The 118,025-nt window shown below is 54.0% G+C and overlaps 3 protein-coding genes across 4 annotated transcripts; 1 reads left to right on the plus strand and 2 right to left on the minus strand.

Moving 5' to 3' along the window:
• The first annotated feature begins 8,470 nt into the window (after positions 1 to 8,470).
• LOC148813629 (uncharacterized) lies at positions 8,471 to 73,182 on the plus strand. The gene is made up of 72 exons (XM_088908073.1): positions 8,471 to 9,314; positions 18,078 to 18,239; positions 19,776 to 19,986; positions 20,417 to 20,579; positions 20,668 to 20,790; positions 20,890 to 20,952; positions 21,041 to 21,103; positions 21,203 to 21,265; positions 21,442 to 21,504; positions 21,604 to 21,666; positions 21,798 to 21,872; positions 27,991 to 28,242; positions 30,163 to 30,312; positions 33,803 to 33,859; positions 35,305 to 35,571; positions 36,896 to 36,949; positions 37,290 to 37,331; positions 37,637 to 37,699; positions 37,782 to 37,856; positions 38,702 to 38,788; positions 39,848 to 39,904; positions 40,271 to 40,324; positions 40,598 to 40,651; positions 41,935 to 41,988; positions 42,464 to 42,517; positions 42,824 to 42,877; positions 42,991 to 43,035; positions 43,263 to 43,316; positions 43,402 to 43,446; positions 43,762 to 43,815; positions 44,289 to 44,333; positions 44,566 to 44,619; positions 44,738 to 44,782; positions 44,986 to 45,039; positions 45,236 to 45,280; positions 48,374 to 48,427; positions 49,313 to 49,420; positions 49,812 to 49,865; positions 50,042 to 50,095; positions 50,661 to 50,705; positions 52,040 to 52,093; positions 52,190 to 52,234; positions 52,590 to 52,643; positions 52,745 to 52,798; positions 52,894 to 52,947; positions 53,057 to 53,254; positions 54,122 to 54,175; positions 54,265 to 54,372; positions 54,646 to 54,753; positions 55,013 to 55,066; positions 56,151 to 56,204; positions 56,505 to 56,612; positions 56,922 to 56,975; positions 57,081 to 57,134; positions 57,958 to 58,011; positions 58,271 to 58,324; positions 58,664 to 58,771; positions 59,045 to 59,098; positions 59,255 to 59,308; positions 60,121 to 60,174; positions 60,414 to 60,467; positions 60,803 to 60,910; positions 63,308 to 63,361; positions 65,021 to 65,182; positions 65,521 to 65,574; positions 66,076 to 66,111; positions 66,223 to 66,276; positions 67,836 to 68,118; positions 68,416 to 68,528; positions 68,613 to 68,681; positions 68,911 to 69,144; positions 70,936 to 73,182. The coding sequence occupies exons 1-72, from the start codon at positions 9,194 to 9,196 to the stop codon at positions 71,080 to 71,082; spliced, it is 6,099 nt and encodes a 2,032-aa protein (XP_088764199.1). The 5' UTR covers positions 8,471 to 9,193; the 3' UTR covers positions 71,083 to 73,182.
• Positions 73,183 to 97,966: 24,784 nt separating this feature from the next.
• On the minus strand, positions 97,967 to 105,353 carry LOC148813630 (H-2 class II histocompatibility antigen, E-S beta chain-like). 2 transcript variants are annotated; one of them, XM_088908022.1, is made up of 6 exons: positions 105,210 to 105,353; positions 101,659 to 101,752; positions 100,749 to 101,021; positions 100,128 to 100,400; positions 99,336 to 99,458; positions 97,967 to 99,243 (listed from the first exon to the last, which is right to left on the minus strand). In XM_088908022.1, exons 2-6 carry the CDS (start codon positions 101,726 to 101,728, stop codon positions 99,173 to 99,175), a joined length of 810 nt encoding a protein of 269 aa, XP_088764148.1. In that variant the 5' UTR covers positions 101,729 to 101,752; positions 105,210 to 105,353; the 3' UTR covers positions 97,967 to 99,172. The 2 variants fall into 2 exon arrangements, with proteins under 2 accessions (XP_088764148.1, XP_088764147.1); XM_088908021.1 differs by lacking the exon at positions 105,210 to 105,353 and adding an exon at positions 102,219 to 103,711.
• On the minus strand, positions 105,259 to 111,655 carry LOC148813631 (RLA class II histocompatibility antigen, DP alpha-1 chain-like). The gene is made up of 4 exons (XM_088908074.1): positions 110,966 to 111,655; positions 107,866 to 108,158; positions 106,815 to 107,178; positions 105,259 to 105,374 (listed from the first exon to the last, which is right to left on the minus strand). The coding sequence occupies exons 1-4, from the start codon at positions 111,027 to 111,029 to the stop codon at positions 105,259 to 105,261; spliced, it is 837 nt and encodes a 278-aa protein (XP_088764200.1). The 5' UTR covers positions 111,030 to 111,655.
• Between the last annotated feature and the right edge of the window lie 6,370 nt (positions 111,656 to 118,025).

Consider the following 118,025-nt stretch of genomic DNA (forward strand, 5'->3'; position numbering starts at 1 on the left):
TCCATATTTTCCATTATTTTCAGCTCCGGTCGCCCCATATGGTTCTTTTGAAACGAATTAGCCAAGACATTGAACACTGAACTATTTTTAAGGGGACTATAAATGAATCTCGGTACATATAATTTTGCAGAACTGCGGAGTCAGTTGGTTTCGGCCTCGGCCTCCTCTCTGCCCCTTGCTGTCAGTGTGTCTGCTGCGTATGTCGAGCCCAGCGCTATAAAAATATGTGTGGATATATATGTACCGTATGCATATAATTTTGTGCTCTCAAAAGAATTCATACCTCAAAATTACAGGCAAATACATCTCCTCTTTCTGTTCTTTAAAATGTAAACGTTCTACAGTCAGTAATTAACACAATTACACAACCACAGTTTCTGAGTCCTGGAGCTCTCCTTCCTGCTCACACTCTGTCTTATCTCCTGTCCTGTTGTGTGTGTTTATTACTGAGGGGCTCCCTGTTAGTCTAGAGCCTGTGACTGGGCCATGTCAGTGTACTGGACTCCACTATAAGAGTCAGGAGTGACTGGGCCGTGTCAGTGTACTGGACTCCACTATAAGAGTCAGGAGTGACTGGGCCGTGTCAGTGTACTGGACTCCACTATAAGAGTCAGGAGTGACTGGGCCGTGTCAGTGTACTGGACTCCACTATAAGAGTCAGGAGTGACTGGGCCGTGTCAGTGTACTGGACTCCACTATAAGAGTCAGGAGCCTGTGACTGGGCCGTGTCAGTGTACTGGACTCCACTATAAGAGTCAGGAGTGACTGGGCCGTGTCAGTGTACTGGACTCCACTATAAGAGTCAGGAGTGACTGGGCCGTGTCAGTGTACTGGACTCCACTATAAGAGTCAGGAGTGACTGGGCCGTGTCAGTGTACTGGACTCTACTATAAGAGTCAGGAGCCTGTGACTGGGCTGTGTCAGTGTACTGGACTCTACTATAAGAGTCAGGAGTGACTGGGCTGTGTCAGTGTACTGGACTCCACTATAAGAGTCAGGAGTGACTGGGCCGTGTCAGTGTACTGGACTCCACTATAAGAGTCAGGAGTGACTGGGCCGTGTCAGTGTACTGGACTCCACTATAAGAGTCAGGAGCCTGTGACTGGGCCGTGTCAGTGTACTGGACTCTACTATAAGAGTCAGGAGTGACTGGGCCGTGTCAGTGTACTGGACTCCACTATAAGAGTCAGGAGTGACTGGGCCGTGTCAGTGTACTGGACTCCACTATAAGAGTCAGGAGTGACTGGGCCGTGTCAGTGTACTGGACTCCACTATAAGAGTCAGGAGTGACTGGGCCGTGTCAGTGTACTGGACTCCACTATAAGAGTCAGGAGTGACTGGGCCGTGTCAGTGTACTGGACTCCACTATAAGAGTCAGGAGCCCTGTGACTGGGCTGTGTCAGTGTACTGGACTCCACTATAAGAGTCAGGAGTGACTGGGCCGTGTCAGTGTACTGGACTCCACTATAAGAGTCAGGAGTGACTGGGCCGTGTCAGTGTACTGGTCTCCACTATAAGAGTCAGGAGCCTGTGACTGGGCCGTGTCAGTGTACTGGACTCCACTATAAGAGTCAGGAGTGACTGGGCCGTGTCAGTGTACTGGACTCCACTATAAGAGTCAGGAGCCTGTGACTGGGCCGTGTCAGTGTACTGGTCTCCACTATAAGAGTCAGGAGCCTGTGACTGGGCCGTGTCAGTGTACTGGACTCCACTATAAGAGTCAGGAGTGACTGGGCCGTGTCAGTGTACTGGACTCCACTATAAGAGTCAGGAGTGACTGGGCTGTGTCAGTGTACTGGACTCCACTATAAGAGTCAGGAGTGACTGGGCCGTGTCAGTGTACTGGACTCCACTATAAGAGTCAGGAGCCTGTGACTGGGCTGTGTCAGTGTACTGGACTCCACTATAAGAGTCAGGAGTGACTGGGCCGTGTCAGTGTACTGGACTCCACTATAAGAGTCAGGAGCCCTGTGACTGGGCTGTGTCAGTGTACTGGACTCCACTATAAGAGTCAGGAGTGACTGGGCTGTGTCAGTGTACTGGACTCCACTATAAGAGTCAGGAGTGACTGGGCCGTGTCAGTGTACTGGACTCCACTATAAGAGTCAGGAGTGACTGGGCCGTGTCAGTGTACTGGACTCCACTATAAGAGTCAGGAGCCCTGTGACTGGGCTGTGTCAGTGTACTGGACTCCACTATAAGAGTCAGGAGTGACTGGGCCGTGTCAGTGTACTGGACTCCACTATAAGAGTCAGGAGTGACTGGGCCGTGTCAGTGTACTGGTCTCCACTATAAGAGTCAGGAGCCTGTGACTGGGCCGTGTCAGTGTACTGGACTCCACTATAAGAGTCAGGAGTGACTGGGCCGTGTCAGTGTACTGGACTCCACTATAAGAGTCAGGAGTGACTGGGCCGTGTCAGTGTACTGGACTCTACTATAAGAGTCAGGAGTGACTGGGCCGTGTCAGTGTACTGGACTCCACTATAAGAGTCAGGAGTGACTGGGCTGTGTCAGTGTACTGGACTCCACTATAAGAGTCAGGAGTGACTGGGCCGTGTCAGTGTACTGGTCTCCACTATAAGAGTCAGGAGCCTGTGACTGGGCCGTGTCAGTGTACTGGACTCCACTATAAGAGTCAGGAGTGACTGGGCCGTGTCAGTGTACTGGACTCCACTATAAGAGTCAGGAGTGACTGGGCCGTGTCAGTGTACTGGACTCCACTATAAGAGTCAGGAGCCCTGTGACTGGGCTGTGTCAGTGTACTGGACTCCACTATAAGAGTCAGGAGTGACTGGGCCGTGTCAGTGTACTGGACTCCACTATAAGAGTCAGGAGTGACTGGGCCGTGTCAGTGTACTGGTCTCCACTATAAGAGTCAGGAGCCTGTGACTGGGCCGTGTCAGTGTACTGGACTCCACTATAAGAGTCAGGAGTGACTGGGCCGTGTCAGTGTACTGGACTCCACTATAAGAGTCAGGAGTGACTGGGCCGTGTCAGTGTACTGGACTCTACTATAAGAGTCAGGAGTGACTGGGCCGTGTCAGTGTACTGGACTCCACTATAAGAGTCAGGAGTGACTGGGCCGTGTCAGTGTACTGGACTCCACTATAAGAGTCAGGAGCCCTGTGACTGGGCTGTGTCAGTGTACTGGACTCCACTATAAGAGTCAGGAGTGACTGGGCCGTGTCAGTGTACTGGACTCCACTATAAGAGTCAGGAGTGACTGGGCCGTGTCAGTGTACTGGTCTCCACTATAAGAGTCAGGAGCCTGTGACTGGGCCGTGTCAGTGTACTGGACTCCACTATAAGAGTCAGGAGTGACTGGGCCGTGTCAGTGTACTGGACTCCACTATAAGAGTCAGGAGTGACTGGGCCGTGTCAGTGTACTGGACTCCACTATAAGAGTCAGGAGTGACTGGGCCGTGTCAGTGTACTGGACTCTACTATAAGAGTCAGGAGTGACTGGGCCGTGTCAGTGTACTGGACTCCACTATAAGAGTCAGGAGCCTGTGACTGGGCCGTGTCAGTGTACTGGTCTCCACTATAAGAGTCAGGAGCCTGTGACTGGGCCGTGTCAGTGTACTGGACTCCACTATAAGAGTCAGGAGTGACTGGGCTGTGTCAGTGTACTGGTCTCCACTATAAGAGTCAGGAGTGACTGGGCTGTGTCAGTGTACTGGACTCCACTATAAGAGTCAGGAGCCTGTGACTGGGCCGTGTCAGTGTACTGGTCTCCACTATAAGAGTCAGGAGCCTGTGACTGGGCCGTGTCAGTGTACTGGACTCCACTATAAGAGTCAGGAGTGACTGGGCCGTGTCAGTGTACTGGACTCTACTATAAGAGTCAGGAGTGACTGGGCCGTGTCAGTGTACTGGACTCCACTATAAGAGTCAGGAGTGACTGGGCCGTGTCAGTGTACTGGACTCCACTATAAGAGTCAGGAGTGACTGGGCCGTGTCAGTGTACTGGACTCCACTATAAGAGTCAGGAGTGACTGGGCCGTGTCAGTGTACTGGACTCCACTATAAGAGTCAGGAGTGACTGGGCCGTGTCAGTGTACTGGACTCCACTATAAGAGTCAGGAGTGACTGGGCCGTGTCAGTGTACTGGACTCCACTATAAGAGTCAGGAGCCTGTGACTGGGCTGTGTCAGTGTACTGGACTCCACTATAAGAGTCAGGAGTGACTGGGCCGTGTCAGTGTACTGGACTCCACTATAAGAGTCAGGAGTGACTGGGCCGTGTCAGTGTACTGGACTCCACTATAAGAGTCAGGAGCCTGTGACTGGGCCGTGTCAGTGTACTGGACTCCACTATAAGAGTCAGGAGTGACTGGGCCGTGTCAGTGTACTGGACTCCACTATAAGAGTCAGGAGCCTGTGACTGGGCTGTGTCAGTGTACTGGACTCCACTATAAGAGTCAGGAGTGACTGGGCCGTGTCAGTGTACTGGTCTCCACTATAAGAGTCAGGAGTGACTGGGCCGTGTCAGTGTACTGGACTCCACTATAAGAGTCAGGAGCCTGTGACTGGGCCGTGTCAGTGTACTGGACTCCACTATAAGAGTCAGGAGCCTGTGACTGGGCCGTGTCAGTGTACTGGACTCCACTATAAGAGTCAGGAGTGACTGGGCCGTGTCAGTGTACTGGACTCCACTATAAGAGTCAGGAGTGACTGGGCCGTGTCAGTGTACTGGACTCCACTATAAGAGTCAGGAGTGACTGGGCCGTGTCAGTGTACTGGACTCCACTATAAGAGTCAGGAGCCTGTGACTGGGCTGTGTCAGTGTACTGGACTCCACTATAAGAGTCAGGAGTGACTGGGCCGTGTCAGTGTACTGGTCTCCACTATAAGAGTCAGGAGTGACTGGGCCGTGTCAGTGTACTGGACTCCACTATAAGAGTCAGGAGCCTGTGACTGGGCCGTGTCAGTGTACTGGACTCCACTATAAGAGTCAGGAGCCTGTGACTGGGCCGTGTCAGTGTACTGGACTCCACTATAAGAGTCAGGAGTGACTGGGCCGTGTCAGTGTACTGGACTCCACTATAAGAGTCAGGAGTGACTGGGCCGTGTCAGTGTACTGGACTCCACTATAAGAGTCAGGAGTGACTGGGCCGTGTCAGTGTACTGGACTCCACTATAAGAGTCAGGAGCCTGTGACTGGGCTGTGTCAGTGTACTGGACTCCACTATAAGAGTCAGGAGTGACTGGGCCGTGTCAGTGTACTGGACTCCACTATAAGAGTCAGGAGCCTGTGACTGGGCTGTGTCAGTGTACTGGACTCCACTATAAGAGTCAGGAGTGACTGGGCCGTGTCAGTGTACTGGACTCCACTATAAGAGTCAGGAGTGACTGGGCCGTGTCAGTGTACTGGACTCCACTATAAGAGTCAGGAGCCTGTGACTGGGCTGTGTCAGTGTACTGGACTCCACTATAAGAGTCAGGAGTGACTGGGCCGTGTCAGTGTACTGGACTCCACTATAAGAGTCAGGAGTGACTGGGCCGTGTCAGTGTACTGGACTCCACTATAAGAGTCAGGAGCCTGTGACTGGGCCGTGTCAGTGTACTGGACTCCACTATAAGAGTCAGGAGTGACTGGGCCGTGTCAGTGTACTGGACTCCACTATAAGAGTCAGGAGCCTGTGACTGGGCTGTGTCAGTGTACTGGACTCCACTATAAGAGTCAGGAGTGACTGGGCCGTGTCAGTGTACTGGTCTCCACTATAAGAGTCAGGAGTGACTGGGCCGTGTCAGTGTACTGGACTCCACTATAAGAGTCAGGAGCCTGTGACTGGGCCGTGTCAGTGTACTGGACTCCACTATAAGAGTCAGGAGTGACTGGGCCGTGTCAGTGTACTGGACTCCACTATAAGAGTCAGGAGTGACTGGGCCGTGTCAGTGTACTGGACTCCACTATAAGAGTCAGGAGTGACTGGGCCGTGTCAGTGTACTGGACTCCACTATAAGAGTCAGGAGCCCTGTGACTGGGCCGTGTCAGTGTACTGGACTCCACTATAAGAGTCAGGAGCCTGTGACTGGGCCGTGTCAGTGTACTGGACTCCACTATAAGAGTCAGGAGTGACTGGGCTGTGTCAGTGTACTGGACTCCACTATAAGAGTCAGGAGCCTGTGACTGGGCTGTGTCAGTGTACTGGACTCCACTATAAGAGTCAGGAGTGACTGGGCCGTGTCAGTGTACTGGACTCCACTATAAGAGTCAGGAGCCTGTGACTGGGCCGTGTCAGTGTACTGGACTCCACTATAAGAGTCAGGAGTGACTGGGCCGTGTCAGTGTACTGGACTCCACTATAAGAGTCAGGAGTGACTGGGCTGTGTCAGTGTACTGGACTCCACTATAAGAGTCAGGAGTGACTGGGCCGTGTCAGTGTACTGGACTCCACTATAAGAGTCAGGAGTGACTGGGCCGTGTCAGTGTACTGGACTCCACTATAAGAGTCAGGAGTGACTGGGCCGTGTCAGTGTACTGGACTCCACTATAAGAGTCAGGAGCCTGTGACTGGGCCGTGTCAGTGTACTGGACTCCACTATAAGAGTCAGGAGCCTGTGACTGGGCCGTGTCAGTGTACTGGACTCCACTATAAGAGTCAGGAGTGACTGGGCTGTGTCAGTGTACTGGACTCCACTATAAGAGTCAGGAGCCTGTGACTGGGCTGTGTCAGTGTACTGGACTCCACTATAAGAGTCAGGAGTGACTGGGCCGTGTCAGTGTACTGGACTCCACTATAAGAGTCAGGAGTGACTGGGCTGTGTCAGTGTACTGGACTCCACTATAAGAGTCAGGAGTGACTGGGCCGTGTCAGTGTACTGGACTCCACTATAAGAGTCAGGAGTGACTGGGCCGTGTCAGTGTACTGGACTCCACTATAAGAGTCAGGAGTGACTGGGCCGTGTCAGTGTACTGGACTCCACTATAAGAGTCAGGAGCCTGTGACTGGGCTGTGTCAGTGTACTGGACTTCACTATAAGAGTCAGGAGCCTGTGACTGGGCTGTGTCAGTGTACTGAGCTCCTCACAGGGTTTTTTTTTTGTGCCAGAGTACTTTTCCAACCAGTCCCCCCGAGATCTAAAACGCTATTTAGCCCACAGTGACGTCAGGGGCTCACCTGGTCTCCTGGGTGATGCAGGGGAGGCCGGACCAGTGGCAGGGGCAGGGGGCGTGTCCGCCGCCCGATCGCATGAATGGGAGGCGGGGACAGCCGCGCAGGGCGGCGCCGCCTTTCCGCGTCACTGGCGGGGGGCGGGGCCTGCCCCCGGCGGGGCGCCCTGATTGGCCGCGGTCGCCCCGCAGGACGCTTCCCAGGGACCGGCCGGTGCTGCACGGCGCGACTGTCGCTTCCTGGGGGACAAGAGCAGGGCTGAGCGGAGTGATCGATCCTGAACCGATCAGTGATCAGTACGCGTGGCCACAGCCCCTCTCAGTCACGAAGCGGGCGAACGGAGAAGGCACCTCCATCCTGCTTTTCCACGCACGAACTCTCCCCCCTAACCCTAACCCTAACCTTAAGTCTGTGTCTCTCTCTCTCTCCATGCACACGCCCTTTCAGGTCTGTCACTCGAGTCTGTGTCTCTATCTCTCCACGCACACACCCACCCGCGAGTCTGTCTCTCTCTCTCTACGAACACACCCCCTCAGGTCTGTCACTCGTGTCTGTGTCTCTCTCTCTCCACGCACACACCCCCTCAGGTCTGTCACTCGTGACTGTGTCTCTCTCTCTCCACGTACACACCCCCTCAGGTCTGTCACTCGAGTCTGTCTCTCTCTCTCACCGCACACACCCCCTCAGGTCTGTCACTCGTGTCTGTGTCTCTCTCTCTCCACGCACACACCCCCTCAGGTCTGTCACTCGTGACTGTGTCTCTCTCTCTCCACGTACACACCCCCTCAGGTCTGTCACTCGTGTCTGTGTCTCTCTCTCTCCACGCACACACCCCCTCAGGTCTGTCACTCGAGTCTGTGTGTCCCTCTCTCCACGCACACACCCCCTCAGGTCTGTCACTCGAGTCTGTGTGTCTCTCTCTCCACGCACACACCCCCTCAGGTCTGTCACTCGAGTCTGTGTCTCTCTCTCTCCACGCACACACCCCCTCAGGTCTGTCACTCGAGTCTGTGTGTCCCTCTCTCCACGCACACACCCCCTCAGGCTGTCAGTCGAGTCTGTGTCTCTCTCTCTCCACGCACACACCCACCCGCGAGTCTGTCTCTCTCTCTCCACGCACACACCCCCTCAGGTCTGTCACTCGAGTCTGTGTGTCCCTCTCTCTCCACGCACACACCCCCTCAGGTCTGTCACTCGAGTCTGTGTCTCTCTCTCTCCACGCACACACCCCCTCAGGTCTGTCACTCGTGTCTGTGTCTCTCTCTCTCTCCACGCACACACCCCCTCAGGTCTGTCACTCGAGTCTGTCACTCGTGACTGTCTCTCTCTCTCCACGCACACACCCACCCTGCCAGGTTGGGAGAGAGAGAGAGGAGGAAGAGAGGAGAGGAAGGAGAGAGAGAGGAGGGAGTGTGGAAAGAGAGAGAGGAGGAAGAGAGGAGAGGAAGGAGGGAGGGGGAGAGGAGAGGGAGGGGGAGAGGAGAGGGCAGAGAGAGAGAGGAGACAGGAGACAGGACGCCAGAGCGGGCAGAGCGGTTTTAAGTCTCTCTCCTCGCTGCCGGTCGCCAGCACACCTCCACTCCATGGGCCAGTAGCGTCAGGCGCAGCAGCAGCAGCAGCAGCAGCAGCAGCGAGCCGACGGCAAGCAGCCCATGAGCAGCCCGGCGTCCGGCCCGCGTCCCCCCCGGCCCCGCAGACACCCGCCCAGCCCGACCGCCTGATCCGCGCCGCGCCGCGCCGAGCCGAGCCGCGCCGGACCGGACCGGACCGCACCGGACCAGCACCTCTCGGCGCTCACTCGCTCCCTAATCACTCGCTCGCTTATAAACGATAATAATAAGCCCCCCCGACAACTTGTCCTGCCGGAGCCTGCGGGAGAGGAGAGAGGAGAGGAGAGGAGAGGGCGGACTGGACCGGACCGGGGACTGACCGGAGACCCGCCCGGGAGGAGCCGGGAGGAGCCGGGCGTCGCGCCTCTCCCTTCAGCCGGGAGACAGGAGACAGGAAGGAGAGACAAGAGCAGATAGGAGAGACAGGAGACAGGAGGAGACAGGAGACAGGAGGAGACACACGCCGATGGGTTTTCCAGAAGGTTCCCGGCCGCGGCGGCGGCGGCGGCGGGAAGGGCTCGTGGCCCCGGCCCTGGCGCTCGCGGTGGCGCTCGCCCTCTGCCAGGCGGGGCCGGCGCGCGCGGCAGGTGAGTCCGTTAGTTAGTTTGTTTGTTTGTTTGTTTGTTTGTTTGTTTGTTTTTTTCTCTCAGATTCAAATTCAAATCGACCAGGAGAAGACGCGCGCGCGCGCGGCGCGAGGCGCTCCGCTGAGGGGGAGAGAGAGAGAGCCGTTAGAACCGGACCTCGGCTCTCAACGCCCCGCAAGAAGAGAGGACAAAAAAAAAACCCCGTTTTTCCCCCTCTTTCGAACCGGACAGAAGTCGTTTGAGTGAAACTCTTTCGCTCCTCAGGGGTACGACTTGTAGCTCTTAAAAAAAAACGACAAAAAAAAGAAAAGTGAAGAAATAAAAGACCAGCGCCGCCGGGAGGAAAGCGAGGCAGGTTTGTGGTCTGGTCTGGCCCGGTCCGGTCCGGTTCGGGTGTGGGTGTGTGAAACTCCAGCTCGGACCCCGGTTCGGTTCACCTCACCGGGGCAGAGAGAGAGAGGGGGGGGGGGGCAGCCGGTCCCGGGTCCGAGGGGGTGTGTGTGTGTGTGTGTCCGGCTCGCTGTAGTTGACTCGTTTTGTATTTATTTCTCCGTCTAACGGTCCGGACCTGTAACCGCCGTGACCGCCTCCCCCCCCCCCCCCCCCCCGACTCCGGGGTCCCCCCTGAGGGCCCCCCCGGCCCGGGCGCCCCGGGGCCGGACGGAGGAGCCCCGGTCTGGCCCTCAGATCAAAGCCGGCGGGCGGTCCGTCTCCGTCCGCTGAAACAACCCGCCGGCAGCCGGCGCTGGGCAGCGAGGGAGGGAGGAACAGGGGGGACAGCCGGGGTTCGGGGTGCTGGAGAGTTCACACCCCCAGTTTACCCCTGCGGGAGGAGGAGGAGGAGGAGGAGGGGGGGTCCACGCCCCCCCCCCCCCCCGCCCCCCGTTTTTACAGCCGCTTTACAAAACGGGGGACCCCCCCCCCACAGAAGGGGTTAATTTCCTGGCGGTGAACCCCACTTTCCAGCCGGAGAGGAATAAGAGCCGGGGGGTGAAACACAAGCTCACACGTACTGTGTATATGAATATAGGCGGCCCCGGTCACACACCGGCCGGTATCGGGGGGGGGGGGGGGGGGCAGGGTCACAGGGTGACGCGACACCCCGCTTCCCCGCGCCCGCGGACCCCCGGGGCCGATGTCGGGCGGGTCGGTCGAGCGGTCGATGGGATCGATCACCCGATCGGTCGAGCGGTCGGTCGGTCGGTCGGTCGATCAGCCGGACTGCTGCCCCCGGACCCGGCTCGGCGGGGGGCGGTGCGGGTTCCGAGTTTGCCGTCCCGTGTGGGCCTCTGGGTTTGTTTTGGCGGAGGCGATACTGTGGTCTGGGCGAGCGGCTTCGTGATGAATGGGGCGTCTATATGCGGGCAGGGCGGGTCCGAGTCCAGGACTGTCTGAGCTGCTTCAGGGCTGACTGGAGCTCCTCGGCCTCCCTGGCGCTGACCCTGACCTGGAGAGAGAGACGGGACTGTCCCAGTTCCAGTGCTGTAATGGAAATGGCACGGCCTGTGCTCTCCTGGGCTGGACTGGGCTGTGCTGTGATGTGGTGGACTGTGATGTACTGGACTGTGCTGTAATGGAAATGGCACGGCCTGTGCTCTTCTGGGCTGGACTGGGCTGTGGTGGACTGTGATGTACTGGACTGGGCTGTGCTGTGGTGGATTGTGCTGTGTTGTACCGGGCTGTGATGTACTGGACTGTGTTGTGATGCGCTGGACTGTGCTGTGATGGACTGGACTGTGATGTACTGGACTGGACTGTGCTGTGGTTTACTGGACTGTGATGTACTGGACTGTGCTGTAATGGAAATGGCACAGCCTGTGCTCTCCTGGACAGAACTGGGCTGTGCTGTACTGGACTGTGTTGTACCGGGCTGTGATGCGCTGGACTGTGCTGTGGTGTACTGGACTGTGCTGTGATGCGTTGGACTGTGCTGTGATGGACTGGACTGTGATGTACTGGACTGGACTGTGCTGTGATGGGCTGGACTGTGATGTACTGGACTGTGTTGTGATGCGCTGGACTGTGCTGTGATGGACTGGACTGTGATGTACTGGACTGGACTGTGCTGTGGTTTACTGGACTGTGATGTACTGGACTGTGCTGTAATGGAAATGGCACAGCCTGTGCTCTCCTGGACAGAACTGGGCTGTGCTGTACTGGACTGTGTTGTACCGGGCTGTGATGCGCTGGACTGTGCTGTGGTGTACTGGACTGTGCTGTGATGCGTTGGACTGTGCTGTGATGGACTGGACTGTGATGTACTGGACTGGACTGTGCTGTGATGGGCTGGACTGTGATGTACTGGACTGTGCTGTGATGGACTGGACTGTGATGTACCGGGCTGTGATATACTGGACTGTGCTGTGATGGACTGGACTGTGATGTACTGGACTGTGCTGTGATAGACTGGACTGTGATGTACCGGGCTGTGATATACTGGACTGTGCTGTGATGTACCGGGCTGTGATATATTGGACTGTGCTGTGATGGACTGGACTGTGATGTACCGGGCTGTGATATACTGGACTGTGCTGTGGTGGACTGGACTGTGTTGTACTGGGCTGTGCTGTGGTGGACTGTGTTGTGGTGGACTGTGCTGTACTGGGCTGTGCTGTGGTGGACTGGACAGTGCTGTACTGGACTGTGCTGTGATGCGCTGGACTGTGCTGTGATAGACTGGACTGTGATGTACCGGGCTGTGATATACTGGACTGTGCTGTGATGTACCGGGCTGTGATATATTGGACTGTGCTGTGATGGACTGGACTGTGATGTACCGGGCTGTGATATACTGGACTGTGCTGTGATGGACTGGACTGTGCTGTGGTGGACTGGACTGTGTTGTACTGGGCTGTGCTGTGGTGGACTGTGTTGTGGTGGACTGTGCTGTACTGGGCTGTGCTGTGGTGGACTGGACAGTGCTGTACTGGACTGTGCTGTGATGCGCTGGACTGTGCTGTGATGGACTGGACTGTGATGTACCGGGCTGTGATATACTGGACTGTGCTGTGATGGACTGGACTGTGCTGTGGTGGACTGGACTGTGTTGTACTGGGCTGTGCTGTGGTGGACTGTGTTGTGGTGGACTGTGCTGTACTGGGCTGTGCTGTGGTGGACTGGACAGTGCTGTACTGGACTGTGCTGTGATGCGCTGGACTGTGCTGTGATGGACTGGACTGTGATGTACCGGGCTGTGATATACTGGACTGTGCTGTGATGGACTGGACTGTGCTGTGTTGGACTGGACTGTGTTGTACCGGGCTGTGCTGTGGTGGACTGTGTTGTACCAGGCTGTGCTGTGGTGGACTGGACAGTGCTGTGGTGGACTGTGGAGTGCTGGACTGTGCTGGACTACACTGTGTTGTACTTTAGTGGACTTTGTTGTGCTGTGCTGGACTGTGCTGTCCTGGCAGTCCCAGGGCTCAGCCTGATGAGAGGCCTGTCGCTAGCTCTCTGACGTGATTGACCTCTCGGACTGAGGGCCTGCTTTCCCCGGAGTTGCTGACCGCGAGCAGCGGGGTGAACTGGGGTCCCCCCTCCCGCGCTGAGGGGGCCTGGGGCCTGGGCTCTCCTGCCTGGGCGCTGTGGCGGCAGACACACACCTGCCTGAATGGAGACATTGACTGGTGCACGGTGAGGGCGGGTGAGGGCGGGGGCATGGCGTATGAAAGCTGGGCTTGTTGCTGTGAAAGCACTCCTTTAGGAGACCCCCCTCCCCCTGGACGCGCACGTCTGACGTGGGAGCCGTGAGGCTGGTTTCAGTGTGCTCGACTCTGAAAGAGCGGTCTGTCTCTGCCCCTGTGTCTCCTTCTGCCCCTGCCCCTGCCTCTGTCTCTGTCTCTGTCACTGTCTCTGCCCCTGTCACTGTCTCTGCCCACTGTCTCTGCCCCTACCCCTGCCTCCTGTCATTGTCTCTGCCCCTGCCCCTGTCCCTGCCTCTGTCTCTGTCATTGTCTCTGCCCCTGCCCCTGTCCCTGCCTCTGTCTCTGTCTCTGTCATTGTCTCTGCCCCTGCCCCTGTCCCTGCCTCTGTCTCTGTCACTGTCTCTGTCTCTGCCCCTGTACCTGTCACTGTCTCTGCTCCTGTCTCTGTCTCTGTGTCTCCCTCTGCCCCTGCCTCTCCATCTCTCTGTCTCTGGCCCTGCCTGTCAGTCAGCCAGTCAGTGAGGCGAAGGGAGCTCAGTGAATGGAGCTACTGTGTGACTGAGTGCCAGCTCTGACCCCGCTCTCCACATGTGTGTGTGTGAGTGTGTGTGTGAGTGAGCAGGTTCTGCCTGCGTGGGCCGGTGTGTGAGTGAGAGTGTGTGTCTGTGGGCTCTACACAGCAGTGCTCAACAGTGGTCCGTTAAGTTGGAGCAGACAGACAGAGAGAGAGAAAGAGTTTGTCTAGTTTCACAGCTGCTGCGCTCTGACTGGCTCTCCCTCCCTCTCCCTCTGCCTCGTTCCTGGAATACCTCGCTTCCCTCAGGAATGTGGCTCCCACAGGGCTGTCACCTGAGCCTGCCTGCCCTCCTTTCTGTCTCCTCGTCCCCGTCCCCCTCTCTCCTGTCAGCACCTGTGCTTGCCTGAGACACGAACCAGAGCACGGAGGTGGAAACTGCAGGGAAGGGCATTTAAAACTGGGAACAGGAGCTCGGAATTACACAGAGGGGGGTGGGGGTGTGGAACAAGCTGCCCAGCCCTGTGGTTGAAGCCGATACCCTGGCTTCTCTCCAGACACAGCTGGGTGAGCTCCTCCAGTCAGGACAGGAGGCTCTACTGTACACAGAGGGTGGCGGGGGTGGGGAACAAGCTGCCCAGCCCTGTGATTTCACTTTAGATTGCACTTTTGTCCTCTGGTTGATGATCCACTGTTGATTCTGAAGAAATCGTCTGGGTTGTCAGTATCATGTCCCCTTGTAGTTTTCTTGCTTCTCGACTAAAAATGTTCAGTTCCTCCAGCCTGTCAGTGTGGGACACTCCCTTCAGACTGAAGAGACTCAGTTCCTCCAGCCTGTCAGTGTGGGACACTCCCTCCAGACTGAAGAGACTCAGTTCCTCCAGCCTGTCAGTGTGGGACTCTCCCTTCAGACTGAAGAGACTCAGTTCCCCCAGCCTGTCAGTGTGGGACACTCCCTCCAGACTGAAGAGACTCAGTTCCTCCAGCCTGTCAGTGTGGGACACTCCCTCCAGACTGAAGAGACTCAGTTCCTCCAGCCTGTCAGTGTGGGACACTGCCTTCAGACTAAAGAGACTCAGTTCCTCCAACCTGTCAGTGTGCTTCACTCCCTTCAGACTGAAGAGACTCAGTTCCTCCAGCCTGTCAGTCTGGGAGACTCCCTTCAGACTAAAGAGACTCAGTTCCTCCAGCTTGTCAGTGTGGGACACTTCCTTCAGACTGAAGAGACTCAGTTCCCCCAGCCTGTCAGTGTGGGACACTCCCTTCAGACTGAAGAGACTCAGTTCCCCCAGCCTGTCAGTGTGGGACTCTCCCTTCAGACTGAAGAGACTCAGTTCCCCTAGCCTGTCAGTGTGGGACACTCCCTTCAGACTGAAGAGACTCAGTTCCCCCAGCCTGTCAGTGTGGGACACTCCCTCCAGACTGAAGAGACTCAGTTCCCTCAGCCTGTCAGTGTGGGACTCTCCCTTCAGACTGAAGAGACTCAGTTCCCCCAGCCTGTCAGTGTGGGACTCTCCCTTCAGACTGAAGAGACTCAGTTCCCCCAGCCTGTCAGTGTGGGACACTCCCTTCAGACTGAAGAGACTCAGTTCCTCCAGCCTGTCAGTGTGGGACTCTCCCTTCAGACTGAAGAGACTCAGTTCCTCCAGCCTGTCAGTGTGGGACTCTCCCTTCAGACTGAAGAGACTCAGTTCCCCCAGCCTGTCAGTGTGGGACACTCCCTTCAGACTGAAGAGACTCAGTTCCCTCAGCCTGTCAGTGTGGGACTCTCCCTTCAGACTGAAGAGACTCAGTTCCTCCAGCCTGTCAGTGTGGGACTCTCCCTTCAGACTGAAGAGACTCAGTTCCCCCAGCCTGTCAGTGTGGGACACTCCCTTCAGACTGAAGAGACTCAGTTCCTCCAGCCTGTCAGTGTGGGACACTCCCTTCAGACTGAAGAGACTCAGTTCCTTCAGCCTGTCAGTGTGGGACACTCCCTTCAGACTGAAGAGACTCAGTTCCCTCAGCCTGTCAGTGTGGGACTCTCCCTCCAGACTGAAGAGACTCAGTTCCTCCAGCCTGTCACTGTGGGACTCTCCCTTCAGACTGAAGAGACTCAGTTCCTCCAGCCTGTAGTGTGGCTCACCTCTTCTCCTCCCTGAATGTACCTGCCTGCTCTTCTCTGGACTGATTCCAGTGCAGCAGTACACTGTATAATCTGTATAATTGCCCCACTGTTCTTCTAGAGGGCTGGGCTGCAGCTCTTCATTATAGTTTTGATGAGTCTCTGTCTCTCCTAGAACAGGAATTAAATGGCAGACAAATGTGTTGCCTCGAAACCCACTCATTAGCAAGGATAAACGATGATTAAGAGGGAACGAGCATGCTGGGACGCTGGTTGGGTGGCAGTTCATGGCGTTGTGAAAGGTCTGTGTGGCTCTGTGCTCCTCGCTGTCTTGGGCTGAGGGTGTGTTTGGAATGAGGCAGGAGCAGGGCTGGGGTTCAGGAGAGAGATACCTGCAGCAGGGCTCCTTTCACTGTCTTTCAACTGAGCTGCCTGAATCAGCCTCTGAGAATTACTCTTTCAATCCAGCCAGCTGTTCATATCAGCAAGCTCTGTGTCTTCAGTGTGTGTGTGCTCTGTGTCTGCTGTGTGAGAGTGTGTGTGCCCTGTGTCTGCTGTGTGAGAGTGTGTGTGCTCTGTGTCTTCAGTGTGTGTCTGCTCTGTGTCTGCCGTGCGAGAGTGTGTGTGCTCTGTGTCTTCAGTGTGTTTGTGTCCTGTGTCTGCTGTGTGAGAGTGTGTGTGCTCTGTGTCTGCTGTGTGAGAGTGTGTGTGCTGTGAGAGTGTGTGTGCCCTGTGTCTGCTGTGTGAGAGTGTGTGTGCTGTGAGAGTGTGTGTGCCCTGTGTCTGCTGGTGAGAGTGTGTGTGCTCTGTGTCTTCAGTGTGTTTGTGTCCTGTGTCTGCTGTGTGAGAGTGTGTGTGCTCTGTGTCTGCTGTGCGAGAGTGTGTGTGCTCTGTGTCTTCAGTGTGTTTGTGTCCTGTGTCTGTTGTGTGAGAGTGTGTGTGCTCTGTGTCTGCTGTGTGAGAGTGTGTGTGTGTCCTATGTCTGCTGTGTGAGAGTGTGTGTGCCGTGAGAGTGTGTGTGCCCTGTGTCTGCTGGTGAGAGTGTGTGTGCTCTGTGTCTTCAGTGTGTTTGTGTCCTGTGTCTGCTGTGTGAGAGTGTGTGTGTCCTGTGTCTGCTGTGTGAGAGTGTGTGTGCTCTGTGTCTGCTGAGTGAGAGTGTGTGTCTGCTGTGTGTGTGTGTCTGCTGTGTCTGCTGTGAGAGTGTGTGTGTGTGTGTCTGCTGTGTCTGCTGTGTGAGAAAGTGTCTGCTGTGAGAGTGTGTGTGTGTGTGTGTCTGCTGTGTCTGCTGTGTGAGAAAGTGTCTGCTGTGTGTCTGCTGTGTGAGAAAGTGTCTGCTGTGTGTCTGCTGTGTGAGAGTGTGTCTGCTGTGTGTCTTCTGTGTCTGCTGTGTGAGAAAGTGTCTGCTGTGTGTCTGCTGTGTGAGAGTGTGTCTGCTGTGTGTCTTCTGTGTCTGCTGTGTGAGAGTGTGTCTGCTGTGTGTCTGCTGTGTGAGAGTGTGTCTGCTGTGTGTCTTCTGTGTCTGCTGTGTGAGAAAGTGTCTGCTGTGTGTCTGCTGTGTGTGTTCTGTGCTCCTGATCTGACTCGTGTCTCCGAGCGCTCGCTGTGTTTCTGAGCTGGAAGGCTGCAGTGACACGTCGCACAGGCCCGCTGGTACACATGTCTGTCGGCCCCGAGCGCAGCTCGTTAGCAGAGAGTAATGAGCTGTGTAATCAGCCGCGGCTGGTGCGCGGCCTGTCATTGAGCACCGCCCAGGGTAAACACACTGTGAGCACCGAGGCACCCAGATAATCACAGCCCCTCAGAGAGATGCGCTCACCCACACTGAGAGCGAGGAGGGTGAGAGGGTGAGAGGGTGAAGGAGAGAGTGAGAGGGTGAGAGGGTGAGAGGTAGGATCAGAAGGACAGGCAGTGAGATGGAGTGTGTGGGTCCATAGAGACAGCTGCTCTGTGAGAGAATATTTACACTCTTCTTGTTGACTGTCAGGGGTCAGAGGTCACCACTGTGGGATATTTGCGTACTGCTGGTGTTTACCACAGCTGTGTGAAGATTATGGAGAGTAATCTAGAGAGGAAGGGTAGTTTGTTTTAATGGGGCATTTCCCATGCAGTGTTCGTGTACTGGAGTGTCCAGTCAGTGTGTGTGTATGAACCCCTCTCTCTCTCAGTGCAGTGTTCATGTACTGGAGTGTCCAGTCAGTGTGTCTGTATGAACCCCTCTCTCTCTCAGTGCAGTGTTCATGTACTGGAGTGTCCAGTCAGTGTGTATTAACCCCTCTCTCTCTCAGTGCAGTGTTCATGTACTGGAGTGTCCAGTCAGTGTGTCTGTATGAACCCCTCTCTCTCTCAGTGCAGTGTTCATGTACTGGAGTGTCCAGTCAGTGTGTGTGTATGAACCCCTCTCTCTCAGTGCAGTGTCAGTGTACTGGAGTGTATGAACCCCTCTCTCTCTCAGTGCAGTGTCAGTGTACTGGAGTGTATGAACCCCTCTCTCTCTCTCTCAGATCCAGTAGATGTCTTGAAGGTGCTCCAGCTGCCCTCTCTGCCCGAGGGGGTGAAGAAAGTGACAGGGTTCTGCTCCAGTCGGCGGTCTGGCCCTGCTGACCAGGCCTACCGGATCTCCAAACAGGCGCAGATCAGCGCCCCCACGAAGCAGCTCTTCTCAGGTACCCCTGGGGTTCGGAACTGGGGCTGGCAGGAAGGCTGCCTGTGGCCAGGAGCCCAGTACAGGCTGTGGGCAGAGGGCGCCCTCTTGTGGACGAGACGCGCTGTCTCCGGTCGCCTCACTGTGCCGGAGCTTGTATCCAGCCCTCCTTTCTCTAACCTGCTTCTTCACAGTCAGGGTCACAGCACGCAGCGGGGCACGGGACACTACCACACACTCTGTTTCTGTCTCTCTGCAGGGAGACAGCGTCTCTGTGTCTGCAAGATCAGTCTCACTATTATTGAGTCTGTCTTTTCAGTAAGCTGCCTCTCTGCGTCTCTCGGAGTCTGGCGTTTTAGTTACTTGTCAGCCCGTCTCTCTCTGTCTGTATCTCTGCAGTCAGTCGCCTGTCAGTCCAGTTCAAGGTGCTTTACTGGTGTGAAATCAGTACAGTCAGTGTTGCCACAGCAAAACAAATACAGTTAACATGAAACACAGACCTGCAGACATTTACAGCACAGACACGGTCCTCTGGTATCTCCATCTAGACAGGAGCAGTACTGGGAGACGGGCTCACTGGTCCTCAGGCTGTGACAGGAGATCACACACTGGGCTGCCAGTTCAGCGGAGTTCCCTCCTCCCTCTCCCAGTAGGATTGGGACCCGCTATGATTCTGGCAGGTGTGGGAACTCTGGGATAGCTGTGTAAATTTGGGGAAGAATGTTTCTCTAATCCCAGAGTATCTGTCCCAGTGCAGTAGGAAGTGCACCTCTGTCTCTGTTTCTCCCCACTGGCAGTGGGAGCACAGCCTGTCCTCTCTGGGCAGCCAGGTCTGCCTGTGTCCAGTGTGTGTGTCCAGGCTGTGGTCACTGAGCCTGTCCTCTCTGGACAGCCAGGTCAGCCTGTGTCCAGTGTCTGTGTCCAGACTGTGGTCACTGAGCCTGTCCTCTCTGGACAGCCAGGTCAGCCTGTGTCCAGTGTCTGTGTCCAGACTGTGGTCACTGAGCCTGTCCTCTCTGGACAGCCAGGTCAGCCTGTGTCCAGTGTCTGTGTCCAGACTGTGGTCACTGAGCCTGTCCTCTCTGGACAGCCAGGTCTGCCTGTGTCCAGTGTCTGTGTCCAGACTGTGGTCACTGAGCCTGTCCTCTCTGGACAGCCAGGTCAGCCTGTGTCCAGTGTCTGTGTCCAGACTGTGGTCACTGAGCCTGTCCTCTCTGGACAGCCAGGTCAGCCTGTGTCCAGTGTCTGTGTCCAGACTGTGGTCACTGAGCCTGTCCTCTCTGGACAGCCAGGTCAGCCTGTGTCCAGTGTGTGTGTCCAGGCTGTGGTCACTGAGCCTGTCCTCTCTGGACAGCCAGGTCTGCCTGTGTCCAGTGTGTGTGTCCAGGCTGTGGTCACTGAGCCTGTCCTCTCTGGACAGCCAGGTCAGCCTGTGTCCAGTGTGTGTGTCCAGGCTTTGTCAGTGGCTGTTATGTATTAATCTTGGCTAGATGTCCGTCTCTGTGCTTGTCTGTATCCCTGCAGTCACACTCCCGTCTCTGTCTCCCTCCGTCCGCAGGCCGTTTCCCTGAGAACTTCTCCATCATGGCGCTGGTGAAGGCCCAGGCGGACCTGCAGGCCTTCCTGCTGTCGGTGTACAGCGAGCAGGGCGTGCAGCAGCTGGGCGTGGAGCTGGGCCGCTCGCCCGTCTTCCTGTACGAGGACCAGACGGGCCGCCCGGCGCCCGAGGACTACCCGCTGTTCCGGGGCATCAACCTGGCCGACGGCAAGTCAGTACTGAGAGTCCACACCGCGAGTGTGTGTGTGTGTGTGTGTGTGTGTGTGTGTGTGTGTGTGAGAGAGTGTGTGTGTGTGAGAGAGAGTGTGTGAGAGGACCAGACGGGCCGCCCGGCGCCCGAGGACTACCCCCTGTTCCGGGGCATCAACCTGGCCGACGGCAAGTCAGTACTGAGAGTCCACACCGCGCGCGCGTGTGTGTGTGTTTGTGTGTGTGTGTGTGTGTGAGAGAGAGAGAGAGAGAGAGAGTGTGTGTGTGAGTGTGTGTGTGTGAGTGTGTGTGTGTGTGTGAGAGTGTATGTGTGTGTGTGAGTGAGTGTGAGTGTCTCAGTTCTGTCTGAGCTGCGTGTTTGAGTGTGTGTTGTGTTGTGTGTGAGAGCTGTAATGTACAGTGTGGGCGCTGTTCCTCCTCCCCGCCTGCAGGTGGCACCGCATCGCTCTCTCCGTGCAGCAGAAGAAAGTCACCCTCATCCTGGACTGCAAGAAGCGCGTGACCAAGCCCCTCCCGCGCGGCGACCGCCCCGCCATCGACGTCAACGGCATCACGCTCTTCGGCGCCCGGCTGCTGGACGAGGAGGTCTTCCAGGTGGGCCGGGCCCTTGGGCTGTTCGGGGAACCCCTGGGGCGCCCTGTCTGCTGTGGGGCGCGCTGACCCGCCTGCCTCCTGATTTCAGGGTGACATCCAGCAGCTGCTGATCGCCTCCGACCCCCAGGCGGCCTTCGACTACTGCGAGCACTACAGCCCTGACTGCGACACCCCGCTGCCCAGCACCCAGGCACAGGAGCCCAGCAGCCCTGTGAGTAACTCACTCTCTCCTCACACTCTCCTCACACTCTCCTCACACCCTCCTCACACTCTACACACACTCTCCTCACACTCTCCACACTACTGCCAGCACTACAGCCCCGACTGCGACACCCCGCTGCCCAGCACCCAGGCACAGGAGCCCAGCAGCCCTGTGAGTAACTCACACTCTCCTCACACTCTCCTCACACTCTCCTCACACTCTACACACACTCTCCTCACACTCTCCACACTACTGCCAGCACTACAGCCCTGACTGCGACACCCCGCTGCCCAGCACCCAGGCACAGGAGCCCAGCAGCCCTGTGAGTAACTCACTCTCTCCTCACACTCTCCTCACACTCTCCTCACACCCTCCTCACACTCTACACACACTCTCCTCACACTCTCCACACTACTGCCAGCACTACAGCCCCGACTGCGACACCCCGCTGCCCAGCACCCAGGCACAGGAGCCCAGCAGCCCTGTGAGTAACTCACACTCTCCTCACACTCTCCTCACACCCTCCTCACACTCTCCTCACACTCTCCTCACACTCTCCTCACACCCTCCTCACACTCTTCACACACTCTCCTCACACTCTCCTCACACCCTCCTCACACCCTCCTCACACTCTCCTCACACTCTCCACACTACTGCCAGCACTACAGCCCCGACTGCGACACCCCGCTGCCCAGCACCCAGGCACAGGAGCCCAGCAGCCCTGTGAGTAACTCACTCTCTCCTCACACTCTCCTCACACTCTCCTCACACCCTCCTCACACTCTACACACACTCTCCTCACACTCTCCACACTACTGCCAGCACTACAGCCCCGACTGCGACACCCCGCTGCCCAGCACCCAGGCACAGGAGCCCAGCAGCCCTGTGAGTAACTCACACTCTCCTCACACTCTCCTCACACTCTCCTCACACCCTTCACACACTCTCCTCACACTCTCCTCACACCCTCCTCACACCCTCCTCACACCCTCCTCACACTCTCCTCACACTCTCCACACTACTGCCAGCACTACAGCCCCGACTGCGACACCCCGCTGCCCAGCACCCAGGCACAGGAGCCCAGCAGCCCTGTGAGTAACTCACACTCTCCTCACACTCTCCCCACACTCTCCTCACACCCTCCTCACACTCTCCTCACACCCTCCTCACACCCTCCTCACACTCTCCTCACACTCTCCTCACACTCTCCTCACACCCTCCTCACACTCTCCTCACACTCTCCTCACACTCTACACACACTCTCCTCACACCGTACACAGACTGTACACACATGCGACACACGGTGGCCTCTCCAGGCACAGGAGAGCAGCGACTCTGCGCTGTCCTGTGCACACTGTGTGTAGCGCTGCAGTGACCTCGGCCCACACACACCCTGACCTGCCTGGAACTCCTTCTGTCATCAAAGTACGGTTCGCCTTTTCTAAAGCGGGTGCAGGTTATATCCGTCCTCTCTGTGTCCTCCTGTCATCCTCTCACCCAGGAGAGCTATTCAGAGGTGCTGCGATTGGAGTTTAGATCAACCAGATGATTGTTGGGTTCAGCATCATCATCAGGAGGGCTGTGATTGGGGATGAGTAGATAAACACAGAAGGGCTGTGATTGGTGATGAGTAGATACACACAGAAGGGCTGTGATTGGTGATCAGTAGATACACACAGAAGGGCTGTGATTGGGGATGAGTAGATGATGAGTAGATACACACAGAAGGGCTGTGATTGGTGATGAGTAGATGATGAGTAGATACACACAGAAGGGCTGTGATTGGGGATGAGTAGATACACACAGAAGGGCTGTGATTGGTGATGAGTAGATACACACAGAAGGGCTGTGATTGGTGATGAGTAGATGATGAGTAGATACACACAGAAGGGCTGTGATTGGCGATGAGTAGATACACACAGAAGGGCTGTGATTGGCGATGAGTAGATACACACAGAAGGGCTGTGATTGGCAATGAGTAGATACACACAGAAGGGCTGTGATTGGTGATGAGTAGATGATGAGTAGATACACACAGAAGGGCTGTGATTGGGGATGAGTAGATACACACAGAAGGGCTGTGATTGGCGATGAGTAGATGATGAGTAGATACACACAGAAGGGCTGTGATTGGGGATGAGTAGATACACACAGAAGGGCTGTGATTGGCGATGAGTAGATACACACAGAAGGGCTGTGATTGGGGATGAGTAGATACACACAGAAGGGCTGTGATTGGTGATGAGTAGATGATGAGTAGATACACACAGAAGGGCTGTGATTGGGGATGAGTAGATACACACAGAAGGGCTGTGATTGGTGATGAGTAGATGATGAGTAGATACACACAGAAGGGCTGTGATTGGGGATGAGTAGATACACACAGAAGGGCTGTGATTGGGGATGAGTAGATGATGAGTAGATACACACAGAAGGGCTGTGATTGGGGATGAGTAGATACACACAGAAGGGCTGTGATTGGCGATGAGTAGATGATGAGTAGATACACACAGAAGGGCTGTGATTGGCGATGAGTAGATACACACAGAAGGGCTGTGATTGGTGATGAGTAGATACACACAGAAGGGCTGTGATTGGGGATGAGTAGATGATGAGTAGATACACACAGAAGGGCTGTGATTGGTGATGAGTAGATACACACAGAAGGGCTGTGATTGGTGATGAGTAGATACACACAGAAGGGCTGTGATTGGTGATGAGTAGATGATGAGTAGATACACACAGAAGGGCTGTGATTGGGGATGAGTAGATGATGAGTAGATACACACAGAAGGGCTGTGATTGGGGATGAGTAGATACAGAAGGGCTGTGATTGGGGATGAGTAGATACACACAGAAGGGCTGTGATTGGGGATGAGTAGATACACACAGAAGGGCTGTGATTGGCGATGAGTAGATGATGAGTAGATACACACAGAAGGGCTGTGATTGGGGATGAGTAGATACACACAGAAGGGCTGTGATTGGGGATGAGTAGATGATGAGTAGATACACACAGAAGGGCTGTGATTGGTGATGAGTAGATACACACAGAAGGGCTGTGATTGGTGATGAGTAGATACACACAGAAGGGCTGTGATTGGGGATGAGTAGATGATGAGTAGATACACACAGAAGGGCTGTGATTGGTGATGAGTAGATACACACAGAAGGGCTGTGATTGGGGATGAGTAGATGATGAGTAGATACATACAGAAGGGCTGTGATTGGGGATGAGTAGATACACACAGAAGGGCTGTGATTGGGGATGAGTAGATACACACAGAAGGGCTGTGATTGGCGATGAGTAGATGATGAGTAGATACACACAGAAGGGCTGTGATTGGTGATGAGTAGATACACACAGAAGGGCTGTGATTGGTGATGAGTAGATACACACAGAAGGGCTGTGATTGGGGATGAGTAGATGATGAGTAGATACACACAGAAGGGCTGTGATTGGTGATGAGTAGATACACACAGAAGGGCTGTGATTGGTGATGAGTAGATGATGAGTAGATACACACAGAAGGGCTGTGATTGGGGATGAGTAGATACACACAGAAGGGCTGTGATTGGTGATGAGTAGATACACACAGAAGGGCTGTGATTGGCTGTTAGCTGCTGCGGTGCTGTGATTGGATGACGTGATTGTCTATGTTGTGAATGATGCTGATGGGGATTGAGACACAGGAGATGACAGAGGGATAGAGAGACACGGGATATAATCTCACTGCCTGTGGTGCCTTTCTGCTTCAGCCCCAACAGCCGGGAATGCATCAGGAGCAGGACAGAGAGACAGGACAGACAGACAAATACAGAGAGACGGACAGGAAGAGATTTCGCTCTCCTTCATCCAGAGAGATGACAGAAACAGATAACAACAGAGGGAGAGATAAAGGGACAGGAGGAGACAGACAGAGACAGAGAGATGTTCAGACACCCAGAGGTGGGGACAGAGGGACAGACAGACACAAGGAAGAGCAGAGAGAGACAGGACAGGTGAAGGAGGCAGACATACAAAGACAGAGGGAGAGGGATGGAACAGATATAAACACTTATAACCAGTAAACGGAAAGTCATTTTGCTCCCATGATGCATTTTACCCCTCAGGGCTTGACTTCTGATTGGTTGTTGCTTGGCAACCTAAAATCCAACCTTTCTGAAAGTCACCCGATCGCGACTGCTATACCAGAGAATTAAAGCATCTTTGTATAAACATGCTTTAATTGCACCCTCAAAACAACACTGGCAGGAGAAAAAGCGCTGTTTTTTTCTCTGCCTTGGTCAGAGCAGCGTCCGCACAGCCTCAGGTCGGCCCGAGACAGCGGTTCTGGGGCTGGCGGACACGTGGTCACTGCTGGACAGAGCTCCGCGGGGCCACACAGACCTGACCTGCTGCTGGCTTGCTAACCAGAGCTTTCGCCTTCTCTCTCTCTCTCTCCACCTCCCTCTCTCCCCTCTCTCTCCACCTCCCTCCACCTCCTCTCTCCACCTCTGTCCACTTCCTCTCCCCTCTCTCCCCTCCCTCCACCTCCTCTCTCCTCCCTCCTCTCTTTCCTGGTGCCCTGATGCTGCTGTCCTCCCCCTGCCCCGCTCTCTCTCCTCTTCCTCAGTACTTTGATGAAGAGCAGGATTACTATGACAGCCCCAATGATTACGATGAGGCCGCAGGCATGCCCTCCCCCTCCCCGCACCCCCCTCCCTCTCTCCCTCCGGGGGGAGACACTGAGCAGGTAACGAAGGACTGAGAGCAGAGAGACAGGAGAGAGAAGGCTCTTTGACCGGGAGAGTTTAAACAGGCTGAAAGCCTGTTGAAAGCAGAAACGTGTGAAACTCCTCTCTCCCCATCCTGCTCTCCTTCTCTCTGTCTCTCCATCACCTTGTCATCGCTGTCACGTCATGTCCTGCACTGTCGCTATCATTGTCATATCATTGTCATGTCATTGTCGTATCATTGTCGTGGTCATTGTCGCTGTCATTGTCACTGTGATGTGTGCGCGCTGGCCCGTACTGCGGAGTCTGTGGTCAGACAGCACTGAGCTGAGAGAGAGAGGGCAGTGCGTCTGTGTGCGACACTGTGGCTGTGTCAGTGTGCGTGCGTCAGTGCGTGTGTTGTGTGCGTGTCAGTGTGTGTGTCAATGTGTGTGTGTCAGTGTGTGAAAGTGTGTGTGTGCGTGTGTCAGTGTGTGTGTGGTGTGTGAAAGTGTGTGTGTGCGTGTGTGTCAGTGTGTGTGTGGTGTGTGAAAGTGTGTGTGCGTCAGTGTGTGTGTAGTGTGTGAAAGTGTGCATCAGTGTGTGTGTGGTGTGTGTGGTGTGTGAAAGTGTGCATTAGTGTGTGTGTGGTGTGTGTGCGTCAGTGTGTGTGTGGTGTGTGAAAGTGTGTGAGTCAGTGTGTGTGTGTTGTGTGAAAGTGTGTGTGTGTGCGTCAGTGTGTGTGTGGTGTGTGTGCGTGTGTGTGTTGTGTGAAAGTGTGTGCGTCAGTGTGTGTGTGGTGTGTGGTGTGTGTGCGTCAGTGTGTGTGTGGTGTGTGTGCGTCAGCGTGTGTGTGGTGTGTGTGCGTCAGTGTGTGTGTGGTGTGTGTGCGTCAGCGTGTGTGTGGTGTGTGTGCGTCAGTGTGTGTGTGGTGTGTGTGCGTCAGCGTGTGTGTGGTGTGTGTGCGTGTGTGTGTTGTGTGAAAGTGTGTCCGTCAGTGTGTGTGTGGTGTGTGGTGTGTGTGCGTCAGTGTGTGTGGTGTGTGTGCGTGTGTGTTGTGTGAAAGTGTGTGCGTCAGTGTGTGTGAGGTGTGTGTGCAGCAGTGTGTGTGTGGTGTGTGTGGTGTGTGAAAGTGTGCATTAGTGTGTGTGTGTGGTGTGTGTGCGTCAGTGTGTGTGTGGTGTGTGAAAGTGTGTGCGTCAGTGTGTGTGTGGTGTGTGAAAGTGTGTGAGTCAGTGTGTGTGTTGTGTGAAAGTGTGTGTGTGTGCATCAGTGTGTGTGTTTTGTGTGAAAGTGTGTGCGTCAGTGTGTGTGTGGTGTGTGAAAGTGTGTGAGTCAGTGTGTGTGTTGTGTGAAAGTGTGTGTGTGTGCATCAGTGTGTGTGTTTTGTGTGAAAGTGTGTGCGTCAGTGTGTGTGTGGTGTGTGAAAGTGTGTATGTTGTGTGAAAGTGTGTGAGTGTGTGTGGTGTGTGTGGTGTGTGCGTCAGTGTGTGGTGTGTGAAAGTGTGTGTGTTGTGTGAGTGTGTGGTGTGTGTGGTGTGTGAAAGTGTGTGTGTTGTGTGAGTGTGTGGTGTGTGAAAGTGTGCATCAGTGTGTGTGTGGTGTGTGGTGTGTGAAAGTGTGTGTGTTGTGTGAGTGTGTGGTGTGTGTGGTGTGTGAAAGTGTGTGTGTTGTGTGAGTGTGTGTTGTGTGAGTGTGTGTGGTGTGTGTGGTGTGTGGTGTGTGTGCGTCAGTGTGTGGTGTGTGAAAGTGTGTGTGTTGTGTGAGTGTGTGGTGTGTGTGGTGTGTGAAAGTGTGTGTGTTGTGTGAGTGTGTGGTGTGTGAAAGTGTGCATCAGTGTGTGTGTGGTGTGTGGTGTGTGAAAGTGTGTGTGTTGTGTGAGTGTGTGGTGTGTGTGGTGTGTGAAAGTGTGTGTGTTGTGTGAGTGTGTGGTGTGTGAAAGTGTGCATCAGTGTGTGTGTGGTGTGTGGTGTGTGAAAGTGTGTGTGTTGTGTGAGTGTGTGGTGTGTGTGGTGTGTGAAAGTGTGTGTGTTGTGTGAGTGTGTGTTGTGTGAGTGTGTGTGGTGTGTGTGGTGTGTGGTGTGTGTGCGTCAGTGTGTGGTGTGTGAAAGTGTGTGTGTTGTGTGAGTGTGTGGTGTGTGTGGTGTGTGAAAGTGTGTGTGTTGTGTGAGTGTGTGGTGTGTGAAAGTGTGCATCAGTGTGTGTGTGGTGTGTGGTGTGTGAAAGTGTGTGTGTTGTGTGAGTGTGTGGTGTGTGTGGTGTGTGAAAGTGTGTGTGTTGTGTGAGTGTGTGTTGTGTGAGTGTGTGTGGTGTGTGTGGTGTGTGGTGTGTGTGCGTCAGTGTGTGGTGTGTGAAAGTGTGTGTGTGTGGTGTGTGTGGTGTGTGTGCGTCAGTGTGCCAGCCCAGTGCTGTGTGACCCCAGTCTCGCCAGCCCCAGTCACAGGGCCTCTCTCTGGCAGTCACGCCCATGTCTCTCTCTCCTGTCCCGTCACCTGAACACCCCACCCGCCGCAGAAGAGCAAGAGCGCCAAGCCCCCCGCGCCCAAGCCCAGCAGGCCCCCCAACGTCAAGAGCCTGCACTCCCAGAAGCCCCCGTTCCCCACCAAGAGGTCGCCCCCGCCCGCCCCCCAAAAGACGGCCGCCGCCAAGACCCCCAAGGCCAAGGTGGCGGCGGGCAAGGGCAAGGCGGAGAAGAAGACCCTGCCCCCCTTCAACAAGACGCCCGCCAAGCCCGCCAAGAAGAGGCCGGGCAACGGCTACCAGCAGGTACAGACGGGCGGCCCGCGGCGGCGCGCTCCCTCTCCCTCTCGCGCTTCCCTCACGACATCAGGCCATCATCGCCAGCGGCCCCGGCGGCGGCCATGAAGACGTTACCGCGCGGCTAACGCTCCTCATCCCGCCGGCCGGCGGCGCGCCCCAGTCCTTCTCCAGCCCCGCCTGCGGGCGGCTCGGTGTCTCCGGGGTTTTCCACAGAGACCCCGGGCAGCTGAGCTCCCAGCCTGCCTGAGCCGCGCTGCGAGAGACCCTCTCTGTCTCTCTGTCTGTCCATGTCTCTGTCTGTCTGTCCCTGTCTGTGTCGGCTGTCGGCAGTGTCTGGACCCTGGCAGAGCTGCCGTCAGGCTGGGAGAAGCTCCGTCTGTCTGTGAGCTGAGGGGGGAAATCGCCTGCTTTCCCCCCTCCAGGAAAACCTTCTTCCTCCCCACACCTCCACCCCCTCCCAACCTCCTCCCGTCAAGGGCTGTGTCTCAAATCACCCCCCTGCGCGAGAGAGGGACCACACTCTGGAGAGACAGAGCAGGGACAGAGTACAGAGCAGAGAGAGAGGGACCACACTCTGGAGAGACAGACCAGAGAGACAGAGTACAGAGCAGAGAGAGAGGGACCACACTCTGGAGAGACAGACCAGAGAGACAGAGTACAGAGCAGAGAGAGAGAGGGACCACACTCTGGAGAGACAGACCAGAGAGACAGAGTACAGAGCAGAGAGAGAGAGGGACCACACTCTGGAGAGACAGACCAGAGAGACAGAGTACAGAGCAGAGAGAGAGGGACCACACTCTGGAGAGACAGACCAGAGAGACAGAGTACAGAGCAGAGAGAGAGAGGGACCACACTCTGGAGAGACAGACCAGAGAGACAGAGTACAGAGCAGAGAGAGAGGGACCACTCTCTGGAGAGACAGAGCAGAGAGACAGAGTACAGAGCAGAGAGAGAGGGACCACACTCTGGAGAGACAGACCAGAGAGACAGAGTACAGAGCAGAGAGAGAGGGACCACACTCTGGAGAGACAGACCAGAGAGACAGAGTACAGAGCAGAGAGAGAGGGACCACACTCTGGAGAGACAGACCAGAGAGACAGAGTACAGAGCAGAGAGAGAGGGACCACACTCTGGAGAGACAGACCAGAGAGACAGAGTACAGAGCAGAGAGAGAGGGACCACACTCTGGAGAGACAGACCAGAGAGACAGAGTACAGAGCAGAGAGAGAGGGACCACACTCTGGAGAGACAGAGCAGGGACAGAGTACAGAGCAGAGAGAGAGGGACCACACTCTGGAGAGACAGACCAGAGAGACAGAGTACAGAGCAGAGAGAGAGAGGGACCACTCTCTGGAGAGACAGAGCAGAGAGACAGAGTACAGAGCAGAGAGAGAGGGACCACACTCTGGAGAGACAGACCAGAGAGACAGAGTACAGAGCAGAGAGAGAGAGGGACCACTCTCTGGAGAGACAGAGCAGAGAGACAGAGTACAGAGCAGAGAGAGAGAGGGACCACACTCTGGAGAGACAGAGCAGGGACAGAGTACAGAGCAGAGAGAGAGGGACCACACTCTGGAGAGACAGACCAGAGAGACAGAGTACAGAGCAGAGAGAGAGAGGGACCACACTCTGGAGAGACAGACCAGAGAAACAGAGTACAGAGCAGAGAGAGAGACTGAGAGAAAAAGAGATAGAAGGTGAGCAGAAGAGGAGCAGTGGAGACAGTGAGGCTGAGAGGGAAGGAAAGAGGTGGACGAGTGGCACAGGGAGAGGAGAAAGGAGAGAGAGATGGAGGGCAGAGGGGGCAGGAGTGCCAGCGCCAGGTTCTTCGATTCGAGACACAGCCAGAACTAACTCCTCTTTCTCCTTCAAAACCCCTCCCACCCCCTGCGTCCCCGCCCCACTGACTCCCCCCCGGCCAATCAGGATGTAGAGCCGGCCCACACAGAGGCTGACCACACACCCCCGGAGGCGGATTATTATTACACCTTGGAAGAGGAGACGGAGGTGGGGCCGGACCCAGGCAGTGAGGTGATTGGACAGGAGGGGGAGGAAGCCCCGCCCCATGTTACGCAGGTAACTTCAGGGAAGGAGCAGTTATGATGTCATCTGAGTGCGGATGATGTAATCTCCTGATGTGCGGATTGGCCACCTGGAAAATGATGTCATGACAATTAAATGTATATTGCTTCAGTAGAGCAATATATTGAATTATTTAATTGTATTAAATCTAACACATATACAGCTTCATATTTGGTTCTTTTTAAATACCAGATTGATTACTCAAATAACCTTTTCTCCTCTAATAGTGTTGAATCACATTTTCACTTATTATTCCAACTCATTAACTCCCCCTGCCTATGTTGTATCTATGTCTGCAAATTTGATGTTTTCTTGGAAGTTTGTTGTTGAAACCTGAACTCCTGGATGTTGTGCCATTTCATGTCCTTTCTGTGCTGTCATTGTGTCAGAGTGAGGGGAGAGGGGAGAGGAGAGGGGAATTAGGGAGGGAGAGTGGCTGTAGGTTCACCCTGGCAGAATGACACAGGAAGTAAAAATCACAAGTCCTGGGTCAGAGTTCCGAACAGCAAAATACAGAGCATCCTGTGAGCTGTGTGACAGTGTGGACTCTCCTGTCAGTGTGCGACAGTGTGTGTGACAGTGTGGACTCTCCTGTCAGTGTACGACAGTGTGTGTGACAGTGTGGACTCTCCTGTCAGTGTACGACAGTGTTTGCGACAGTGTGTGTGCGACAGTGTGTGTGACAGTGTGTGTGGCAGTGTGGACTCTCCTGTCAGTGTGCGACAGTGTGTGCGACAGTGTGTGTGGCAGTGTGGACTCTCCTGGAAGTGTGCGACAGTGTGTGTGACAGTGTGGACTCTCCTGTCAGTGTGCGACAGTGTGTGTGACAGTGTGGACTCTCCTGTCAGTGTGCGACTGTGTGGACTCTCCTGTCAGTGTGTGACAGTGTGTGCGACAGTGTGGACTCTCCTGTCAGTGTGCAACAGTGTGTGTGACAGTATGTGTGACAGTGTGGACTCTCCTGTCAGTGTGCGACAGTGTGTGTGACAGTGTGTGTGCGACAGTGTGTGTGACAGTCTGGACTCTCCTGTCAGTGTGCAACAGTGTGTGTGACAGTGTGGACTCTCCTGTCAGTGTGCGACAGTGTGTGTGACAGTGTGGACTCTCCTGTCAGTGTACGACAGTGTGTGTGACAGTGTGGACTCTCCTGTCAGTGTGCGACAGTGTTTGCGACAGTGTGGACTCTCCTGTCAGTGTGCAACAGTGTGTGTGACAGTATGTGTGACAGTGTGGACTCTCCTGTCAGTGTGCGACAGTGTGTGTGACAGTGTGTGTGCGACAGTGTGTGTGACAGTCTGGACTCTCCTGTCAGTGTGCAACAGTGTGTGTGACAGTGTGGACTCTCCTGTCAGTGTGCGACAGTGTGTGCGACAGTGTGGACTCTCCTGTCAGTGTGCGACAGTGTGTGCGACAGTGTGTGTGACAGTGTGTGTGCGACAGTGTGTGTGACAGTCTGGACTCTCCTGTCAGTGTGCAACAGTGTGTGTGACTGTGTGGACTCTCCTGTCAGTGTGCGACAGTGTGTGTGACAGTGTGGACTCTCCTGTCAGTGCGCGACAGTGTGTGCGACAGTGTGTGCGACAGTGTGGACTCTCCTGTCAGTGTGCGACAGTGTGTGCGACAGTGTGTGTGACAGTGTGGACTCTCCTGTCAGTGTGCGACAGTATGTGTGACAGTGTGGACTCTCCTGTCAGTGTGCGACAGTGTGTGTGACAGTGTGGACTCTCCTGTCAGTGTGCGACAGTGTGTGTGACAGTGTGGACTCTCCTGTCAGTGTGCGACAGTGTGTGCAACAGTGTGTGTGACAGTGTGGACTCTCCTGTCAGTGTGCGACAGTGTGTGTAACAGTGTGGACTCTCCTGTCAGTGTGCAACAGTGTGTGTGACAGTGTGTGTGACAGTGTGGACTCTCCTGTCAGTGTGCGACAGTGTGTGCAACAGTGTGTGTGACAGTGTGGACTCTCCTGTCAGTGTGCGACAGTGTGTGTAACAGTGTGGACTCTCCTGTCAGTGTGCGACAGTGTGTGTGACAGTGTGTCTGACAGTGTGGACTCTCCTGTCAGTGTGCGACAGTGTGTGCGACAGTGGACTCTCCTGTCAGTGTGCCACAGTGTGTGCAACAGTGTGTGTGACAGTGTGGACTCTCCTGTCAGTGTGCGACAGTGTGGACTCTCCTGTCAGTGTGTGACAGTGTGTGTGACAGTGTGTGTGACAGTGTGGACTCTCCTGTCAGTGTGCGACAGTGTGTGTGCGACAGTGTGTGTGACAGTGTGGACTCTCCTGTCAGTGTGCAACAGTGTGTGCGACAGTGTGTGTGACAGTGTGGACTTTCCTGTCAGTGTGCAACAGTGTGTGCGACAGTGTGTGTGGCAGTGTGGACTCTCCTGGAAGTGTGCGACAGTGTGTGTGACAGTGTGGACTCTCCTGTCAGTGTGCGACAGTGTGTGTGACAGTGTGGACTCTCCTGTCAGTGTGCGACTGTGTGGACTCTCCTGTCAGTGTGTGACAGTGTGTGCGACAGTGTGGACTCTCCTGTCAGTGTGCAACAGTGTGTGTGACAGTGTGTGTGACAGTGTGGACTCTCCTGTCAGTGTGCGACAGTGTGTGTGACAGTGTGGACTCTCCTGTCAGTGTGCGACAGTGTGTGCGACAGTGTGGACTCTCCTGTCAGTGTGCGACAGTGTGTGTGACAGTGTGGACTCTCCTGTCAGTGTGCGACAGTGTGTGCGACAGTGTGTGTGACAGTGTGGACTCTCCTGTCAGTGTGCGACAGTGTGTGCGACAGTGTGTGTGACAGTGTGGACTCTCCTGTCAGTGTGCGACAGTGTGTGTGACAGTGTGGACTCTCCTGTCAGTGTGCGACAGTGTGTGCGACAGTATGTGTGACAGTGTGGACTCTCCTGTCAGTGTGCGACATTGTGTGTGACAGTGTGGACTCTCCTGTCAGTGTGCGACAGTGTGTGTGACAGTGTGGACTCTCCTGTCAGTGTGCGACTGTGTGGACTCTCCTGTCAGTGTGTGACAGTGTGTGCGACAGTGTGGACTCTCCTGTCAGTGTGCGACAGTGTGTGTGACAGTGTGTGTGACAGTGTGGACTCTCCTGTCAGTGTGCGACAGTGTGTGTGACAGTGTGGACTCTCCTGTCAGTGTGCGACTGTGTGGACTCTCCTGTCAGTGTGTGACAGTGTGGACTCTCCTGTCAGTGTGCGACAGTGTGTGTGACAGTGTGGACTCTCCTGTCAGTGTGCGACAGTATGTGCGACAGTGTGTCTGACAGTGTGGACTCTCCTGTCAGTGTGCGACTGTGTGGACTCTCCTGTCAGTGTGTGACAGTGTGTGCGACAGTGTGACTTTTTGACTGTGTGTGTCAGTGTGCGACAGTGTGGGTGTCAGTGTGTGACAGTGTGAGGCAGTGTGTGTCAGTATGTGTCACAGTGTGCGTTAGTGTGTGCGTCAGTGTGTGACAGTTTGGGCTCTCCTGTCAGTGTGTGGAGGCTGTGACACAGGGAATCTGGGTCCTACTCTTGGTGATTGGTGTCCCGGTGAGTATCAGTCTGTGCTCAGAGCAGCGCCCCCTGTGATAATTCTCGGACTCTCTCTGAGCCCCCAGACTTGTGTGACAGTAAGAGCCCTAGAAAAGAGCATTAATCTTTTCTAGATTAAGAGCAGGTTGCTGTAATGGAGCAGACAGCTTGGACTGGATTTTTTTACTTGTAAGTTAAGAATAGTTTCAGTCAGACTCCCAGTGCGCAGCAGTCTGATCCGCTCCAGGTGTGACAGTGCTGTCAGTTAGACTCCCAGTGCGCAGCAGTCTGATCCGCTCCAGGTGTGACAGTGCTGTCAGTTAGACTCCCAGTGCGCAGCAGTCTGATCCGCTCCAGGTGTGACAGTGCTGTCAGTTAGACTCCCAGTGCGCAGCAGTCTGATCCGCTCCAGGTGTGACAGTGCTGTCAGTCAGACTCCCAGTGTGCAGCAGTCTGATCCGCTCCAGGTGTGACAGTGCTGTCAGTCAGACTCCCAGTGCGCAGCAGTCTGATCCGCTCCAGGTGTGACAGTGCTGGAGTTGAGGGCGTGGTGTTTGTCTGTGACGCTCCACCCGAACCCTCGGTAAGGGACACGGGTAGAGAGGGAGAGATCCTGGATCTCTGACAGACAGGTGGCGACACTGAGCTCTGTCAGGGACACTGGTGAGGCATTAGGGGGTGCAAGGGCCACAGGCTGTCTGTTGCAGTTCCTCCAATGTCCAGCAGGCGCCGCTGCGCTCACAGTGTCCCCAGCCCCTCTCTCCCTCTCAGTCGGTCTGTGTGTCGGTCTGTCTGAGGTAAGACTCACCAACCTCCCTGCCTCTCTCTGTCACCCTGTCCCGATCTCTCACTCCTCCCTCTCCTCTCTCTCTCCTGTCTGTGATCTCTCTCGCTCCTCTCTCCCCCTCTCACTCCTCCCTCTCCTCTCTCTCTCCTCTCTCTGCCCCCTCTCTCTCCTGTCTCTCTCCTCTCTGCCCTCTCTCTCTCTCCTGTCTCTCTCCTCTCTGCCCTCTCTCTTTCCTGCCTCTCTCTCCCCTCTCTCTGCCCTCTCTCTCCTGTCTCTCTCCTGTCTGCCCTCTCTCTCTCCTGTCTCTCTCCTCTCTGCCCTCTCTCTCTCCTGTCTCTCTCCTCTCTGCCCTCTCTCTCCTGTCTCTCTCCTCTCTGCCCTCTCTCTCCTGTCTCTCTCCTGTCTGCCCTCTCTCTCTCTCCTGTCTGTCTCCTCTCTGCTCTTTCTCTCCTGCCTCTCTCTCCCCTCTCTCTGCCCTTTCTCTCTCCTGTCTCTCTCCTCTCTGCCCTCTCTCTCTCCTGTCTCTCTCCTCTCTGCCCTCTCTCTCTCCTGTCTCTCTCCTCTCTGCCCTCTCTCTCCTGTCTCTCTCCTCTCTGCCCTCTCTCTCTCTCCTGTCTCTCTCCTCTCTGCTCTTTCTCTGCCCTCTCTTTCCTGTCCCTCCTCCTCTCCCTGTCAGGAGGAGGAGAAGACACCAGTGACAGAGAAGAAGTCGGAGGTGGAGGCGGAGGCGGAGGTGGCCCAGCCTCAGCCCCACCCGGGCCCCGAGCAGGAGCCCAGCCCGGACGAGCTCTTCACGGAGGAGTACGTGACGGGGGACGTGGGGCCGAGGGAGTACGACTACTCCTACAGGGACTACGGCGACCCCCCGCCGGGCCCCGACCCCGAGCGCTTGGCCCCCCCGCAGTTCGGCCCCGCCCTCTCAGCCGAGACCGAGGAGGGAGGCGTGAGTAACCCCCGGGCACACGCGTTTCCCTGCGCAGGGTTTCCCGCCCTGACCGGTCCGCCAGTTCGCCTCCGCCTGGCTCTGTCCCGCTCGGCAGCGCCGCAGGACCTGTGGGAGGCGAAACTGCGGCCGGGGGAGCCATTCCGCCCCCTGCTGGAGAAAGGCCGTACGTGCCGGTGGTGTCTTGTGCAGTCCTGGTGATGCGCAGACCTGCTGTTGCTCAGCCCCTGTGCAGAGCTGGTGATGCGCAGAGCTGGTGATGCGCAGAGCTGGTGATGCGCAGAGCTGGTGTTGCACAGCTCCTGCGCAGACCTAGTGATGCGCAGAGCTGGTGATGCGCAGAGCTGGTGATGCGCAGAGCTGGTGTTGCACAGCTCCTGCGCAGACCTAGTGATGCGCAGAGCTGGTGATGCGCAGAGCTGGTGTTGCACAGCCCCTGTGCAGAGCTGGTGATGCGCAGAGCTGGTGATGCGCAGAGCTGGTGTTGCACAGCCCCTGTGCAGACCTGGTGATGCGCAGACCTAGTGATGCGCAGAGCTGGTGATGCGCAGAGCTGGTGATGCGCAGGCAGCACCTCTAACAGGCAGCTGTGAGCTTTGTGTCGACATGCTGTTGACCGGACGCTCAGCTGCAGGCTGCTGTCGGGGCGCCAGGCAGTTATAACGGCACAGCGCTGTGCTATAACAGTCCAGCGCGTCCGCAGGTAAGAGTGCGGTGTCCCCATATCAGTACTGAGGGGCGGTATTGATCACTTCTCATAGGTGTTAGAGATCAGTGCTGACGATCAGTATTGATAGGTAGCTTTGATCAGTATTGTTAGGCAGTATTGATACGTAGCATCGATCAGTATTGATAGGCAGTATTGATCAGTATTGATAGGCACTACGGATGATGCCAGTTTCCTCTGGCTCACGGAGGTGCAGTGTGTAAATCCCTGGGAAATCCTGGATCCCTGGTTTCCGGCAGGTTTTCCAGGTCTCTTCCACCCGGGAGCTGAACGACTGAGGGCAGCGGAGGAGGGAGGAGCTGGCCGGGTCAGGATCAGATCCTCTCTGCTCCCAAGGGAGGAGACCGGGAAGACCTGCTGGATTCCAGACCAGCCCTGTGCGTGCGTGTGTCCCGTACTGGTGTCCGGTACTGGTGTCCTGCGGTCAGCGCCTGTGGGCTCCTCCATTACACAGGGCACATCGGTGAAGGAGGTCCTATCCTGTGTGTGTGTGTGTGTGTGTGTGTGTGTGCGCGCGATCAAGTTGAACACGCGTGTGTCTGTGCCCAGGTGTCCACTGACTCTGCGTGTTCCTCTCTACATGTGTGTTTCCCTCAGGCCGCGGTGAGAGGCTGGAAAGGGGAGAAAGGAGAACCGGCTGTCCTTGAACCCGTGAGTCTCACCCCTCTCCTCCGTTCCTCCTCGCGCCAGTCCGTTAACAGCTGGCGCGTTTATCCACACCTTCCCGGTCTGCGTTTCAGTAGCTGTATGAATTGAGCTAATTCATGTGTCAGTCGAGTGACCTCACAGCCTCCCGCAGCCGGCCAATCAGACCGGCCCAATCCAGGACTGAAGAGTGGCTTCCTATTGGCTAGCGGTGTCTGGTTCCTGTCCAATGGGAACGCAGCACAGAGTGCTGCTCCGGGTCTGGAGCCTGTGATTGGCCGGTGAACCGGGCCTCCGTGGAGACAGCCAATAGCAGCGCTCTGAAATGTGTCTGTCTCTCTCTTAGGGAATGCTGATCGAAGGACCTCCAGGACCAGAGGGACCAGCTGTAAGATCATCCCTGCTTCTCTCTCTAAACTCCTCTCTCTCTGTCTGTCCTCCTGTATCTACACACTACCTCTCTCTACACACTACCTCTACACTCCTGTCTCTACACTCCCCTGCATGTCACTCTCTCTGTCTGTCCTCCTGTTTCCACACTCTGGGTTTCAGAGTGTGCTCATGCTCCTCTCTCTCTGTCCTCCTGTCTCTACACTCCTCTCCCTCTGCACTCCTGTCTCTATACTCCTCTCTCTCTGTCCTCCTGTCTCCACACTCTTGGGCTCAGTGTGTGCTCATGCTCCTCTCTCTCAGGGTCTCGCCGGCCCCCCTGGCTCTCCTGGACCCCCCGGCTCTGTGGGCGACCCAGGCGAGAGGGTGAGTCCGCAGTCTCAGTGTGTGTGGGTGAGGGCTGGGTGACTCTGCCACTGCTGTCGACTAATTCCTGTGCTGTGCGCAGGGCCCCCCTGGTCGAGCTGGTCTTCCTGGAGCTGATGGGCTGCCTGGACCACCAGGTACTTCAATCATGCTGCCTGTGAGTATCTGTCTGGATTAACCCCTCAGTGTTAATGTACTGGAGTGTCCAGTCAGTGTGTCTGTATGAACCCCTCTCTCTCTCTCAGTGCAGTGTTAATGTACTGGAGTGTCCAGTCAGTGTGTCTGTATGAACCCCTCTCTCTCTCAGTGCAGTGTTCATGTACTGGAGTGTCCAGTCAGTGTGTCTGTATGAACCCCTCTCTCTCTCTCAGTGCAGTGTTCATGTACTGGAGTGTCCAGTCAGTGTGTCTGTATTAACCCCTCTCTCTCTCAGTGCAGTGTTCATGTACTGGAGTGTCCAGTCAGTGTGTGTGTATGAACCCCTCTCTCTCTCAGTGCAGTGTTCATGTACTGGAGTGTCCAGTCAGTGTGTGTGTATGAACCCCTCTCTCTCTCAGTGCAGTGTTCATGTACTGGAGTGTCCAGTCAGTGTGTGTGTATGAACCCCTCTCTCTCTCAGTGCAGTGTTCATGTACTGGAGTGTCCAGTCAGGGTGTCTGTGTGAACCCCTCTCTCTCTCAGTGCAGTGTTCATGTACTGGAGTGTCCAGTCAGGGTGTCTGTGTGAACCCCTCTCTCTCTCAGTGCAGTGTTCATGTACTGGAGTGTCCAGTCAGTGTGTGTGTGTGAACCCCTCTCTCTCTCAGTGCAGTGTTCATGTACTGGAGTGTCCAGTCAGTGTGTGTGTATGAACCCCCCTCTCTCTCAGTGCAGTGTTCATGTACTGGAGTGTTCAGTCAGTGTGTCTGTATGAACCCCTCTCTCTCTCAGTGCAGTGTTCATGTACTGGAGTGTCCAGTCAGGGTGTACTGTACTGTTTTAACCCCTCTCTCTCTCTCTGCAGTTCCGGTTTGGCAGCAGTGGGGGTGATAAGGGTCCCGTTGTCTCTGCTCAGGAGGCTCAGGCTCAGGCCATCCTCTCTCAGGCCAGGGTGAGTACCGTGCAGAGAGACACAGCGCAGCACAGCGCAGCACAGCGGAGCACAGAGCAGCACAGAGCAACACAACGCAGCACAGAGCAGCACAGAGCAACACAGAGCAGCACAGAGCAGCACAGGGCAACACAGGGCAGCACAGGGCAGCACAGAGCAGCACAGAGCAACACAACGCAGCACAGAGCAGCACAGAGCAACACAGAGCAGCACAGAGCAGCACAGAGCAGCACAGGGCAACACAGGGCAGCACAGCGCAGCACAGCAGAGCACAGAGCAACACAGGGCAGCACAGGGCAGCACAGAGCAACACAGGGCAGGACAGAGCACAACAGGGCAGCACAGAGCAGCACAGAGCAGCACAGGGCAGCACAGAGCACAACAGGGCAGCACAGAGCAGCACAGAGCAACACAGAGCAGCACAGGGCAGCACAGAGCACAACAGGGCAGCACAGGGCAGCACAGGGCACAACAGAGCAACACAGGGCAGCACAGGGCAGCACAGAGCACAACAGGGCAGCACAGGGCAGCACAGGGCACAACAGAGCAACACAGGGCAGCACAGGGCAGCACAGAGCACAACAGGGCAGCACAGGGCAGCACAGGGCACAACAGAGCAACACAGGGCAGCACAGGGCAGCACAGAGCAGCACAGGGCAGCACAGAGCACAACAGGGCAGCACAGGGCAGCACAGGGCACAACAGAGCAACACAGGGCAGCACAGGGCAGCACAGGGCAAAACAGAGCAACACAGGGCAGCACAGGGCAGCACAGAGCACAACAGGGCAGCACAGGGCAGCACAGGGCACAACAGAGCAACACAGGGCAGCACAGGGCAGCACAGAGCAGCACAGGGCAGCACAGAGCACAACAGGGCAGCACAGGGCAGCACAGAGCAGCACAGGGCAGCACAGAGCAGCACAGGACACGCAGTCCTGCAGGGCAGGAGAGCTCAGCAAAGCACAGGCGCCGAGGAGTCACCAGGACAGAAAACACAGAACTGCCTCCTGAGGTGACGTGTTCTGACCTCCTCTTCCTGCTTCCTGTCCCGCCCACAGATGGCACTGAAGGGCCCTCCTGGACCAATGGGGTTCACCGGCCGGCCAGGACCCTTGGTGAGTGACCTGTTTCTCTCCGCCTGCCTGAGGGGGAGGGCGGTGGCACAGTGCCAGGGAGAACAAAAGAGAAAATGCCAATCAGACGACAGTCTAGTTCTGATTGTATGGTCAAATTTTATGTCGGTTAGATTGACTATTTGATCATTTTAAGATTAGTTTGACTATGTTATGATCCCGTCAGTATTGTGTGTAATAGTTACGCTGTGGTATTTTTTCTGTCATGAATTGTTCCAGTAATTCTCTATTTCATTGTTTATAACTTGGTTATAACTAGTCAGCTGGGCTTATTCTGCTCACACGTATTGTCGGTCATTGTGTGTTGTGATTAATGCTGTTGTTGTTGTTGTGTGCTGCTGCCCTCAGGGCACCCCCGGCAGTCCTGGGCTGAAAGGAGAAGGCGGGGACCCCGGCCCTCAGGTAAGTGACCCTTGACCCCTGACCTCTCGGGGGTGCTGCGTCCGGTGCGTGAGCCCTCAGCCGCCGGCGCCTCGGTTAGCGGATCGCGATGCTCCGGGACCAGCCAAGGAGCTGGGGGGAGACGGCAGACAGGTCACATGGCCCAGCCCTGGGGAGTCTGGGATCAGTGGCGGGACTTCGAAGGGAGCCCGTTAGCCCGCCTGGAAATCTGCCTTCGCGTTTGTGTCGCTGATCTGCCCGGAGTGACTGACGATCGGGTCTCTCTGTCCGCAGGGCCCGAGGGGACCTCAGGGAATGTCCGGCCCTCCGGGAAAACCTGGACGCAGAGTGAGTGACCGACCGCCGTGCCGAGCGCGTGACACTGTCCGTTGTCATGGCACAGTGGGGGCCTGTTATAGAGTTCACTGTGTCGTGGGTCTTACAAAGTGTACGTCTGTACCCCTGCAAATATGTCGGGACCTGCAGAGAGATGCGTTTTCCTCCAGTCTGGGCAGCTTGTTCCCCACCCTCACCCCCCTCTCCTGTCCTGACTGGAGGAGCTCACCCAGCTGTGTCTGGAGAGAAGCCAGGGTATCGGCCTCAACAGCAGGGCTGGGCAGCTTGTTCCCCACCCCCACCCCCCTCTGTGTACAGGAGAGCCTCCTGTCCTGACTGGAGGAGCTCACCCAGCTGTGTCTGGAGAGAAGCCAGGGTATCGGCCTCAACAGCAGGGCTGGGCAGCTTGTTCCCCACCCCCACCCCTCTCTGTGTACAGAAGAGCCTCCTGTCCTGACTGGAGGAGCTCACCCAGCTGTGTCTGGAGAGAAGCCAGGGTATCGGCCTCAACAGCAGGGCTGGGGAGCCTGTTCCCCACCCCCGCCCCCCTCTGTGTAAACACGTGATTTCTCAATACAAACCACTAGAGGGCAGTAGAGGACCCACCCAGTTAGTGTGACTGCTGGTAACTGGCTGCTCTGAGGATCTCATCTAGATGTTTCTAGAAGGAATCTGTTGTATCGTCGTCAGCAACACAGCTGGGCAGCTTGTTCCACACCCCCACCCCCCTCTGTGTACAGAAGAGCCCCCTGTCCTGACTGGAGGAGCTCACCCAGCTGTGTCTGGAGAGAAGCCAGGGTATCGGCTTCAACCACAGGGCTGGGCAGCTTGTTCCACACCCCCACCCCCCTCTGTGTACAGAAGAGCCTCCTGTCCTGACTGGAGGAGCTCACCCAGCTGTGTCTGGAGAGAAGCCAGGGTATCGGCTTCAACCACAGGGCTGGGCAGCTTGTTCCCCACCCCCACCCCCCTCTGTGTACAGTAGAGCCTCCTGTCCTGACTGGAGGAGCTCACCCAGCTGTGTCTGGAGAGAAGCCAGGGTATCGGCTTCAACAGCAGGGCTGGGCAGCTTGTTCCCCACCCCCACCCCCCTCTGTGTACAGTAGAGCCTCCTGTCCTGACTGGAGGAGCTCACCCAGCTGTGTCTGGAGAGAAGCCAGGGTATCGGCTTCAACAACATGTTTCCCACTCCCAACTATAGATCAGGGAACCTCTGTTCGCATCATGAGAATTATTCTCAAATCTGTGATGGGTGTCAGGAGTACCTGCTCAGCTGCACTCTTTCATCTCCTCAGGGCCGTTCTGGGGCTGATGGTGCGAGAGGAATGCCTGGGGAGCCGGGATCCAAGGTGCCTGTTTCATTCTCCTTCTGGACTCCTCTCTCTGTGTGAGGAGTGTCTCTGGGGTCTGTGTGAGGGTCTGGACTCCTCTCTCTGTATGAGGAGTGTCTCTGGGGTCTGTGTGAGGGTCTGGACTCCTCTCTCTGTGTGAGGAGTGTCTCTGGGGTCTGTGTGAGGGTCTGTGCTCCTCTCTCTGTGTGAGGAGTGTCTCTGGGGTCTGTGTGAGGGTCTGGACTCCTCTCTCTGTGTGAGGAGTGTCTCTGGGGTCTGTGTGAGGGTCTGGGCTCCTCTCTGTGTGAGGGGTGTCTCTGGGGTCTGTGTGAGGGTCTGTGCTCCTCTCTCTGTGTGAGGAGTGTCTCTGGGGTCTGTGTGAGGGTCTGGACTCCTCTCTCTCTGTGAGGAGTGTCTCTGGGGTCTGTGTGAGGGTCTGGACTCCTCTCTCTGTGTGAGGGTCTGTATTAATGGATCCCACTCTCTTTCACAGGGTGACCGTGGGTTCGATGGGCTGCCTGGTTTGCCAGGAGAGAAAGGCCACAGGGTGAGTGGATATCAGTGTTCACAGGCTGAGATCAGCTGAGTGAGGCGCAGAGACACCCCTGGGTGTGCAGACAGCTGTCTGCTCTGGGAGTCAGTGAGGCTGTGAGTCTGTGAGCGGAGCTCTGTGGGGATCTGACAGGGTTGTTGACCCTACGTGAGCAGGGCTGCTGCACAGACAGCACCTCGCCAGCAGGGCTCCACTCCGCTGTCTCACTCCGGCCTGACCCTGTCGGAGAGCGAGCTGTCCAGCACTGGGCCACCGGCAGGATGTGAACAAGTCTTCTTTCTCCTCTGTCTGTCTTTGCAGGGAGAGACAGGAGGCATGGGACCCCCCGGACCCCCTGGAGACGACGGAGAGAGGGTGAGAGACAGACAGGCAGGGCTCTGTTTGCCAGTCAGGTCGGTGTGCGATCTCCCTAACCCTCCTTTTCTCTCTCTCTCTCCTCTCTCCCCTCTCTCTCCTCTCTCTCCCAGGGTGACGACGGTGAAGCCGGACCCAGAGGACTGCCAGGTGAACCAGTGAGTGTCCCTCTGTCTGTGTGCCTGTCTCCCTGTCCCTCTGTCCCTCTATCCCTCTGTCTGTCTGTCTCCCTGTCCCTCTGTCTGTGTGTCCCTCTGTCCCTCTGCCTGTCTCCCTGTCCAGTCTGTTCTGTATGCCAGCACTGTGTCCCCAGCTGTTATCAGTGACAAGTCAGGTGTCTCTGCGTCTCTCATCCATCGCTTCCTTCCTTCCTCTCCTGCTCCAGGGGCCCCGGGGCCTTCTGGGACCCAAAGGACCCCCTGGACTCCCCGGCCCTCCCGTAAGTACACGCTGCAGGTCGGAGGTCACACCCTGTTACCCCACTGCCCTGTCCGCTGTCACTCACAGCTGTCTGTCTCTCCCAGGGTGTGAGAGGGAACGACGGTCTTCAGGGTCCCAAAGGGAATCTGGTAGGTTCCTGTCTGTGTCCAGCTGTCTGTCTGCCCGTCTCTCTGTCTGACAGTGTGTCTGATGATCTCAGTCTGTCTGTCTCTGTGTCCAGCTGTCTGTCTGCCCGTCTCTCTGTCTGACAGTGTGTCTGATGATCTCAGTCTGTCTGTCTCTGTGTCCAGCTGTCTGTCTGCCCGTCTCTCTGTCTGACAGTGTGTCTGATGATCTCAGTCTGTCTGTCTCTGTGTCCATCTCTCTCTGCCCGTCTCTCTCTCCCTCTGCCTGTGTTGCTGGTGCTCCTGGGTCATGCCTGTCTCTCTCTCACTCTCTCTCAGGGTCCACAAGGAGAGCCAGGGCCCCCCGGTCAGCAGGGTACCCCCGGAACTCAGGTGAGAGGGGACTCAGGTGTGAGCGCAACACTGTGTGTGAGTGTGTGTGTCAGTGCAGCGGAGTGTGAGTGTGTGTGTGAACGCAGTGCAGCGCAATGTGAGTGTGTGTGAGTGTGTGAGAGTGCAGCGCAGTGTGAGTGTGTGTTAGTGTGTGAGCGTGTGAGAGTGCAGTGCAGTGTGAGTGTGTGAGTGTGTGAGCGGAGGGCAGTGTGAAAGTGTGTGTGACAGCAGTGTAACTGTGTGTGTGTGAGTGGAGGGCAGTGTGAGCGTGTGTGTGTGTGAGCGGAGGGCAGTGTGAGTGTGTGTGTGACAGCAGTGTAACTGTGTGTGTGTGAGTGGAGGGCAGTGTGAGCGGAGGGCAGTGTGAGTGTGTGTGTGACAGCAGGGCAGTGTGAGTGTGTGTGTGAGCTGAGGGCAGTGTGGGTGTGTGTGTGACAGCAGTGTAACTGTGTGTGTTGTCTGTTTCATTGCAGGGGATGCCAGGGCCTCAGGGAGCAATGGGCCCCCCAGGAGAAAAGGTGAGAGTGGGGGCATGTATCTCTGTCCAGGGCCCCAGAGGGGCTGGGTATCTTTGTGGTACTGTAGGTGTATAGTAACTGTGTATCGTTGTGTTGCTGTAGTTGTGTAGTAATTGTGTATCTCTGCCCAGGGCCCCAGAGGGGCTGGGTATCTTTGTGGTACTGTAGGTGTATAGTAACTGTGTATCGTTGTGTTGCTGTAGTTGTGTAGTAATTGTGTGTCTCTGCCCAGGGCCCCAGAGGGAAGCCAGGACTGCCCGGCATGCCAGGCGCTGATGGACCTCCAGTGAGTGGCTGACCAGCTGGTCCTAATAACGTGATCAATATGGGTTTGATTGATCAATATCAGTACTGACACTTGGTATCAGGAGGTGTGATGCTCGTTCTTTCTCTCTGTCCCTCAGGGTCATCCAGGAAAGGAAGGTCCTGCAGGGACTAAAGGCAATCAGGTGTGTCTCTGTCCTCTCTGAGTCTCAGTCTCTGTCCTCACCGTGTCTCTGTCCTCACTAAGTCTCTGAGTCTCAGTCTCTGTCCTCACTGAGTCTCTGTATCTCTGTCCACAAGACTGTCCTCACTGTGTCTCTGTCCTCACTGTGTCTCTGTCCTCACTGAGTCTGAGTCTCTGTCTCACTGTGTCTCTGTCTCTCTGCAGGGCCCCAGCGGTCCCCAGGGTCCAATTGGCTATCCTGGCCCTCGTGGAGTCAAGGTCAGTCGGTTTAATCGATTGAGGGGACTTGAGTTGTGTGCGTTTCACAGTAAAGGAAGAGTGATTATCACCTTGCAGTGCTGCAGACATGCTGCCTCTTTCTGCCCTAATGCTCTACAGATCTGATGATGAAGGGGTTAATTTGAGTAAATTGCTTTCTCTTAATTAGAACTAACGAGCTATGTTTAAATTGCAGGGGGCTGAGGGTATTCGAGGGCTGAAGGGACACAAGGGTGAGAAGGTGAGTGATCTTGATGCCTTGGATTAGTTATGGATTAATTAGATAGTATGTGTCACAAGTGGTCCCATAAAGGACACTGTCAATCAGAAATGGAGCTGAGCTGAGAAATCACCTCTAGCACACTGAGTAGATCACAGTGAAATCAGCTCCAGCACACTGAGTAGATCACAGTGAAATCAGCTCCAGCACACTGAGTAAATCACGGAGCTGAGCTGAGAAATCAGCTCCAGCACACTGAGTAGATCACAGTGAAATCAGCTCCAGCACACTGAGTAGATCACAGTGAAATCAGCTCCAGCACACTGAGTAGATCACGGAGCTGAGCTGAGAAATCAGCTCCAGCACACTGAGTAGATCACAGTGAAATCACCTACAGCACATGAGTAGATCACAGTGAAATCAGCTCCAGCACACTGAGTAGATCACAGTGAAATCAGCTCCAGCACACTGAGTAGATCACAGTGAAATCAGCTCCAGCACACTGAGTAGATCACAGTGAAATCACCTACAGCACATGAGTAGATCACAGTGAAATCAGCTCCAGCACACTGAGTAGATCACAGTGAAATCAGCTCCAGCACACTGAGTAGATCACAGTGAAATCAGCTCCAGCACACTGAGTAAATCACGGAGCTGAGCTGAGAAATCAGCTCCAGCACACTGAGTAGATCACAGTGAAATCACCTCCAGCACACGAGTAGATCACACTGAAATCAGCTCCAGCACACTGAGCAGATCACGGAGCTGAGCTGAGAAATCAGCTCCAGCACACTGAGTAGATCACAGTGAAATCAGCTCCAGCACACTGAGTAGATCACAGTGAAATCAGCTCCAGCACACTGAGTAAATCACGGAGCTGAGCTGAGAAATCAGCTCCAGCACACTGAGTAGATCACAGTGAAATCACCTCCAGCACACGAGTAGATCACACTGAAATCAGCTCCAGCACACTGAGCAGATCACGGAGCTGAGCTGAGAAATCAGCTCCAGCACACTGAGTAGATCACAGTGAAATCAGCTCAAACACACTGAGTAGATCACACTGAAATCAGCTCCAGCACACTGAGTAGATCACAGTGAAATCAGCTCCAGCACACTGAGTAGATCACAGTGAAATCACCTACAGCACATGAGTAGATCACACTGAAATCAGCTCCAGCACACTGAGTAGATCACAGTGAAATCAGCTCCAGCACACTGAGTAGATCACAGTGAAATCAGCTCCAGCACACTGAGTAGATCACAATGAAATCACCTCCAGCACACTGAGTAGATCACAGTGAAATCAGCTCCAGCACACTGAGTAGATCACGGAGCTGAGCTGAGAAATCAGCTCCAGCACACTGAGTAGATCACAGTGAAATCAGCTCCAGCACACTGAGTAGATCACAGTGAAATCACCTACAGCACATGAGTAGATCACAGTGAAATCAGCTCCAGCACACTGAGTAGATCACAGTGAAATCACCTCCAGCACACGAGTAGATCACACTGAAATCAGCTCCAGCACACTGAGCAGATCACAGTGAAATCACCTCCAGCACACGAGTAGATCACACTGAAATCAGCTCCAGCACACTGAGCAGATCACGGAGCTGAGCTGAGAAATCAGCTCCAGCACACTGAGTAGATCACAGTGAAATCAGCTCCAGCACACTGAGTAGATCACAGTGAAATCAGCTCCAGCACACTGAGTAAATCACGGAGCTGAGCTGAGAAATCAGCTCCAGCACACTGAGTAGATCACAGTGAAATCACCTCCAGCACACGAGTAGATCACACTGAAATCAGCTCCAGCACACTGAGCAGATCACGGAGCTGAACTGAGAAATCAGCTCCAGCACACTGAGTAGATCACAGTGAAATCAGCTCAAACACACTGAGTAGATCACACTGAAATCAGCTCCAGCACACTGAGTAGATCACAGTGAAATCAGCTCCAGCACACTGAGTAGATCACAGTGAAATCACCTACAGCACATGAGTAGATCACACTGAAATCAGCTCCAGCACACTGAGTAGATCACAGTGAAATCAGCTCCAGCACACTGAGTAGATCACAGTGAAATCAGCTCCAGCACACTGAGTAGATCACGGAGCTGAGCTGAGAAATCAGCTCCAGCACACTGAGTAGATCACAGTGAAATCAGCTCCAGCACACTGAGTAGATCACAGTGAAATCACCTACAGCACATGAGTAGATCACAGTGAAATCAGCTCCAGCACACTGAGCAGATCACGGAGCTGAGCTGAGAAATCAGCTCCAGCACATTGAGTAGATCACAGTGAAATCACCTACAGCACATGAGTAGATCACAGTGAAATCAGCTCCAGCACACTGAGTAGATCACAGTGAAATCACCTACAGCACATGAGTAGATCACAGTGAAATCACCTCCAGCACACAGAGTAGATCACAGTGAAATCAGCTCCAGCACACTGAGTAGATCACAGTGAAATCACCTCCAGCACACAGAGTAGATCACAGTGAAATCAGCTCCAGCACACTGAGTAGATCACAGTGAAATCACCTCCAGCACACAGAGTAGATCACAATGAAATCACCTCCAGCACACTGAGTAGATCACAGTGAAATCAGCTCCAGCACACTGAGTAGATCACGGAGCTGAGCTGAGAAATCAGCTCCAGCACACTGAGTAGATCACAGTGAAATCAGCTCCAGCACACTGAGTAGATCACAGTGAAATCACCTCCAGCACACAGAGTAGATCACAGTGAAATCAGCTCCAGCACACTGAGTAGATCACAGTGAAATCACCTCCAGCACACAGAGTAGATCACAGTGAAATCAGCTCCAGCACACTGAGTAGATCACACTGAAATCAGCTCCAGCACACTGAGTAGATCACAGTGAAATCACCTCCAGCACACAGAGTAGATCACAGTGAAATCAGCTCCAGCACACTGAGTAGATCACAGTGAAATCACCTCCAGCACACAGAGTAGATCACAGTGAAATCAGCTCCAGCACACTGAGTAGATCACACTGAAATCAGCTCCAGCTTATTATTGTTATTGTTATTATTTGTGTTGTTATTACTGTTTAGCCAAGGTGTGTGTTGTTCTTGTCAGGGTGAAGATGGATTCCCAGGGATGAAGGGAGACTTTGGCATGAAGGGTGACAGAGTAAGATACCCATTACTCTCATTGATCATGATTGAGCCCTACACAGATACCAATCACTCTCATTGATCATGATTGAGTCCTACACAGATAACAATCACTGTCATTGATCATGATTGAGCCCTACACAGATAACAATCACTCTCATTGATCATGATTGAGCCCTACAGAGACACCAATCACTCTCATTGATCATGATTGAGCCCTACACAGATACCAATCACTCTCATTGATCATGATTGAGTCCTACACAGATACCAGCCACTCTCATTGATCATGATTGAGCCCTACACAGATACCCATTACTCTCATTAATCGTGATTGAGCCCTACAGAGACACCAATCACTCTCATTGATCATGATTGAGTCCTACACAGATACCAGTCACTCTCATTGATCATGATTGAGCCCTACACAGATACCAGTCACTCTCATTGATCATGATTGAGCCCTACACAGATACCCATTACTCTCATTAATCGTGATTGAGCCCTACAGAGACACCAATCACTCTCATTGATCATGATTGAGCCCTACACAGATACCAGTCACTCTCATTGATCATGATTGAGCCCTATACAGATACCAGTCACTCTCATTGATCATGATTGAGCCCTACACAGATAACAATCACTCTCATTGATCATGATTGAGCCCTACAGAATAAGAAACCAATTACTCTCAATGATCATGTTCATAACCTGGTATTGATAACCTACGTGCTGTTACTGTTATGGATCATGCATTAATTCTATTGATTAGCAGTGGGTGATATTGATGGCACATTGCTGACCATGATTAGCCCCTGCTGTCAGAACCATGACACTGTCTACTGGGCTCTGTGTCGGCCTTGCCTGTCTGACTGACGAGGTGGTGTGTTTCTTCCAGGGCGAGACGGGCGTGTCGGGGCCCCGGGGGGAGGACGGCCCCGAGGGCCCCAAGGGCCGCGTGGGCCCCCCAGGAGAGATCGGCCCCATCGGCCTCGTGGGAGAGAAGGTGAGCAGAGCCCGGCAGGGAGGTCAAGGGCTCGTTCGGCGCCCCCGAACCGTGTTCACGACCACCACTGCTGATGAGTGCTGGTGAAGGCCATGGTCATAACGGAATACCAGCGGACGCTCATTAACCCAGGAGCACATTAGTGGGTGCTCATTAGTGCACTCATTACTTGATGAGCGGAGTCCTAACGAGTGTTGACAGGCGTCTGTAAATGAGGACTGGTTTTCAGGAGCGAAGTGAAGGTATGGAGGTGTGTTAGCTGTGTTAGTGTTAGCTGCTATCAAGCGCCGACTGGGTGTGTGCTAACGAACGCTGACCCGCTGCATGTGTACGCGGCGAAGTGTAGGCTGTATATGAATGACGTTGCTGTGCGTCTCCTGTGTGTCTCCAGGGTAAACTGGGAGTTCCTGGCCTGCCTGGATATCCCGGAAGACAAGGCCCCAAGGTAACAGCAACACAAGTATTCCTATTAATCAACTAATTAATCGTTCAATTAGCATGTGAATATAGTGTCATATATCCAGCCGTACTACTGTGCCACATCACACAGCCAGAGTTGGGTCAGAGTCACATGACCTCCACCAAATCCTGCACGGCACCAACCATGCCTTCTCTTCCCAGGGTTCCCTTGGTTTCCCAGGATTCCCCGGGGCAAACGGCGAGAAGGGAGCGAGGGTAAGGCGACACAGCGGACTGGAGAGCTGCGCTCTGCCGTAATTGTGACCGATAAGAGACACAGGTCGACAGTTCGATAACGGTAGTAACAGAGATCCTATACATGTAGGATGTATCAAAGGATGTTTCAAATTGTTGTGTGTCTGTAACACCGTATTGTGATCCCTAGCAGTAAGAGACACAGGTCGACAGTTCGATAGCAGCAGCGACAGTGATCTTGTACATTGTATATTTGGCTTCAAATTATGGTGCGTCTGTAACACTGTGTTGTGATCGCTAGTAATAAGAGACACAGGTCAACAGTTCAACAGATGTTTCAATATGTCAGTCGCAGTAGTGACGGTGCCAGGTTACGTATTTTGTACAAGTTTTTGTGTGTCTGCCACACTGTACTGCTGTAGTGATTTAAAGAAAGATCGGTCCATAGTTCTTTTGTGAGAGTGCGGCGGTGTGATTTGCTCCGCAATGTTAATATCAGTTTCCTGATTGGCTGTGCCAGCTCATGTCCCGCACATGCTGCCTCCTGCTGGCCGCGCCGCAGTAACGCTGTCTCCGTGTCTCCCAGGGTCTGACGGGCAAGGCTGGGCCACGAGGGCAGAGAGGGCCGACGGTACGGTAAACCCCACCCACCACGCCACCTACTGGCACACTCACCGCATAACAGTCCAGTCTGTCCACAGTAACACAGCGCTGGGACTGTCCTGCAGCTCTTATACCCAGTCCAGACACGTGTGATACAGGAGACAGTCCTGTGCAGGTCCAGTCTGTCCACAGTAACACAGCGCTGGGACTGTCCTGCAGCTCTTATACCCAGTCCAGACACGTGTGATACAGGAGACAGTCCTGTGCAGGTCCAGTCTGTCCACAGTAACACAGCGCTGGGACTGTCCTGCAGCTCTTATACCCAGTCCAGACACGTGTGATACAGGAGACAGTCCTGTGCAGATCCAGTCTGTCCACAGTAACACAGCGCTGGGACTGTCCTGCAGCTCTTATACCCAGTCCAGACACGTGTGATACAGGAGACAGTCCTGTGCAGGTCCAGTCTGTCCACAGTAACACAGCGCTGGGACTGTCCTGCAGCTCTTATACCCAGTCCAGACACGTGTGATACAGGAGACAGTCCTGTGCAGGTCCAGTCTGTCCACAGTAACACAGCGCTGGGACTGTCCTGCAGCTCTTATACCCAGTCCAGACACGTGTGATACAGGAGACAGTCCTGTGCAGGTCCAGTCTGTCCACAGTAACACAGCGCTGGGACTGTCCTGCAGCTCTTATACCCAGTCCAGACACGTGTGATACAGGAGACAGTCCTGTGCAGGTCCAGTCTGTCCACAGTAACACAGCGCTGGGACTGTCCTGCAGCTCTTATACCCAGTCCAGACACGTGTGATACAGGAGACAGTCCTGTGCAGGTCCAGTCTGTCCACAGTAACACAGCGCTGGGACTGTCCTGCAGCTCTTATACCCAGTCCAGACACGTGTGATACAGGAGACAGTCCTGTGCAGGTCCAGTCTGTCCACAGTAACACAGCGCTGGGACTGTCCTGCAGCTCTTATACCCAGTCCAGACACGTGTGATACAGGAGACAGTCCTGTGCAGATCCAGTCTGTCCACAGTAACACAGCGCTGGGACTGTCCTGCAGCTCTTATACCCAGTCCAGACACGTGTGATACAGGAGACAGTCCTGTGCAGGTCCAGTCTGTCCACAGCGCTGGGACTGTCCTGCAGGGGCTGGCTTTTGCACACAGCACTCTGATAGCACTTGATTGAACTATTGATTGGCTGAGTGTCAGTTGATTGAACTATTGATTTTCTGAGTGCCAGCTGATTGAGTTATTGATCATCTGAGTGCCAGTTGATTGAGTTATTGATCGACTGAGTGTCAGTGTTGCTGCTGTTTCCCACTGACCATGCTAATCTCTCACCATTGGGTCTGCAGGGCCCCAGGGGTCAGAGGGGACCACGAGGGGCCACAGGCAAGCCGGGGGCCAAGGTAAGACCCACCTCTCCTGGGACACATCCCCGCCTTTTCTTCCTAACGGCGCCGGGACTGACCGACAGGTTGGTATTCACCTCTGTGTCTCCATAGGGAACGTCGGGCAGCGACGGACCCCCCGGCCCCCCAGGAGAGAGGGTGAGTAGGGGAGAGGGGGGTGGCGGTGTTCGTAAACGATCAGGATCATAGATAATCGATCAGCCTCCCTCGCGGCGGAGACCCCCGCCCAGCTGTGCCCCTGTGGTCGCCATTACGGCTCCAGAGTGCCCATTCGGTGTGATGGAGACGCTGGGTGGGCACAGGAGCCAAAATGGCGTCCGTGTCCGTCAGTTTCAGTCCCAGTCCTTCACATACCTGGTCCCTACAGGGACAGGGACAGTAAGAGTAGAGCCCGGTAACGCAGGACGGCGCGCAGCTGAGCTGAAGTGGAAGAAAGCACCTGACAGGAGACGCCAGACCCACCTCTCTCTCTGCCTCTCTCTCTCTCTCTCAGGGGTTGCCTGGCCCTCAGGGAGCGAACGGATTCCCGGGACCGAAGGGACCTCCCGTAAGACTCCGCCGGCCTCCTGCTCGAGACGCGCCGCTCGCTGTCGCGCTCCCTCCGCGCTCGCGCTAACTCTCTCTCTCCAATCCCACGCTCCCCCGCAGGGCCCCCCCGGCAAGGACGGGCTGCCTGGACACCCCGGACAGAGGGGAGAAGTGGTGAGTCCCCGCCCTCCACCCCTTTCTCATCCTGCCTGTGCTGGAGCCCCGCGGTCTCTGTATTCATCTCCTCTCCCTCTCTCCCCCTCCCTCAGGGATTCCAAGGCAAGACCGGCCCCCCTGGGCCCCCGGGAGTCGTGGGACCCCAGGTGAGTCCGAGAAGCACAGCTGAGGGCCGATCGCACACACAGACCGGGACAGGACTGGGGAGATCGCACAGTAGGTCAAGCAGGAGTGACCGGTCTCTGTGTCTCTTAGGGTCCCTCAGGAGAGAGCGGCCCTATGGGTGAGAGGGGTCACCCAGGACCCCCTGGCCCCCCAGGAGAGCAGGGTCTCCCCGGCCCCTCAGGGAAAGAAGGCACCAAGGGCGACCCTGGACCCATAGGTACCCCAGGAAAGGATGGGCCTCCAGGACTCAGGGGCTTCCCTGGAGAGAGAGGACTGCCAGGCACAGCGGTAATGAGATGCAGATCATTACAAGAAATTATATTAGGGTCCATATTAATCTCTCTGTGTGAGGAGTGTCTCTGGGGTCTGTGTGAGGGTCTGGACTCCTCTCTCTGTGTGAGGAGTGTCTCTGGGGTCTGTGTGAGGGTCTGGACTCGTCTCTCTGTGTGAGGAGTGTCTCTGGGGTCTGTGTGAGGGTCTGGACTCCTCTCTCTGTGTGAGGAGTGTCTCTGGGGTCTGTGTGAGGGTCTGGGCTCCTCTCTCTGTGTGAGGAGTGTCTCTGGGGTCTGTGTGAGGGTCTGGACTCCTCTCTCTGTGTGAGGAGTGTCTCTGGGGTCTGTGTGAGGGTCTGTGCTCCTCTCTCTGTGTGAGGAGTGCCTCTGGGGTCTGTGTGAGGGTCTGGGCTCCTCTCTCTGTGTGAGGAGTGCCTCTGGGGTCTGTGTGAGGGTCTGGACTCCTCTCTCTGTGTGAGGAGTGTCTCTGGGGTCTGTGTGAGGGTCTGGGCTCCTCTCTCTGTGTGAGGAGTGCCTCTGGGGTCTGTGTGAGGGTCTGGACTCTCTCTGTGTGAGGAGTGTCTCTGGGGTCTGTGTGAGGGTCTGGACTCCTCTCTCTGTGTGAGGAGTGCCTCTGGGGTCTGTGTGAGGGTCTGGACTCTTCTCTCTGTGTGAGGAGTGCCTCTGGGGTCTGTGTGAGGGTCTGGGCTCCTCTCTCTGTGTGAGGAGTGTCTCTGGGGTCTGTGTGAGGGTCTGGACTCCTCTCTCTGTGTGAGGAGTGCCTCTGGGGTCTGTGTGAGGGTCTGGACTCCTCTCTCTGTGTGAGGGGTGTCTCTGGGGTCTGTGTGAGGGTCTGTATTAATCCCAGTTCTCTGTGATGTAGGGCGTTCCTGGACTGAAGGGGAATGAAGGCCCTGCAGGTCCCCCTGGCCCAGCGGTGAGTCTCCTTTCAGCGCTCAGCCTTCCAGCTGGTCTGCACAGCTGTTGTGTGTCTGAGACCCCCCTGCCTGTCCGTCTGTTTCCCAGGGCTCCCCAGGAGAGAGGGGTCCAGCAGGAACAGGGGGTCCCATCGGCCCCCCAGGCAGACCAGGTCCCCAGGGCCCCCCCGGCCCGTCAGGAGAGAAGGGTGTCCCGGTGAGTACAGCCCGTCCCTGTCCTGCCCCTGTCCTGCCCCTCTGCGCAGGCCCGTCGTCATGAAGGAGCCCCTCGAGTCAGCAACAGGAGAGCGGTGCAGGCTCTTTCACACCAGACGTACCTCAGACTGCAGGCCCTGTCGTTCCTGATTCAGGACCGAGCTGATGCGTTAGAACTGCTGCTTCGCCGTTGTACTGAGTACACGTGTTAGAGCACCGCTGGAATTTCTATCAATATTACACTCTTCTATCATCCTCTCCCTCTCTCCTCCAGGGTGAGAAAGGTCCGATTGGCCCAGCCGGGCGAGACGGTGTCCAGGGCCCAGTTGGCCTCCCGGGCCCGGCCGGACCCCCAGGAGTCCCAGGAGAGGACGGAGACAAGGCCAGTCGCGGGGGAGGGGTTCAGGGGGCGCACACACACTCCAGCTGCAGGATCCCCCACTCTGTTCCCCACAGCTGTTTGCAGATGACGAGACGTCCCCCCTGTTAATTACACAGTTATTACACCTGTGTGCACTGAGAGTCAGAGCGCCGGTGTCTATCTGCCACGCCGCACTTACAACACTGTTGTTCCTGTGCTGTCGCCGTGTTATGACTGTGTTATTACCGTGCTGTGACTGTCTGCTGCGCTGTTATTACAGGGAGAGGTGGGAGAGCCCGGCCAGAAGGGAGCCAAGGGGGGTAAAGGAGAACATGTGAGTGAGGACAGCATCTCCTGCTCTTCCGTCAAGCCTGTCTCTTCCTCTCGCTCTTCTTCCTCATCAGTGTGTCTCTCTCTCCTCTTCCTCTGTCTGTCAGTCTCTCTCCTCTTACTCTATCAGCCTCTCTCTCCTCTCCCATCAAGGCTCTGTCTGTGATTCATGGTCTCTTTAGTCTCTGGTCTTCTACAGGATCTACAGTGTGTTGGTGTGTGATAGCGTGCTGCAATGTGTTACAGTGTCTCAGTGTGTGCTGCAGTGTCTCAGTGTGTGTTACAGTGTCTCAGTGTGTGTTACAGTGTCTCAGTGTGGGCTGCAGTGTCTCAGTGTGTGTTACAGTGTCTCAGTGTGTGTTGCAATGTCTCAGTGTGGGCTGCAGTGTCTCAGTGTGGGCTGCAGTGTCTCAGTGTGTGTTACAGTGTCTCAGTGTGGGCTGCAGTGTCTCAATGTGTGTTACAGTGTCTCAGTGTGTGCTGCAGTGTCTCAGTGTGTGTTGCAGTGTCTCAGTGTGTGTTACAGTGTCTCAGTGTGGGCTGCAGTGTCTCAATGTGTGTTACAGTGTCTCAGTGTGTGCTGCAGTGTCTCAGTGTGTGTTACAGTGTCTCAGTGTGTGTTGCAATGTCTCAGTGTGTGTTGCAGTGTCTCAGTGTGGGCTGCAGTGTCTCAGTGTGTGCTGCAGTGTCTCAGTGTGTGTTGCAGTGTCTCAGTGTGGGCTGCAGTGTCTCAGTGTGTGCTGCAGTGTCTCAGTGTGTGTTACAGTGTCTCAGTGTGGGCTGCAGTGTCTCAGTGTGGGCTGCAGTGTCTCAGTGTGTGTTACAGTGTCTCAGTGTGGGCTGCAGTGTCTCAGTGTGTGCTGCAGTGTCTCAGTGTGGGCTGCAGTGTCTCAGTGTGTGTTACAGTGTCTCAGTGTGGGCTGCAGTGTCTCAGTGTGTGCTGCAGTGTCTCAGTGTGTGCTGCAGTGTCTCAGTGTGTGTTACAGTGTCTCAGTGTGTGTTGCAGTGCCTGCTCCGCTCTACCACAGTGAGTGTAGCTCTTTCTGTGTGTCTCTGGGGTTCTGACTGTGCTGTGTGTCTGTGTGCAGGGTCCCCCCGGTCCGCCCGGGCCCATCGGACCTGTGGGCCAGCCTGGACCTGCCGTGAGTACCGCCGCCCGGCTGAGGACAGCACGGCGCCGATGCCTCCGCCTTCGCTCCAGCCACACACCTTTCCTGCCTGCAGCGGCTGGCGTTGCCCTCACCAGCGCGCCCGCCGTCTCTCTCCCGAGCGTCCTTACCGCTGGCTGCGATGGCTGCTCACCGCGCTGACCGACACTAGAGCTGCCCGTTACCTGTGGGGTTAATGCAGGCCGATGGACTTCCTGACAGTTCGGGTTCCTGTGTTTGTTTCTGTCAGGGCACCGGTCTTGACCTTTGACCCCCTCTCTCTCTCTCCCCCAGGGTGCGGATGGTGAGACAGGCGCCAGGGGTCAGCAGGGGCCGTTCGGGGCGAAGGGAGACGAGGGCCCCCGGGGCTTCCCCGGCCCACCGGGCCCTATCGGACTGCAGGTCAGAACACGTCTGCCTCCCTGCGCCCTGGTGCTGCACTCTCGTAGATGTAGCACTAGGGGGCAGCACTGTGCTTGTAGCGCCTCAAATCGCCCAGTAGGTAGCATCAGTGAGCCACAGCACTGGAAGGACGGAGCCTGGTGACCGTAGGAAGGGAGTTTTCCAAGTATTTGTGAAGTTACTGGTGGTTGTTATTGTTGTCGTGTGCGGCTCGTGCGGGTGTGCTGTCGGTTGCCCTGCGCTGTGACTGGCAGTGTTGACTTTGTCACGGACGCGTGAGTGACTGTCCTCTCTCCTGCTGCTCCTCAGGGTCTGCCTGGCCCCTCGGGAGAGAAGGGAGAGACCGGGGACGTCGGGCCCTTGGTGAGAGATGCCCACCGCGACCGGCGCCACAGTCGGTATCTGTAATATCAGCATGGCCATCGTGATGGCAGGACGCTCACCTCTCCCCCCCCTCTCTTTCTCCAGGGTCCCCCCGGGCCCCCAGGACCCCGTGGCCCCGCCGGCCCCAGCGGAGCTGACGTGAGTGCCCACAGGAGCCTCATAACACCCTTATAACAACATTACACCAGTGTAACCGAGAACCCATCCTTACACCAAACACGTCAGGCTGGAATGTTATAACACCCTTATAACAACATTACAGCAGTGTAACCGAGAACCCATCCTTACACCAAACACGTCAGGCTGGAATGTTATAACACCCTTATAACAACATTACAGCAGTGTAACCGAGGACCCATCCTTACACCAAACACGTCCAGCAGGAGTGTTATAACACCCTTATAACAACATTACAGCAACGTAAACCGAGGACCCATCCTTACACCAAACACGTCCAGCAGGAGTGTTATAACACCCTTATAACAACATTACAGCAACGTAAACCGAGGACCCATCCTTACACCAAACACGTCCAGCAGGAGTGTTATAACACCCTTACAACAACATTACAGCAACGTAAACCGAGGACCCATCCTTACACCAAACACGTCCAGCAGGAGTGTTATAATGCCTTAATAACAACATTACAGCAGCGTAACCAAGGACCCATCCTTATGCCAAACACGTCCGGCAGGAGTGTTATAACACCTTAATAACTACCTGTAACAACTATGTTATAACACCGCTTTAACCGTGTTATACTAGCAAAACAATCTCATTTAATCCAAGAACAACCAGCCGAGGTGTTATAACACCCTTATAACAACCTTTCACAACAGCACCAGTGACACGGTCATTACACGGTCATGAGTGTTAGTTACATGGTAATTACAGATCACAGTGGTAACCTCTCTGATGTGTGCTGCCTGGTCCTTAATCTGTGTCTCTGTTCCTCCCCCAGGGTCCTCAAGGCCCCCCAGGAGGTCTGGGCAACCCTGGTAACCAAGGAGAGAAGGTGAGGCTTCTGAGGGGCTCAGGGGCTCAGGGGTTTGGGGGTTCAGTGAAAGACGATTCCACAGGGAGCGGAGGAGCCTGACCAGAGCTCACCCTGACCTGTTCCACTGCGGTCTTTGAGTGGGTGTTTCCTGAATCCTCACCTTGCCTGCTGTGTGAGTCAGCAGCGGCTGTCTGTCCTCGTGTGCTTTCCTGCGTGTGTCTCTGTGTTCCTGCGCCAGGGGGTCTGTCTAACCTTGCCTGTCTGTCTCCGTCTGCAGGGAGAACCTGGAGAGTCTGGACCACCTGGTGTAGGAGGAGAGCCTGGTCCTAAGGTCAGACATCACAATTCAATTCATAACTGAATCGTCCAATGGCCTGCTGGGTGTGTTAGAGTGACAGGCTCTGTTGTCCAATGGCCTGCTGGGTGTGTTAGAGTGACAGGCTCTGTTGTCCAATGGCCTGCTGGGTGTGTTAGAGTGACAGGCTCTGTTGTCCAATGGCCTGCTGGGTGTGTGAGAGTGACAGGCTCTGTTGTCCAATGGCCTGCTGGGTGTGTGAGAGTGACAGGCTCTGTTGTCCAATGGCCTGCTGGGTGTGTTAGAGTGACAGGCTCTGTTGTCCAATGGCCTGCTGGGTGTGTGAGAGTGACAGGCTCTGTTGTCCAATGGCAGGGCCCTCGTGGGGAGCGTGGTGAGAAAGGAGAGGCAGGACAGCCCGGTACAGCTGGACCCGCAGGAGTGAAGGGACCCCCTGGAGACGACGGACCCAAAGGAAACCCTGTCAGTACACACAGTGTACATTACACTCTACAACACAGAGCGTAGCACACATATCATACTCCTCTCACTGTGTAACATACTGTATAATAAACACACACTGCAGATAATGCAGTTCTGAATTAGTTCAGTTCTGACCATCACACCTACCGCTGTGATTCCTAAGGCATTTTCTAAACTCACCCCCTCCTCTCTCCTCTCTCCCCTCTCCCCACTCTGCTCTCTCCTTCCTCTGTCTCTTTCCTCTCGTGTCTCCTCTCTCCTTCACTCTCTCAGGGCCCGGTTGGCTTCCCTGGAGACCCTGGTCCCCCTGGTGAAGCCGGTCCAAGAGTGAGTATCACCCGTCTTCCACACAGTCCTGTCAGGATCCCCAAACCCACCAGCGCATCCCAGAAATTCCCTGGAATGCCACAGTACGTGTCCTAACGATGTTCCTTCTGCGTTCGCTCGCCCTGTGACACTAACTGGTATCTCTCTGTGTTTCAGGGTCAGGATGGAGCAAAGGGAGAGAGGGGAGAGGATGGGGAACAGGGACAAGCAGTGAGTCTTCTCTTCATTCTTTATTCTCGGACTTGTGTGAGGGTCTGTGCTCCTCTCTCTGTGTGAGGAGTGTCTCTGGGGTCTGTGTGAGGGTCTGGACTCCTCTCTCTGTGTGAGGAGCGTCTCTGGGGTCTGTGTGTGGGTCTGGACTCCTCTCTCTGTGTGAGGAGTGTCTCTGGGGTCTGTGTGAGGGTCTGGACTCCTCTCTCTGTGTGAGGAGTGTCTATGGGGTCTGTGTGAGGGTCTGTGCTCCTCTCTCTGTGTGAGGAGTGTCTCTGGGGTCTGTGTGAGGGTCTGGACTCCTCTCTCTGTGTGAGGAGCGTCTCTGGGGTCTGTGTGTGGGTCTGGACTCCTCTCTCTGTGTGAGGAGTGTCTCTGGGGTCTGTGTGAGGGTCTGGACTCCTCTCTCTGTGTGAGGAGTGTCTCTGGGGTCTGTGTGAGGGTCTGTACTCCTCTCTCTGTGTGAGGAGTGTCTCTGGGGTCTGTGTGAGGGTCTGGACTCCTCTCTCTGTGTGAGGAGTGTCTCTGGGGTCTGTGTGAGGGTCTGGACTCCTCTCTCTGTGTGAGGAGTGTCTCTGGGGTCTGTGTGAGGGTCTGGACCCCTCTCTGTGTGAGGAGTGTCTCTGGGGTCTGTGTGAGGGTCTGTGCTCCTCTCTCTGTGTGAGGAGTGTCTCTGGGGTCTGTGTGAGGGTCTGGACTCCTCTCTCTGTGTGAGGAGTGTCTCTGGGGTCTGTGTGAGGGTCTGGACTCCTCTCTCTGTGTGAGGAATGTCTCTGGGATCTGTGTGAATCACTTAACTGTCTTTTTCTTAGGGCTCTCCTGGACCTACCGGTGAAGCTGGGCCTCCAGGACCCCCAGGAAAGAGGGTGAGATTATTTGCACCTCCGGAACAGGTCACCCTCTGCACTGCCAGTGGTCACCAGCAGGTGGCAGGCTGCGTTCCAGTTGGGGTGTGAGGCGGTTCAGCTCGTGAACCGCCCTCGAGTATAAATGTCTGCAGAAGGTCCTCCAGCTGCTCATCCTGTGTCCGATTCTGCCATGTGAAGATTTTCCTGGCCTCCTCGGCTCATTTTTAATTTCTCCGTGTCGTCGTGTTCTTTCTCAGGGTCCTTCTGGAGCGCGCGGCGCAGAGGGGCGCCAGGGAGAGAAGGGCAGCAAGGTGAGAGGTCAGGGGTCACCGCTCGGATGGGGTGGGGGGGTGGGGGTGAGTGAGGTTCATGAGGACCCCCAATTGCACACCCTGATTTCTCCAAGTTTTCTCTCTCTCACACCCTAAACATGACTGTCTCTCCAGTCTGTCTGTCTGTCTCTCAATCTGTCTGAGTGTCTCTCCAGTCTGTCTGTCTCTCAATCTGTCTGAGTGTCTCTCCAGTCTGTCTGTCTCTCAGCCTGTCTGAGTGTCTCTCCAGTCTGTCTGTCTGTCTCTCAGTCTGTCTGCCCCTGTCTCTCTTCGTCTCCCTCCCAAGCACTAACCCCTCTCTCTCTGCCTCTCAGGGAGACCCTGGTGCCACCGGACCGGCAGGGAAGACGGGTCCAGTTGGACCTCAGGGACCCCCTGGGAAACCAGGAACAGAAGGGCTGAGGGGCATTCCAGGATCAGTGGTGAGGGTCTTGGGAATACTGGACAAACACACACTGTGTATATACACACACATTGTATAGATCACTGTATACACACTGTGCTGTATAGATCACTGTATAGATCACTGTATACACACACTGTACTGTATAGATCACTGTATATATCACTGTATATCACTGTATACACACTGTACTGTATAGATCACTGTATATATCACTGTATAGATCACAGTGTACACACACTGTACTGTATAGATCACTGTATACACACTGTACTGTATAGATCACTGTATATATCACTGTATATCACTGTATACACACACTGTACTGTATAGATCACTGTATAGATCACTGTATACACACTGTACTGTATAGATCACTGTATATATCACTGTATATCACTGTATACACACTGTACTGTATAGATCACTGTATATATCACTGTATATCACTGTATACACACTGTACTGTATAGATCACTTTATATATCACTGTATAGATCACTGTATACACACACTGTACTGTATAGATCACTGTATATCACTGTATACACACTGTACTGTATAGATCACTGTATATACACTGTACTGTATAGATCACTGTATATATCACTGTATAGATCACTGTATACACACTGTACTGTATAGATCACTGTATATATCACTGTATAGATCACTGTATACACACACTGTACTGTATAGATCACTGTATATCACTGTATACACACTGTACTGTATAGATCACTGTATAGATCACAGTATACACACACTGTACTGTATAGATCATTGTATATTACTGTATACACACTGTACTGTATATCACTGTATACACACTGTACTGTATAGATCACTGTATAGATCACTGTATACACACACTGTACTGTATAGATCACTGTATATATCACTGTATATCACTGTATACACACTGTACTGTATAGATCACTGTATATATCACTGTATAGATCACAGTGTACACACACTGTACTGTATAGATCACTGTATACACACTGTACTGTATAGATCACTGTATACACACTGTACTGTATAGATCACTGTATATATCACTGTATATCACTGTATACACACACTGTACTGTATAGATCACTGTATAGATCACTGTATACACACTGTACTGTATAGATCACTGTATATATCACTGTATATCACTGTATACACACTGTACTGTATAGATCACTGTATATATCACTGTATATCACTGTATACACACTGTACTGTATAGATCACTTTATATATCACTGTATAGATCACTGTATAGATCACTGTATACACACACTGTACTGTATAGATCACTGTATATATCACTGTATATCACTGTATACACACTGTACTGTATAGATCACTGTATATATCACTGTATAGATCACAGTGTACACACACTGTACTGTATAGATCACTGTATACACACTGTACTGTATAGATCACTTTATATATCACTGTATAGATCACTGTATAGATCACTGTATACACACACTGTACTGTATAGATCACTGTATATATCACTGTATATCACTGTATACACACTGTACTGTATAGATCACTGTATATATCACTGTATAGATCACAGTGTACACACACTGTACTGTATAGATCACTGTATACACACTGTACTGTATAGATCACTGTATATATCACTGTATATCACTGTATACACACACTGTACTGTATAGATCACTGTATAGATCACTGTATACACACTGTACTGTATAGATCACTGTATATATCACTGTATATCACTGTATACACACTGTACTGTATAGATCACTGTATATATCACTGTATATCACTGTATACACACTGTACTGTATAGATCACTTTATATATCACTGTATAGATCACTGTATACACACACTGTACTGTATAGATCACTGTATATATCACTGTATACACACTGTACTGTATAGATCACTGTATATATCACTGTATAGATCACTGTATACACACTGTACTGTATAGATCACTGTATATATCACTGTATAGATCACTGTATACACACACTGTACTGTATAGATCACTGTATATCACTGTATACACACTGTACTGTATAGATCACTGTATAGATCACAGTATACACACACTGTACTGTATAGATCATTGTATATCACTGTATACACACTGTACTGTATATCACTGTATACACACTGTACTGTATAGATCACTGTATATATCACTGTATACACACTGTACTGTATAGATCACTGTATTTGTACACTGACACTGTAAAGACACACTAACTCTGTATGATTTAACACTACATTTTTACACTAAAGCCCAGTGAAGGAGCATCAGGACTCCTCTGGGCAGCAGGTCCACCAGAGGCCAGGATCCATTGCACACAGGGGGCTCTGAGCTGCTGTGAGGGAGCGTGTGTCTGTATTAACCCCCTCTCCCCCTCTCCCAGGGAGAACAAGGCGCCCCAGGTGCGACTGGACAGAGGGGACCCCCCGGACCCATGGTGAGGACTACCTAAGTCTCTATGTTCTTTAGGATATTAACTCTCTATAAGGAAGCTCTCTCTATATAAAGCTTCTATCTAAAGAGTACATTGAATATGAATTCGAAGGTACAGTGTATACAAACTGTCTCTATAGGGCACACTCTATACTAACCCTCTCTATTTAGGTACTCAGTATTAATGGTGTTTATAAGGTACACTCTATACTAATCCTTTCTATAGGGTACAGTCTATATCAAGTCTCTCTATAGGGTACACTCTATACTACCCCCCTCTGTAGTGGTACACTTTATACTAACAATCTCTATAGGAAGCATTCTAAATTAACCCTGTACTCTGACTCCCTACACTAAGCCTCTCTATTGGCCAAACACCATACAAGCTCTGTCTATGGAACACACTGTGCAAGTTCTGTCTATAGGGCACACTCTATACAAGCTCTGTCTATAGGGCACATTATACAAGCTCTGTCTGTAGGGCACACTCTATACAAGCTCTGTCTATAGGGCACACTCTATACAAGCTCTGTCTATAGGACACACTGTGCAAGTTCTGTCTATAGGGCACACTCTATACAAGCTCTGTCTATAGGGCACAGTATACAAGCTCTGTCTATAGGGCACACTCTATACAAGCTCTGTCTATAGGGCACACTCTATACAAGCTCTGTCTATAGGGCACACTATACAAGCTCTGTCTATAGGGCACACTCTATACAATCTATCTTTATAGGTTACAGTCTATAGAAGCTCTGTCTATAGGGCACACTCTATACAAACTCTGTCTATAGGGCACACTCTATACAAGCTCTGTCTATAGGGCACACTATACAAGCTCTGTCTATAGGGCACACTCTATACAATCTATCTTTATAGGTTACAGTCTATAGAAGCTCTGTCTATAGGGCACATTCTATACAAACTCTGTCTATAGGGCACACTCTATACAAGCTCTGTCTGTAGGGCACACTCTATACAAGCACTGTCTATAGGGCACACTCTATACAAGCTCTGTCTATAGGGCACACTCTATACAAGCTCTGTCTATAGGGTACAGTCTATACAAGCTCTGTCTATGGAACACACTCTATACAAGCTCTGTCTATAGGGCACACTCTATACAATCTATCTTTATAGGTTACAGTCTATACAAGCTCTGTCTATAGGGCACACTCTATACAAGCTCTGTCTATAGGGCACATTATACAAGCTCTGTCTATGGGGCACACTCTATACAAGCTCTGTCTGTAGGGAACACTCTATACAAGCTCTGTCTGTAGGTTACAGTCTATACAAACTCTGTCTATAGGGAACACTCTATACAAGCTCTGTCTGTAGGTTACAGTCTATACAAACTCTGTCTATAGGGCACACTCTATACAAGCTCTGTCTGTAGGTTACAGTCTATACAAACTCTGTCTATAGGGCACACTCTATACAAGCTCTGTCTGTAGGTTACAGTCTATACAAGCTCTGTCTATAGGGCACACTATACAAGCTCTGTCTATAGGGTACAGTCTATACAAGCTCTGTCTATAGGGCACACTATACAAGCTCTGTCTGTAGGGCACACTCTATACAAGCTCTGTCTATGGGACAGACTCTGTATGAACCCTCTGTAGTCAGCTCTGTACAGTAACTCTCTCTCTCCACCTCCCAGGGTCCCCCAGGGCTGCCAGGCTTGAAAGGCGACCCGGGGTCAAAGGGCGAGAAGGGTCACCCTGGATTAATCGGTCTGATTGGGCCCCCCGGTGAGCAGGGAGAGAAGGGAGACCGGGGCCTCCCGGGGCCTCAGGGCAGCACCGGGTCCAAGGGGGAGACTGTGAGTACGGCAGCATGTACCCCCCGTACCCCACTACTACCCCACACATCCTACCCCATAAACTTAGCCCATAAACCCCTACAGTATTCACCACCTGTTCCACTGCCCATTTCTTGATTCATTGCCCTGGACACCCCGTTATTTCTGCTGTACACCCTGTCTATCCCCTACACCCCGAAAGTACCACCCCTCTGTACCCCCACATGGCTCTCGCAGTCACCCCTCTGTACCCCCACACGGCTCTCGCAGTCGCCCCTCTGTACCCCCACACGGCTCTCGCAGTCACCCCCTGTCTAGGCCGTCTCCCTAAGTGAGGTCTGTGCTCTGTTGTTTCTTAGGGAATGCCTGGATCTACTGGCCCCCTGGGCCCTGCTGGACCCCCTGGCCTGCCTGTGAGTGTGACCCCTCTTTCTGCATCTGCCCCCCACGAACCCTGTGTGTACCCCCACCTCTTTCTCTACTCTTTCCCTGTTCCTCCCTCCCTCTCCCCTCTTCTCTCTGTACCCCTTTTCCTTTCTCCCTCTCTCTCTCCTCTCTTTGTACCCCTGTTCCTCTCTCCCTCTCTCCTCTCTCTGTACCCCTTTTCCTTTCTCCCTCTCTCTCTCCTCTCTCTGTACCCCTGTTCCTCTCTCCCTCTTTCTCTCCTCCCTCTGTACCCCTGTTCCTCTCTCCCTCTCTCCTCTCTCTGTACCCCTGTTCCTCTCTCCCTCTCTCCTCTCTCTGTACCCCTGTTCCTCTCTCCCTCTCTCTCTCCTCTCTCTGTACCCCTCACTCAGTCTCTGCAGTGCCCCCTAATAAGCACTGAGGGAGCAGGACTGACTGTTCTCTCTAGTTTCTCTTTCTGCGCCACTGAGGCTCAGACCCACTGAACCTCTTCTCTCTGTGTCTCTCAGGGTCCCCCTGGTCTCAAGGGTGCGAAAGGAGCCACGGTGAGTGTTTCTGTCTCGGCTGTGTCCGCACCGTGTGTCGATGAGCAGCTCTGGGAGCGTTTGCTTTTCCTGTTCGTGGTGCCTCAGTCTTTCACCGTTTGTCTTTTTTAGGGCTCTGCTGGTCCTAAAGGAGAAAAGGGTGTACAGGGACCACCTGGACCTCCGGTAAGTGTCCACATCAATCATCCTAGACTGTCAGGTCACTTACAATCTGAAATGTCAGTGTGTCTGGGATCTGTGTGAGGGTCTGTGCTCCTCTCTCTGTGTGAGGAGTGTCTCTGGGGTCTGTATGAGGGTCTGGACTCCTCTCTCTGTGTGAGGAGTGCCTCTGGGGTCTGTGTGAGGGTCTGTACTCCTCTCTCTCTGTGAGGAGTGTCTCTGGGGTCTGTGTGAGGGTCTGTGCTCCTCTCTCTGTGTGAGGAGTGCCTCTGGGGTCTGTGTGAGGGTCTGGACTCCTCTCTCTGTGTGAGGAGTGCCTCTGGGGTCTGTGTGAGGGTCTGTGCTCCTCTCTCTCTGTGTGAGGAGTGTCTCTGGGGTCTGTGTGAGGGGCTGGACTCCTCTCTCTCTGTGTGAGGAGTGTCTCTGGGGTCTGTGTGAGGGTCTGGACTCCTCTCTCTGTGTGAGGAGTGTCTCTGGGGTCTGTGTGAGGGTCTGGACTCCTCTCTCTGTGTGAGGAGTGCCTCTGGGGTCTGTGTGAGGGTCTGGACTCCTCTCTCTGTGTGAGGAGTGTCTCTGGGGTCTGTGTGAGGGTCTGTGCTCCTCTCTCTGTGTGAGGAGTATCTCTGGGGTCTGTGTGAGGGTCTGGACTCCTCTCTCTGTGTGAGGAGTGTCTCTGGGGTCTGTGTGAGGGTCTGTGCTCCTCTCTCTGTGTGAGGAGTGTCTCTGGGGTCTGTGTGAGGGTCTGGACTCCTCTCTCTGTGTGAGGAGTGTCTCTGGGGTCTGTGTGAGGGTCTGGACTCCTCTCTCTGTGTGAGGAGTGTCTCTGGGGTCTGTGTGAGGGTCTGGGCTCCTCTCTGTGTGAGGGGTGTCTCTGGGGTCTGTGTGAGGGTCTGTGCTCCTCTCTCTGTGTGAGGAGTGTCTCTGGGGTCTGTGTGAGGGTCTGGACTCCTCTCTCTGTGTGAGGAGTGTCTCTGGGGTCTGTGTGAGGGTCTGGACTCCTCTCTCTGTGTGAGGAGTGTCTCTGGGGTCTGTGTGAGGGTCTGGACTCCTCTCTCTGTGTGAGGAGTGTCTCTGGGGTCTGTGTGAGGGTCTGGACTCCTCTCTCTGTGTGAGGAGTGTCTCTGGGGTCTGTGTGAGGGTCTGGACTCCTCTCTCTGTGTGAGGAGTGTCTCTGGGGTCTGTGTGAGGGTCTGGACTCCTCTCTCTGTGTGAGGAGTGTCTCTGGGGTCTGTGTGAGGGTCTGGACTCCTCTCTCTGTGTGAGGAGTGTCTCTGGGGTCTGTGTGAGGGGCTGGACTCCTCTCTCTGTGTGAGGAGTGTCTCTGGGGTCTGTGTGAGGGTCTGGACTCCTCTCTCTCTGTGTGAGGAGTGTCTCTGGGGTCTGTGTGAGGGTCTAGACTCCTCTCTCTGTGTGAGGAGTGTCTCTGGGGTCTGTGTGAGGGTCTGGGCTCCTCTCTCTGTGTGAGGAGTGCCTCTGGGGTCTGTGTGAGGGTCTGTACTCGTCTCTGTGTTTTAGGGGTGCCTACATTCTCTCTCATGCCCCCTCTTTCCGTCCCTCTTTCCCAGGGGCCCCCAGGAGAGGTGATCCAGCCGCTGCCCTTCCAGATGCCCAAGAAGTCGAAGCGCTCCATCGACGCCAGCATGCCCCTGTCCGACAGTGGGGACGCTGCGCCGGCCGACTCCACGGGCTCGGAGTTCCTGCTGGGCAGCGAGGGCATGGAGGAGATCTTCGGCTCCCTGAACTCCCTGAGGCAGGAGATCGAGAACCTGCGGCACCCGCTGGGCACCAGGGACAGCCCCGCGCGCACCTGCCAGGACCTGAAGCTCTGCCAGCCCGACTACCAGGACGGTAGGAGAACCGTGGGGCCCACTGGACTTTAAAGGAGGACGGAAGAGTTTATATGATTACTGTTGTGATATTACACAGGGGTGAACCGGTCAGCCCTGGGGCCAATCCCTGGGGTGCTGTCTGTGTGGAGTCTGCATGTTCTCCCCGTGTTCACATGCGTTTTCCTCCCACAGCCCAAAGACATGCTGGTGGGTTAATTGGCTTCTGGGAAAAGTGGCCCAATTTCTGTGTGTGTGTGTCTGTCCTGCCACGTGCCTGTCTGTCTGTCCACATACGTGCCTCTCCGTGTGCCTGCAGGGGAATACTTCATTGACCCGAACCAGGGCTGCGCCAGAGACTCGTTCAAGGTGCTCTGCAACTTCACTGCTGGAGGAGAGACCTGCATCTTCCCAGCCAAGAACATACAGAAGGTGAGACTGTGACACGCCTCTACCTCCCCCTGTTGGTACACAGAGGAAGTGCCACAGCTGACTCTCCCTCTCTCCCTCCCTCAGGTGAAGATGGACTCCTGGTCCAACGAGTCTCCGGGCTCCTGGTTCAGTCAGTTCAAGACTGGCAGCAAGGTGAGGCTCTTTCTCTCCTTCTTCCTCCTCCTCCTCCTCTCTGTCTCCTTCTCACTCCTCTTTCTTCCTCTCACCCCTCTCCCTCCTCTCTCTCCTCCTCTCCTCCCTCTCTCTCCTCCTCCCCTGGGCTCTGAGTGTCAGTCTGTCAGTGTCTGGCAGCCTGTTTCCCTGCGAGTGACAGGTTGTAAAACCAGAGTGCCTGTACTCACCCCCTGCCCCTGCTCTCCAGCTGTCCTATGTGGACTCCGATGGCGAGCCAGTGGGCGTGGTCCAGCTGGCCTTCCTGCGGCTCCTCAGCGTCTCGGCGCGCCAGAACTTCACCTACCACTGCCACAGATCCGTCGCCTGGCAACAGGTCTCCACCGGCGACTACTCCAGGGCAATTCACTTCCAGAGCAGCAACGAGCAGGACCTGACCTACGGCAACAGCCCCTACATCAAGGCCCTGGAGGACGGCTGCTCTGTGAGTCAATACTCAAAGACAACGCAGGCTGACACAGAGTCAGTACAGGCTGACAGAGTCAGTACAGGCTGACAGAGAGTACAGACTGACACAGAGTCAGTACAGAAAGAGTCAATACAGACTGACAGAGAGTCAGTACAGGCTGACACAGAGTCAGTACAGAAAGAGTCAATACAGACTGACAGAGAGTCAATACAGACTGACACAGAGTCAGTACAGGCAGACAGAGAGTCAGTACAGACTAACACAGAGTCAATACAGACTGACAGAGAGTCAATACTGACTGACAGAGAATTAGTACAGACTGACACAGAGTCAATACAGACTGACAGCGAGTCAGTACAGGCTGACAGAGAGTCAGTACAAACTGACCCAGAGTCAGTACAGACTGACAGAGAGTCAATACAGGCTGACACAGAGTCAGTACAGACTGACAGAGAGTCAATACAGACTGACAGAGAGTACAGACTGACACAGAGTCAGTACAGACTGACAGATAGTCAATACAGGCTGACACAGAGTCAGTACAGGCTGACAGAGACTCAATACAGACTGACACAGAGTCAGTACAGGCTGACAGAGAGTACAGACTGACACAGAGTCAGTACAGGCAGACAGAGAGTCAATACAGACTGACACAGAGTCAGTACAGGCTGACAGAGAGTACAGACTGACACAGAGTCAGTACAGGCTGACAGAGAGTCAATACAGACTGACACAGAGTCAGTACAGACTGACAGAGAGTCAATACAGACTGACACAGAGTCAGTACAGGCTGACAGAGAGTACAGACTGACACAGAGTCAGTACAGGCTGACAGAGAGTCAGTCCAGGCTGACAGAGAGTCAATACAGACTGACACAGAGTCAGTACAGGCTGACAGAGAGTACAGACTGACACAGAGTCAGTACAGGCTGACAGAGAGTCAATACAGACTGACACAGAGTCAGTACAGGCAGACAGAGAGTCAGTACAGACTGACACAGAGTCAGTACAGGCTGACAGAGACTCAATACAGACTGACACAGAGTCAGTACAGGCTGACAGAGAGTACAGACTGACACAGAGTCAGTACAGGCAGACAGAGAGTCAATACAGACTGACACAGAGTCAGTACAGGCTGACAGAGAGTACAGACTGACACAGAGTCAGTACAGGCTGACAGAGAGTCAATACAGACTGACACAGAGTCAGTACAGACTGACAGAGAGTCAATACAGACTGACACAGAGTCAGTACAGGCTGACAGAGAGTACAGACTGACACAGAGTCAGTACAGGCTGACAGAGAGTCAGTCCAGGCTGACAGAGAGTCAATACAGACTGACACAGAGTCAGTACAGGCTGACAGAGAGTACAGACTGACACAGAGTCAGTACAGGCTGACAGAGAGTCAATACAGACTGACACAGAGTCAGTACAGGCAGACAGAGAGTCAGTACAGGCTGACACAGAGTCAGTACAGGCTGACAGAGAGTACAGACTGACACAGAGTCAGTACAGGCTGACAGAGAGTCAATACAGACTGACACAGAGTCAGTACAGACTGACAGAGAGTCAATACAGACTGACACAGAGTCAGTACAGGCTGACAGAGAGTACAGACTGACACAGAGTCAGTACAGGCTGACAGAGAGTCAGTCCAGGCTGACAGAGAGTCAATACAGACTGACACAGAGTCAGTACAGGCTGACAGAGAGTACAGACTGACACAGAGTCAGTACAGGCTGACAGAGAGTCAGTACAGGCTTTAGGTGTCAGAAATTCACCCCTCTCCCTCTGTCTCCCCCAGAATCGGAAGGGCTTTGACAAGACCGTGCTGGAGATGAACACGCCCCTGGTGGAGCAGCTCCCCCTGCTGGACGTGCTGTTTACAGACTTTGGGGAAGAGAAACAGGAATTTGGCTTCGAAGTGGGACCTGTCTGTTTTCTGGGCTGAGCCCCACAGTGACCAGCACACACACACACACGGACACACCCACGGACACGCACGGACACACACACTCTGACAGACCCAGGGACCATGCTCCACACACTTCACAGGGCAGGAAAAACGACGGACAACACGTCAGAAGGAAGGATCACTAAACGCTCCTCGTGGAATAAAGGGATTCGTCATCTCCGGTGCTGAAGAACAGGGGCCCGGACCGGCCCGGCGTCTCCGAACCTCTCCCCCTCTCGCGCTCTTCCTGTCTGCGCCCGGCTGCCCCCCCCAGCCCGCCAAGCCTGCCTAGCCCACCTCGCTCCCTCTGTCTCCCGCACACGCCCCAGCCCCGCCCCTTCCCGCGGGTCACTTCCTCTCTCGCCTGGCCTCGCCCGGGTAAACACAGGGACAGGGACAGAAGCCCTCACCTGGGTTAGCTGTCAGGACATCGTCGCTGGCGAAGGGACTGTGGCCGGTCGTACGCAGAGCCGCGTCCCGAGCTCTGGTCATAGGGCAGGGGTCCCAGCCCCCGGCGCGCAGTGGAGGGGGCTCAGCGCAGGACAGAGGCTCCCAGAGGCTCCCAGGGCTGTACAGCCTGGTCCCGCTGGATGTCAGGGCAAGACAGTGAGTACAGGAGTACAGCACAGCGCAGTACAGCGTGGTGTAGTATAATACAGTGCAGTATAGTGTGGTATATTGCAGTATATCACAGTGCAGTGTGGTACAGTGCATTATATCGCAGTGTGGTACAGTGCAGTATAATAGTGCAGTATATCACAGTGCAGTGTGGTATAGTGCAGTATATCGCAGTATAATACAGTGCAGTGTGGTACAGTGCAGTATATCGCAGTATAATACAGTACAGTGTAGTATGGTACGGTGCAGTATATCGCAGTATAATACAGTGCATTATATTGCAGTATAATACAGTGCAGTGTGTTATAGTGCTGTATAATAGTGCAGTGTAGCACAGTGCAGTGTGGTACAGTGCAGTATTTTACAGTGCAGTGTGGTACAGTGCAGTACAATAGTGCAGTGTGGTACAGCGCAGTATATTACAGTGCAGTGTGGTACGGTGCAGTATAATAGTGCAGTGTGGTACAGTGCAGTACAATAGTGCAGTGTGGTACAGCACAGTATATTACAGTGCAGTGTGGTACAGTGCAGTATATCACAGTGCAGTGTGGTACGGTGCAGTATATTACAGTGTATTACAGCGCAGTACAGGGCAGTCTCCCCTCTCTGACCCCAGCTCTTTGCCCTTACCTAGGAGACCCGTGACTCCAGTGTGGCCCCGGGTCCCGGTGTGGTCCCCCAGGTGGATTCAGGGGCTGGGGGGTATTTATGAGTATTTATTTGTCTATTTATACAATCAGGTATCACTAGAAAGGGGAGGGGGGAGGGGGGAAGGGTCCAGGTCTCGCCAAGGCTCGAGGTTCGTGAGTGCAACTGTCTTCCCACCAGCGCCAACGGGCAGCGCGGGCCTCCGAGGGGCTGCAGAGCTGCGCCTGCCCCTGCTGCCGGGCGGGGCGGCCGGGGGCGTGTTCTCACGGGGAGGAGCCAGCGGGCGGGGCTGGGGGCGGGGCCGGGCGGGGCCACAGGCGAGGGGGCGGGGCCGGGCGGGGAGCCACACGCAGTCGACTCCGTGTGCGTCGGGCTGGACCAGAAACATCTCCTGTTCTCTCCGGGTCTGTGAACAAGCGAATCGCCTCCTCTGGTGCTCACGCAGCCTGTCCGTCTGATCCGCGCCAGGCGGAGGGGGTCAGGGACGAACAGCTTCAACGCGATCCGAGAAAAATCAATGGTGCTGAAAAGAAAAAAAAAGTATTATTTTATAATGTTTGTAAGTAATTTTTTAAAAGTTTGTTTTCTGTAATATATAATCTTGAAATGAGATGGCTGCTGCCTTCTGCCTGCTGCTGTGCCTGTGCTCTGTGCTCCTCCAGCTCTGCCCTGCCTCCCCCTCCCCCTCTCCCTCTGTCTCTCCCTCTGCTCTCCTGCTCTCCTGCTCTCCTGTCGGCGTTGCGCTTCATCGTCTTCATTCCTTCCTCGGCTTGTCCTTTTCGTTTTTTGTGTTCAGAGTCTCCCATTAAACCACACGCCAATGCAAAACTCTCCCTCAGTGTCCGTCTGTGTCTCTCTGTGGTCAGGGGTGTGTCCGTGTCCTGAGGCCGTCTGGTTGTGTCTCTCTGTCTCCACCTGTCTCCCCTCTCCTCTCCACCTGTCTCCCCCCTCACTCTCTCTCTCTCTCTCTCCTCTCTCTGTATCTCTCCACCTGTCTCCCCCCTCACTCTCTCTCTCCTCTCTCTGTATCTCTCCACCTGTCTCCCCCCTCACTCTCTCTCTCTCCTCTCTCTGTATCTCTCCACCTGTCTCCCCCCTCACTCTCTCTCTCTCTCCTCTCCCTGTATCTCTCCACCTGTCTCCCCCCTCTCTCTCTCTCCTCTCTCTGTATCTCTCCACCTGTCTCCCCCCTCACTCTCTCTCTCTCCTCTCTCTGTATCTCTCCCCCCTCACTCTCTCTCTCTCTCTCCTCTCTCTGTATCTCTCCACCTGTCTCCCCCCTCACTCTCTCTCTCTCTCTCCTCTCTCTGTATCTCTCCACCTGTCTCCCCCCTCACTCTCTCTCTCTCTCTCCTCTCTCTGTATCTCTCCACCTGTCTCCCCCCTCACTCTCTCTCTCTCCTCTCTCTGTATCTCTCCACCTGTCTCCCCCCTCACTCTCTCTCTCTCTCCTCTCCCTGTATCTCTCCACCTGTCTCCCCCCTCTCTCTCTCTCCTCTCTCTGTATCTCTCCACCTGTCTCCCCCCTCACTCTCTCTCCTCTCTCCTCTCTCTGTATCTCTCCACCTGTCTCCCCCCTCACTCTCTCTCCTCTCTCCTCTCTCTGTATCTCTCCACCTGTCTCCCCCCTCACTCTCTCTCCTCTCTCTGTATCTCTCCACCTGTCTCCCCCCTCACTCTCTCTCCTCTCTCCTCTCTCTGTATCTCTCCACCTGTCTCCCCCCTCACTCTCACTCTCTCTCCTCTCTCTGTATCTCTCCACCTGTCTCCCCCCTCACTCTCTCTCTCTCCTCTCTCTGTATCTCTCCACCTGTCTCCCCCCTCACTCTCTCTCTCTCTCTCCTCTCTCTGTATCTCTCCACCTGTCTCCCCCCTCACTCTCTCTCCTCTCTCTGTATCTCTCCACCTGTCTCCCTCTCTCTCTGGGTCTCTTATTCAGATTCTTATTCCAGCAGTTTTGCTCACATGTCCAGTCACAGTATTGCCAACTGGTTTCATGACAGTGTTTAGCATTGCTGGGGCCCTGGGTTTAATTCTGGATGTGCTGTCTGTGTGGAGTCTGCATGTTCTCCTCACGTTCCTGTGAGTTTCCTCCAGTTCCTCTGGTGTCCAGGGAGAGGCTGGGATCCTGTGATGGACTGGTGTCCAGTGAGGGGCAGGTGGCCAGTGAGGGGCTGGTGTCCAGGGAGGGGTTGGGTCCTGTGATGGACTGGTGTCCAGTGAGGGGCTGGTGTCCAGGGAGGGGCTGGGGTCCAGGGAGGGGCTGGGGTCCTGTCCAGGCCGTACCCTGCCTCTCTCCCAGTGTGTGCTGGGATAGACCCCAGCTCCCTGTACCCCTGTCCAGGATAAAGCCGTGAGAAAGCAGATGGACGTCTCTTCCAGTGTTGGTTTCTCTGGAGTCTTTTGTGACCACGTTTTCTAAACCTGGGTTCTGGCAGATTCAGAAATACTTGTGCCTGCGCTCACACACACACACACTAATCCTCACTCCTGCCTGCAGCCTCTCTCATCCTGACTGACGACACCAGAGCCGAGACGGGAGTCTGCCTGAGCACACCGGTGCAGCGCGCAGCCTGTCCAGAATCAAGCTGTGAACCAATCAGGACTGCCTTCGTGTTACTAGGAACCAATCAGGACTGCCTGTGTGTTAGCTGGGATCCAATCAGGACTGCCTGTGTGTTAGCTGTGAACCAATCGGGACTGCCTGTGTGTTAGCTGGGATCCAATCAGGACTGCCTGTGTGTTAGCTGGGATCCAATCAGGACTGCCTGTGTGTTAGCTGGGATCCAATCAGGACTGCCTGTGTGTTAGCTGTGAACCAATCAGGACTGCCTGTGTGTTAGCTGTGAACCAATCGGGACTGCCTGTGTGTTAGCTGGGATCCAATCAGGACTGCCTGTGTGTTAGCTGTGAACCAATCAGGACTGCCTGTGTGTTAGCTGTGAACCAATCAGGACTGCCTGTGTGTTAGCTGGGATCCAATCAGGACTGCCTGTGTGTTAGCTGTGAACCAATCAGGACTGCCTGTGTGTTAGCTGTGAACCAATCGGGACTGCCTGTGTGTTAGCTGGGATCCAATCAGGACTGCCTGTGACTTTATCTGGTTTTATCATAATTGTATTAATTTGCCTCACAATTTTTGATTGCTGTTTTGGTTATTTAGGAAAAGAAGCACAAATATGTTTTAAAGGAATTAAAAAGAGATTTACAGACAGATTGAGATTTATCATATATAAATTATATCTATATTACAATGAATAATCTCCCGTTAAATTGAGGGGCAGAAGTGGCCTCTGCTGTTTAATTGAGGGGCGGAAGTGAACTCTGCCGTTTAATTGAGGGGCGGAAGTGAACTCTGCCGTTTAATTGAGGGGCGGAAGTGGGCTCTGCTGTTTAATTGAGGGGCGGAAGTGGGCTCTGCTGTTTAATTGAGGGGCGGAAGTGGACTCTGCTGTTTAATTGAGGGGCGGAAGTGAACTCTGTTGTTTAATTGAGCAGCGGAAGTGGCCTCTCCTGTTTAATTGAGGAGCGGAAGGGCGCTCGACGCTACTTCGTCAAACAGACGAGTATGGGCGTCCTGCTCTCCTCGGATGTTCACTGTACCCGTCAGTAAGAGCGGTTTTTACTGCACTGGTAGATTTATTCCGTGTGTGCCTGGCTGTTTATTCAGTGAAGCCGTTAGTGAAGAAGAACAAGCGGCGCTTTCCCTTGTTCTGAGATCTTCCCCGGCTGGTTGTGAGTTGTGCTGTGAGTCGCTGAGCCACACAGCGGTTTTCACGAACACTTGTTCTGTATTCACGGTGCTGGGTCTTCATCTTAATTTCTAGTCACCGAACCGGACAGAGCTTCTCCGTGTCAGTTATGGTCTGTGTTCACGGTGCTGGTTCTCAATATTACTGTTCAGTCACTAATCCGTACAGAAGTTGAAAACCCATTTTCTTATACGGTATATTCACCCAACTGGTTCTTAATTATACTGTCTGATCACTGAGCCAGGCGGGTTTATTCCTGGATATTTATGTGAGATATTTTCTGGACTGGTGGTTAATTTTTTGTAGCTAAACCAGACAGTATTTGTCTTTAATTATTGTTATATATTCACCGCACCGTACTGGTGTTAATTATACAGACTAGCCACTGAACCGGACAGAGCTTTTCCGTATTAATAATGTTCTGTATTCACGGTACTGGGTGTTAATTATACCGACTAGTCACTAAACCGGACAGTTTTTCCTTATTAATTATGTTCGATATTCCCGTGCTGGGTGTTAATTGGACTGTAGTCACAGAACCAGACGGTGTTTCCATGAATATTCGTGTTATATCTTCACTCTGCTGTTAATTGTGTTTTGTAGCCATTAAACCAGGCTGTGATCTTCCTGAGTTATTGTCGTATATATTCACCGTCCTGGTTGTTAATTATTCTCATTAGTCACTAAACCCGACGGAGTTTTTCCTAAATAAGTGTTATTATTCACGGTACTGGTTGTTAATTTTAATTTCTAGTTACTTAAGCGGACAGAGGTTTTTCTTATTAATTATGTTCTATATTCACTGTGCTGGTTGTTAATTATACTGACTAGTCACTAAACCGGACAGAGCTTTTCCGTATTAATTGTTCTGTATTCACGGTACTGGCTCTTAATATTACTGTCTAATCAGTAAACCAGACGGTGTTATTCCTGAATATGTATGTGATATATTCGCCATACTGGTAGTTAATTTTAATTTCTTGTAGCTAATCCAGACAGTATTTGTCTTTAATAATTGTACTGTCTAGTCACTAAACCGGACAGAGCTTCTTATTATGTTCTATACTCACGGTACTGGTTGTTAATTATACAGACTAGTCACTGAACCGGACAGACGGTGTTATTCCTGGATATTTTCTGGACTGGTGGTTAAGTTTTTGTAGCTAAACCAGACAGTATTTGTCTTTAATTATTGTTATATATTCACCACACCGTACTGGTGTTAATTATACAGACTAGTCACTGAACCGGACAGAGTTTTTCCTTATTAATTATGTTCTATATTCACTGTGCTGGTTGTTAATTATACTGACTAGTCACTAAATCAGATGGAGGTTTTCATTAATATTATTCCTGATTATTTACGTGCTATATTCCCTGTACTGGTTGTTAATTTTCATTTCTAGTCACTAAACCGGACAGAGTTTTTCCTTATTAATTATGTTTTATATTCACTGTCCTGGTTGTTAATATTACTGTTTAGTCACTAAACCATACAGAATTTCCTTACCAATTTTCTTATAAAGTATATTCACCGAGCTGGTTCTTAATTATACTGTCTAGTCACTGAACCAGACGGTTTCTCCTGAATAATTGTTCTGTATTCACCGGATTGGTAGTGCAATGTACTGTGTAGCCACAGAACCAGACGGTTTTATTCCTGAGTAATTGTTCACCGTGCTGGGTGTTAATTATACCGACTAGTCACTAAACCGGACAGAGTTTTTCCTTATTAATTATGTTCTATATTCCCGGTACTGGGTGTTAATTATACAGACTAGTCACTAAACCGGACAGAGCTTTTCCGTATTAATTATGTTCTATATTCACGGTACTGGGTGTTAATATTACTGTCTAATCAGTAAACCAGACGGTGTTATTCCTGAATATGTATGTGATATATTCGCCATACTGGTAGTTAATTTTAATTTCTTGTAGCTAAACCAGACAGTATTGGTCTTTAATAATTGTTATATTATGTTATAGACGGTTTTATTCCTGAGTAATTGTTCACCGTGCTGGGTGTTAATTATACAGACTAGTCACTAAACCGGACAGAGTTTTTCCTTATTAATTATGTTCGATATTCCCGTGCTGGGTGTTAATTGGACTGTAGTCACTGAACCAGACGGTGTTTCCATGAATACTCGTGTTATATCTTCACTCTGCTGCTTAGTAATTTAGATCTAAACCATACTGTTTTTCCTGAACAGTTGTTCTATATTCACGGTACTGGCTCTGAATATCGCTGTTTAGTCACCAAACCATACAGCATGTTTTCTTATTCACTGAACTGGTGATTGATTTGGCTGTGGCCACAGGACCCTTCGGTGTTTTTCACGAGTAATTGTGATATATTGACTGTAGTGGAACAAGTAACAGGTTTCTTCCTGCTGAAAAGAGAAGACGGAGACCGCAGCGTTTCGGCTGTGGAGCCTTCCTCAGGTGCGAGAAACCCTGTTTTCTAGGGGGTGTGTGTGTGTATATATGGGGTGACTGTTAGAGGAACCAGCCCTGTTCATCCACAGTCTCTCCTCTCTTCCAGAGGAGAGCAGTACTGGGACACCTGGCTGCTCAGCTGTGTGTCGTTGAAGGTCTGGAGCTGGATCTGGACGGGCCATCTGCTCCTCTCCACCTGAGCACCAGAGAAGTGTGGGTGTCAGAGAGGGGGCGTCGTGGACTGAGAAATCGGAGTGAATCCACCAGAGACGTGGCCGACACGTTGGTGTCAAAACCCACTGTGTGGTACGTGAAGCAGCAAGGACACGCTGGGGGACCACAGGGGAGGAAGACCCCAGAAGACTTTCAGCCGTGAAGAAAAGCCCCTTTTCGACTGTTGAGCAGGTCAGGAGCGCTCTCCGGGACGTGGGAGCCCACCATGAAGAGCAGAGGACAGCAGCCTGAGCTCAGGGGGTCCCCACTGCTGCGAGCCGCAGGCGAGCCTCTGGAACAGACAGGCCAGGCTGCAGCCCGCCGAGGTCTGGGACAAAGCCTGCTGGACGAGCTGCAGCAGGGGACAGTGTGGAGAGAAAGGAGCCGCTCCTGACGGGGAGCAGGGTGGAGGGGGGCTCCAGAGGAGCTGGCTCTCTGGTCCTTCTTGATGGAGTGACCGCACGCAATTCTGGGGCTCGGTGACTCGGTGACCCCACGCATACTGCCGACGCGCCTGTGGAGCTCCTCAGGGCGGCCAGCGGGGGGTCTTGAGTGGCCAGGTCAGTCGCGGGCGCGAGGAGCTGGGAACGCTGTGTCCAGGCCCAGCGGAGCAGCCCCAGGGAGGTGCCCTGCGTCGGGGCTGTCTAGGGGTCCCGGATTCAGGCTGTCGGCCACTGCGAGGGGTTCGCACCCAGGTTCTGCACGACGGTTTCGTTTTAATGTCTGTTAGAGACCCAAGCACGTCTGGACCTGTGACAGAGAGAGAGTGTGTGCAAGAAGGGCTGTGGTTCCCATCAGGTTCACCCAATACAGACACAAATACCCCAATTAAAGCTGACATCCTGCACCTATCCTCACAGTCGCTTCATTTCCCTGTCCAGAGACAGCCTGCGCTGGACACTCACTGTCCACTGTCCCGGCTGTTACTGTGCTGTGTGGCCACACAGGTATACAGTGTTCTTCACCAGTAATATGCACTGTGCTGTGTTAATGTTAATTTCTAGTCACTGCAGCAGGCAGGGGTTTTCCTGAAATATTCTGGTAGATATTCACTGTGGTTGTTGATTGTCTAATTAGTGAGCCGGACGGTGTTGTTCCTGAATGTTCTGTGTTCCCTGGACTGGTGGGTGTTTTTCATTTCTAGTCACGAAGCCGGACAGTTTGTCCTCATGAGCTATCTTGTACGTCCTCTGTTCTGTCCAGTCACTGAAACGCTGGTGTTTTTCATGAACACGTATGGTATTTACTCACTGTACTGGTTAAGTTTCACTGTTGGTCACTGAACTAGACACAGTTTTTCCATTATTCTCATGGTGAATAGAGCCCAGTGCCTGGACACCCAGGGGTGAGGAAGAGAGCCTGTGGACAACACGCCTGTGTTTCTCCAGCACAGCAGCTCTGGGCCGGAGCAGTCGGGACTCGGTGGAGCACAGGCTGCCTTCAGGCCTGTTTATTCCCACCAGACGCAGCTCCTGCAGGAGGAGCTCGGCCCCGCAGGCAGGGACTGGGAGTGGGGTAACACTGTCCCCCGCTGGAGAGGGCGCCCCCACACCTGCAGGTAGAGGACAAGGGGGTCTGCTTGACTGGTCCTGAAGGGCAGGTGAGGTCAGACCAGGTGAGGCTCCCTCGCAGGCGACGCTGGTCTTCCACGATCCCACTAGGAGCAGACCGGACCGATCTGGATCCGTGCTCTCTGAGGAGGTGGAGCAGGAGTCGTCTCTGGGAGACGGCCAGGATGTTCCTCCTCCTCCTGCCTGCTGGAGCCTGTGAGGATGACGATGGTGACGAAGAGCTGCTGGTGACCCTGGTCCAGGTGGAGAGCTGGAGCCCCAAGAGGACTCCTCCTGTCGGGGTGCAAGGGGGTGACCCTCAGGGCTGTGTCCTGACCTCCTGCTGTCTCTCCCTCACAAGGAGCTGGTCAGTGTGCTGTTGACACTACACTCTCGAACCCAAGTCCAGCTCGAGCACAAGGTCAGGTTAGTCTGGTCACTCCTGTGTCACAGGTTAGTGATGTGAATTGATCAGCAGTGATTTAGTATTTGACGTACTTGTAGTATTCGTATCATGAGTTTTCCATGTTTTATTAACAGTGATATACTAGTCTCAGGAGCTGTGATGTTTTAATTTGAGAAGCAGCATTAGTAATCGAAGCAGTAATGGTGTTTTCAGTAGCAGCGTTAGTAATAAAAGCAGTATTTTTCTCTCTCCTGCAGGAGCTCAAAGAAAAGCTGTATTTTCAGGAGGGATGCTAATGAAGCAGTACTGCTAATGTGAGTAGGACCAGTAGTAGATGGAGTATTTTTCTTGTCACCATCAGGAGTGGAAGAGAGTTCAGACGTGTCTCTGCTGTTTTTAGCTGTGAAGGGACCCACACTGCTCCTGTGTCGAGTGATGTTGGGAGTTGCTCTCGGTTGTAATGGTTGTTGCTCAGTTTGATTGCAGTTTCATGTTTCTCTCTCAAAGGCATGAACAGCATCCCAGTGGTCTGGATGAGGAGGCCAGATGCAGGAGGAAAGCTCTCTGGAAATGAAGACAGCAGAATGACTGAGGCTGACAGTGGGAAGACAGGTGTGGATTAGTTGGGATGTGGGTTGTATGATCTCTCCTGTTTACTTTTTCTGAATTTTCCAAGATGTCCAGAAGCTGACAGTGGGAAGATGGGAGTTGTGATGGAGGTTAGATGTTCTCTCCAGTCTCTTGTTTCCCTGATTTTCCTGGCTGTCCAGAGGCTGACAGTGAGAAGACAGGTATGGATTAGTTGGGATGTGGATTGTATGATCTCTCCTGTCATCTTTTCCTCCAGTTTTCCAGGATGTCCAGAGGCTGACAGTGGGAAGACAGGTGTGGATTAGTTGGGATGTGGGTTAAATGATCTCTCCTGTGTTGTTTTCCAGGATGTCCAGAAGCTGACAGTGGGAAGATGGGAGTGGACAGAGAGTTGTGATGGAGGTTAGATGCTCTCTCCAGTCTCTTGTTTCCCTAGTTTTCCTGATTGTCCAGAGGCTGACAGTGGGAAGAGAGGTGTGGAGTTGGGATCTAATTTAGACTCATTTATTCTTTTCCCTGATTTTCCTGGCTGTCCAGATGTTGACAGTGGGAAGACAGGTAAGTATGCTTATTGGACTCTCTCCTGTGTTGTTTTCCAGGATGTCCACAGGCTGACAGCCTCTAGGATGACAGGTATGGATATACAGATTGGATGGTCTCTCCTGCATTCCGTAACCTAATTTTCCAGGATGTGCAGTGGGAAGGCAGGTATGGATGCCATTTGCATGATGTCTCCTGTATTCTTTTCCTTAATTTTCCAGGATGACCGGAGGCTGACAGTGGGAAGACAGGTGTGGATTAGTTGGGATGTGGGTTGAATGATCTCTCCTGTGTTCTTTTCCCCAGTTTTCCAGGATGTCCAGAGGCTGACAGTGGGAAGACAGGTATGGACTGGGAGTTGGGAGGGAGGTGAGAAGCTCTCTGCTGTCTGTATTTCTTCCTCTGTGGCGTCTCTCTGCTCGTCTCTCTCTCTCAGTCCAGCTGCATGTGGTCTGTGAAACAGCAGCTTCGCAGTGCTGAGCTGGGATTAGGACCGGTGGGTTGCAGAGTTCAGGGTTCGATTCCAGAGGGGGACACAGCTCTTGTATCCCAGAGACAGGTACTTCAGTTACTGTTCTGATGTTTTATTATAGAGGTGTATTGTAGACAGTGTAGTGTTGACAATAGTGTGCTGACGTCTCATGAAGGCTGTACCTTAACACTGGCACTCGGTGACACACTGTGTGCTCAATGCTCACCTGTACTGTGCTTTAGTACTTGAACCTGTGAACAGTTGGATTACTCAAACAGTGAGCTGAACACATGCCTGTGCTGAGCTTTAATACTCAACACACCTGTGTGCTGAACTAAAACCTTTATTCTGCTTCAGTACTCAACCCTGTGTGCTCAGCTCTCACCTGTACTGTAGTTTAATACTCAGACACACCTGTGTACTGATTCTTCAACTGTACTGTGCTTTAATAATCAGGGACAGATCAGTGTGCTGAATTATCACCTGTATTGAGCTGCAATGATGACACTGACACACCTGTGTGAAGAACTCTAATATGGACAGTTGTAACACTCAGACCTGTGTACTGAACTCTGTACGCTGTACTATAATACTCCAAGACACACCTGTGTGCTGTACTCTCAACTGTACTGAGATGTAATACTCAATGACAAGCCAGTATTCTGAACCCTTGTAGTGTACTGTAATACTCACAGCTGGACTGAACTCGCCTGTAGTGAACTTGAATTCTCAAACCTGTGTACTGAACTCTCTCCTACACTGAGCTTTAATACTCTGACACACCTGTGTGCTGAACTGTATTGTTTTAGTGTTTGAACCTGAGTGCTGAACTGTTGCCTGTAGTGTTGTAGTACTCAAACTTGTGTACTGAACTCTCGGGTGTATTGAGCTTTAATACTTTTTGACACACCTGTGTGACGAACTCTAATATGGACAGTTGTAATAATCATACCTGTGTGCTGGACTCTGTACACTGTACTATAATACTCCAAGACACATCTGTGTGCCGAATTCTCAACTGTACTGCTCTGTAATAATGACAGTTCTGTGTGCTGAATTCTCCACTTTAATTAACGACTGATCTGTGTGCTGTGCTGAACTTTACTACTCAATGACAAACCAGTACTATGTGCCCCTCCCTGTCCTGTGATTTAACACTCAGTTCTGTGTACTAAACTCTCCTGTGCTGAATGTTAATACCCAGTGTCACACCAGTGTGCTGAGCTCTTGCCTGTAATCCAGCCCAATTCTAAATCCTGTGATAAACCTGTGTGTAAAACTGTGCGCTGAACTCTCTCAACTTGGTTAGACCAGTTATTAAATCTCGCTAACAAAATAAATTGACAGTATCAGAAAACTGTATAAATTTCATATTAAATGCACCTTTGTGAACGTGCTGTATGTTGGCCACATCCTTCCTGCTCACTAGCTGCTGTACACACACATGAAATGGGCTCTCCTACCACCCTTAATCCTTTCTGGTCTTTTTGAAGTGGCGTCTGTATTTCAATCGAAGCCTCACTGTCGCGTGTTTGACTGTTCAGAACAGGTTGACTTTCTGCTGGTCCGCTCCTCTGTTGTGAGAGAGCACTGTCTCCTTCTCCAAGGGGTCAGCCAGGAAGGAGATGGGTCATAAACACGGGCACTGATGTGGGTCTCCTCCACAAGCCCCATCCAGCAAGCACAGGTTGTGCAGCACATTTCACCCCAGAACTGTTCAACATCTGTGTGCTGAGCTGACAAGTAAGTAGTGTTTGTGGGTAAAACAGTCTTGAAATCGAGCTGTTGAATTCAGTTCACCTGCACTCGTTCAGATCACAAACACAGCCTGTGACACAGCATGTCCTCCAGAATTATAAGACCTGCAGGAATGTCTCTTATGTGTGATCTTCCATCAGATTTACTGCTTTCTTCCACAATAAGGAATCTAAAAAACGTCGCTGTATTGGTTTCATGAAAACATTTAACATGAGTATAGTAGCAACCTCTCTTGGTCAAGAGCATGTTTACAGTGTAAGAGGGCTGCTTTCAGGTCTCTGATGTTTTGTTACCTTGTTCTGAACTGCAGACCGTGATGGTGATATGGTGTTGCTCAGACAGTACATTGAAACTTCATCTCTGTTGTGTTGTGAGGTGGAGGTTGTACAGGTGGTAGTTTCATTGTCGTTTGAAACACACTCATCAACGATTCAGTATAACCTGGAAATGTAAAAATAGTGTTGAAGTTCTCCTGTAATACTCACGGTCACGTGTGCTGAACTAATCTTTGATTCTGAAAGGTGTACTGAACTCTGACCTCTACTTTAGTAACTCAGACCTGTGTAATGACCTTCACATGTACTGTTATAGTACTGAAACCTGTATACTGAACTCGCCTGTTCTGAGCTTTAATTCTGAAACATGTACCGACTTCTGCTCCAGTACTGCAGTACTCAGACCTGTGTGTTAATCTTTCCCCTGTATTGTGCTGTAATATTCAAGTCTGTGTTCTGAGCTCTTACATGTACTATTGTAATAATCAGAACTGTGTACTATGCTCTTAACTGCACATTGTACTGTACTACTCAGATCTGTATTTTGACCTCACATGTACTTTTGTAATACTGAAATGTGTGTAATGACTTTACCGGTTTCCTGAAGTCTCGCTTGTACTGCTGTTTCTGTCTTGTGTGCTTTACTGAGCTTCAGTTGTTTAAACTTATGTACTGAACTCTGTACCTGTACTGTTGTGATTCTCAGACCTGTATAATGACCTTACCTGTATCCTGAAGTCCTGCTTGTACTACTGTAATAGTCTTGTGTACTGTACTAAACTCTTCTTGTACTGTTGTAAACGTGAGAGCTATGTACTGAACTCACTTGTACTGAGTTTAAATTCTGAAATGTGTACTGATCTCTGCTTCTGTACTGTTGTAGTACTTTTGAAGTAAAGACTGGATTCTGTTCCTGTACTGTTGTAATGGTCAAACCTGTATACTGCTTCTGCTTGTACTGTTGAAATAGTGAGATCTGTGTACTGAACTCTGCCTCTGTGCTGTAATAAGACTCTGATCTATGTCTTGAACTCTCGCCTGTTCTGCTGCAGTATTTGCTGAAGTCTGCTCCTGTACTGTTGCCATAGACCTGTTGACTAGGCTTTCCACTGTGTTGTGCTGTAATATTCAAGTCTGTTTTTGTAGCTCTGCTATGTACTACTGTAGTCAGAACTATATCCTAAGCTCATAGCTGTACATTGTACTGTAGTACTCATATCTGTTTCCTGACCTCACCTGTACTGCTGTATTATGGAGAACTGCGTACTGAACTCACTGGTGCTGTTTATACTGGAACTTGTACTGAACTGAACTCTGCTCCTGTCCCATAGTGCTACTCCCTCCTAATGCCCCTAATATTGTTGAAGTTGTCAGATGCTTTACTCAACTCTGTGTCTGTATTTTTATAGTACTTTGAATTATAGACTGAACTCTCACCTGTTCTAAGCTCATAGTCTGAACCATGTACTGAACTCTGCTCCTGCACTGTTGTAATACTCAGCACTGTGTCCTAAGAGCTGCAGTACTGTTGAAATTCAAGTTTGTGTTCTGAGCTTTTCAATGTACTACTGTAATCATAACTATATACTTAACTCTGCATGCTGCAGTGTACTGAACATTAAGGTGAACTTTGTATACTATACTCTTTACCTGTGCTGTGCTGATGCCTACTCTACTGATCTCTTATTGGTGTATCTCAATATACTGCTGTAGTACTCAGGCTTATTTGACAAGTTTATACCTGTATTGTAGTACTTAGCCCTGTGCCCTCTCTGTGCTTGTATTGTTGAAATTCTTGTAGTTAGGTGCTGAACTCTGTACCTGTGCTCTGTAGTGTTGTGGTAGTCTGACGAGTGTTGTCCTCTCCTGTGCAGTGTTGTAATACTGAACACTCCACTCTTAACTGTCACACATACTGACCAGTGTGCAGCCCTGTGTCCTCATCTCCCACACCTGCTGCAGTAACACTCCAGCCTTTTCCTGCTCTCTCAGACCTTGACTTGTAGTTTTCAGACCCGTGTTGAACTGTACATCTGTCCTCTGCATTAATATTTACACACTGAGCTTCTATCTGTGTTGTCAGCACAGTGACTGAGTGGTGTATCAGATTTATCATAATTTCCTGATTACGGCTGGGGTCTGGTGTAAGGACTCTGAACTCAATGGGGGTAAGTTCACCCCTGGTGGTCTCTGTACTCCAGCACAGAGCTGTGCCTGTTATTTGCACAACTGGCAGGGGTCCTAGTGTCATCTTGATCATGAAAAGCAACCTGCCTGGAGCACAGCCCAGTCAAGAGCAGAGCAGGTGGAGCTGTGAATCAAGTCACTATGGGGAGGTGGTGAATATTAACTCAGGGGCTGGCCACACCACACCTCATGACTCTCACAGGCAGGGGGACAGTGTTCTCTCCTGTCACTGTACCCAAACCCCCCACGCTGCAGCCTCAGACAGGAAGGAAAGAGGCACCCTTATTAAAGTCACAGCTTCTGTTTGCAATCACTGCAGCAAGAGGTGTCTGGCTCAGAGATGGAGGGAGGTGAGAGGCTAAACATCTGCCTCTCCCCCCCTTGATTCTCCAGCAAAGTGATCCCCTCCAGGCTGCACTACATTTCCCAGCAGACCATGAGGGAATGGTGGCCAATAGGCTACCTCCCCTGGGTTACTGATGCAGCTGTTAATTCCAGGCTGTAGCCAGTGTGTATAATGAGGGGGGGGGGGGGGAGTAGAGCTCATGCAGCGGCCTGGGAGAACTGCATCACCCACAAGGACCTGCTCCATTCAGGCACCTGAGCCCTGGGACAAAGATGATTGGGCAGAAGACATTTGAAAAGCAGGCAGTGACAGCTGTCCTTAGTGCTGGTGGAGGAGCAGAGATAGAGAAGAGCTCTCGCCTCCAACACAGAAACCGATCTGGGACAGTTTGCAGGCCTACTGCTCAGTGGTCCTGTTGTTCAGGGCGCTGCAGGGGAGGGGGGCTGGTGACCCTCTGCTAGGACTCACTCTGGGCAAATGAGAGAACAAGTAACAGCTGATCCTCATGACTGCTCTCCCCTCCTGGCCAGGAGAGTCTCTCTCACAGTGAAGCTAAACCCAGTAGTTTTTCATCTTTTTCAGCTCAGAGGGGACGAGGGACCTGTCCTGACCCACTGTGCAGTTCACAGTCCCCATCTTCCTACTGCAGCTGAGGCACAGCTGGACAGCTCTCAGGACAGACACTCAAAGCCACAAGGTAAGGAAACAGGGCTCTTTATTCACAGTTTGAGATGAAGCGTTCCAGAAACCACAAGACAAACCTCTAGTTCTTCTCCCAACTGGAGCTCGACGTGCAGTCGGCTTCCCCAGGCCTCTGTGAACACAAGTCAGACTCCCAGCTCCCAGGCTCAGCAGTCAGACCTCCTCCCCAACACAGCTCAGCTCTGCAGCTCTTCCCTCCTGCTCTGCTCAGCACAACTGCTCTCTGTCCCCAGCAGCACCAGACTGAAGGCCTCCCCTCCTGCCTTTTAACTGTCTCCCCACCAATCGTCTTCCACCAATTAGGCAGGTGATTATAGGCAGCAGGTTGTTCTCCTGGGCCTCGTTGGGGATGATCCCATATAAAAATCAGACTGGTAAATGAGGGCTGGAGCTTGTTTTGGGTCTCAGGATTAATCTTGCTGGATGTCCTACAGGCTCCTCTGTGTTGGGGCTCAGTTGTTCCTAAAATCAATAAAAATAAAAGTGTAATTATGTGAATATTTGTGCAAATTAAATGAAAACCAAGAACCTTGTTTTCTACAGGTTTTGATCCCACAGCCTCTGTGTTAGAAGCCCAGAGCTCTTCCACTGAGCCATAGTGTCTCTGTGAGTCTGGGGCTCCTGTGTGCTCTTGGCCTTTCCAGCTCAGGGTTCGAGACTGAGGGATAAAAGACAGACCGAATGAGCTCTCCTTCAGGACGGGAGCCAGTGGAGGAGTGGAGATGGTGCTGAGCTCCTGAGCACAAGGTTGTGGGTTCAAGTCTTGGCTGAGAGCTGAGGTGAGTTTGCAGTGTGATTCTCCCCAGCAGTGAGAGGGTGAGAAGTAAAAGCCCACAGCCCTCATGTCTTTATTTATCAGCGTGTTACTGTCCACAAGAATTAAATTAACAAAAGCTCCAGGTTCTTCCAGGATTTGAACCCACAACCTCCAGGCAGAAGTCCAGAGCTCTTCCCCTGAGCCACAGCGTGTCTTTGTAGGTGTGGGCTCCTGTGGGCTCTTGGTCTTCTTCCCAGTTCAGGGCTGAAACGGAGGGATAAGAGACAGACCGAATCCCTCTCCCCTTGGGGCAGCAGACGGAGGAGTGGAGATGGTGCTGGGCTCATGACCGCAAGGTTGTGGGTTCAAATCCTGGCTGGCCCCTGGTAAGTATCACCCAGGTGAGTATCCAAGGTAAGTATGTGGGCTGGGTAGACAGGAGGGGTAGACAGGGCTAGGCAGGAGGGTGGGACAGTCAAGGTGGGGTAGGTAGGACAGGCAGGGCCAGGTAGTGCAGGTAGGAGGAGGGTGGGGTAGACAGGCCCAGCTAGCAGGTGGGGGCAGGGGCAGGTCAGCTGAGAGAGGACAGGCAGGGCTGGGAGGTGCAGGCAGGGGGTTAGGTAGGGTAGAGGGGTAGGCAGGGCTAGGAGAGGTAGACAGGTGCAGGCAGCAGGAGGTGGGAGGGGCAGGCAGGGTCAGGTAGGCAGGAGGTGGCCTGGGCTGAGGAGGAGAGAGTAAGAGAAGGTGCAGAGATGGGCCCAGGCCACAGGGGGGTCAGATAGGGGGGGGTTAGGGTAGGAAGGTAGAGTAGGGGGGTTAGGGTAGGAAGGTAGAGTAGAGGGGTGAGGCAGGAGGTGGCCTGGGCTGAAGAGGAGAGAGGCAGTGGTTGAGCAGAGAGGGCCTGGGCCACAGGGGGGGAGGGATTAGGGAAGGGAGAGAGATAGAGGAGGGAGGGTTGGAAGGGGGTGGCGGTGGCAGCAGTAGCTGATGTTCTCCCCCCAACTATGTTATATCTATTTAAATATTAATATATAGATACTAATATATAATTTAGTATCTACACAGTTGGGGGGGGGGGAACAAACATCAACTGCTGCCACCACCACCACCGTCTTCCAACCCTCCCTACCCCCTATTTTACCCTACCTGCCCCACCCACCTTCTCCTGCACCTATCTGACCCTCTCTCCTACCACACCTCTCTACTCTACCTGCCTTCCCTAACCCCCCCTACCTGCCCCACCTGTGGCCTGGGCCCCTCTCTGCCTCTCTCCTCCTCCTCAGCCCAGGCCACCTCCTGCCTCACCCCTCTACTCTACCTGCCTTCCCTAACCCCCTATCTGACCCCCCTGTGGCCTGGGCCCCTCTCTGCTCCTTCTCTTACTCTCTCCTCCTCAGCCCAGGCCACCTCCTACCTCACCTGACCCCCCTCTCTCTACCCTACCCCCCTCCTATCTGACCCCCCCCCCCCCGTGGCCTGGGCCCCTCTCTGCTCCTTCTCTTACTCTCTCCTCCTCAGCCCAGGCCACCTCCTGCCTCACCTTACCCTCCCAACTCTACCTAACCCCCATCTCCCCTAACCTGCCCCCCCCACCTCCTCCTGCTATTCTACCCTACCTGCTCCTGCCTACCCCTCCCACCTCCTGCTGCCTGTACCTGTCTACCTCTCCTAGCCCTGCCTACCTTCTCTACCCTACCTAACCCCCTGCCTGCACCTCCCAGCCCTGCCTCTCCTCTCTCAGCTGACCTGCCCCTACCCCCACCTGCTAGCTGGGCCTGTCTACCCCACCCTCCTCCTACCTGCACTACCTGGCCCTGCCTGTCCTACCTACCCCACCCTCTCAACCTGACTCCCACCCTCCTGCCTAGCCCCGTCTACCCCTCCTGTCTACCCAGCCCACATACTTACCTTGGATACTCACCTGGGTGATACTTACCTGGGGCCGGCCAGGATTTGAACCCACAACCTTGCGATCATGAGCCCAGCACCGTCTCCACTCCTCCATCTGCTGCCCCAAGGGGAGAGGGATTCGGTCTGTCTCTTATCCCTCCGTTTCAGCCCTGAACTGGGAAGAAGACCAAGAGCCCACAGGAGCCCACACCTACAAAGACACGCTGTGGCTCAGGGGAAGAGCTCTGGACTTCTGCCTGGAGGTTGTGGGTTCAAATCCTGGAAGGACCTGGAGCTTTTGTTAATTTAATTCTTGTGGACAGTAACACACTGATAAATAAAGACACAAGGGCTGTGGGCTTTTACTTCTCACCCTCTCACTGCTGGGGAGAATCACACTGCAAACTCACCTCAGCTCTCAGCCAGGACTTGAACCCACAACCTTGTGCTCAGGAGCTCAGCACCATCTCCACTCCTCCACTGGCTCCTGTCCTGAAGGAGAGCTCATTCGGTCTGTCTTTTATCCCTCAGTCTCGAACCCTGAGCTGGAAAGGCCAAGAGCACACAGGAGCCCCAGACTCACAGAGACGCTATGGCTCAGTGGAAGAGCTCTGGGCTTCTAACACAGAGGCTGTGGGATCAAAACCTGTAGAAAACAAGATGCTTGGTTTTCATTTAATTTGCACAAATATTCACATTACACTTTTATTTTTATTGATTTTAGGAACAACTGAGCCCCAACACAGAGGAGCCTGTAGGACATCCAGCAAGATTAATCCTGAGACCCAAAACAAGCTCCAGTCCTCGCTTAACAGTCTGATTTTTATATGGGATCATCCCCAACGAGGCCCAGGAGAACAACCTGCAGCCTATAATCACCTGCCTAATTGGTGGAAGACGATTGGTGGGGAGACAGTTAAAAGGCAGGAGGGGAGGCCTTCAGTCTGGTGCTGCTGGGGACAGAGAGCAGTTGTGCTGAGCAGAGCAGGAGGGAAGAGCTGCAGAGCTGAGCTGTGTTGGGGAGGAGGTCTGACTGCTGAGCCTGGGAGCTGGGAGTCTGACTTGTGTTCACAGAGGCCTGGGGAAGCCGACTGCACGTCTGGCTACAGTTGGGAGAAGAACTAGAGGTTTGTCTTGTGGTTTCTGGAACGCTTCATCTCAAACTGTGAATAAAGAGCCCTGTTTCCTTACCTTGTGGCTTTGAGTGTCTGTCCTGAGAGCTGTCCAGCTGTGCCTCAGCTGCAGTAGGAAGATGGGGACTGTGAACTGCACAGTGGGTCAGGACAGGTCCCTCGTCCCCTCTGAGCTGAAAAAGATGAAAAACTACTGGGTTTAGCTTCACTGTGAGAGAGACTCTCCTGGCCAGGAGGGGAGAGCAGTCATGAGGATCAGCTGTTACTTGTTCTCTCATTCTCCCAGAGTGAGTCCTAGCAGAGGGTCACCAGCCCCCCTCCCCTGCAGCGCCCTGAACAACAGGACCACTGAGCAGTAGGCCTGCAAACTGTCCCAGATCGGTTTCTGTGTTGGAGGCGAGAGCTCTTCTCTATCTCTGCTCCTCCACCAGCACTAAGGACAGCTGTCACTGCCTGCTTTTCAAATGTCTTCTGCCCAATCATCTTTGTCCCAGGGCTCAGGTGCCTGAATGGAGCAGGTCCTTGTGGGTGATGCAGTTCTCCCAGGCCGCTGCATGAGCTCTACTCCCCCCCCCCCCTCATTATACACACTGGCTACAGCCTAGAATTAACAGCTGCATCAGTAACCCAGGGGAGTCAGCCTATTGGCCACCATTCCCTCATGGCCTGCTGGGAAATGTAGTGCAGCCTGGAGGGGATCACTTTGCTGGAGAATCAAGGGGGGGAGAGGCAGATGTTTAGAGACCCACTGCTCTCTGCTGGGTAAAGGCTGTAAGTGCCTCTCACCTCCCTCCATCTCTGAGCCAGACGCCTCTTGCTGCAGTGATCGCAAACAGAAGCTGTGACTTTAATCAGAGTGCTTCTTTTCTTTCTGTCTGAGACTGCAGCGTGGGGGGTTTGGGTACAGTGACGGGAGAGAACACTGTCCCCCTGCCTGTGAGAATCATGAGATGGGGTGTGGCCAGCCCCTGAGTTAATATTCACCACCTCCCCATAGTGACTTGATTCACAGCTCCACCAGCTCTGCTCTTGACACGGCTGTTTTCAAAAGAGGTCAGCTCAGAGCCAGTGAGGGTGCTATACCACAACACCAATTAAAGGTCTGTGTGTAAATATGAAAGCAGAGGACAGGAGAGTAGTTACAGACACAGGTCTGCAAACTACACGTCCAGGGGGCAGAGGGCAGGAGCAGGCTGGAGCATTACTACAGCTTGTGAGAGCAGAGGACACATGAGAAGGCAACACCGGTCAGCCTATCACAGCACTACAGGTGAGAAATCAAAACCCCAATACAGAAGTCAGCACACAAATAAAAGCATTACAACACTACAAGCACAGGCAGGTGACAGGGTTGAGTAATACACTAACCCACAGCTATGGCTGTAGCCCACCAATGTAAGTACTACAACACTATAGTGTGAGATGCACAGGTGAGAGTTCAGTATTAGAGTTGTAGGTACTATAGTACAACATGAAGCTAAGACCTTAAACAATTCTGATTACAACAGTACATACAAGAGCTCAGACCACAGACTTGAATAGTACAGCACAATAGTACAGTGGAAAGCTTAGCCCACAGGGCTGAGTATTACAACAGTACAAGAGCAGAGTTCAGTACTTGTTTCAGCATTAAAGCTCAGTACAGGTAGGAGTTCAGGCTGTAGCTCAAAGTACTATAAAAACACAGAAGCAGAGTTCAGTAAGCAATCTAACAACTCCAACAACACAGGTTAGGGTCATTATGTCCGAGTACCACTCTTGTACAGGAGCAGAGTTCAGTATAAGTTTTAAAATATAAACTCGGTACAAGTGAGTTCAATACACAGCTCTCAATAAGACAACAGTACATATGAGTTCAGGACAGATTTGAGTACTACAGTACCATGTACAGGTAAGAGCTTAGCACACAGTCCCAATTATTGCAATAGTACATGTAAGAGCTCAGACCACAGGCTTGAATATTACAGCACAATACAGGGGAAAGATTAACACACAGGGCTGAGTATTACAACAGTAAAGTTCATACAACAGTTCAGTATATACACCGCAAACATAAAGCTTAGTACAGGCGAGAGATCAAGACATAGAACAGAGTGTTACAGCTGTACAGAGAGTTCAATATACAATCTGACAACTTCAACAATACATGTTAGGGTCACTACACACATTTGAGTATGACAGCTGTACAGCAGCAGAGTTTAGAACACAGTACACAGTACAAGTGAGTTCAGTACACAGCTCTCAATGTTACAACAGTACAGGAACACAGATCAGTATACAGGTCTGAGAATTACAACAATACAGGAACAGTTCAGTACATAAGTTTAAACAACTGAAGCTCAGTACAGCACACAAGACAGCAACAGCAGTACAAGCAAAAGTTCAGCACACAGGTTGAGTCATTACACACATTTCAGTATTACAACAGTACAGGTGAGTTCAGGAAACAGAGCTAAGTACTACAGTACAATGTACAGCTATGAGCTTAGCACACAGTTCTGATTATTACAATATAAAAGTATATTGTATATATAATACACAACTATAGTAGACATAAGAGCTCAGAACACAGACTTGAATATTACAGCAAAATACAGGGGAAAGCTTAACACACAGGTCTGAGTTACAACAGTACAGGTGAGAGTTCAGTACATAGATCAGTGTTATAACAGTACAGAGGCAGAGTTCAGTATACAGGTCTGAGAACACCAACAGTACATGTGAGGGTCATTACACAGGTCTGAGTTACAACAGTAGAGGTCAGAGTTCAGTACACCTTTCAGAATCAGAGCTCAGTACAGCTGATTAGTTCAGCACACGTGACAGTGAGTATTACAGGAGAACTTCAACACTATTTTTACATTTCCAGGTTATACTGAACCACTGACGATGAGTGTGTTTCAAACCACAATGAAACTACCACGTGTACAATCTCCACTTCACAACACAACAGAGATGAAGTTACAATGTACTGTCTGAGCAACACCATATCACCAGCACGGTCTGCAGTTCAGAACAAGGCAACAAAACATCAGAGACCTGAAAGCAGCCCTCTTACACTGTAAACATGCTCTTGACCAAGAGAGGTTGCTACTATACTCATGTTAAATATTTTCATGAAACCGATACAGCGACATTTTTTAGATTCCTTATTGTGGAAAAAAGCAGTAAATTTGATGGAAAATCACACATAAGAGACATTCCTGCAGGTCTTATATTTCTGGAGGACATGCTGTGTCACAGGCTGTTTGTGATCTGAACGAGTGCAGGTGAACTGAATTCAACAGCTCGATTTCAAGACTGTTTTACCCACAAACACTACTTACTTGTCAGCTCAGCACACAGATGTTGAACAGTTCTGGGGTGAAATGTGCTGCACAACCTGTGCTTGCTGGATGGGGCTTGTGGAGGAGACCCACATCAGTGCCCGTGTTTATGACCCGTCTCCTTCCTGGCTGATCCCTTGGAGAAGGAGACAGTGCTCTCTCACAACAGAGGAGCGGACCAGCAGAAAGTCAACCTGTTCTGAACAGTCAAACACGCGACAGTGAGGCTTCGATTGAAATACAGACGCCACTTCAAAAAGACCAGAAAGGATTAAGGGTGGTAGGAGAGCCCATTTCATGTGTGTGGACAGCAGCTAGTGAGCAGGAAGGATGTGGCCAACATACAGCACGTTCACAAAGGTGCATTTAATATGAAATTTATACAGTTTTCTGATACTGTCAGTTTATTTTGTTAGCGAGACTTAATAACCAGTCTAAGCAAGTTGAGAGAGTTCAGCACAGTTTTACACACAGGTTTATCACAGGATTTAGAATTGGGCTGGATTACAGGCGAGAGCTCAGCACACTGGTGTGACACTGGGTATTAACATTCAGCACAGGAGAGTTTAGTACACAGAACTGAGTGTTAAATCACAGGACAGGGAACGGCACATAGTACTGGTTTGTCATTGGGTAGTAAAGTTCAGCACAGCACACCGATCTGTTGTTAAAGTGGAGAATTCAGCACACAGAACTTTCATTATTACAGAGCAGTACAGTTGAGAATACAGCACACGGATGTGTCTTGGAGTATTATAGTACAGTGTACAGAGTCCAGCACACAGGTATGAGTATTACAACTGTCCATATTAGAGTTCGTCACACAGGTGTGTCAAAAAGTATTAAAGCTCAAAACAGCCGAGAGTTCAGTACACAAGTTTGAGTACTACAACACCACAGGCAACAGTTCAGCACTCAGGTTCAAACACTAAAACAATACAGTTCAGCACACAGGTGTGTCAGAGTATTAAAGCTCAGTGTAGGAGAGAGTTCAGTACACAGGTGTGAGAATTCAAGTTCACTACAGGTGAGTTCAGTCCAGCTGTGAGTATTACAGTACACTACAAGGGTTCAGAATAATGGCTTGTCATTGAGTATTACAGCTCAGTACAGTTGAGAGTACAGCACACAGGTGTGTCTTGGAGTATTATAGTACAGCGTACAGAGTTCAGTACACAGGTCTGAGTGTTATAACTGTCCATATTAGAGTTCTTCACACAGGTGTGTCAGTGTCATCATTGCAGCTCAATACAGGTGATAATTCAGCACACTGATCTGTCCCTGATTATTAAAGCGCAGTACAGTTGAAGAATCAGTACACAGGTGTGTCTGAGTATTAAACTACAGTACAGGTGAGAGCTGAGCACACAGGGTTGAGTACTGAAGCAGAATAAAGGTTTTAGTTCAGCACACAGGTGTGTTGAGTATTAAAGCTCAGCACAGGCATGTGTTCAGCTCACTGGTCTGAGTATTACAACTGTACACAGGTTCAAGTACTAAAGCACAGTACAGGTGAGCATTTAGCACACAGTGTGTCACCGAGTGCCAGTGTTAAGGTACAGCCTTCATGAGACGTCAGCACACTATTGTCAACACTACACTGTCTACAATACACCTCTATAATAAAACATCAGAACAGTAACTGAAGTACCTGTCTCTGGGATACAAGAGCTGTGTCCCCCTCTGGAATCGAACCCTGAACTCTGCAACCCACCGGTCCTAATCCCAGCTCAGCACTGCGAAGCTGCTGTTTCACAAACCACATGCAGCTGGACTGAGAGAAAGAGACGAGCAGAGAGACGCCACAGAGGAAGAAATACAGACAGCAGAGAGCTTCTCACCTCCCTCCCAACTCCCAGTCCACACCTGTCTTCCCACTGTCAGCCTCTGGACATCCTGGAAAACTGGGGAAAAGAATACAGGAGAGATCATGTAAATGGCATCCATACCTGCCTTCCCACTGCACATCCTGGAAAATTAGGTTACGGAATGCAGGAGAGACCATCCAATCTGTATATCCATACCTGTCATCCTAGAGGCTGTCAGCCTGTGGACATCCTGGAAAACAACACAGGAGAGATCATTTAACCCACATCCCAACTAATCCACACCTGTCTTCCCACTGTCAGCCTGTGGACATCCTGGAAAACAACACAGGAGAGAGTCCAATCAGCATACATACCTGTCTTTCCACTGTCAACATCTGGACAGCCAGGAAAATCAGGGAAAAGATTAAATGAGTCTAAATTAGATCCCAACTCCACACCTCTCTTCCCACTGTCAGCCTCTGGACAATCAGGAAAACAAGAGACTGGAGAGAGCATCTAACCTCCATCACAACTCCCAACTTCCCACTGTCAGCCTCTGGACATCCTGGAAAATTAGGGAAAAGAATACAGGAGAGATCATACAACCCACATCCCACCTAATCCATACCTGTCTTCCCACTGTCAGCTTCTGGACAATCTGAAAAAACATTTGAGGAGAGAACATCCCACCTCCATTACAACTCTCCATCCATACCTGCCTTCCTGCTATCAGCCTCTGGATAGTCATGAAGATCTGGGAAAAGATGGCAGGGGAACCCAGCCTGTATCCCTAGCTGTCAGTGTGACCCCTGTGGCTGGTGCTGCATGAGCTCAGAGAGCAGGAAGCTCTGCTGTCGGCTGTACAGCTCACGAGTCTGAGGGCAGCAGTCCGGCTCGGTCCTGCTCATCCGAGTCCGAGCACAGCACTCCCTCTGCTCCCCAGACTGACGCGGCGTCGTGCCATCGAGAGAGACCCCCAGCCGAGAGGAACGACCACATCGCCCCCCGGCACAGAGGAGCTGTGTGGATTCGTTCACAGCGGTGAACCACACCGCGCTGTGAAACTGAGAGTTTGCAAGTCGGGCTCTGTTATCACTACAATCACTCTAATCAGCCCAGTAATGGCCGACACTGACCTCGGTCCTCAGCCTGCGGGCTCTTGGGGTCGCGGGCTGTCTCTCCACAAGCCTGGCGAGGGCTCTGTGCGTCGATGAGGCGTAAAGGGACTGATCTCCGATTGCGTCAGGACTGTTGCTGCTGCTGGAGTGTCCCCAGTTGAGAAACTCGTCACAGACGCCTCGTTTCCAGAGACTCGTGCTCCAGCTGTGATCAGACTGAACTCTCTGGGAAGAGCAGTCTGTCGAACCCCGGTGCAGAACGATCTGTCACGAACACGGACTGGAATCCGTGTCGGGTCTTGTAGAAGACGCTACGCGATGCGGTGAGAGCTGGAGAAGACAGGAGGCGTGGTGAAAGGGAACACACGGGGGTTTAATAGTGCACACAGTAATAGTGACAGTCCGCGAGACAGTGAACGGGGAAGACAGAACAGCATCCAAATCCGAGCAGGTCAAAACACAGTCCGAGAGTCCTCCTCCTCTTCCTCCCACTTCCTGCGCAGATCCTCCTCCTCCTCCTCCTCACACTTCTGTGCCGTTCCTCCTCCTCCTCCTCCTCCTCGGGCCTGAAAGCAGAACTTGAGGCAGACGGCACCAGCCCAACATGGATCACTTCTCCTGTGAGAAGCACACAGGAGAGTCACTGCTGCCCTCTCTCCAGGACCAGGACTGGACACGCTGACCGACTGACCGCTCCAGGACCGGGACTGGACACACTGACTGACCCCTCCAGGACCAGGGCTGGACAGCCCTGCTGCGGACACACTGACTGACCCCTCCAGGACCAGGACCGGACAGCCCTGCTGCAGACACACTGACTGACCCCTCCAGGACCAGGACTGGACAGCCCTGCTGCAGACACACTGACTGACCCCTCCAGGACCAGGACTGGACAGCCCTGCTGCAGACACACTGACCCCTCCAGGACCAGGACTGGACAGCCCTGCTGCGGACACTCTGTCTTCTGTGATGTTTTGAACCCGTTGCCAGGGGCTGCTCAGCCTCCCTCACCGCAGAGCTGGACTGCGGCCCCTCAGGCAGGAAGCAGGAAGTGAAGCTGGACTGCGGCCCCTCAGGCAGGAAGCAGGAAGTGAAACCGGACTGCGGCCCGGCCCCTCAGGCAGGAAGTGAGAGCGGGCTGGGGCAGGCTGGGAAGCCCGGGACTTTCCACCGGCCCGCAGGGTGATGGGACTGGGAACACAGCCAGGATGCGGGGGTCTGGGGGGGCTCCTCCACTCTGCCAGAGACTCCCGACACCCCCAGCGGCCGGAGAGCTCGGGGGACTCCTCTCGGGGCAGGCGGGGGCGTGCGTGCGGGGGGGGCGGACGGCGGACGAGATCACAGACGCGGGGGCGAGACGCGATCGACTGCAGCTTTATTTGAGCGGGAGCAGGAAGCGAGCCGGGATGGGAACAGGGAGCGAGCCGGGGTGGGAACAGGCCAGAGACACCTGACAGGTCTCTTGGGCCGGGTCACGATCACGACCCCCAGCCTGGCGCTCCGGGCGATGTCATCACCACGCGCCCAGGGTCACGACCCCCCGGCAGCCCCTCAGCTGTCACGGCCCGGGGGCTGCAGGCCTCAGCTGCTCCTTCAGGACCGCCGCTATCCGGGCTGCGATCCGGCCGCCTGCGGAGACAGAGGCAGGTCAGGACCGGACGGGACCGGAGTCCACAGTGCCCTCTGACTGACCTGCGACGATGACGATGATGAAGACCCACCTGTCTGCTTGCTGCTCCGGCCCCAGCGGGGCGCGGCCCCAGCCAGGGACAGGACCAGGCCCAGCGTCAGAGACGACAGCGCCGTGGCGACCAGGCTCCAGTCCGGTGTGGCCGTCGGGGGCTCTGGGGGGACAGTCAGCTCAGCTCACTGGACACACACACACACACCAGCCCCCCACAGGACACAGACAGACACACACCCTGGACAGGACACCAGCCCCTCACAGGACACACACACACACCCTGGACACACCAGCCCCTCACAGGACACACACACACCCTGGACACACTAGCCCCCCACTGGACACACACACACACACTAGCCCCCCACTGGACACACACACACACTAGCCCCCCACAGGACACAGACAGACACACACACACCCTGGACAGGACACCAGCCCCTCACAGGACACACACACACACTCACACACCCTGGACAGGACACCAGCCCCTCACAGGACACACACACACACACACCCTGGACACACCAGTCCCTCACAGGACACACACACACACACACCCTGGACACACCAGTCCCTCACAGGACACACACACACACACCCTGGACACACCAGTCCCTCACAGGACACACACACACACACCCTGGACACACCAGTCCCTCACAGGACACACACACACTCACACACCCACACACCCTGGACACACCAGTCCCTCACAGGACACACACACACTCACACACCCTGGACAGGACACCAGCCCCTCACAGGACACACACACACACACCCTGGACAGGACACACACGCACACACCCCCTGGAGCGGGACTCACCCCAGGGCACCACCAGCGGCTGGGCCAGGCTGCGGTGCTCCACGCGGCAGGACAGCTGCTCCGCGGGCCGCGGGCCGGGCTCCAGGAAGGCGTGGGTCTGGTAGAGCCAGTCTCCGTCCGGCAGCAGCCCGCTGGACCCCCCCGGCGCCGCCGCGCCGCCCCGCAGCCAGGTGACGTTGATGTGCGGGGGGTAGAAGCCCGTGGCGTGGCACACCAGCACCAGCGAGCCGCCCGCCCCGCCGCCCAGCGCCGTGATGCTCACCGCCGGCGCCACTGGGGGGGGCAGAGCGTCACACCACCAGCCAGCCCCCCGACTCGCACACTCCAGCCTGTTCCCCACCCCCACCCCCCTCTGTGTACAGAAGAGCCTCCTGTCCTGACTGGAGGAGCTCACCCAGCTGTGTCTGGAGAGAAGCCAGGGTATCGGCTTCAACCACAGGGCTGGGCAGCTTGTTCCCCACCCCCACCCCTCTCTGTGTACAGAAGAGCCTCCTGTCCTGACTGGAGGAGCTCACCCAGCTGTGTCTGGAGAGAAGCCAGGGTATCGGGTTCAACCGCAGGGCTGGGCAGCTTGTTCCCCACCCCTGCCCCTCTCTGTGTAAAGTGTGGGCTCATGCTCACCCGTCTTGTTCAGTATGGAGCTGTTGAACAGCCTGGCGTTGGGCACACAGTAGTGGTCCCGGTTGGCCAGCATGGTCGCCATGACGCTGGGATCTCTGTTGAACCTCTGGGCGTTCACGATGCCGAAGCGGGTGTACCCCTCGAACCGCTGCACCCTGCTGTCGTAGCGGAGGTACTCCAGCTTGTTGAAGACCTGGCTGTTGATGTAGACCAGCCCGGTGATGTTACTGGGGTCGAACTCACAGATCTCCAGCGACTCGTAGGCGTACCCCTCTGGAGGAGAGACGAGCTCTTTGACATCAGATCTCTTTACCGGCCCGACTCCATCTCTGAGTACGAGGAGTGTGTCTCTTCACAGACCCCAGCCTGCTCTCCGTGAGACACACAGACAGGGAGAGAGAAGCTGGGGGTCAGAGCGCAGGGTCAGCCATTGTACAGCGCCCCTGCAGCAGCTGGGGTGAAGGGCCTCGCTCAGGGGCCCAACGCAGTAGGATTCCTCTGCCAGCTGTGGGATTTGAACCAGCAGCCCTCCAGCCACAGACCCTGAGCCCCAGAGCCACAGCTCCTGAGACGAGCTTTCACACAGAAACCTTCACGAAGGCAGTCTGAACCCAAACACCGCCCACAGCAGGGAACGCGATTAAAACACACCGACAGTTACTCGTCTGCTACTGGAACAGAGCCCCTACAGTACGTGTGCGCTGGTCCCCAGCGACCCGACACTCCGATTCTCCCCTGATCACTTCCAGCACTGGGGTCAGTGGTGTGGTCTCTACTACAGGACGCTGTGGTCATGTGATGTGTTTATATCACACAGAGAAGAGCTCCTGCCCCATCTGTGACTGTCTCTCTCTCTGCCCCCCTGCCCACGCCCCTCTCTGCTGTAGGAGAGACCCCCGTGCTGACTTACCCACTCCAGGGTGGCCCCAGGGTCCCCAGACCAGCAGCTGGACCCAGAGAGAGACGAGGACAGGAGACATGCTGAGACACGCAGGGTGAGCAGACTGCGGAGAGAGACGCAGGGGTGGTGGGTGGAGAGAGGCCAACAGGAAGAGACAAAGTGTATTTGGAGAAAGAGGCCGTCGCTACCAGTCTGAAAGTAATTTGTGTGCGTGTGTGGAGAGAGACGGTGACTCTGTGTGTGTGTGGGGAGAGAGATGGCGATTGTGTGTGTGTGTGCGTGTGTGTGGGGAGAGAGACCGTGACTCTGTGCATGTGTGTGTGTGGGGGGAGAGAGATGGCGAATGTGTGTGTGTATTCGGAGAAAGAGGCTGTCACTATGAGAGTGAAAGTAATTTTTGTGTGTGGAAAAACTGCGAGTGTGTGTGTGTGGAGAGAAATAGTGACTGTGTGTGTGTGTATATATTTGGAGAAAGAGGCTGTCGCTACGAGAGTGAAATTTGTGTGTGGAAAAACTGTGTGTGTGTGTTGCAGGGAGACAGAGCTGAGCCCCGCTCTCACAGTACAGACCAGGAAGAGCCGCTGCTGTTCTTTCACTTCGCTGTGCGGGTTCGAGACGCTCTCTCTCCTGCTCTGTGAGCTCCCAGCATGCCTCACAGGGGTGGCGGGTTCGAGACGCTCTCTCTCCTGCTCTGTGAGCTCCCAGCATGCCTCACAGGAGTCACGGGTTCGAGACGCTCTCTCTCCTGCTCTGTGAGCTCCCAGCATGCCTCACAGGAGTCGCGGGTTCGAGACGCTCTCTCTCCTGCTCTGTGAGCTCCCAGCATGCCTCACAGGAGTCGCGGGTTCGAGACGCTCTCTCTCCTGCTCTGTGAGCTCCCAGCATGCCTCACAGGGGTCACGGGTTCGAGACGCTCTCTCTCCTGCTCTGTGAGCTCCCAGCATGCCTCACAGGGGTGGCGGGTTCGAGACGCTCTCTCTCCTGCTGTTAGCTCCCAGCATGCCTCACAGGGGTGGCGGGTTCGAGACGCTCTCTCTCCTGCTCTGTGAGCTCCCAGCATGCCTCACAGGGGTGGCGGGTTCGAGACGCTCTCTCTCCTGCTCTGTGAGCTCCCAGCATGCCTCACAGGGGTGGCGGGTTCGAGACGCTCTCTCTCCTGCTCTGTGAGCTCCCAGCATGCCTCACAGGGGTGGCGGGTTCGAGACGCTCTCTCTCCTGCTCTGTGAGCTCCCAGCATGCCTCACAGGGGTGGCGGGTTCGAGACGCTCTCTCTCCTGCTCTGTGAGCTCCCAGCATGCCTCACAGGGGTGGCGGGTTCGAGACGCTCTCTCTCCTGCTCTGTTAGCTCCCAGCATACCTCACAGGGGTCGCGGGTTCGAGACGCTCTCTCTCCTGCTCTGTGAACTCCCAGCATGCCTCACGGGGGTGGCGGGTTCGAGACGCTCTCTCTCCTGCTGTTAGCTCCCAGCATGCCTCACGGGGGTGGCGGGTTCGAGACGCTCTCTCCTGCTGTTAGCTCCCAGCATGCCTCACAGGAGTCGCGGGTTCGAGACGCTCTCTCCCCTGCTGTTAGCTCCCAGCATGCCTCACGGGGGTGGCGGGTTCGAGACGCTCTCTCCTGCTGTTAGCTCCCAGCATGCCTCACAGGAGTCGCGGGTTCGAGACGCTCTCTCCCCTGCTGTTAGCTCCCAGCATGCCTCACAGGGGTGGCGGGTTCGAGACTCTGCTGCTGTTCACTCTCTCCTGCTCACCCCCCCCCTCGAGGGACGGGGGGGCCGTCTCCGGGCCTGCGAGCGCTCGCCCTGCCTGGCGCCGCCGAGCGGGACTCCCCTCTGAAGGGAACCCGTCTCCCCGAGGGGCCCGCTGGAAGGGTGCGGCTCTGCTCCTACAGGCCGATACCCCCTACGGGGCCCCCAGGGACTGGGGTCGGGGGCCGCACTTTCACTAAGGGACTTCCTGTCTCCTACAGCCTCACTTCCTGTCTCCTACAGCCTCACTTCCTGTCCTCTCTCCGCCCTCCGCCTGCTCTTCTCCCTGCGGACGACAAGCCTGTAGTAAACGCCCAGCCCACCCGAGCCGAGCCCCTGCCCGGAGCGTGAGTGAGGGAGTGACCCCAGGTGACCCCGAGTGACCCCCCACACCACCACACAGAGACCACCGGCTCTCAACACGCAGTTTAATGTGTTCAGGCGGCGCAGTGACACACAGGAGACAGGAAGAGCTGTGCTCTGGTGCTGCAGACACACACACACACACCTAGACACCCCCACAACGTGCTGCACAAACTCCAGCTTGACAAGGTGTGAGTGTGTGTGTATCTGTGTGCATGAGTGTGCGTCTGTGATCTGTGTCTATGTTTATCAGTGTGTAGCGTGCATCAGTGCGTGTCTGGTGTGTATCAGTGTGTACCTGTGCGTGTCTGAGTGTAGGCGTCTGGGGTGTGTATCAGTGTGCGTCTGTGTGTAGGAATGAGAGTGTGTGTCTGTGCGTCTGTGATCTGTGTGGTGTGTATCAGTGTGTCTATGTGTAGGCGTGTGTAGGTTGTGTATCAGTGTGTAGGTGCGTACGTGTGTGTCTGTGGTGTGTATCGGTGTGTGTGTGTAGGCGCGTACGCGTGTGTCTGTGGTGTGTATCAGTGTGTAGGTGCGTACGCGTGTGTCTGTGGTGTGTATCGGTGTGTGTGTAGGTGCGTACGCGTGTGTCTGTGGTGTGTATCAGTGTGTAGGTGCGTACGCGTGTGTCTGTGGTGTGTATCAGTGTGTGTGTAGGTGCGTACGTGTGTGTCTGTGGTGTGTATCAGTGTGTGTGTAGGCGCGTACGCGTGTGTCTGTGGTGTGTATCAGTGTGTAGGTGCGTACGCGTGTGTCTGTGGTGTGTATCGGTGTGTGTGTAGGCGCGTACGCGTGTGTCTGTGGTGTGTATCAGTGTGTAGGTGCGTACGCGTGTGTCTGTGGTGTGTATCAGTGTGTGTGTAGGCGCGTACGCGTGTGTCTGTGGTGTGTATCGGTGTGTGTGTAGGCGCGTACGCGTGTGTCTGTGGTGTGTATCAGTGTGTGTGTAGGCGCGTACGCGTGTGTCTGTGGTGTGTATCAGTGTGTAGGTGCGTACGCGTGTGTCTGTGGTGTGTATCGGTGTGTGTGTAGGCGCGTACGCGTGTGTCTGTGGTGTGTATCAGTGTGTAGGTGCGTACGCGTGTGTCTGTGGTGTGTATCGGTGTGTGTGTAGGCGCGTACGCGTGTGTCTGTGGTGTGTATCAGTGTGTAGGTGCGTACGCGTGTGTCTGTGGTGTGTATCAGTGTGTGTGTAGGCGCGTACGCGTGTGTCTGTGGTGTGTATCAGTGTGTAGGTGCGTACGTGTGTGTCTGTGGTGTGTATCAGTGTGTGTGTAGGTGCGTACGTGTGTGTCTGTGGTGTGTATCAGTGTGTAGGTGCGTACGTGTGTGTCTGTGGTGTGTATCAGTGTGTAGGTGCGTACGCGTGTGTCTGTGGTGTGTATCGGTGTGTGTGTAGGTGCGTACGTGTGTATCAGTGTGTGTATCAGTGTGTGTGTAGGTGCGTACGCGTGTGTCCAGGCGGCCGGTCAGCGCTCCGGCGGTCAGCAGGCTCAGCTCAGATGCTCACGCAGAAGAGGAGGCTGCCGGTCACGACTCCCAGCATCCCCAGCGCCATCGCCCCCCCGCAGACCACCGTCAGGACAGCGCCGGGCCGGGCCTCAGGGCGCACCTCTGCAGAGACAGGAGACACACGGGCGCTGGGTCACCCTCACCAGAGACACAGAGGGGACAGGAGACACACGGGGCGCAGGGTCACCCTCACCAGAGACACAGAGGGGACAGGAGACACACGGGGCGCAGGGTCACCCTCACCACAGAGACACAGAGGGGACAGGAGACACACGGGGCGCAGAGTCACCCTCACCAGAGAGACACAGAGGGGACAGGAGACACACGGGGCGCTGGGTCACCCTCACCAGAGAGACAGAGGGGACAGGAGACACACGGGGCGCAGAGTCACCCTCACCAGAGACACAGAGGGGACAGGAGATACACGGGGCGCAGAGTCACCCTCACCACAGAGACACAGAGGGGACAGGAGACACACGGGGCGCAGAGTCACCCTCACCAGAGACACAGAGGGGACAGGAGACACACCGGGCGCAGGGTCACCCTCACCACAGAGACACAGAGGGGACAGGAGACACACAGGGCGCAGAGTCACCCTCACCAGAGACACAGAGGAGACAGGAGACACACGGGGCGCAGAGTCACCCTCACCAGAGAGACACAGATGGGACAGGAGACACACGGGGCACAGAGTCACCCTCACCAGAGAGACACAGAGGGGACAGGAGACACACGGGGCACAGAGTCACCCTCACCAGAGAGACACAGAGGGGACAGGAGACACACGGGGCGCAGGGTCACCCTCACCAGAGAGACACAGAGGGGACAGGAGACACACGGGGCGCAGAGTCACCCTCACCACAGAGACAGAGGGGACAGGAGACACACGGGGCGCAGAGTCACCCTCACCACAGAGACAGAGGGGACAGGAGACACACGGGGCGCAGGGTCACCCTCACCACAGAGACACCGGGGGTATCTGTCTGTGCTCCTGGGGCAGGAGGGCAGGAGGGCAGTACTCACCCCAGGCCACCCCCAGGGGCAGGAGGGCAGGAGGGCGGTACTCAGGGCAGGCCACCCCCAGGGGCAGGAGGGCAGTACTCACCCCAGGCCACCCCCAGGGGCAGGAGGGCGGTACTCAGGGCAGGCCACCCCCAGGGGCAGGAGGGCGGTACTCAGGGCAGGCCACCCCCAGGGGCAGGAGGGCGGTACTCACCCCAGGCCACCACCACCAGGGGCAGGAGGGCAGTACTCACCCCAGGCCACCACCACCAGGGGCAGGAGGGCGGTACTCACCCCAGGCCACCACCAGGGGCAGGAGGGCAGGAGGGCGGTACTCACCCCAGGCCACCCCCAGGGGCAGGAGGGCAGTACTCACCCCAGGCCACCCCCAGGGGCAGGAGGGTGGTACTCACCCCAGGCCACCCCCAGAGGCAGGAGGGCAGGAGGGCGGTACTCACCCCAGGCCACCACCAGGGGCAGGAGGGCAGTACTCAGGGCAGGCCACCCCCAGGGGCAGGAGGGCAGGAGGGCGGTACTCACCCCAGGCCACCACCAGGGGCCGGCGCAGGGTGCGGTGCTGCAGGTGGCAGGTGTACACGTCGCCCGGCTGGGGGGTGAAGGGCAGCAGCGAGTAGCGGCTGTAGCTGGCGTCGCGGCGGACGAGCGACAGCGTCTGGGGGGTCGTCCCGGCGACCGGCTCGCCGTTCCGGGCCCAGGCCAGGCCCAGCGGGAAGGGGTAGTAGCGCTGGGCGGAGCAGATCAGCGTGTTGGGCTCCCCCGGCCGCACCGCGCTCTTGGGGTACACCATGGCCACGGGGGGCTCTGCGGGGAGTGGAGGAAGGAATCGTGGGTCAGTCGCCATCGTGACCCCCGGCGGACCCACGCAGGGGAGAGAGCTGCTGCTCTCCGGGAACAGCTCAGCCGAGGAAGATGGGGGGCCCCCACCCCCTCCAGGCAGTGAACCCCAGTATTCCCCTGCCATTCCTGTACCAGACAGCCCCCCCCCCCCCCAGAGTGAAGACTGAGCTCCAGATGTCCCTCTATAACAGTGACCCCAACAGCAGGGCTGGGCAGCTGGTTCCCCACCCCCGCCCCCCTCTGTGTACAGTAGAGCCTCCTGTCCTGACTGGAGGAGCTCACCCAGCTGTGTCTGGAGAGAAGCCAGGGTATCGGCTTCAACCACAGGGCTGGGCAGCTTGTTCCCCACCCCCACCCCCCTCTGTGTACAGTAGAGCCTCCTGTCCTGACTGGAGGAGCTCATCCAGCTTGTTCCCCACCCCCACCCCCCTCAGTGTACAGTAGAGCCTCCTGTCCTGACTGGAGGAGCTCACCCAGCTGTGTCTGGAGAGAAGCCAGGGTATCGGCTTCAACCACAGGGCTGGGCAGCCTGTTCCCCACCCCCACCCCCCTCTGTGTACAGTAGAGCCTCCTGTCCTGACTGGAGGAGCTCATCCAGCTGTGTCTGGAGAGAAGCCAGGGTATCAGCTTCAACCACAGGGCTGGGCAGCTTGTTCCCCACCCCCACCCCTCTCTGTGTACAGAAGAGCCTCCTGTCCCAGGGTGAAAGGTGAAAGGTCAGGGTCACCCCCACCCTGTGTGTGCAGCGGACTCGGACCCGCGCCCCCTCACCAGCCGTATCCGGCGGGAAGCCCTCGGCGCGGGCGGCGCTGGCCAGGTTGTTCTTGCAGATCTGCCTGCTGGCCAGCGCCTGCGCCACGGAGTCCGGCCCCAGGGCGAAGGGGTCAGCGAAGGGGGGCAGCGTGAGGACCGCCTGCCGCAGCTCCAGGTCCACGAAGAACATCTGGTCCCCGTCCAGCTGGCCCAGCGCCTGCGACTCCGTGTCGTTGGACAGGCAGGCGGTCAGGTCCACCGCCCGGTGCAGCACTGGACAGGGACGGGACACACACAGGGCACTTACTGGACACAGGTCACACACGGGACACACACCGGTCACTGACTGGACACAGGTCACACACGGGGCATTGACTGGACACAGGTCACACACGGGGCACTGACTGGACACAGGTCACACACGGGGCACACACCGGTCACTGACTGGACACAGGTCACACACGGGGCACTGACTGGACACACACGGGTCACTGACTGCACACAGGTCACACACGGGACACACACAGGGCACTGACTGCACACAGGTCACACACAGGGCACTGACTGCACACAGGTCACACACGGGTCACACACAGGGCACTGACTGGACACACACGGGTCACTGAATGGACACAGGTGAGTCTGTCTCTCTCCCTGTACACTGCTCTTCATCACTGAACTGGACACACCCAGGGTCATTGACAGAGGACAGATCTACAGGAGTCCATCTCTCTCTGCCTCACTGTAAACCCAGTGATCTGTCTCTCTCTCTCTGCCTCACTGTAAACCCAGTGATCTGTCTCTCTCTCTGCCTCACTGTAAACCCAGTGATCTGTCTCTCTCTGCCTCACTGTAAACCCAGTGATCTGTCTCTCTCTCCCTCACTGTAAACCCAGTGATCTGTCTCTCTCTCTCCCTCACTGTAAACCCAGTGATCTGTCTCTCTCTCTCTGCCTCACTGTAAACCCAGTGATCTGTCTGTCTCTGCCTCACTGTAAACCCAGTGATCTGTCTCTTTCTCTCACTGTAAACCCAGTGATCTGTCTGTCTCTCTCTCTCACTGTAAACCCAGTGATCTGTCTGTCTCTCTCTCTCTCACTGTAAACCCAGTGATCTGTCTCTCTCTTTCTCTCACTGTAAACCCAGTGATCTGTCTCTCTCTCTCTCTCACTGTAAACCCAGTGATCTGTCTGTCTCTCTCTCTCTCACTGTAAACCCAGTGATCTGTCTCTCTCTCTCTCTCACTGTAAACCCAGTGATCTGTCTCTCTCTCTCTCTCACTGTAAACCCAGTGATCTGTCTCTCTCTCCCTCACTGTAAACCCAGTGATCTGTCTCTCTCTCTCTGCCTCACTGTAAACCCAGTGATCTGTCTCTCTCTCTCCCTCACTGTAAACCCAGTGATCCGTCTCTCTCTCTCTGCCTCACTGTAAACCCAGTGATCTGTCTCTCTCTCTCTCCCTCACTGTAAACCCAGTGATCTGTCTCTCAATTCAATTCAATTCAAGGTGCTTTATTAGCATGACCGATGGGTACAATCAGTGTTGCCAAAGCAAATGAAAGTAATGATATTTACATGAAACAAAACAAAAATAGAAGTAAAATAAAATCTACAGACATATTACAGACATTTACAACAATGACATATTATAAAATATTTACATAGACTGTAGAAAGAAGGAGCATTATTGGGAGACAGACTCACTGTTCCTCAGGCTGTGACAGGAGATCACATACTGGGCTGCCAGTTCAACTGAGTTCCCTCCTCCCTCTCCCAGTAGGATTGGGACCCGTTGTGATTCTGGCAGGTGTGGGAACTCTGGGATTAGATTTCTGAATTTAGGGAAGAAATCTCTCTCTCTCTCTCCCTCACTGTAAACCCAGTGATCTGTCTCTCTCTCTCCCTCACTGTAAACCCAGTGATCTGTCTCTCTCTCTCTCCCTCACTGTAAACCCAGTGATCTGTCTCTCTCTCTCTCCCTCACTGTAAACCCAGTGATCTGTCTCTCTCTCTCCCTCACTGTAAACCCAGTGATCTGTCTCTCTCTCCCTCACTGTAAACCCAGTGATCTGTCTCTCTCTCTCCCTCACTGTAAACCCAGTGATCTGTCTCTCTCTCTCCCTCACTGTAAACCCAGTGATCTGTCTCTCTCTCTCCCTCACTGTAAACCCAGTGATCTGTCTCTCTCTCTCCCTCACTGTAAACCCAGTGATCCGTCTCTCTCTCTCCCTCACTGTAAACCCAGTGATCCGTCTCTCTCTCTCCCTCACTGTAAACCCAGTGATCCGTCTCTCTCTCCCTCACTGTAAACCCAGTGATCCGTCTCTCTCTCTCTCTCACTGTAAACCCAGTGATCTGTCTCTCTCTCTCTCACTGTAAACCCAGTGATCTGTCTCTCTCTCTCACTGTAAACCCAGTGATCTGTCTCTCTCTCTCACTGTAAACCCAGTGATCTGTCTCTCTCTCTCCCTCACTGTAAACCCAGTGATCTGTCTCTCTCTCCCTCACTGTAAACCCAGTGATCTGTCTCTCTCTCCCTCACTGTAAACCCAGTGATCCGTCTCTCTCTGCCTCACTGTAAACCCAGTGATCTGTCTCTCTCTCTGGCTCACTGTAAACCCAGTGATCTGTCTCTCTCTGCCTCACTGTAAACCCAGTGATCTGTCTCTCTCTCTGGCTCACTGTAAACCCAGTGATCTGTCTCTCTCTCTGGCTCACTGTAAACCCAGTGATCTGTCTCTCTCTCTGGCTCACTGTAAACCCAGTGATCTGTCTCTCTCTCTGCCTCACTGTAAACCCAGTGATCTGTCTCTCTCTCTCTCCCTCACTGTAAACCCAGTGATCTGTCTCTCTCTCACACCAGACCATTACGATCAGATACTTCACACAGCTGAGCCTCGTCTGTCAACAAAGAAGTTGCGATGAAGATCTCTGCCTCGTCTTCAATTCATGTCACACGTTATGACATTTCACAAAGTGCAAGTAAGGAAACTGCAGTTACCCACAATAACAAAAACACCGGAGGAGTGTGTGCACACACACACAGACAGCACGTTTGAAACCAGCCGCGCTCGTCTTACCCTGAGCCTGAACAGACAGCCACAGCGCTGCCAGGACCAGAGCTGGCCAGGCGCAGGTCTTCATGGTCAGGACAGTGGTCTCCAGGGGACAGCGGGTCAAGACGGGTCTCCTCTGGAGCTGCAGGGCTTCGACACCGAGCTGCACTCAGACACAGGCTCCGACACAGTCAAGGGAAACTCCTGTCCATCCCCAGGCTCACCGCCTCTCTGCCTCACCAGCCAATCACAGCACTCCCCCTCCGAGTCACCGCCTCTCTGCCTCACCAGCCAATCACAGCACTCCCCCTCCGAGTCACCGCCTCTCTGCCTCACCAGCCAATCACAGCACTCCCCCTCCGAGTCACCGCCTCTCTGCCTCACCAGCCAATCACAGCACTCCCCCTCCGAGTCACCGCCTCTCTGCCTCACCAGCCAATCACAGCACTCCCCCTCCGAGTCACCGCCTCTCTGCCTCACCAGCCAATCACAGCACTCCCCCTCCGAGTCACCGCCTCTGCCTCACCAGCCAATCACGATGCCCCTCTGGTTCTTAAATCACAACTCGTTTGTACAGATTTTATTTCATTCAGTTAAAAGCTAACACTTCACACAGAGAGGGGTGGGGGTGGGGAACAAGCTGCCCAGCCCTGTGGTTGAAGCTGATACCCTGGCTTCTCTCCAGACACAGCTGGGTGAGCTCCTCCAGTCAGGACAGGAGGCTCTACTGTACACAGAGGGGGGTGGGGGTGTGGAACAAGCTGCCCAGCCCTGTGGTTGAAGCCGATACCCTGGCTTCTCTCCAGACACAGCTGGGTGAGCTCCTCCAGTCAGGACAGGAGGCTCTACTGTACACAGAGGGGGGTGGGGGTGGGGAACAAGCTGGAATAGATCCTGACATCGGGGTAAAAACAGTACTGTCCAGTGAGAGCAGGGTAAAAACAGTACAGCGCAGTACAACCCAGTGAGAGCAGGGTAAAAACACAATACAGCGCAGTAATGCCCAGTAAGATCAGGGTAAAAACACAGTACAGCGCAGTACAGCCCAGTGAGAGCAGGGTAAAAACACAGTACAGCGCAGTAATGCCCAGTAAGACCAGGGTAAAAACACAGTACAGCGCAGTATAGCCCAGTGAGAGCAGGGTAAAAACACAGTACAGCGCAGTATAGCCCAGTGAGCCGGGGACCAGCCCAAGCTTGAGCAGAGCTGTGCAGACCTGGGAGAGTCTGACTAACCCTGACCCTGTTACTACAGTGTTGAGCTCCGGCCCTGGAGAGACACACCCGACATCACGAGGGACCTCCTACTGATCGGACCCCCGCTGACACCCCGACACCCCCACAGCCCTCTCCCTCTCCTGCACCACGGCTCCCCCTGGTGGGGAGAGGAGGGAGGGGCCGTGGATCCCGCCTGTGAGCCTCCAGTCTCAGAGCTGCTGCTGTTGCTCTGTTCATGAGCTTCATCTCTCCAGCTGTCAGACCATCAACTGTGGGCGCAGCACACCCCTCTCCACCACTCGTCTGCTGTTCATTCATAATAATAATAAAAATAATAATAGTAACAATAATTATCTCTTACACTTCTAGAGCTCTTCTCCGGACTGTCCCCTCGGAGCTCTGGACAGTAACAGGGATCCCCTCCTGCTCCACCAGTGTGTACCCCACCTGCATGATGCTCCAGTCCGCTCACACACAGCAGCTCTCAGGGGGAGGAGAGCAGAGGGATGAGGCCAGTTCAGAGAGGGGGGTGATCAGGGGGCCATGATGGGTCAAGACCTGGGGATTTAATGATAAATTATAAAGCTTTATAAACAAACAGCACAGCAAGAGAGAGACACCCGACCACCCCGGACACTGTCTCTGCTGTGTCTGACTGCGCCTCTGACATGAACACCTGGGTGACTCCAGACCTCCTGTGACAAGACCGCAGTCCTGCTGCTGCAGGCCCAGACAGAACCCCTGCCAGTGGACCCTGGGGTGACACTCGGTCCAGGACTGACCTGCAACATCCTGCCAATCCACACGACACTGTCTTGAGTCTGAACCCCACGCCCAGCTCCTGTGTCCAGGGGACCCCTCTCCCTCTGCCTCAATACCTGCAGCGAGCGCCCCCCTGTGGCCCAGCCAGGAATCACCGGTGGGTCTGCTCTGTGTGTCCACACTGGTCCTGTGGACACGCGCTGCAGCGGACAGAACCGTGTAGCAGCGCGACCAGTCCCTCTTCTTACCGGTGCTGGTCAGACTCCAGTCCCAGACCAGTCCCTCTTCTTACTGGTGCTGGTCAGAGCCCAGTCCCTCTTCTTACCGGTGCTGGTCAGAGTCCAGTCCCAGACCAGTCCCTCTTCTTACCAGCGCTGGTCAGACTCCAGTCAATCTTCTTACTGGCGCTGGTCAGACTCCAGTCCCAGACCAATCCCTCTACTTACTGGTGCTGGTCAGAGTCCAGTCCCAGACCAGTCCCTCTTCTTACCTGTGCTGGTCAGAGTCCAGTCCCAGACCAGTCCCTCTTCTTACCGGTGCTGGTCAGACTCCAGTCCCAGACCAGTCCCTCTTCTTACTGGTGCTGGTCAGAGTCCAGTCCCAGACCAGTCTCTCTTCTTACTGGCGCTGGTCAGACTCCAGTCCCAGACCAGTCCCTCTTCTTACTGGTGCTGGTCAGACTCCAGTCCCAGACCAGTCCCTCTTCTTACCGGTGCTGGTCAGACTCCAGTCCCAGACCAGTCTCTCTTCTTACTGGTGCTGGTCAGAGTCCAGTCCCTCTTCTTACCGGTGCTGGTCAGAGTCCGGTCCCAGACCAGTCCCTCTTCTTACTGGTGCTGGTCAGACTCCAGTCCCAGACCAGTCTCTCTTCTTACTGGTGCTGGTCAGAGTCCAGTCCCTCTTCTTACCGGTGCTGGTCAGAGTCCAGTCCCAGACCAGTCCCTCTTCTTACTGGTGCTGGTCAGACTCCAGTCCCAGACCAGTCTCTCTTCTTACTGGTGCTGGTCAGAGTCCAGTCCCTCTTCTTACCGGTGCTGGTCAGACTCCAGTCCCAGACCAGTCCCTCTTCTTACCGGTGCTGGTCAGGGTCCAGTCCCAGACCAGTCCCTCTACTTACTGGTGCTGGTCAGAGTCCAGTCCCAGACCAGTCTCTCTTCTTACTGGTGCTGGTCAGAGTCCAGTCCCTCTTCTTACCGGTGCTGGTCAGAGTCCAGTCCCAGACCAGTCTCTCTTCTTACCGGTGCTGGTCAGAGTCCAGTCCCAGACCAGTCCCTCTTCTTACCGGTGCTAGTCAGACTCCAGTCCCAGACCAGTCCCTCTTCTTACCGGTGCTGGTCAGACTCCAGTCCCAGACCAGTCCTCCTTCTTACTGGTGCTGGTCAGAGTCCAGTCCCTCTTCTTACCGGTGCTGGTCAGAGTCCAGTCCCAGACCAGTCCTCCTTCTTACTGGTGCTGGTCAGAGTCCAGTCCCTCTTCTTCCCGGTGCTGGTCAGACTCCAGTCCCAGACCAGTCCCTCTTCTCACCGGTGCTGGTCAGAGTCCAGTCCCAGACCAGTCCTCCTTCTTACCGGTGCTGGTGAGAGTCCAGTCCCAGACCAGTCCCTCTTCTTACCGGTGCTGGTCAGGGTCCAGTCCCAGACCAGTCCCTCTACTTACTGGTGCTGGTCAGAGTCCAGTCCCAGACCAGTCTCTCTTCTTACTGGTGCTGGTCAGAGTCCAGTCCCTCTTCTTACCGGTGCTGGTCAGAGTCCAGTCCCAGACCAGTCTCTCTTCTTACCGGTGCTGGTCAGAGTCCAGTCCCAGACCAGTCCCTCTTCTTACCGGTGCTAGTCAGACTCCAGTCCCAGACCAGTCCCTCTTCTTACCGGTGCTGGTCAGACTCCAGTCCCAGACCAGTCCTCCTTCTTACTGGTGCTGGTCAGAGTCCAGTCCCTCTTCTTACCGGTGCTGGTCAGAGTCCAGTCCCAGACCAGTCCTCCTTCTTACTGGTGCTGGTCAGAGTCCAGTCCCTCTTCTTACCGGTGCTGGTCAGAGTCCAGTCCCTCTTCTCACCGGTGCTGGTCAGAGTCCAGTCCCTCTTCTTCCCGGTGCTGGTCAGACTCCAGTCCCAGACCAGTCCCTCTTCTCACCGGTGCTGGTCAGAGTCCAGTCCCAGACCAGTCCTCCTTCTTACCGGTGCTGGTGAGAGTCCAGTCCCAGACCAGTCCCTCTTCTTACCGGTGCTGGTGAGAGTCCAGTCCAGTCCCAGACTAGTCCTCCTCCTTACTGGTGCTGGTCAGAGTCCAATCTCAGACCAGTCCCTCTTCTTACTGGTGCTGGTCAGAGTCCAGTCCCTCTTCTTACCGATGCTGGTCAGAGTCCAGTCCAGTCCAAGACCAGTCTCTCTTCTTACCGGTGCTGGTCAGAGTCCAGTCCCTCTTCTTACCGGTGCTGGTCAGACTCCAGTCCCTCTTCTTACTGGTGCTGGTCAGACTCCAGTCCCAGACGAGTCCCTCTTCTTACTGGTGCTGGTCAGAGCCCAGTCCCAGACCAGTCCCTCTTCTTACCGGTGCTGGTCAGACTCCAGTCCCTCTTCTTACTGGTGCTGGTCAGAGTCCAGTCCCAGACCAGTCCCTCTTCTTACCGGTGCTGGTCAGACTCCAGTCCCAGACCAGTCCCTCTTCTTACCAGTGCTGGTCAGAGTCCAGTCCCAGACCAGTCCCTCTTCTTACTGGTGCTGGTCAGAGCCCAGTCCCTCTTCTTACCAGTGCTGGTCAGAGTCCAGTCCCAGACCAGTCCCTCTTCTTACTGGTGCTGGTCAGAGTCCAGTCCCTCTTCTTACCGGTGCTGGTCAGAGTCCAGTCCCAGACCAGTCCCTCTTCTTACCGGTGCTGGTCAGACTCCAGTCCCAGACCAGTCCCTCTTCTTACCAGTGCTGGTCAGAGTCCAGTCCCTCTTCTTACCGGTGCTGGTCAGACTCCAGTCCCAGACCAGTCCTTCTTCTTACCGGTGCTGGTCAGAGTCCAGTCCCAGACCAGTCCCTCTTCTTACTGGTGCTGGTCAGACTCCAGTCCCAGACCAGTCCCTCTTCTTACCAGTGCTGGTCAGAGTCCAGTCCCTCTTCTTACTGGTGCTGGTCAGAGTCCAGTCCCAGACCAGTCCCTCTTCTTACCGGTGCTGGTCAGACTCCAGTCCCAGACCAGTCCCTCCTCTTACCGGTGCTGGTCAGAGTCCAGTCCCTCTTCTTACTGGTGCTGGTCAGAGTCCAGTCCCAGACCAGTCCCTCTTCTTACCGGTGCTGGTCAGACTCCAGTCCCAGACCAGTCCCTCTTCTTACCGGTGCTGGTCAGACTCCAGTCCCAGACCAGTCCCTCTACTTACCGGTGCTGGTCAGAGTCCAGTCCCTCTTCTTACCGGTGCTGGTCAGAGTCCAGTCTCTCTTCTTACCGGTGCTGGTCAGAGTCCAGTCCCAGACCAGTCCCTCTTCTTACTGGTGCTGGTCAGACTCCAATCCCAGACCAGTCCCTCCTCTTACCGGTGCTGGTCAGAGTCCAGTCCCTCTTCTTACCGGTGCTAGTCAGAGTCCAGTCCCTCTTCTTACCAGTGCTGGCCAGAGTCCAGTCCCAGACCAGTCCCTCTTCTTACCGGTGCTGGTCAGAGTCCAGTCCCAGACCAGTCCCTCTTCTTACTGGTGCTGGTCAGACTCCAATCCCAGACCAGTCCCTCTTCTTACCGGTGCTAGTCAGAGTCCAGTCCCTCTTCTTACTGGTGCTGGTCAGACTCCAGTCCCTCTTCTTACCGGCGCTGGTCAGAGTCCAGTCCCAGACCAGTCCCTCTTCTCACCGGTGCTGGTCAGACTCCAGTCCCAGACCAGTCCCTCCTCTTACCGGTGCTGGTCAGAGTCCAGTCCCTCTTCTTACCGGTGCTGGTCAGACTCCAGTCCCAGACCAGTCCCTCTTCTCACCGGTGCTGGTCAGAGTCCAGTCCCAGACCAGTCCCTCTTCTTACCGGTGCTGGTCAGAGTCCAGTCCCAGACCAGTCCCTCCTCTTACCGGTGCTGGTCAGAGTCCAGTCCCTCTTCTTACCGGTGCTGGTCAGACTCCAGTCCCAGACCAGTCCCTCTTCTTACCGGTGCTGGTCAGACTCCAGTCCAGTCCCAGACCAGTCCCTCTTCTCACCGGTGCTGGTCAGAGTCCAGTCCCTCTTCTCACCGGTGCTGGTCAGAGTCCAGTCCCTCTTCTTACCGGTGCTGGTCAGACTCCAGTCCCAGACCAGTCCCTCTTCTCACCGGTGCTGGTCAGAGTCCAGTCCCAGACCAGTCCCTCTTCTCACCGGTGCTGGTCAGAGTCCAGTCCCTCTTCTCACCGGTGCTGGTCAGAGTCCAGTCCCAGACCTGTCCCTCTTCTCACCGGTGCTGGTCAGACTCCAGTCCAGTCCCAGACCCCACTGCACAGCGAAGGGCAGGAACTGGACACTCAGGGTCCAACAGGAGCAGCGAGTCTCTTCAGTCTGGGAAAACAGACTCAGTCTGTGGTCCAGTGAGATTCTGGGAATCCACCCTCCTGCCCTGAACAAGCGCCCTACCGATCTGCTCCTGCTGGTCCAAGAGCACAAGTCCACTAGATCTTAGTCTTTCTCTCCTGGCGATAACTGACGCATCTCCTCGCCCTGTCCTTACCGTCTGACTGACAGACACCAGGCTGACTGTCCCTTGTCCAACACTGCACAGCGAAGGTGAGACCTGGACACACACACTCCCCTTCTGTGATCTCTGGGTGAATCTCCCCACAGAATGACTGGTGAAACTCCTGAACCCCTCTGATTCACGGTCGTTCAGTTCAGGCGGAGGTGAACTCAAGTGGACCCCGACATCGGCCCCTTTGAAAACCGAGGTCACCCCACGGTTCATATGAACAATCTGACCTTTCGCCTCAGAAAACACTTCGATCCCGACTGACCGCAACGAGAGGAGACACTTCTCAAACACAGCGGACCAGGAGGCCTACCTGAGAACGCCCACACCAACTCGGGGAGACCGTGCAGACTCCCCACAGACAGACCCCTGCAGCCCCCAGACTCACACACTGGGGGACCCGGCGGCCCTGTGCTGACCGCAGCTCCGACT

The sequence above is a fragment of the Atractosteus spatula genome (assembly GCF_055471065.1).
Source record: "Atractosteus spatula isolate fAtrSpa1 chromosome 10 unlocalized genomic scaffold, fAtrSpa1.hap1 SUPER_10_unloc_1, whole genome shotgun sequence".
Lineage (NCBI taxonomy): Eukaryota > Metazoa > Chordata > Actinopteri > Semionotiformes > Lepisosteidae > Atractosteus > Atractosteus spatula.

Bases quoted from the DNA above. Each gene is read 5' to 3' on its own strand.
- LOC148813630 (XM_088908021.1), bottom strand. From the start codon at position 102,416: ATGCTGGGAGCTCACAGAGCAGGAGAGAGAGCGTCTCGAACCCGTGAC. The intron at 99,459-100,127 runs GTGAGTCCCGCT...CTGTCCCCCCAG, and splicing joins GCCGCTGGTGGTGCCCTGGG to AGCCCCCGACGGCCACACCG. The intron at 99,244-99,335 runs GTGGGTCTTCAT...CTGTCTCCGCAG, and splicing joins CCGGAGCAGCAAGCAGACAG to GCGGCCGGATCGCAGCCCGG.
- LOC148813629 (XM_088908073.1), top strand. From the start codon at position 9,194: ATGGGTTTTCCAGAAGGTTCCCGGCCGCGGCGGCGGCGGCGGCGGGAA. The intron at 40,652-41,934 runs GTGAGTGACCGA...TCATCTCCTCAG, and splicing joins CGGGAAAACCTGGACGCAGA to GGCCGTTCTGGGGCTGATGG. The intron at 66,277-67,835 runs GTAAGTGTCCAC...CCTCTTTCCCAG, and splicing joins AGGGACCACCTGGACCTCCG to GGGCCCCCAGGAGAGGTGAT.
- LOC148813631 (XM_088908074.1), bottom strand. From the start codon at position 111,029: ATGAAGACCTGCGCCTGGCCAGCTCTGGTCCTGGCAGCGCTGTGGCTG. The intron at 108,159-110,965 runs GTAAGACGAGCG...GTCCCTGTCCAG, and splicing joins GCTGTCTGTTCAGGCTCAGG to TGCTGCACCGGGCGGTGGAC. The intron at 107,179-107,865 runs GTGGGGGTGACC...CTGTTCCCGGAG, and splicing joins GAGTCCGCTGCACACACAGG to AGCAGCAGCTCTCTCCCCTG.